The sequence below is a fragment of the Dendrobates tinctorius genome, unplaced genomic scaffold (genome assembly GCF_039654945.1).
Source record: "Dendrobates tinctorius isolate UK_male_01 unplaced genomic scaffold, ASM3965494v1 ptg000043l, whole genome shotgun sequence".
Taxonomy (NCBI): domain Eukaryota; kingdom Metazoa; phylum Chordata; class Amphibia; order Anura; family Dendrobatidae; genus Dendrobates; species Dendrobates tinctorius.
This window is the reverse complement of record NW_027361711.1, coordinates 6,462,809-6,606,987: the sequence shown is the minus strand read 5'-3', so window position 1 is coordinate 6,606,987 and position 144,179 is coordinate 6,462,809. Positions and strand designations below refer to the sequence as shown.

The following is a 144,179-nucleotide window of genomic DNA, read 5'->3' as shown; positions in this document are numbered from 1 at the left end:
CCAGGAATTCTCCTCGACAGAGTATCCTTGCCACTTGACCAGGTATTGCAGCTTCCTTCTGAAGATCCGTGAATCCAGAATCTTCTCCACGACATATTGTTCATGTCCATCAACGAGCACTGGAGCTGGAGGAGAGGAAGTACGCCCTGGGAAGGAATTTGGTACAACTGGCTTTAGTAGGGAAACATGGAACACCGGGTGAACCTTCCAGGCAGGGGGTAATTTCAGACGCACCGCTACCGAATTCACTAGAGCCACGATCTTGTATGGCCCTACAAACTTCTGCCCAAGCTTGACAGTCGGTGCCCTCACCCTCAGATTCTTGGTAGACAACCAGACCGTATCTCCCACCCTATACACCGGAGCCGGCCTCCTGGTACGATCTGCTGCTCTCTTATACCTCTCCTGCGCTGTCGTCAAGGTGGTCTTCAGAGCTTCCAAATTCTGCTGTAAGAAAGAAAGATGGTCAGACACAGCAGGCACTGCAGCCTCCTTGGGGAACTGCGGCAAGATGCTTGGGTGGTAACCCTGATTAGCAAAGAACGGTGACTGCTTAGTCGAGGAGTGCTGCGAGTTGTTATATGTGAACTCTGCCAGGGGAAGCAGATCTACCCAATCGTCTTGCAGATGACTTAAGTAGCAACGGAGGTACTGCTCCAGGGTCTGATTCGTACGTTCCGTCTGTCCATTGGTCTGTGGATGGTAAGCCGAAGACAGACTTACTCTAATATCCAGAGCCGCGCAGAAACACCTCCAGAACCTAGACGTGAACTGCACCCCACGATCCGAGATCACCTCATCCGGGACTCCGTGCAGACGGACCACCTCTTGAATCAACAAGTCTGCAGTCTGTTTTGCTGTGGGTAATCCAGCGCAAGGGATAAAGTGTGCTGCCTTAGTGAGGCGGTCCACGACCACTAGAATGGTGTTCTTACCCTTGGAGACCGGTAGTTCAACAATAAAGTCCATTGAGATGGATCTCCAGGGACGAGATGGTATAGGCAAGGGTTGTAACAACCCGGAAGGCGACGCACGAGGCGTCTTGAACCGAGCACATACCTCGCAGGATGACACGTATCCCTCCACGTCCTTCCGGTACGAAGGCCACCAGAAGTACCGAGCCAGGAACTCTTGGGTCTTCGTTATTCCACGATGTCCCCAATCTTAGAATCATGGATCAGTCGGAGGACTTCAAGTCTTGTCACCTCTGGTACATACAGCCGATTCTCCTGTAACCACACTCCTCCACTGAAATTTAGGCTTACTTCGGGGGTAGGTTGCCTTAGCAACGGATCTGCTGCGTATGCTGCTTTGATCTCAGACAGAAGATCCTGATGATGGATTGCAGAGATGAAATGAGCGGGAGACACAACAGTACTAGGAGACGACTCAATCACTTCCTCAGGAGCAGCAATCCTAGATAGCGCATCTGCCTTACCATTCCGTGCCCCCGACCTGTAGGAGATGATGAAGTTGAATTGGTTTAGAAACAAGCTCCAACGTGCCTGACGTGGGTTCAAACATCTTACGGACTGCATGAATTCCAAGTTTCGGTGGTCGGTAAGAACTGTAATCGGAGTTGAGGACCCCAGCAGCAAGTGTCTCCACTCCTTGAACGCCGTCACAATCGCCAGTAACTCCTTGTTCCCTACGTCATAGTTCTTCTGCGCCGGGGATAGCTTCTGAGAAAGAAAGGCACAAGGATGAAGAACTGCCTTCTCACCTCCTCTCTGTGACAACACTGCGCCGATGGCGACATCCGATGCGTCCACCTCAAGAGTAAAGCTCAGGTCTGGGTCTGGATGTCTTAAGATGGGAGCCGACACAAATCTGTCCTTCAGCCGTGTGAATGCCTCCTGGGCTTGCGGAGTCCACCGGAACGGTACCCCCTTCTTAGTCAGTTGGGTGATGGGTGCCACAATCTCAGAGAAGTTACGGATGAAGCGCCTATAGAAGTTGGCGAATCCCACAAACCTCTGAACTTCTTTCACCGATCCTGGCGCTGGCCACTCCTGGATTGCTCTGGTCTTTTGATCGTCCATCTGGAGACCCTGTGGAGAGATGACATAACCGAGGAACTGCACTGTTGCCCTGTGGAACTCGCATTTCTCCAATTTGATGTAAAGATGGTTATGCAGCAGGCGTTGCAGCACTGTCCTCACGTGGAGCCGATGTTCCTCGAGATCACTGGAAAAGATTAAAATGTCATCGAGATACACAACCATAAATACATCAAGCACATCTCGGAAAATGTCATTAACAAAATGCTGAAAGGTTGCAGGAGCATTTCGTAGTCCGAACGGCATGATCCGTGACTCGAAGTGTCCATAACGGCAGCGGAAGGCCGTCTTCCACTCATCTCCAGACCGAATTCTCACGAGATTGTAGGCTCCCCGAAGATCCAGTTTGGTGAATATCTTAGCCTGCTTCACCCTCTCCAGTAGTTCAGAGATTAAGGGTAGCGGGTGCCGATTCATGACCGTTACCTTGTTTAAATCACGGTAGTCCATGCAAGGACGCAGACCCCCGTCCTTTTTCTTCACGAAGAAGATTGGTGCACCCGCAGGAGAAGTAGACGGTCGGATGAAGCCCTTGGCGAGATTCTCGTCGATGAAGTCCTTCAAGGCTTCTAATTCAGGACCAGACAAAGGGTAAATACGCCCGAATGGGATCTCCGCCCCAGATACCAGTTCTATCGGGCAATCATAAGGCCGGTGGGGAGGTAACATATCTGCCCTCTTCTTGTCACATACCTCTGCCAGATCCTGATACTCCGGTGGTAATTGTCCCTCAGTCGTAGCTACTACCTTGGGGATAGCAGCGACCTTAGGAATAGCGGGGTTGCTGTTAGAACTTGGAGGGAACTGCACTTCCCTGGTCTCCCAGTTGATGCGAGGATTCTGAACCTGGAGCCAAGGTAACCCCAGGATAATAGGGAAGTGAGGAGAAGATATTAGTAAAAAGGACAAATGTTCCACATGTTTCTCTCCAATGCATACCTTCACCGACTCAGTCTCCATGGTTACCGGTCCAGATGTAAGTGGCGACCCGTCTACTGTCTCCATCAAGACTGACGACTCCCTCTTCACTGCCCTGATTCCATGCTTCCTTGCAAACGCGAAATCCATGAAGTTCCCACTGGCCCCGGAGTCCAACATGGCGGCGCTCTCGACACACCGACCCTGGAAGCAGACCCTCAAGGATAGGTAATAGTGGGAATTCTTCTTAGTAGCGAAGTAGGAGGAAACGACGGATGTCATCGAGATCACCACTGCGTTCAATGGAAGAGATGCCAGCGAATTCATATCGGCAAAGTCCAGGTCTCTCTGATTGTCTCTGCCCCCCGAATCGTTCAGATCTAGGACGCAGGACTCCCCCGCCTCGGAGTTACAATCAATGATAGCTGCAGCCGTCTTACGTCTCCTGACTGGACACTCGGAGATGAAGTGACCGGTCCCCCCGCAGTAGAAGCACAGGTTTTCCTTAAAGCGATGCTCCTTGCGGGCATCAGGAGGATTTCTACGTACGGCATCCACCTGCATCGGTTCGGGCTCGGGCTCGGGATTCCTCCTGCTGGTGACATCTCTGGAGGGAGAAGAGAACGGAACAGTGTTATTAAACCGTAGATCAGACCATCGCTCCTGTCTGCGCTCGGAGAGTCGATTGTCAATGCGGATGCAGTGATTGATGAAGTCCCCAAGAAGCACGGGCGAGTCCCCGCGTGCCAGTTCATCCTTAACTGCCGTAGACAATCCCCTGCGGAAGATGGCCTGCTTGGCTGCCCCGTTCCAGGTGGTGTCTAAAGCCCATCTACGGAAGTCCAATGCATACTCCAGCACCGAACGCTTCCCCTGCCGAAGGGTCAGCAGCGTCGTCTCAGCAGTATTAGCTCGGTTCGGGTCATCAAACATCTGCGTCATTGCGGCAATGAAATTGTCCATAGAGTTAAGCAGAGGGTCGTCGGTCTCAATCAAAGGGTTGGCCCACGCGAGCGCCTTACCAGACAGCAGCATGACTATAGTCAGAACTTTGGAGCGTTCAGTAGTGAACTGTGGGGCATGAGCAGCAAAGAAGATCCGGCACTGGTTCAAAAATCCTCGGAATTTATCCCTCTCACCAGCGAACCGGAAGGGTGGAAGCTTCGGGAAGGTCGGTGTAGTATCCCGGGCAGCACCTGCTACCTGCGCGGCTGGGGCCTGTTCCAGAGCAGCAATCCGATCGAGCTGCATAGGAATCGCTTGCTCCAACGCCAGAACACGATCACCCTGAAGAGGAGCTGCTTGTTCCAGCGCCGTAATCCGATTTGCCAGTCGTTGCAACTGTGCCTCTGCTGCCCCGGCGTTGTGTTCGATACGTTGCTCCAGCGTGTCCAGCTGGGTCCTAATGCCTGCCACATCCTGCCGTATCAAAGCAAGCTGCTTGCTTACACGTTTCTCCAGGGACTCTACACCTGCGGTCTCCATATTGGTGGCTTGTATATCCTGTAAAGATGTATAGTAGGTTTCTATGAAGACAGTGGCTAGATGATAGAGTCACAGACACAGGTATACGTGAAAGTAGTTTGTATTAAACAAGCAGCACAGAACAGCACAGGTGCTGGCGGAGCCAGACAATGACAGCAGTGGTAACAGCAGCAGAACTCAGTCCAGTAGATAGCAAGTTGTACAACAGCACTATGTAGATGTAAGCAGACACAGTCTTAAGGATGCAGGCAAGGACAGTCACTTAGCCCTCTCCCTTGCGGGAGGGGAATCTTCGGGCACAGTGCAGTGGCAGAGAAAGTCACTAGGTAATTGATACTGGATGATTAAAGGTAGCAGGGATAGGTCTCTCAGGTGAAAAGCACACAGCAATCAAGATCTTCAGCGCATACCGTGAGTGCTGTAGTAGCGGTGAGCGGTGGAGGCAGAGCTGGAAGGAGCCTTCAGGCAGACACCGTCAGAAGGTCCAGGCGGCGGCAGTTAGGCAGCAGGTAATCCAGGTGGATTCAGCAGGAAGGAAGGAGGTAGCACAGCGTGCAACTCCCAGCTAGCAGATCAGGTACAGGACGAGATATACAAGCAAGGTAGTCACGTCCAGGAAAGCTATTTAAACCCGGCGGGCGGGACCAACAGGCGGTGATGTCACAGGAACCAGTATGGCCGAATGAAGCCAGGCTTAAGGGCAACAGTAAGGACAAAGTCCGGAACACAGCAGAATAGGAACGATGCTTACAGGTGTCCTCCTTGGTCGTCTCCCATGAAGTCCACTTTGGCTCATACAACAATGGATGGTGCGATCTGACACTGATGTTCCTTGAGCTTGAAGTTCACCTTTAATCTGTTTAGGACTTTTTCTGGGCTCTTTTGCTACCACTCATATTATCCGTCTCTTTGATTTGTCATCACTTTTCCTCCTGCGGCCACGTCCAGGGAGGTTGGCTACAGTCCCATGGAGCTTAAATATCTGAATAATATGTGCAACTGTAGTCACAGGAACATCAAGCTGCTTGGAGATGGTCTTATAACTTTTACCTTTAACATGTTTGTCTATAATTTTCTTTCTAATCTCCTGTGACAACTCTTTCCTTTGCTTCCTCTGGTCCATGTTGAGCGTGATATACACCATGTCACCAAACAGTACAGTGAGTATCTGTAGCCCTCTATACAGACCCACTCACTGATTCCAAGATTGTAGACACCTGTGTTGCTAATTAATGGACACACCTTGATTTAACATGTCCCTTTTGTCACATTACTTTCAGGGGTACCATCATTTCTGTCCAGGCCTATTTCATGAGTTTTATTTTTTTTTAAAATTCTGTGGAAGCATGGTTGAAAAGCAATGTCTGACTTTCATTTGTTCAATATCATACATTTTTTTAGTTATTATTACTATTGTCAGATTCAAGTTATTTTTGTTATTGTGAGTTTTCCTTTCATTAAACGAAGGGTACCAACAATTTTGACCACATATGCTTTTATCTGCACTACTTCATGCCATCCTCATCTTTGTGTTCAGTGGTTTGAGGCACCATTTTAGTCTTTATGTTATTGTCTCTGTTTGTATGACTCATTTTAATTTTGAATAGAAATAAAGTTTTTTTTTTTAAATAACATTATTTTATATTTGTAAGCACTTCTTGATCGTTGTGCGGTTAACCAACCAATTGATCAGTATGGTTCTACGTGATTCTATGTATATATATCTATTCTATCTATTCTATTCTAACCTGTAACTCTGTGATTTTACTGTACGTGGGTTCTGAATTGCTGGTTTTTCAAAGGATTTAGAGGTATGGTTTTGCAGAAAGTAGCTTTTTTTTTCTATGGGGGCACTCAACTTCATCAGCATGCACAAAGAGACACAAGTTAGGCTACTTTCACACTTGCGTTTTTTTGCGCTGCATTTTTTGCGCATACAAACGCATTAAAAAAACGCATACAAATGCTGCTTTTTTTCCCAGCATTTTTTGTGCGCATGAAGAAAAAAACGCAGCATTTGTATGCGTTTTCTATGCGTTTTCAATGCGTTTGCGTTTTTTTGGACATTGTTTGTCTTCCCACAAAAAGAAATCTAGATTACAATCTTGCGACACACACCACCAATGGGACATCTGTGGCGGTGTGGTATGGTAATATATAGACCCTGTCTACAGCCATATTCTTCACATTTGCTTGATTTTTCTCGTGTCAACATGGATCTGCGCTGGAAGAGTTTTCACTTCAACTTGGATTTGGACATCGCGATGGCTAGGGCATATGCAGTTGCTTGCCATGAACAAAGGAAGAGAGAGAGACAGCGAAGACGGCAGTGGCAGCATTTGTGGATACATCTGATTGTTGAACTCCGGGAGAGCCGTGGGGCGTACCACACCCTCTACAACAGCGAGCTACAGGCAAACCCGGAGAAATTTAGATTATATCCGGATGTCCCAAGAAAGTTTCAGGGATTTGCTTGCTTGTGTCCAAGAATACAGAGACAGGACACACAGCTCCGTCGTGCGATTCCTCCTGAGGAACGGCTCCTGGTGACATTACGGTACGTAATATTTAAAAACCAAGGGGGTGTCTGCATTTTTTTTGTGACATGTATTATTCTAAACCTGGCCTAATTATTTTTCGTGAATGCACTAATTTTTTTTTTATTGTCTTAAAAAACCATATGCAGAAATATTAATTTTACTTCTTTCTCTGTTTCGCAGATTCCTGGCGACTGGAGAGACCCTATGGCCGGGGTCACACTGGCGAGGAATACGGCCGAGTGAGAGGCGCTAAAAGCACGCATTAGACACGGACAAATGATTCTCTTTGGGGTCCCTCGCACCAGCCGTATATTTCTCATCTGTATTCTACGCTCCGTGCCAATCGCAGCATGCTGCGATTGTCAGCGTACTACGGCCGTAGTACGCCAATGCAAGTCTATGGGTGCGCAAAAAATACGGATTACACACGGACCACACATGTGACTTGCGAGAAATACGCACCCGGTGTCTTTCAGAAACCCTGTCATAGGGCTCCATTATATGTCCATTTTGCAAGCCTGCGAGAAAATCTCGCCATACGGATTGCATACGGATGCTGACATGCGCAAAATACGCGACCACACCTTGATTACGGATGACATACGGAGCACTATTTAGGGGTCTGTCATCCGTATTACGCATGTAAAATACTGACCGAATTTTGCGCAGGTTAGTGTGACTCCAGCCTATCTTCACTACACTTCCAGTACCATATTGGAATCTCCACCTTGTCTGGAATTGTTGCGGACACCTGCTGGGCTCTCTGGAATGTTCTTTGTCCAGAATTTATGCCCCTGCCCACCGCTGAAAAGTGGATGGAAATTGCTGACAAATTCTGGACAGTATGCAATTTCCCCAACTGTTTGGGAGCGGTGGATGGGAAACACATACGGATCATCAAACCCAAAAGAACTGGATCGGGGTATTATAATTACAAAAAGTACTTTTCAACATTACTCATAGCCATTGCGGATGCCGGATGTATGTTTGTAGCAGTGGACATTGGAGTATTTGGCCGTGGTAATGACTCGCAGGCTTTTAAAAACTCAGACATGGGCCGGAGGTTGTATGGCAACCAATTTAATTTCCCTATGCCACGGCCTCTTTCCCCACACCGAAGCTCCGCCACTGCCCTTTGTAATGGTTGGGGATGAGGCTTCTCAAATGTGCGCAAACCTAAAGAAACCCTACTCCAGCCGTGACTTGGACCACACCAAAAAATCTTTAATTATAGGCTGACCAGGGCCAGAAGAACTGTAAAGTGTGCTTTTGGGATTCTTGTCTCCAGATGGCGAATTCTTGGCACAGCCATTAATCTTAAACTTGAAACAGTGGATGAGGTGGTGAAGGCATGTGTGGTTCTACTTAATTTTGTGATGGCTAAAGAGCACCCGACCTTTGAACTCGATGATGCAGCTCCTAACCCATTGCCTGAATTCACTCAGCACCCTCTCAGGTCATCCGTTGAAGTTGGCCAAATGAGGGACCAATTTGCGGCCTACTTTTTCTCTGATGTAGGACGGGTGCACTGGCAAGATGAAATGGTGTAAAAATGTTTTCGTGTGTGTATGTTAATAAAAAACCTGTTTAGCTACCTGTACCGAGTGCACTATGTCTTTTCACACTCCATTAAAATAAACAACTTCCCATGTATACCTGTGAATTAATGATGTTCTCACACCTGGGCAGGTAACTACATATATGAGTTAAACTGCAGCATCGCTAGTTTTCGTGAAATATATTGGTACGAAGCGACACTGCAGGTTAAAAATCATATGTGTATTAACCTGCCCATGATTGATAAATAGTTATGATACTAGGCCTGGGTATTGGCCATAGGCCATCAGTTGATTGAACACACACTTAATAAGAGTATGTTGTTAATTACAAGGTATACAGTCATGGCCAAAAGTATTGACACCCCTGCAATTCTGTCAGATAATATTCAGTTTCTTCCTGAAAATGATTGCAAACACAAATTCTTTGGTATTATTATCTTCATTTAATTTGTCTTAAATGAAAAAACACAAAAGAGAATGAAGCAAAAAGCAAAACATTGATCATTTCACACAAAACTCCAAAAATGGGCCGGACAAAAGTATTGGCACCCTCAGCCTAATACTTGATTGCACAACCTTTAGCCAAAATAACTGCGACCAACCGCTTCCGGTAACCATCAATGAGTTTCTTACAATGCTCTGCTGGAATTTTAGACCATTCTTCTTTGGCAAACTGCTCCAGGTCCCTGATATTTGAAGGGTGCCTTCTCCAAACTGCCATTTTTAGATCTCTCCACAGGTGTTCTATGGGATTCAGGTCTGGACTCATTGCTGGCCACCTTAGAAGTCTCCAGTGCTCTCTCTCAAACCATTTTCTAGTGCTTTTTGAAGTGTGTTTTGGGTTATTGTCCTGCTGGAAGACCCATGACCTCTGAGGTAGACCCAGCTTTCTCACACTGGGCTCTAAATTATGCTGCAAAATTTGTTGGTAGTCTTCTGACTTCATAATGCCATGCACACGGTCACGCAGTCCAGTGCCAGAGGCAGCAAAGCAACCCCAAAACATCAGGGAACCTCCGCCATGTTTGACTTCAGGGACCGTGTACTTTTCTTTGAATGCCTCTTTTTTCTCCTGTAAACTCTATGTTGATGCTTTTGCCCTAAAAGCTCTACTTTTGTCTCATCTGACCAGAGAACATTCTTCCAAAATGTTTTAGGCTTTTTCAGGTAAGTTTTGGCAAACTCCAGCCTGGCTTTTTTATGTCTCGGGGTAAGAAGTGGAGTCTTCCTGGGTCTCCTACCATACAGTCCCTTTTCATTCAGATGCCGACGGATAGTACGGCTTGACACCATTGTACCCTCGGACTGCAGGGCAGCTTGAACTTGTTTGGATGTTAGTGGAGGTTCTTTATCCAACATCCGCACAATCTTGCGTTGAAATCTCGTGTCAATTTTTCTTTTCCGGCCACATCTAGGGAGGTTAGCCACAGTGCCATGGGCTTTAAACTTCTTGATGACACTGCGCACGGTAGACACAGGAACATTCAGGTCTTTGGAGATGGACTTGTAGCCTTGAGATTGCTCATGCTTCCTCACAATTTGGTTTCTCAAGTCCTCAGACAGTTCTTTGGTCTTCTTTCTTCTCTACATGCTCAATGTGGTACACACAAGGACACAGGACAGAGGTTGAGTCAACTTTAATCCATGTTAACTGGCTGCAAGTGTGATTTAGTTATTGCCAACACCTGTTAGGTGCCACAGGTAAGTTATAGGTGCTGTTAATTACACAAATTAGAGAAGCATCACATGATTTTTCGAACAGTGCCAATACTTTTGTCCACCCTCTTTGTTATGTTTGGTGTGGAATTATATCCAATTTGGCTTTAGGACAATTCTTTTTGTGTTTTTTCATTTAAGACAAATTAAATGAAGATAATAATACCAAAGAATTTGTGTTTGCAATCATTTTCAGGAAAAAACTGAGTATTATCTGACAGAATTGCAGGGGTGTCAATACTTTTGGCCATGACTGTATCTATCATCCCCCTGGCCTAGTATAACAATAAGTGAAATGAGGATGGTAAAAACAGCTCATCCTCAAAACACTTAATGACACCTTGCAAAGTTGAAGGCGCATTGTGTGTACGGCGCAGTGTGTGTAGGCGGCGCAAAAAATATTAATCAAACTTTTTTATGGTAAACCAGAAATTCAAATTTATTTTTAAACAAAACAATTCTAAAAAAACTTTATTTTTTTCGGTGTTTGGTGGCAGATGGTTGCAAGTTGGGGGTGTGCAGTGAAGATGAACAGCTTATAGTGGATGAATGAGTTCGAGGGGAAGGTGCAGCAAAACTTGTGGGTGAAGGGAGGCCAGTGATGGAAATGGAACTAGACACACTAGGAGGAGAGGACAGAGGATCAGCAACAGTGATTCTAAGTGTTTTTTGTCTCCTTAAACTGGCCTGCCTTGATTGTTGGCCCCGCCTGGAACTTGCGGCAAATAAGGAATGTAGGTCCCCCCGTCTGCTGCTGTGGCTGCTTCTGCTGCTGTGCCTGCTGTTGATGCTCTGTGGTGGCAGTGGCAGTGCTTGTCCTTGCAGGAGGACTGGTGGCGGCAGTGATGGTCCATGTGTGCGGAGTGGTGAACATATCCTAATTTTTCCTCAAAAACTGCCTTAAAATTAATGTTTGTGGCTAAAAACCTAACTCCAGCAATAAAAAGAAACAGTACAGCTGGAGAGACAAAAAGCACAAATAGGGTCTTATCTGATAACCAAGTGGTATAAGATATTGTAGGTACACTCACCTGATAGAGCTGTGACAGTGATAATGTAAGGAGGAAGACCAGGTTGCAGGTGCCTGTAGCATGCTGGGTCCGGAACTGCTGAGGCTGCGTCCCATGTTGCCGAGGGGAAAGAATAGGGGACATGACAGGCCCCATGACCCGGGAAGAGGGGGCGTGACTAAGCCAGGCAGTGAGGAGAAAGCGCGTGAAGAAACAGAGGGTTTCCCGCCAGCAGAGTGAGCAGAAGCAGGCATGCAGCACGCGCCGCAGGGTGACAGACAGCGCAGAGATGTACTATGACCGAGATCTCCTCAGCACTTGATCGAGACAGTGAGTGAGGACCTGCGCCGTGAGCATTGACAGGCTGCGCAGCAGAGATAAGGGCTGCAGAGCACAGATTCGGGACAGCTGCGTGAGAGACTTTCTGGTATCAGGGGACGCACAGAGCAGCGCATGCCAGGCAGAGCAATACAGCATGGACGTTCAGGTGTCGTCTGGTACACAGAAGAGCATGCGCCGGGTAAAGCCTTGCAGAGCAGCCATTCAGTTGACTGCAGCTGCTCAGAGAGACACGTGCAATGAGGAACCTTGTGGAGAGCTTTACTCTTTTGTTCCGCAGTTGAATAGACTAGGGGCTCAGCGGGCAAAACCGGTAACTGCCCGCTGCCGCCAGAAGACTGTTAATGTTGTACTCCATCTGAGGACCCTACATCGGCCGTTGCCGGTACTACTACTCCCATCGGTCTGTGGACTAAGGACCCCACCAGGAGCTACGATAAGTGTTTTTTGAAACCTAGACTGTCGCACTCGTTTTGCTTATTTCATTTAACCATTGTTGTTCCAATAGCTCTTTGCTACTGCCTATTAACTCCCTGCGAGAAGATTACTTTAACTCTTGCTGTTAAAAGAATAAATAGTATTGTTATACCGTACTGCTCTGCAATCCCTGCATCCTGGATCCGTTTAACCTGCTTATAATAACACCTATAGAAGCATGTAAAGGCTGCAGCAGGACCACCAAGGAAGTACGATGCAGTGAATGAGGAATACGGTGGTTCAAAGTCCAAGCTGCCCAAGGTTCCAAAAATGTGACCACACACGGAGGTGAAGCATGAATGTGATTTATTTGCCATCAGTACCAAACAAGAGTGAACTTCCAGCTCACTACAATTAATATAACAAGTTTCTCCAAATTCAACACAAAATTTCACTTTTACTTACTACTATGGTCTCCGAATACACCTTCATGATTAGCATCTTTTGGGCTTAGCAGCGCAACTTTGGCTGTTGTGACCTGCTGCAAATGCAATGCATAGCTAGACCCCAGCTTCTGGCCACAGTCCTGAGGAATCTTAGCCCATTCCTAAAGGGCAATGGCCACCAGGTTAGTAATATACTTGGGTTTACATGTTGCAACAACCTTCTTTGGATCAAACCCACATAGACATAGACACAGGAACACTGTCTCTTTAAATCTTCTACTGGTTTATTAAGAGTACTGCATAAACCAGTGCAAAACAAACATGGCCTTTCCGGCCTAACAGGAAAACAAAAACAAAGCGTAGCACAGTTCTTGTTGCTACAGGAATCCATCCTCTTCAGGAACAAAGAACACAAGTTTCTGCTTTCCTTAACATAAAACAGAGCGCCAGAGCTTGCACCTTCAGGCCCAGTCAACACTGAATGCTCCAGAAGGCTGGGTATTTATCCTCTTGACTCCTCCCGCTCTACAGGTGTTAAATCAACCTAGCGCTAAACATGGCCGATTAACCCATCTCACCACTTAAGGTGCTGGAGCATTTTTCTAGGTTTATATTACTGGAACTAACAACCTCAGTTCTACATATCTCCCCTCCAGTAGTTTGCCAGTGACTTTGTGACACCACGTACAGGGACAAATGACCAGACCACATATTACCACCACATAGTGACTGAATACTACAATACTGATCATTAATAAAAGAAACACAAGACTTATATTACCATAAGTGCCGTTATACACAGGACCTCTGTACAAAGTGTGCAGTGCATAGTGTCACTGTACAGGTAATACAGTGACTCACCAGTGACAGTATACAAAGGAGCTCGTTATACAGTGTCAGTGTTAAGGTTATACAGTGATCATCAGTGACATTATACACAGGAGTTCTTTATATAGTGTACAGGAAATGCAGTAATCTCACAACCCAACAGGGGTCGGTCCGGTGGACAGCACAACACACACACAACGGGATAAAAAAGGGGAAAGAAAGGCTCTAACAATAGGGAGGAAGGGATGGGACACCTCCTAAACAACCTGTACCTATCCCTAAGCTCCCCTAATGCCCTATGCGGGTCCTTCGCCACCGTCACATGCCTAGTCCCTGTCACCTCACAATACCCTGGCTAGTGCACTGGCCGGCACGGATGCTAGCCTCACCAATGCAGATGTTCCAAACACAGGGGATAGTGACAAGCACAAGACAGACAAGGTAAATACACAAGTAATTTAGCTCCAGGCTCCACTGCCAAGCTAAAAACCGCAGAAATGCGGAAACAGGACCCCAAACTCCACAGAAGTAGAGGATTCAGCACAGAACCTCTCCCGGCGCCTGCGCACTGCAGTACTCTGCTCTGCCCTCAACAGTGCAGAGCAGTGCGCCTGCGCAGGAGCCACAACGGGAAACAAAGAAAAGGACGTCACCGTTAGAAGATGGGAGGCGCCAGACAGGACCGCGACACCCATCGGACCAAAACCAGACCGCCCTGGGTGAGTATAATATAACTCATTTTTCTTCTCTTTCAGGTTACATCGGGGGCTTATCTACAGCATGCTGCAGATAAGCCCCTGATGGCAGTGCCGGCAGCTGATACTCAAAAAAATAGGTGACAGATTCCCTTTAAATTAACGCAGAACCAGAGCTGTCATGACTCCAAAAATGAATCGTGACAGTTTATTGTACAGGTAATACAGGGATCACCAGAGATTTTTTTTCACACAAGATCTCTGTACATGGTATATAGTGTATAGTGTAAGTGTACAGGCAATACAGCGACTCACCAGTGACATTATACACAGCAGCTCTGTATATAGTGTCAGTATACAGGTAAAATAGTGATCACCAGTGACATTATACACAGGAGCTCTGTGTATAGAGTCAGTGTACAGGTAATACGGGGATCACAAGTAACATTGTACGCAGGAGCTCTGTATATAGTATATAATGTACAGGTAATACAGTGATCACCAGTGACATTACACAAGAGTTCTGTATATAGTATATAATGTTTAGGTAATAGTGGTAACCTGTGATATTATACACAGGAGCTCTGTATATAGTGTAAGTGTACAGGTAATACAGGGATCAAAAGTGACATTATACACAGGAGCTCAGTGTAGAGTATATAGTGTAAAATTTAAAGGCTGCTCTAAGTACAAAGACAGACGTCTTGAAGGGGTTAAATAATTCTGAGACTGTGCTAGTCATTAAAAGTGGAATTGTGTATTGAGTTTTCACTTGTTATATTAGTAGTGTTGAACTATTAAAGAGGTTGTCCACTACTTTTTGATTGATAACCTATTGTGACACCCCAAAGTCCAGTTGTCACAGTGACATTACCTCCCTCTGATGGGTAAAGTCATGCTTGGAGGCAGAAAGGGACCCCCATACCATGCAGCATAGATTTAATCACAATTTCCTGCTGCAGGTCAGAAAAGGGAGATGCCTTATAAATTCTGGCCAGCAGAGGGGGTTGGTGAGTCAGCTAGAAATCAGCTGAGGGAGTTGTCATGGAAACGAAGCAGCTGTGAGCTGTGAGGAGAAAGGACAGTTAAACGTGAGGACGTGAGGTAAAGAGATCTTTCTGGAAGATCCTGTCAGATAAAGACGTATTTCACCATCTATAAACATTATCTTTATTTTTACCACATAAATACCACACAACTTTCCCCTATTTTAATTACTGGACGCCTCTGGGCCACGGATCGGGTCACCGCCGCCGTGACACCGTCCCCCATGGAAGTCGACGGGCCCATGGAAGTCGACGGGCCTGGTACCGAGTACCCCCAGGCCCCGCGGGGTGCTCCAACTGGCGTCACGAACAGGATTTAGCGAGCCTAGCAAAGTTGGGTACAAGGAGCCTAGCAAAGCTGGGTACTGTGCGCCATAAACTTTATTAAATTGAGTGCTAGAGACTTTAATGCACTTTCAAATAACCGCCATAACTGCGTCACACAGTGCGTGCGAGCAGAGAGGGGCATGCCAGTGAAGCTGGAGCTGCGCTCTATTGTGAGCAAGTGAAAAACAGGAAGAAAATGCCCAACGCGGTTGAAGATTCAGCAGCGGTCGCAGCCGCAGCCTCCATAATGCCGCTATCAATGCCATTTATACCAGGAGCAGCCTGGTTACCACAGTACTCAGGGGAGTCGCACACCCTGAGTGATTTTAAAGAAAGACTATGTAGTTTGTTCCAAGTGTACCCCCTGTCAGAAAGCCAAAAAGTCAGTATCCTCATTGGCCAGTTAACTGGTGTAGCCCAGAGGGAAGTAAAGTCCTGGCTGGACACTGATAAAGGAACTGTCAAACAAATCTTAGCCAGACTGAAAGACACTTTTGATACCCGTACTGCAACGGAGATAAAAATGAGATTTTTTGGGTGCAAACTGATAGTGCAGGACAGTATACGGGACTATGCCCTTAATCTTCAGGAGGCACTACGGGCTGTAAAGCAGGTTGATCCTGAGAGCGTGCAAGATGAAGATAGATTATTAACAGAGCAGTTCATAGAGGGACTCCAGTCTAACAACCAAAGGACACAGCTGCGCATAATGGCCCTACAAAATCCTGAATTGGACTTTGCACACTTTAAGGATAGAGCCATCCGAGTGCTGCGTGAACCGAATCCTAGCAGCACAGAGCCCTCTAAGCATCCTGCAATTACATACCAGCAGGAGGCAGCATCCTTTCCAAAGACCTCTATTGAGACTGACAAGCTGTCCTAAGATGATGATTCTGCTGCAGACTTACGTCTCCAAGTCAAGGAACTAACCAAAAGTGTGGTTACACTCACAAAAACTGTGCAGTCCCTGCAAGTGACTCCAAAGAAGAAGATCCAGCTGGCCTCCAGTCCAGAAGACGTCCCATGGCGACAGCAGAAGAGGAACCCACTGACCAGAGGGAGAGACAGTGATCGATATGACGAGGACGGACAGCCCATCTGTCGCCGCTGCAACAAGGCGGGACACCTAGCAAGATACTGTCATTTAAACAAGCAACCCCTGGGGTCAAGGGATAACCCTCAGGAGTAAGACGACCAGGCCCACCAAATTAGCGAGACAAATACGTAGGAGGACGGCCGGTCCTGCCTGTCGTGATTGACGGTTTTCCGATGAACGCTTTACTGGACATCGGCTCCCAGGTGACAACGATACCATATGTTCTTTTTAAGCAGTACTGAGCAGATTCGGACATTAGTCATAGCCCAGATGAAGACCTTACCATTTTTGCCAGCAATGGTCAGCCCTTGCCTCAGATGGGATATAAAGAGGTGACCATCAAGTTTGGCCGAGTAGAATTGCAATCGCAAGGTTTGATAATAGTAGATATTGACAAACGAGAATGCCATCCTATGATCACTTTAGGCACTAATGTAATTGAAAATTGTCTTGGAGAAATTATTGTTTTGTTACAACATGTAGCCGAGACAGCCAGCTCCAGTCAGCAACGGGTCCTGCAAAAGGAGATCAGAGCCCTGACGCAGAGACAACAGGTAGAGCTGTCTGGTGGAGAAGTAGGGAGTGTCAGAGTAAGTGATCCTTTCCCCATTGCAGTACCTCCCAGAAGTGAAATGTTAATTTGGTGTCGGGCAGCAATAGGCCTCAGGGGTCAAGATTACCAAGCCCTGGTAGAACCCATGTACTCTGATAGTAGGCCCACTATCCTGACAGCCAGAGGGGTAGTTGATGTCCGCAAGGGGAGAGTACCAATACGCATCTTAAATTGTGGGAAGAGAGAGGACCAGTTACCCCAGTATGCCACCCTTGCTAAATAGTTCACCATCAGTAACAATGCAATTGAGACACTAGAACCCTTGCTTCTGTCTGACATGGTGGAAGAGAATGGCTCTGAAGGGCAGCAGGAGGATTGATGTCGCAGCTACACGTAGGCACTGACTCCACCCCTTCACACCAAACGCATGGGACTTACCGGGTGGCTCGAGAATTTGAACGGGTCTTCAGCAAGCATCCTCTAGATTTTGGGCAGGCAAAAGGGGTTCAACATCATATCCCCACCGGATATCATCCACCCATTAAAGAGAGACACCGGCCTGTACCCCCAGCACACTACCAATGTGCTAAGAGTATGTTACGAGAGATGAAGGAGGCTGGGGTAATCAGAGATAGTTGTAGCCCCTGGGCAGCTCCATTAGGCCTCATTAAAAAGAAAGATGGTACTATGAGAATGTGTGTAGACTATAGGCGGATTAACAGCATTACACATAAAGACGCGTACCCATTGCCTAGAATTGAGGAATCACTAGCTGCATTGAGAACTGCTAATTATTTCTCTACCTTAGATCTCACCAGTGGGTATTGGCAGGTTCCTATGGCAGAGGCAGACAGAGAAGACAGCGTTTACAACACCAATGGGCCTCTGCGAGTTTAACTACATGCCGATCGGGCTCAGCAATGCACCAGGAACATTTCAGCGGTTAATGGAATGCTGCCTTGGACATAAAAACTTTGAAACCGTTCTGCTGTACCTGGATGACATCATCGTCTTCTCCAAAACCTACGAATTTGAAGCACCTAGCTGAGGTATTCGAAGCCCTGTCAAACTTTGGCCTGAAAATGAAACCTTCCAAATGTCACCTTTTGAAACCCAAGGTGCAGTACCTAGGCCATATGCTGAGCGCGGAAGGTGTGGCACCCGATCCTGACAACGTCACCGTTATCCGGGACAGGAAAAGACCCAGCGCTATCCATGAAGTGAGGCAATTTCTTGGGTTAGTAGGCTACTACCGAAGATTTATCAAGAACTTCACCAAGATCGCAGCACCGCTGCAAGATCTTCTAGTGGGCCAATCCAAGAAAGCCAAGAACAAAAATCTTCCGTTCGAGTGGAACAAAAGGATAGAAGAGAACTTCACCAAGTTGAAATTGGCCCTCACAGGAGATGAGGTCCTGGCCTACCCTGACTATGACCAACCATTTGTACTTTAGACTGACGCCAGCAACGTGGGATTGGGAGCTGTGCTGTCAAAAGTGCAGAAAGGCAGAGCGAGAGTGATTGTCTACGCCAGCAGGAAGCTTCGTCCCATTGAGAGGAACCCCGACAACTACAGTTCCTTTAAGCTGGAGTTCCTCGCCATAGTCTGGGCAGTAACAGAGCGCTTAACCCCTTCACTACCAAGGGTGGTTTGCACGTTAACTACCGGGCCAATTTTTACAATTCTGACCACTGTACCTTTATGAGGTCATAACTCTGGAACGCTTTCATGGATCCCGGTGATTCTGACATTGTTTTCTCGTGACATATTGTACTTCATGTTAGTGGTAAAATTGCATTCAAATAACTTGCATTTATTTGTGAAAAAAACGGAAATTTGGCGAAAATTTTGAAAATTTCGCAATTTTCCAACTTTGAATTTTTATGCCCTTAAATCACAGCGATACGGCACACAAAAAACTTAATACATAACATTTCCCACATGTTTACTTTACATCAGCACAGTTTTGGAACCAAAATTTTTTTTTGTTAGGAAGTTATAAGGGTTAAAAATTGACCAGCGATTTCTCATTTTTGCAACACCATTTTATTTTTAGGGCCACTTCACATTTGAAGCCTCTTTGAGGGGTCTATATGATATAAAATACCCAAAAGTGACACCATTCTAAAAACTGCACCCCTTAAGGTGCTTAAAACCACATTCAAGAAGTTTATTAACCCTTTAGGTGCGTCACTGGAATTTTTTGAATATTAAAAAAAAAATGAACATTTAACTTTTTTTCACAAAAAAAATACTTCAGGTTCAATTTTCTTTATTTTACCAAGGGTAACAGGAGAAATTGGACTGCAAGACTTATTGTGCAATTTGTCCTGAGTACGCTGATACCTGATATGTGGGGGGGAACCACTGCTTCGGCGCATGGCAGAGCTCAGAATGGAAGGAGCGCCGTTTGACTTTTTCAATGCAAAATTGGCTGGAATTCAGATCGGACGCCATGTCACGTTTGGCGAGCCCCTGATGTACCTAAACAGTGGAAACCCCCCCAAGTGACCCCATTTTGGAAACTAGACCCCCCAAGGAACTTATCTAGATATGTGGTGAGAACTTTGAACCCACAAGGGCTTCACAGAAGTTTATAACGTACAGCGGTACAATTAAAAAATCATATTTTTTCCACAAAAATGATCTTTTCACCCCCAATTTTTATTTTTCCAAGGGTATCAGGACCCTAAAAGTTATTGTGCAATTTGTCCTGAGTACGCTGATACCCCACATGTGGGGGTAAACCACTATTTGGGCGCATGGCAGAGCTCGGAAGGGAAGCAGTGCCATTTGACGTTTTTGGCTAGAATTGAGATCGGACACCATGTCGCGATTGAAAAACCCCTGATGTACCAAAACAGTGGAAACCCCCCACAAATGACACCATTTTGGAATCTAGACCCCCCAAGGAACTTATCTAGATGTGTGGTGAGTACTTTGAACCCCCAAGGGCTTCACAGAAGTTTATAACGTACAGCAGTACAATTAAAAAATCATATTTTTTCCACAAAAATGATCTTTTCACCCTCAATTCTTATTTTTCCAAAAGTAACAGGACCCTAAAAGATATTGTGCAATTTATCCTGAGTACGCTGATACCCCACATGTGGGGGTAAACCACTATTTGGGCGTATGGCAGAGCTCGGAAGGGAAGCAGCGCCATTTGACGTTTTTGGCTGGAATTGAGATCGGACACCATGTCGCGTTAGGAAAGCCCCTGATGTACCAAAACAGTAGAAACCCCCCACAAATGACACCATTTTGGAAACTAGACCCCCCCAAGGAACTTATCTAGATGTGTGGTGAGCACTTTGAACCCCCCAGTGCTTCACTGAAGTTTATAACGTCCGGGCGTGAAAATAAAAAAATCGTATTTTTTCCACAAACATGATCTTTTAGTCCCCATTTTTTTATTTTCCCAAGGGTAACAGGAGAAATTGGACCCCAAAAGTTGTTGTCCAATTTGTCCTGAGTACGCTGATACCTCATATGTGGGAGAAAACTACTGTATGGGCACACGTCGGGGCTCGGAAGGGAAGTAGTGACGTTTTGGAATGCAGACTTTGATGGAATGGTCTGCGGGTGTCATGTTGCGTTTGGAGAGCCCCTGATGTACCTAAACAGTGGAAACCCCCCACAAGTGACCCCATTTTGGAAACTAGACCCCCTAATGAACTTATCTAGATGTGTGGTGAGCACTTTGAACCCCCCAGTGCTTCACAGAAGTTTATAACGACCGGGCGTGAAAATAAAAATATCGTATTTTTTCAACAAACATCATCTTTTAGTCACCATTTTTTTATTTTCCCAAGGGTAACAGGAGAAATTGGACCCCAAAAGTTGTTGTCCAATTTGTCCTGAGTACGCTGATACCTCATATGTGGGAGAAAACTACTGTATGGGCACACGTCGGGGCTCGGAAGGGAAGTAGTGACGTTTTGGAATGCAGACTTTGATGGAATGGTCTGCGGGTGTCATGTTGCGTTTGGAGAGCCCCTGATGTACCTAAACAGTGGAAACCCCCCACAAGTGACCCCATTTTGGAAACTAGACCCCCTAATGAACTTATCTAGATGTGTGGTGAGCACTTTGAACCCCCCAGTGCTTCACAGAAGTTTATAACGATCGGGCGTGAAAATAAAAATATCGTATTTTTTCAACAAACATCATCTTTTAGTCACCATTTTTTTTATTTTCCCAAGGGTAACAGGAGAAATTGGACCCCAAAAGTTGTTGTCCAATTTGTCCTGAGTACGCTGATACCTCATATGTGGGAGAAAACTACTGTATGGGCACACGTCGGGGCTCGGAAGGGAAGTAGTGACGTTTTGGAATGCAGACTTTGATGGATTGGTATGCGGGTGTCATATGCGTTTGGAGAGCCCCTGATGTACCTAAACTATTGAAACTCCCCACAAGTGACCCCATTTTGGAAACTAGACCCCCCACGGAGCTTATCTAGATGTGTGGAGAGCACTTTGAACCCCCAAGTGCTTCACAGAAGTTTATAACGCCTGGGCGTGAAAATAAAAAAAACATTTTTTTCCGCAAAATTATATTTTTGCCCTTAATTTTTTATTTTCCTAAGGGTAACAGGAGAAATTGGACCCCAAAAGTTGTTTTGTAATTTGTCCTGAGTAGGCTGATACCCTACATGTGGGGGTAAAACACTGTTTGGGCACTTGGCAGAGCTTGGAAGGGAAGGAGCACCATTTGACTTTATCAACGCAGAATTGGCTGGAATTGAGATCAGACGCCATGTTGCCTTTGGAGAGCACCTGATGTGCCCAAACAGTGGAAACCCCCAATTATAACTCCAACCCGAACCTCAACACACCCCTAACCCTAATCTGAGCCCTAGCCCTAACCCTAGCCCTAACCCTAGCCCTAACCCTAACCCTAGCCCTAACCCTAGCCCTAACCCTAGCCCTAACCCTAACCCTAGCCCTAACCCTACCCTAACCCTAACCCTAGCGGGAAAATGGAAATAAATACATTTTCTTTTAGTTTTATTATTTTTCCCTAACTAAGGGGGTGATAACGGGGGGTTTGATTTACGATTTATGGCGGTTTTTATGTTTGGCGGCTGTCGCACGCTAAAAGACGCTTTTTATTGTAAAAATAGTTTTTGCATCACCACATATTGTGAGCTATAATTTTTCCGTATTTTGACCCACTGAGTCATGTGAGGTCTTATTTTTTGCGGGACGAGTTGACGTTTTTATTGGTACCATTTTCGGGCACGTGACATTTTTTGATCTCTTTTTATTCCGATTTTTGGGACGCAGAATGAACAAAAACCAGCGTTTCATGAATTTCTTTTGGGGGGTGCGTTTACACCGTTCCACGTGCGGTAAAATTGATAACGCGTTTTTATTCTTCGGGTCAGTACGGTTACAGCGATACCTCATTTAGGTCTTTTTTTAAGTTTTGTCGGTTTTTTGCAATGAAAACTATTTTATATAAAAAATAATTATTTTTGTATCGCTTTATTCTGCGAGCTATAACTTTTTTATTTTTTTGCAGATGATGCTGTATGGTGGATCGTTTTTTGCGGGACAAGATGATGTTTTCAGCGGTACCATGCATATTTATATGCGTCTTTTTGATCGCGCGTTATTGCACTTTTTGTTCGGTGGTATGATAATAAATCATTATTTTTTGTTTCGTTTTTTATTTTTATTTTTTAAGGGGTTCGCTAAAGGGGTTAACTAATGGGACACTTTTATAGGGCAGGTCATTACGGACGCGGCGATACCAAATATGTGTACTTTTATTGTTTTTGTTTTTTTTTATTTTGAAAAAATGGATTTATTGGGGAATATTTTTTTTTTTTACTGATTTATTTAGCGATTTTTTTTTAATTATTTTTAACACTTTTTTTTTTTTTTTTTTTTACTTTATTACCTTGTCCCAGGTGGGACATCACTGTCCTGTGACAGATCGCTGATCTGTCACATCACAGATCACTGTGACAGATCAGCGATCTGTCACAGGCACTGCTGCAGACTTCCTCATGCCTGCGCTTTGCAGGCAGTGAGGAAGTCAGCTCCCTGCAGGCCCCCGTCGCCATCTTGGATCCGGGGGCCTGTAGGGAAAGAGCCCCCCGCAGCAGCGCTGCACATTGCGCTGCCGTGGGGGGCTCAGGGAAGCACGGAGGGAGCCCCCTCCCTGCCGATGCTTCCCTTTAACCCCCGGTACACTGCGATCGCGTTTGATCGCGGTGTGCAAGGGGTTAACGTGTCGGGGGCGGTCCGTGACCGCCCCTGACACATTGTGCCGGGTGTCAGCTATGATAATTAGCTGACACTCGGCCGCGATCAGCGGCGCTCACCACGTGGGCGCCGCTGATCGCGATGACGTAATATTCCGTCCATGGTAATTAGGTCCATGGTCACATGGACGGAATATTACGTCAATTGTAGGTAAGGGGTTAAAGCACTACTTGGCTTCAGCAAAGTTCACCATCTACACGGACAATAATCCGCTAACCCACCTTGAAACGGCAAAGCTCGGGTCACTTCTACAATTTTGAAAGCAAAATGAAAGCAAATAATAATAGTGCCTCATGCACACTGTAGTGTTCCAATATGAAATCAAAGGCATATCGAGGTCAAGAAAAGCCCGGAAGACAAACACGATTAATTAAGACCGGAATTGTACACGCTAATCTTAATGGAGGGAGTGCTGGAGTAAGTTGCACCTAATTCATTTAGCAGTGCATGCGTCCTACTGTATTTAGGTGCATCTTACAAGAGCTGTGCGCCTCTGCCAAAAATATCACTCCAGTCAGGGACTGAATATAAACACATGGGCCATGCACACAGTGAACAAGTCTGTAGGACAGTGTTCACACCACCAAAAGACTGAAACACAGAAAAACACAGTATAACAAACGTATAAAAATACTCTGCTGTAAAAAAGTAACAGTAAACAGCAAGTGCTAGTAAAAAGATGATAACAAAACAGGGTATTTGGTTGATATGTTTTTTGCAAAAAATACTGTGTTTTTCTGTGTTCCAGTCAGGGACTGGAAGACTTTTATGGTATAAATTTGCCTCCCTGACATTGATGCTCCAGTTCTTACCTTGGCTTTTCTAATTTTGGCGAAGCTGATGTGAAAATGCTCATAGTCGCAACATTTTTCTCAAAAATTTTGCTACATTTGAAGGTGCTTTAGGCCAGAATTCTGGCAGAAACACCTTAGGACTCGGGCCCATTATATTTATGCATAAAAGAGTGGAGAGGACATTTAACATGTCTGACACAGACAGAAGAGGGCCCCTTGTGCACGAACAGTATATGGGCTTTTTGGGGTCCAATATATCCTCATAAATAGTGATGAGCGAACATGCTCGAATAAGATGCTACCTGAGAATGAAGGATACCAGCTCACCTGCATCTTGATAACCTCAGAAGCACGGGCCCGCTGTGTCAGGGCGTAAGAAATCCAAGGAAAAGTGTCCAGCTCAACAAATTAGTGAAACCCAAATTTTATTCACCAAAACTTCTTACAGAGAGGATAAAATCATCAGCACAGTGAAAGACAAGTGGTAATATCAACGCCTTTCTGGAGACTAAGCATCTTGACTAAGGGAGCTTAGTCTCCCGAAACGCGTCGATATCACCACTTGTCTTTCACTCTGCTGAAGATTTTATCCTCTCTGTAAGAAGTTTTGGTGAATAAAATTTGGCTTTCATTAATTTGTTGAGCTGGACACTTTTCCTTGGCTACCTGAGAATGCTCGTGTTGTAATCGGTCTCCCTGAGGTCAGTGATTGTTTCATGATGTTGGTCTACTAGGCATTGCTCCCACCTAGCCAGAATCCTACTCCACACTGATGAGGGGCAACACCCCGAAACAGCTGTCTGTGGATGGATACCTGGCCTTGGTATTTCCCTTGTCATATCTGTAAACTCGTAAAGAGCTGGATATTGACTTAAAGGGCCACTTAATATGGTGGTAATGGTGGTTTCCGAAAGGAGCCACCCCTTGGCTGGGTCCTTCCCTGGAGGAAGATCTGGCTAGTCCCGTGTTTGAGACTCTTAAATGAGGCTCCACGGACTTTATTTGCATATTCGTGTTGTAATCGAGCATTTTCGGCGTGCTGTAAAAAATGTTCGAGATGCCGCTGCTGCATTCTTGAGGCTGTTTGACAGCCGCAACACATGCAGTGATAGCCTGTTTCTTGGCCAATCCCTGCATGTGTGTCAACTGTCGAACAGCCGCAGAAGCTGGAGTCATTTTTTCGAGCACGCCGAAAATACTCAATTAAGACATAAGCATGCTCGGGTAACACCTTATCCGAGCACGCTGGCTCATCACTACTCATAATACATATTTCCATCTGCTTTGGGGTAGTAGTCCTTTTGGGCCCCTGTGCAGCTACAAAGATTGCACCAATAGTATGTCTGCCCAGGGCCGGCCCGAGAGATTACGGCGCCCTAGGCGAAACTATTTTGTTGCGCCCCTACTATTCTTGGCAGTAGATGAAAACTTGGGATATAAATTTAGGAGCAAAATAAACCACAACAACAATGATTAATTAACTCTCTCCTAACTCTTTAATCTTCTGAGAAGTTGTATAGGACAAATATATACAAGGTAATCAATAACAACACAAAACAAAAACGACCATAGGTAACTAAAGTTTTTGTTTCCTTGCCTTTTTTTTTTTGAAAAGGATGACACTAAGTCACTGAGATTAATTTGTTTAGCAACTTCAGATTCTATCGAAATTGTTGCCAACCCAACCAACCTCTCTTGTGTCATATTTGCCCTTAAATATGTACACTTTTCTTTCCATCCCCAAAACTTTTTGCCTTTTGAAAAGATTTTTTATAATTTTTTCTATTTTTTCTCTGGCGCCCCCTTTGGGTCGGCGCCCTAGGCAGCCGCCTAGTTCGCCTATACGTTCGGGCCGGCCCTGTGTCTGCCGTTGAATGTAGTAGGAAAGTAGTGTGAGTACATAAGAAAATTCTATGGGACACGAGCAATGAACTTATTATGGACTCTTCCCATTCTTCGGTTTGGCCTCTGACTCTCATCACCGATGACATGTAATGCATGCATAGGGCTGGCGGCAGTGGTCAATCAGGCATGTACGTCAGGCCTCGCTGACAGGATCACTGGAGGAAGACTAGCATTGTTACTGGGGGAGGCGTGACTTGAGAAATGTTAGTTTCAGAACAGCTAGAAACAGAAAATGCTGAAGAAAAGGGAAGTACATGGGAGGGGGCAGCAGCATTAGGTGACTATGAAACTTCGCTGAGATCACGTGAAATAGGTTTTGTACTTAAAAAAAACTTGAAGGAATGAGTTTCATACTTTTTCTGGTAGACATTTGCAGTTGTACTTTACAGTGATTCTTTCACAAAGGAGAAATCAACCCTTACTCCAGGGCTCTGAGCCTGCCACATACCAGCAGGAAAGGAAGAAGACCCCATGGTTTTTGGGTGTATGGACAGGGTGGCTCTGTTGCCATGTGTCTTGGTCATTTGGTCCTCCACAGCATTTATTGCCTCTTACATCTTCGCAGTGCTTGAGGGACATGTGGTTCCTTTTGTACCTTATATCAGGTAAGATGAGACTTTCTATTAATGAAATCAGTGTCTGTATTAAGTGTCGGAATTATATCTTATACTGTGATTGCTTTCTGCTTGTCTGAGATATGGCAAAGGAAATCTGTGCAGTTTTGGAATTTCCCTTTTTTGTTATCTGTTATTTTCATCTGTCAGTGAGACCACAAACAGTAGTTTGGCAGAGTTATATGTGCACGTCTAGGCTAGGGTCGTACTAGCATATATTCTCTCAGCGGAGAGAATAAGGGTCGATTATCTTAACCCCACTCTGATCAGAGGTTGATAAGAGTTTGATTAGAGTGTGAGCCAACTCTCTTGGATGAGGAGAAAAAAATGTCTCCATCTTAACCATTCTGTTAATTTGTGGAAATTGTACTGCACTCAGATGTCATCTGAGTGCAGTCTGATGTTTTACATGCACTCATTGCCTTGCATGGCAGAGTGCAATCCGAAAACTCTGGCATGTTGCATTTTTTTCCCTAGACCGGCTCTGTGCAAAAAAAAGCATGGACATGTGCACGGCTCCTCAAAATAACATTGGTCTGAATGTGGTCCGATGCTCTCTCAGATCGCACTCGGAGTGATAATATGATCATGTGCATATGTCCTTGTGGGGTTCTATATCCAGGGCAATTTCTCTATAATATATATACAGTATATATATATATATACAGTATATACAGTATATATTATACATATACAGTGTCGGACTGGGGTGCCAAGGGCCCACCAGTAACCTTGATTTTGGGGGGCCCACCTTTTATCTGCATACAAATATTACACTACTCTAGTTCACACATTTACCTATATCTCTATATAATAATAATCTGGGAAGTTTGGTTACCGATTGATGAGAGGCTGTTTTTTTCTGTACAGAATGAATCAAGTGAATTATGCCGTGTACTGCCCATACCCCACCCATACACTGGGGTTGGGGGTCCAGATCTGCACAAGGGCCCAACAAGGGACTCCCTTGTTAACCTATGGGCCAGTCCGAGCCTGTATATATAATATATATATATATATATATACTTTCTTCTCACCCCCAATGGGGGTGGTCTTTTTTGTCCTTCCTCATTCTTGGGTCCTCTACCAGAGGCCTGGGAGTTTGAGGGTTCTGCGCAGGAACTTAGTTGTTTCCAGTATTGCGCTTTTCTTGGCAGATAGCTCAGATGTTGCTCCTGGGATCTGTTGTAGCCATTTTCCCAACTTAGGGGTCACTGCTCCAAGTGCTCCAAGTGCTCCTATCACCACTGGAATCACTGTTGCCTTCACCTTCCACATATTCTCCAGTTCTCCTTTGATATCTCTCCAGCTTCTCATATTCGTTAGGGTGAAGACCGCCATGCATTGTGAGGAGCTTTCGTGCATTCACATCTGCAGCTTCCATCTTTTCTTTTGGCCAACACACTATGTCAGCAGGGTATCTGATAACTGGCAGGGCCTATGTATTGATGGCGTGGATTTTATTCTTCCCATTGAGCTGGCTCTTCAGGACCTGTCTTACCCTTTGATGGTATTTGGATGTTGCTGCTTTTCTTGCCTCCTCATCATGGTTACTGTATTCCAGTGGGATGCCGAGGTTCTTGTAGCATGTCTGTACATCTGCTATGTACCCTGCTGGTAATTCCACTCCATCAGTCTTGACTACCTTGCCTCTCATTATTACCAACCTGCCACACTTCTCTAGTCCAAAGGACATCACGATGTCTTCACTGTAGATCCTTGTCAGGTGGATCAGTGAATTGATGTCTTGTTCGGTTTTTTCGCATCCATGTAGAGGAGGTGGCTGATGGTGCTTCCACTCTTGAACTTGTATCCATAGCCAGACTCTGTAATTGTCTGACTGAGGGGATTCAAGCCAATAAAGAACAGCAAAGGGGACAGTGCATCATCTTGGTATATGCCGCATTTGATGGTCAGTTGTGCTAGTTGTCTTGAGTTGACTTCCAATGTTGTTCTCCATAGCCCTATTGAGTTTCTGGGGAAGGTTCTTAATTTCCTGTTGACATTGTAGAGAGCCAAGCATTCACAGATCCATGTGTGTGGTATTGAGTCATAGGCTTTCCTATAGTCAATCTAGGCTGTGCTGAGATTGGTCTGTCTGGATCTTGAGTCTTGAGTGACTGCTCTATCTACTAGGAGCTGATGCTTAGAGCCTCTGATGTTGGTCCCAATGCCTTTCTGAGCTGGATTCATGTACTGGTTCATATAGTTCTGTAGCTTGGTGGCTGTGATGCCTCACAGGAGTTTCCATGTTGTTGTAAGGCATTTGTGAGGATTCTTCATGATCAGCACTGTTCCTCCTTGTGTAAGCCAGGCTGGGTGGTGACCTGCTTCTAGCAGTTGGTTCATCTGCTTTGCCATGCGCTCATGTACTGCTGTTAACTTTTTTAGGGTACGTTCACACATCAGTTTTTTTGCCATCAGTCACAATCTGTTGGCTAGCGGATCCGGTGAAAAAACAGATCCGTTGCATAGTTTTTTCCATCCGTTTCTTCCGTTTTTCGATGGATCCGTTTTTTAAAAGCCGGCAATTTAGTGCACAGTACAGTAAAAATCACACTTACATGTTAGAATCAAAAGAATAGATATATACACATAGAATATATATACATATATTTATAGTTCATAGAGTTCTATATAGCATAATAGCCGCTAAATCAATTGTTGGCTTCTGTAAAATCATTCCCGAACCCATGATATGACACATGGTTTACATGGCTTACATATAGTAAACCATGTCATATCAAAATGATCTATATATGTCAGTGTTTAATCAATTCAGTAGCTTGTGTTAGGAAAAATTTGGAACTCTAGGGGTTGAATTTAAGGCTATAATCGCATAAAAAAATTGCGTGGGCTCCCGCGCAATTTTCTCTGCCAGAGAGTGAAAAAAGCCAGTGAGTGAGGGCAGATATTAATAGCCTAGAGAGGGACCATTGTTTTTGGCCCCCCCGGCTAAAAAAATCTGCCCCCAGCCACCCCAGAATAGGCGCATCTATAGGATGCGCCTTTTCTGGCACTTAGCCTCTCTATTCCCATGGCCTTTAGCAGTGGCTCATGGGTTAATAATAATGGGATAATGTCACCTTGCTATTGAAAGGTGACATTAAGCCAGGTTAATAATGGAGAGGTGTCAATAAGACACCTCTCCATTATTAACCCTAGAGTAGTAAAGGGTTAAAAAAGACACACACACACACACACACACACACACATTAATTAAAAATTATTTTCCTGAAATAAATACACAAAGTTTTTGACCAAATTTATTATTCTGTCAATCCAAAAAAAGCCCTTGTTCTGTAAAAAAATAAAATAAAAAACCAACAATAGACATACCTCTCCGCCATTCAGTCAGGTCCCCCACTGCAATCCATCACAAGGGGTTAACTAGTTTACAACAGGGACTGGTGCTAATGCTACCAGCCCCACTGTAAACCACTGCAGAATGAATGAATTCATCTCTGCGCAGGTGCCCTGGCTGACGGGAGATGAACTGATTAGTGTGGGAAAGTTTCTGAACTCTTTCTCACACTCTTGAGTTCACCTCAGGTCAGCCGGGAACTCCGTGCAGCCTCACCGACTACCACTGACGTCACTGAGGTTGTAAGGAATCCCCGGCTGACCTGAGGTGATCTGACAGCGTGGGAAAAAGTTCAGAAACTTTCCCACGCTATCGAGTTTTTCATTCTAGCAAACGATGGACAGTGACGGATCTGTCGCTGTCCAATTTTTTGACGGACACAAAAAACGTTGTTTTGTGCGTCGCGTCTGGCCGCCAGACAAAATTTTTTCAAAGGATCCGGCGAATGAAACGGAGGCAATCCGTCGCTAATACAAGTCTGTGAGAAAAAACAGATCCAGCGGCACTTTGGGTGGTTCTTTGGAGAACAGGGCATTTATCCTCTGGGCCTCAGCCTCTCTAGTGTATCTCCCTAGCCTTTGTTTAGCATTCTCTAGGGCTTCAGTTAGGGTCATGCCTTTGTACTTGTCCAGCTTGGTCCTATTCTTGATCTTTACACCTTTCTATATTTCTGTTAGTTGGCTGACTTCCCTTCGTGTCACCTTGATCTTTGTCTCCAGTCTTCTTTTCCAAGGGGGACAGGTACTTCTGTTGTGCTTGCTGGTTGTATAGCCAAGCAGTTCCATGATTGCTGAGGCAGTAGCATAGATCAGTATATTAGTTTGAGTTATGGTGGTGGCAGGTATTGATGTAAGTGCTCTATTGGCATCTTCTAGCATACTGTCTGGTGGTGGTTTCTTTGCAGAGCCTTGGCAGTTGATCTTTGGTATTGATGGTACTTAGTTTATCTAAGATCTTCTGCAGCTGAGAGAGCACTGCAGCTGATTTGAATCAGAAGATATGTATATTTTGTAATTATTCTGTTTGGAAATAAAGAGAACAGTGAATATGCACTACTTTTTAAAGGTGATCATGGCATGTGATGTAGTTGTACTGTATGTAGAATTATTGGCTTTGGAAGAAATTCTCATTTTTTCCATCCACATAGCGACTTTCTATCCTATTGGTTTGATTTGCCTGAGTGTGCATGTTCATTGCAATGAGGAGTGGGTTAAAGATTAGGCCACTGCCAGACATTTCTGTCCGAAAATGACCTCTGATGGTTTGGTTATGTTGAAACCCAACGTGCCCAATTCTTCCCCCGATTTCTGTCATTAGTAGATAATTTGAGCTCCATATACACTGGTATGTTGGTCGATCCTGTTGGTCGATCGTCTATCATGTATTATATCGAGCATTAAAAATGTTTTAGTATAGATTAGCTCTATACTAATGAAATATATAGAGTAATTCCCTATTAATGGACTTGTTGCCCTTGCAATTCATCTCAATAATGGAACAGGGAAGTAGAAAGAAATGTAAATTTATGGCTATTGGCTATACTTCTTTATAGAATGGCCGCAAAGGAAGTTATTCTGATCTTCAGTATGCATTATCCATTATCTAATACATAACAGTGACGTGTGTAAGCCTACACTGTAGGTGGCCAACACAGAGGAGAGTAAGAGAAGTAGGTAGATAACACGGATCAAGAAATGCAATTACACAAAATCATTGTGTCATCATCAGTCCTCAGAGAGTAACCTATGTACCTCTGGCAATCACATGACTACATGTACAGATAGCCAAACACCTATATCCTATGATTTATTAATGTGTAGCCTACGTGTTGGATGGTTTTAAAGTGGATTTAAGATGTGTCTTATTTTAGCTCACTGTCTGCTATTTCTCTAAAAAAGCAGAGTTTTTTTTCGAATCTCATACAAAGTCTTTAAATCCGTATAATCTGAAAACACTTAAAGGGAAGGTGCCATAAGAAAATATTTTTTCACCAATTGAAAAAATGAAAATGATTAATGTTTTATTTTTTAAATATTATAATTTGTTTTTCATTAAGTTAAATAAATATAAGAAATAATTTAAAAAGGTTTGGTAGTTCCACTTTTAAGTATTAGAGGCAGCAGCTGCTCAAATTTTCTATGAAAACCTAGTGTACAACCAGATCACATTATGGCTGCAGTAAATGTGGACGGGTTCCGGTCACATGTGTGTGATGTCACTCCTCTCCTCCCCTTCTGGGTGTTTGTAAAATGATAAGAAAGGGTGAAGTTTAGGATCCCCGTGAGGAGCCATTTTGTTGGTGACTGCAAAGTGATACTGAGAAGTTGACAGTGTCACTGAGGACGGTTGGTAGCACTAATTCTGTTAGCTGGTGCTGCTCGCTGTATCATAAGCTGGGGTAAGATACATGGAGTGTATCACGTGCGCTATTAGATACTCTTAGACAAACATGTTGGGATTAGATACAGGGCTAAGTGTAGTGAATCACTTGATGGGATTAGATATCGAGCTCAACTGAGTTTATCACACAGGATGAAATAAGAAACACAGTATCTAATGTATGTAATGTATGACCTGGCTCCGTCCATAGAATCATAGAGATGGAAGGGACCTCCTGGGCCATCTGGTCCAACCCCTGTTCAAAGCAGGATTCACTAAATCATCCCAGACAGATGTCTGTCCAGCCTCTGTTTGAAGACTTCCATGTAAGGAAAACTCACCACCTCTCCTGTTCCACTCATTGATCACCCTGTCAAAAAAATTTTTTTCTAATATTTAATCTGTGTCTCCTCCCATTCAGTTTTGTCCCATTGCTTCTAGTCTTTCCTTGTGCAAATGAGAATAAAGATGATCCTTCTACAATGTGACAGCTCTTGAGATATTTGTAGAGAGCTATTAAGTTTCTTCTCAGTCTTCTTTTTTGCAAGCATTCCCAAATACCTTAACCGTTCCGCATAGGACATTGTTTGCAGACCGGTCACCATTCTGGTCGCTTTTCTCTGAACTTGCTCCAGTTTGTTGATGTCTTTTTTAAAATGTGTTGCCCAAAACTGGACACATTATTCCAGATGAGGTCTGACCGAAAAGGATTAGAGGGGGATAACGACTTCAGTGCGATGTAGACTGTATGCTTCTATTAATACATCCCAGAATTACATTTGCCTTTTATTGCTCCTGCATCACACTGTTGACTTATGTTTAGTTTATGATCTATTAGTATACCCAAATCTTTTTCACATGTGCTGTTGCTTAGCCCTATTCCACCCATTCTGTATCTGCTTTTTCCATTTTTATTGCCCAGATGTAGTACTTTGCATTTTTCCTATTAAATCCATTCTATTAGTTGCTGCCCACTGCTCCAGTTTATTTATATCTTTTTGAATCCTCTCTCTCTCTTTTCTCTAGTATTAGCTATCCCTCTTAGCTTTGTGTCATCAGCAAATTTAATCAGTGTGTCCACTACATTACTGTTCCCAAAGTAGTAGAGGGAGTCGGACACACATTGCACTACTGCCCCCATAGAAGTGGACAGAGCAGGGTCACAGATTTCTAAGGGAGCGGTGGTGTAACATGTGACCCTGCTCCGTCCACTTCTATGAGAGAAGTAGTGTAATGTGTGACTCCACTTCTTACACTTTTATGGGAGCAGTGGTGTAATGTTTGAGTGGTGTAATTTGTGACCCTGCTCTGTCCACGTCTAAGGGAGCAGTGGTGTAATGCTTTACCTCACTCCATCCACTACATTACTACTCCCATAGAAGTGGACAGAGCAGGGTCACACAATAATTGCACCCCTTCTCCCACCAAAAATTAATAATATAATAATACTCAGTGGAGTCACAAAAGAACATATGTCATAACTTTGCAGTCCTTACAAAAGAAGAATATTTAGAATTGAGAGTCCTCAGTGGTTGATAGCTTTTAATGGCTAACTGAAAAGATGGTAACACATTGCAAGCTTTCGAGACTACTCAGGTCTCTTCATCAGGCTTGACTAATACAACATCTGAAGAATCACATATTTATACACAAGACAACACAGAAATAACGCAATAGATAAGACAAGTGACATGAAGCAGAGTTGTGATTATGGGAGAGGGATAAACGTAAATATTGGAACAGTTCATAGATAAGGAGAGTAAGGCTGAGTTCACACGTCACGGTTTTTTCGCGTTTTCGCGGTGATTTTAAACTCGCGATTTTGCCGCGAAAACGCAAAAATTAAGCATCCTGTGCAATCCTGTGGGATTCCGCAATGCTGTGCTAATGCTGCGTTTTTTTCCACGGCGGAATCGCTTCGCGGTAAAAAACGCAGCATGCTCATTAATTTAGCAGAATTGCGGCGATTCCGCCCACATAGGAATGCATTGTTCTGCTTACTTTCCGCATGTGGCTGTGCCCAACATGCGATAAGTAAGCAGAACAGTTGCGGATGGTACCCACGGTCCGGAGGAGAGGAGACTGTCCTCGAGGCTGTGGGTACCATATCCCTGTAAAAAATAGAATTAAAATAAAAAATATTGTTATTCTCACCTTCCGGCGTCCCGCGCAGCCTTCCCGCCTCTCTCCACGCTCCCGGTATCTTCCGGTCCCAGTAATCCTTTGCGAGACATGACCGCGATGACGTCGCGATCTCGCGGGAGCGCGACGTCTCGCGGTCATTCGCACAAAGGATTACTGGGAGCGGGTGCGTGGAGACAGGCGGGAAGGCTGCACGGGACGCCGGAAGGTGAGAATAACAATATTTTTTATTTTTTAAATTTTATCTTTTACTACTGATGCTGCATAGGCAAAAGTTGTCATAAATTTATACTCCCAGACTCTTTTGTCTCTCTAACCACTAACCACTAACCATGAGTGGAGAAAAAGTTTTGGTGTTATCATTCATATTCTCTGAAAAAAGGCCAAGAAAGCAAAAATTCTGCCGGGGTATGTAAACTTTTGAGCACAACTGTATGAGCTGATATTATCAGGCTGGGAAGGTCCATGGTTATTGGGCTCTTCCCAGCCTAAAAATCCAAGCCCGTAGCTGCCCCAGAATTGGCGCATAGCCATAGATACTCTGATTATGTCGCTTTGCGCTGCTCTTCCTGGTTGCCCTAGAGTGATGGCAATCGGGGTAATGGTAGTTGGGGTAGATGAAGCTGTGAATTGTCGAAAATCACAGCTGGCATAGTGGCATCAAGCCCTGGGGTTAGTAATGGATTGAAGAAGTTTCTATCAGACATCCCCTTTATTAACCTAGTAATGAAAAAACCCACATCCTGTCCTCTTTGCATAAAAGCACCCCCAAAGTATGATGTTTCCCCCCACATGCTTTATGGTTGGGACCGTGTTCTTGGGGTAGTACTCATCCTTCTTCTTTTTCCAAACATGGCGAGTGGAGTTGATATCAAAAACTTCTATTTGGTCTCATCTGACCACATGAACTTCTCCCATGTATCCTCTGGATCATCCTGATGGTGATTGGCGAACTTCACACAGGGCCTGGACATGTGCTGGCATGAGCAGGTGGACATTGAATGCCCTGCAGCATTTTAATCCATGACTGCCCAAGGCTGAGGAAGATTTACCGTCATCTTGTGTTTCTTCCATTTTCTAATAACTGTTGCAACAGTTGTTGCCTTCTCACCAAGATGCTAACCTATTGTCCTGTAGCCCATCCTAGCCTTGTTCAGGTCTACAATTTTGTCCCTGGTGTCCTTAGACAGCTCTTTGGTCTTGGCCATGGTGGAGAGGTTGGAGTGTAATTGAGTGTGTCCCATCCTGGTATATGGCCCCCATCCTGGTATATGGCTCCTATATATTCAATGCATAGAAAAAAACAACAAACGCTTGTACTTACCTTCCCTGCACTCTCATGCAGCACGCAACTTATTCTGTGTTCAGAGCACAGCAGCGTGATGATTTCCCTGCTGTGCTCTGAACATGTCAGTGGTGAGCACTGATCGCAGCCTGTATTATAATACTGATGACCGGCTGCAATCACCTCTCGCCATCGCTGCAGATATTCACCTCACCGTAGACTTCCATTCCCCAGCACCTCCTCTCCATGCAGGCTCCTGTCACTGAGCAGTATGTGTGATGACAAAGGGAAAGTGGAGCCTGCAGCAAATACTGCAGGCTAGACAAAGATGAGGCCTATCTATTCCCACAGGTGTGACCTGGACAGCCCAGGGGGCGTGCCCAGTTCACAGCTAAGGTGCCTCAATACTAGAGATGCAGTTGAATGGAGATTGATTGCAATCTCTAATGAACAGAGATTGCCATATTTGAGGTGTGTAACTCCTGTTAGTGCTGGCTGCGCTTATACAACTGTTCCTCCTGGCATCATAGATTACGTTCATATGCTCATACAGATACTTCATGACTACTGGCAGCTCTGAGAGCATGATACATCACATCTACATGCAAGCAGGGTAAGCAAAGTATGAGCAGCGCCGGCCTAGACTGCAGTCCATCTGCTCAGAAAACAAAGGACAACACGCAGCGACGTGTCCAGGACCGTGGCACCGCCAACAGATCAAGTCCTTACCAGCAGTCTTTTGCACCCCTTCAACAGGACCTTGGAACCTCGGACCTCGCCCAGTGGTGGCTCTACCCCTCTCTTGGGACTGGGTACCCCAGTATGGGGATACACTTCCCCGGCTTCTTTAGGGACCTCTCAACCACTTGGTATCTTTCTACTAGGCTGACCAGGTCATCCCCATTCCGAGGATCCCCCTGGGCCATCCATGTCTGTACCAACTTAGGAAGGGAATGGACAAACCTGTCTATTACAACCCGCTCCACCATTGGGGCTGGTGTGGAGGACTCCGGCTGTAACTATTTCTGCACCAGGTGGAGTAAATCGAACACCTGGGAGTGAGGTGGCTTATCACCGCAATACGCCCAATGATGAACCCTTTGGACGTGGACAGACATCGTCACCCCTGAGCGAGTGAGTATCTCAGTTTTCAGTTTCCCATATTCCCGGGCACCTTTCAAGGCCAGGTCATAATAAGCCTTCTGGGGCTTGTCGGTTAGATAGAGGGCCAGCAGCTCCGCGCATTGGTCAGAAAAGCCTCTACATCATCACCCGGGGTCATTTTCTGCATCACTTGTCTTACCGCCTTCCGGACATGCGTGTCTTCGCCTGGACTTCTGGCCTGGGTTTCTGGCCTTCCCCGAACTGCCTCGGTAAGCAACTCGATCTGCTGCTGCTGTCTAAATTGGTACTGATGCTGCTACTGCAGTTGCTAGATGAGCAACTTACTCATCTCTTGATGGGCAAGCTGTTGTTGCTGCTGCGCACTCACCAGATGCTTGAGGAGGTCCTCTATTTTGCCGTCAGCTGGCTGGTGGCCTCCTTTACCCAGGACATGCGGTTTTGACCACAACTGCTACTGGAGTTCCTGGAACGATGCCTGCATTCAAAACACCACTTGTAGTAGTTCACGCACATGGCGGCACAGAGAGGTAGGAAAAATGGGAACACCGTCTCTTTAAGTCCTTGTCCTACATCACAGAAGATAAGCATCCAGCAAAACGGCAGTTATACATGGCATGGAATTAACATTCATCTTCTCTCTTCACACAGGTAATCAACTGAGCCACCCTGCATGTATTTACTCCATTCACTGCCAGCAAGCAGCCTGAATGATACAACTTCCCACCTCTGCTGCCTCTATTCTCTGCTGCTATATATCCAAATGGTAATCAACTGAGCCACCCTGCATGTATTTACTCCATTCACTGCCAGCAAGCAGCCTGAATGATACAACTTCCCACCTCTGCTGCCTCTATTCTCTGCTGCTATATATCCAAATGGTAATCAACTGAGCCACCCTGCATGTATTTACTCCATTCATTGCCAGCAAGCAGCCTGAATGATACAACTTCCCACCTCTGCTGCCTCTATTCTCTGCTGCTATATATCCAAATGGTAATCAGCTGAGCCACCCTGCATGTATTTACTCCATTCACTGCCAGCAAGCAGCCTGAATGATACAACTTCCCACCTCTGCTGCCTCTATTCTCTGCTGCTATATATCCAAATGGTAATCAGCTGAGCCACCCTGCATGTATTTACTCCATTCACTGCCAGCAAGCAGCCTGAATGATACAACTTCCCACCTCTGCTGCCTCTATTCTCTGCTGCTATATATCCAAATGGTACAACTCCATACTTCTGCTGCTTTACCATTTTGCTGCATATTTAAATGTGCTTGCTAAAGCTTTGGTATAATTCATTTGTTGCACTGTATGTAATACTTACTGCTTTAGATCTGTGACTGGGGCCTTTCTAGATCTTATCAGGTGGAAGGTGCTATAGCATTTTGCCACATCTTGGTCTAGTGCCTTTGATCATCTAACCATCCCCTGGTGTGCTGGCCCCAGCTGCCAAATTATACCCAACCATCTCCCACAATCCCTCTCTCCTGACCCTGTAGTGTGGCCTATATATGTAGTAGTTGCTAAGGGGAAGCACGCAGTGTGGGGTACAGCACGCAAGCATCCCATAAGCAAAGCATCACAGAAGATAAGCATCCAGCAAAACGGCAGTTATACATGGCAGTTAGTCAGGGCAGGAGTCAGGTAACCCACACTTTGCCTTCCCCTTTAACCATGTGCTTTATTTTTATCCTCCTGTGTTCCCTTGCCATCCACATTCATCACCCTATCCCCCCACGACTCATACACATCAGCCCCTCTATACTTCCTTCTCCCATGTACAGCTCCCACACACTCCTCACCTTCCTGAGAAACCTCAGCCCATCTTGCCCAAACACATCGCAGAAAAAAACTACTTACAATTCCAACAACTATTGGCTCTTTATCTTCCTTCTCCTACTGATTTCAGGGGACATCTCCCCCAACCCTGGTCCACCATCCCCCAACCTCAACCCCTACCCTACCTCATATCGAAACCATAATAATCTTATTAACATTACTTGCTCTCCCTCATCTCCATCTTTTAATTGTGCCCTCTGGAATCCACGGTCTGCTTGTAACAAGCTTCCTTTCCTACACAACTACTTTCTGAACAACTCTCTTAATCTGTTGGCCCTCACTGAAACCTGGATTCAGGATTCTGACACTGTCTCTCCTGCTGCCATTTCCTACGGTGGCTTACAATTCTCTCACTCCCCGAGACCCACAAACAGACATGGTGGTGGAGTTGGCATACTCCTGTCCCCACAATGCACTTTCCAGGTCATCCCCCCAGTTCCATCACTCTCATTCCCTTCTTTTGAGGTCCACACCATCAGGCTCTTCCGTCCCCTCTCCCTCAGGGTAGCGGTCATATACCGGCCCCCAGGCTCACCCACCCACTTCCTTGACCACTTTTCAGCCTGGCTGCCACACTTCATGTCCTCAGAACTACCAACCCTCATCCTGGGAGACTTCAACATCCCCATTAACAGCCCTAATTCCACATCTGCATCCCAGCTTCTATCACTAACCACCTCTCTAGGCCTCTCACAGCTTTCAACCTCTGAGACACATAAGGACGGTAACACCCTTGATCTGGTCTTCTGCCGGCTCTGTTCAATCTCCCACCTTAACAACTCACCGCTTCCACTCTCTGACCACAACATCCTCTCCTTCACGCTCACAAATCCTCGCCCACCCCAGCTCATTCCTACCTACCACACAGTCAGAAATCTACAAGCTATTAACCCTCAGACACTTTCAGATTCCCTACACTCATCTCTGTCCCCAATCTCCTCTCTTTCCAGTCCTAATCGGGCTGTTCATCACTACAATGACACTCTTAGAAGCACCCTTGACCAAGTAGCTCCCCTCACCCTCAGAACCTCCAAGCACAGAGTAAAACAGCCCTGGCTTACATCGCAAACTCAACTTCTCCAGCGATGCTCCAGGAGTGCTGAACGCCTATGGAGAAAAACCCGCACACCAGAAGACTTCATCCATTTCAAATTTATGTTAAGAACCTATAACGCTGCCCTTCACCTTGCCAAACAAACCTACTTCACCACCCTGATCTCCTCACTAGCCAACAACCCCAAGAAACTTTTTGACACTTTTCACTCCCTCCTCAGGCCAAAAGCACAAGCCCCTATCACAGACATTTGTGCTGATGACCTGGCCTCCCACTTTACAGAAAAAATAGATAATATCCGTCAAGAAATCTGCTCCCAACCACCAAGTGCTGTGACTCCCATCCCTTCCTACATCTCCCCTGGCTCACTCTCCACATTTGATCCCATCACAGAAGAAGAAGTCTCCAGACTCCTCTCTTCTTCTCGTCCAACTACATGCACTACCGACCCCATGCCCTCACATCTCCTCCAGTCTCTCTCTCCAGTTGTCACAACCCACCTAACTACAATCTTTAATCTCTCCCTCTCCTCGGGCATTTTCCCATCCTCCTTCAAACACGCCATCGTTACTCCATTACTAAAGAAACCTGCTCTCAACCCATCCTGCACAAACAACTACAGACCAGTCTCCAATCTCCCCTTCATCTCTAAACTTTTGGAACGCCTAGTTTACTCCCGCCTTACCCGTTACCTCTCCATTCACTCCCTTCTAGACCCTTCACAGTCCGGCTTCCGCCCCCTACATTCGACTGAAACTGCACTCATCAAAGTGACCAATGACCTTCTGACAGCAAAACGTAACGGTGACCACTCTCTGCTCATTCTTCTTAACCTATCTGCAGCTTTCGATACTGTTGACCACCATCTCCTACTCTCTAGGCTCCAGTCACTAGGCATTAAGGACACTGCTCTCTCCTGGTTCTCTTCCTATCTCTCTGACCGCTCCTTCAGTGTTTTGTTCTCTGGCTCCACGTCATCTCCTCTTCCTCTTGCTGTCGGGGTACCTCAGGGCTCAGTCCTTGGCCCCCTTCTTTTCTCTCTCTACACGGCCCCAATTGGACAGACCATCAGTAGATTTGGCTTTCAGTACCATCTTTATGCTGATGACACACAACTATACACGTCTTCCCCCGACCTTACCCCCCGCTGTACTACAGAACGCCAGTGACTGTCTGTCCGCAGTCTCCAATATCATGTCCGCTCTCTATCTGAAACTCAACCTCTCCAAAACTGAACTTCTTCTGCTCCCACCGTCTACTAACTTCCCTAAATCTGACATTTCCCTCTCCGTGGGTGGTACCACAATAACACCCCAGCAGTAGGTGCGCTGTCTGGGTGTTATGTTTGACACCAATCTCTCCTTCACATCCCATATACAATCCCTTGCCCGCTCTTGCCGCTTACACCTAAAGAACATCTCTAGAATCCGCCCTTTTCTCACTATGGAAACAACAAAAACCCTCACTGTTGCATTGATCCACTCTCGCCTGGATTACTGCAATGCTCTATTAATTGGCCTCCCCGTCACTCGACTATCCCCTCTCCAGTCCATACTTAATGCAGCGGCCAGGATCGTCCATCTGGGTAACCGGTACTCGGACGGGTCCGCTCTTCGCCAGTCCTTACATTGGCTGCCCATTCATTATAGGATCCAATTCAAAGTACTTGTTCTCACCCACAAAGCTCTCCACAGTGCGGCACCCCCTTACATCTCTTCTCTCATTTCTGTCTATCGGCCTAGCCGATCGCTGCGCTCTGCAAACGACTTTCGACTAACCTCTGCACTAATCCGTACCTCCCACTCCCGACTCCAAGACTTCTCCCGTGCTGCTCCTATCCTCTGGAATGCTCTACCCCAAGAAATCAGGACTATCCACAATTTGCATAGTTTTAGGCGCTCCCTCAAAACACACCTGTTCAGAGCGGCCTATCACGTTCACTAATCAAAGTCATTCTATGTGTAAGTGTGCGTGTGTAGCCCATTCACTATCTCCATCCATCCTTCACTCCCGCAAGATGGCTGGACCTTCAATGTAAATACACCATTGTAAATATACACCTGTACTCTGTATCTCCCTCACCTCATTGTAGATTGTAAGCTCTCACGAGCAGGGTCGTCTTATTTCGTCTTATTTTGCTTTAATTATTGTATTGTTAGCGTTGTTACTTATGACTTGTGTTTTGAAACTGTTAAACTGTAAAGCGCTGCGGAATATGTTGGCGCTATATAAATAAAGATTATTATTATTATTATTATTGTTGGTTTATTATCAGTCAGCATTAACCAACTCATGGGAACAAAACTCAGCCTTTCTTACTAAAACAGGAACAAAACAACAAAAGGAAAAACAGCAATGCTGCAACACAGTCTGTATGTTGCGGGAGGCACCCCACTCTGGAGCAGCACAGGTTCACTCTGTGCTCAACGAGCTATAAAGCCTCTGGAGACACCTCTCTCCAGGCTAGCTGAACCCTGGTTTTGAATGCCGGCGCCTGCACTGTGACAAGAGTTCTCAGGCATGCCCCAGCCCCGCATTGTGAATACATCATAACACACTGCGGGGCGGGATCTGGGGCCTCCACAACACGCAGGCGCAATAGCTTGATGTCGGTTCTCGGGCAGCTCGCACTGTGCATGCCCGAGAACTCTTGTCACAGCGGAGGCGCCGGCATTCAAAACGGGAGGAGGCAGCGACGCACAGGGGCATCATGATGGATGGATGGTGGGCGGTGCCCAGACACAGGACAGAGGCATGGTGGACGGATGGTAGGTGGCTGATACAGGGGGACACACCATACTTATGGGACACATTACAGGTATGAGGAGCTATTTATAAAGGTCGATATTTCAGCATTACTAGGGGTCAGAAAAAGAACCGCCACCTTCACAGAATGCAGCCTTAGTGCTGCTGAAGGTGGCTCTTTAACTGAAAAACCCCCTGGGGGGGGTGACAGGTTCCCTTTAAACCACATACTGCTTCTATCACAAGAGCATGGCATCTGAGAAGAAGAGTTCGGATGATCCATTGTCCGCCTGCAGTCCAGACCTTTCATCAATAAAAATATTTGGCATAATGTGAAATGAAAAATCCAGCAAAGAAGACCCATGATTGCTGAGCAGCTAGAATCCTACACTACATAGGAATGGCACAACATTCCTCTCCCAAAATCCCAGAAATGTGTCCTGTTATTTACCAGATGTTTTTAGACTGTTGGGGGGGATGCTACACAATGGTAAACATGGCTCTTTCCCAACTATTTTGAGATGTTTTGCTGACATCAATTTCTAAATGAGTTATTTCTGGTAGTACGGATGGACCATGAAAACATTTCCATGATGTGTGCAAAACTGTAAAGCGCTGCGGAATTTGTTAGCGCTATATAAAAATAAAGATTATTATTATTATTATTATGATGTCACACCAATATTACTGGTATAAAATGGCCTATGATAATATGAGAACAAGGGAGCGGTTTTTCAAGTCTGAAAAATGTTCTTGATCTTGCTAAATGGAAAAAATTAATCTGTTATACACGCAGGTAACACACGTGGTTCTTGGACCCTCTGCACCACAGGGCTGGGCTGGTGTAGCTAAGCGGCTACCTGGTATTCCTTCTGATGGAGGAGTCTAGTATGAGCTGCAGATAGCCACCAGGTACCACTCCTAGGCAGTCCCTGGTACTGCAGCTGCTGGTACGAAGACACGAAAAGGACTCAGAGCTTCGTTCAGACTATTAAGTTCTGGATCCTATGCAGAGCGGTTTCTGACATGGACACGGACTCGGGCTATGTTCAGACTACTAGATTCAGGATCTATGGGTAGAATGGTCACTGAGACAGATTCTTAGACAGGGCTGATTCAGAACTGTTAGGACAGTTTGGATACACGGGAATACTTGGATAGGCACACATTCAAACACACAGGTCTCGGATAATGATTCAGGGGCTGGCTGCACACAGACTAGGGAACAAGGTTCAGACACTGGCCGCAAGGACTTTGGGTTCAAGACTGGCAACATAAGGACCAGGGACTTCTGGTTCCGAACTGGCCGCAAAAGAAGCAGGGACTATGGGTTCAGGACTGGCTGCACAAAGACCAGGAGACCTCACAACTCATTAGTAGACTAACATGCTACCTAATGATGCTTGTTGTTTTGGCCCCTCCCTATTGGGGAGGTTGTCTTTTTAAACAGGATGCCTCCAAGCTATTGGCTGGGAGCCATCTTGCAGGTGTGTGCACTGACCATTTAAGAATAGAGCAGCGCACGCACTTGGCACGCCCCGAAGTCCAGGAAGCAGGGAACACACCGGGGATCATGCCGCCCGGTGTTGTGAGTATGCTGGCATCCCTGCATGAAGGGGGAAGGGGAACCATGCAGGGGTGCCAGCAATAGCGTTACACCTAGCATAGGTGTCTATTCTTAAAATTTACAAAATATGAATGAAACATGGACTGAGGATTTTCACATATTGTTTCTGAAAATCAATTGCATATGGATTATAGGTTGATGACATAAAAGATTCTTTTAGCTCTCTTTTGTTCTCTTATACTAAGTTGTTTTAAACCACAGGAATGCTGTGAAGTGTATGACACCCCTACTATCTTTGGAATGAAAATAATAGTGATCTAATGATTTCTCATCATTATATCAGTATAAACAATGAACTGTCTGCGGGGAATGCTCAAAAGACACAAATCGTGGCCTTAACCCCTTTACCATCAAGCCTATTTTCACCTCCATGATCCAGCCAGGTTTTACAATTCTGACCAGCATCACTTTGTGAGATAACTCAGGAACGCATCAAAATATTCCAGTGATTCTGTTTTTTCATGATATGTTTTACTTCATGTTTGTGGTAAATTTTGGTTAATAGGATTTGTGCTTATTTATGAAAATATCAATAATTTGACAAACAATGTGAACATTTCGCAAATTTTGAACCGCATAGTTTTACCCGCAAATTAGATGATAAATAACATTTACCACATGTCTACTTTACATCAGAATCATTTTTGAAACATTTATTTTGTTAGGAAGTCATAAGCCTTAAACATTAATCAGAATTTTTTTTATTTTTCCAACAAAATTTACTTAATCAATTTTTTTAGGGACCACATCACATTTAAAATGACTTTGAGGGGCCTATATGACAGAAAATCCCCAAAAGTGACACTGTTTTAAAAACTGCATCCCTGAAAGTATTAAAAACAACATTCAAGAAGTTTATTAACCCTTTAGGTGCTTCACAGGAATGAACACCTAAACCCCCCAGCTTCTTTTCACCTTCCTGACCAGGCCAATTTTTGTTTTCATTCTGACCAGTGTCACTTTATGAGGTTATAACTATGGAACCCTTCAACGGATCCCAGTAGTTCTGAGATTGTTTTTTGTGACATATGGTACGTCATAATAGTGGTAAAATTTGTTCAATAAATGTGTGCTTATTTGTGAAAATATCGGAAATTAGGCGGAAACTTTTGCAATTTTCAATTTTTTTATTTGTATGACCTTAAATTAGAGTTTTGTGACACAAAATAGTTAATACATAACATTTACAACATGTCTAGCTTACATCTGAATAATGTTTCAAACATAATTTTTTTTGTCAGGAAGTTAGAAGGGTTAAAAGTTGATCAGCAATTTCTCATTTTTCCAACAAAATTTTCAAAACCATTTATTTTAGGGACCTCATCACATTTAAGGTGACTTTGAGGGTGCTATGTGACAGAAAATACCCAAACGTGACACCATTCTAAAAACTGCAACCCTCAAAGACCTCAAAATCACATTCAAGAAGTTTATTAACCCTTCGAGTGCTTTACAGAAATTAAAGTAATGTGGAAGTATTTCTTTAGTCCCAAATTTTGTATTTTCACAAGGGTAACAGGAGAAAATTGACCTTAAAATTTGTTGGGCAATTTTCTCTAAGTATGCTGATACCACATACTGTATGTGGGGGAAAACTACTGTTTGGGCACCCAGCAGGACTCGGAAGGGAAGGAGCACCGTTTGACTCACGTCATATTATCGTGCACTAGCTGCACCAAGGCTTGCATCTTGTCATGGAAGCGCACAACATACTCAATGACTGGGGTGGCAAAATTTCTTTCCAAGACCTCTTTCACTAGAGTCAGGGGCCCACACACGTCTCCTGTACAGGAGCTCAAAGGAGGAAAACCCCGTTGAGGCCTGTGGAACCTCCTGCTATGCAAATAGCAGGTGTTGAAGGCACCGCTCCCAGTCGTACCCATAGAAGTCGACCAACATCTTAAGCATCTGCTTTGTGATGCCATTGAACTGATTGTATAGGCCAATGGTCTGTGAGTGGTACGGGCTGGTCACCAGATGTTGCATCTGTATCTATATACAGAGGGACTCCATCAGCTGTGACAAGAAATGGGTGAACATTTAAAGGCGAAAACCCACTTGGTAGAAAATCTCCATTAAGGCAGTGGCCACCTTATTATCCCAAATGGACGTAAGGCTACCGCTTCCGGGTACCAGTTGGCATAGTCTACTACGTCAGTACCTAGCATTTTCTGGAGCTGCTGGGAGCGGCAATCAGGCCAACCAAATCCACAGCCACCATCCTGAAAGGCTCTCCAATGATGGGCAGACAAGCCAGTGATGCTTTGAGGCACCGCCCTGCCTTCTCCACCCTCTGAAAGGTATCTCACCAATGGCAGCAGGCAACAACATCAGCCCCCCCTTGGCCAGCAAAAATGCTGGGCTAGTCTGGCCTTTTTCTTAGTGATCCCTAGACATCCTGTCATCGGAATCTCGGATAGGGTACCACCAACTGTTGGTCCCTAGGCCACGCCTCCATTGAACCCTGCCGGACCATTACCCGGTACAGCCATTCTTGGATCTAGACGACTGGCTGTTGCAACCATGGGTAGTGCTCAGCTTCCGACTAAGTCGCCGGTCCAGACTGACTAAACTGGCCCTCTGACATCCTAGTTGTGGAGGAACCCTGCAATGAGGTACTACCTGGGAGCCCGACCTCTCCTGGGACATCGCCGTCCTCAGTTGCATGGTACTCCTCGCAGCTGTCTGCCCCCTGTCCGTCCCTTCTGTGACAACTCACAGGACAACTGGTTCCAGCATGCCAGATGTCGACACTCTAAAGGCATTACTACAGCTTGTTAACAAGAATTCAAAAAAGTTGGTGGGGGGTTGGTAAAGATGAGGGATAAAAATGCACATGTAGGTAGTATACAGTTATGACAAGTGTATAAAATAGAATAAATAACAGAGCGTATCTTCTAACACCAAAATTGTATTTATGGATCTATTGTGGACTCATCGATGAACAAACACAAAAAAGAAGAAAGAACCGAGGATGCAAGTCCAGTAGTGTATTTAAAAAATATACAACTTTATTTAGTCAAATACATTAAAAGATTGGGGTGGGAAGGAGAAAGACTGGTAGTGTAATGGACGCAATTTCAAGGCAACACTCACAAAAGAGTTAATGTGGACTGTGAGAATCATGTGGGAATAGTGGATGAGGGCAGGTATATCTCGCCCAGATTCCTTTCCTATGTGGCCTAGTCTGGTCAGTATCGCACCTGCTTACTAATGGATAATGGGAGGTGGATATAAAAGGATGCAAGGTGGTTGTGTGAGTGTCTCAGCCAGGGAACACAGAGAGCCTGTCTGTGTGAGAGACACACACGTGAGTGAAAGCAGTGCCCACTGCAACTGTGGTTTGGCTGGACGGGAGAAGCCCGCCAGTTGGTAGTTAGGTTGTACTTTGTTTAGTTAGTGCCGGACAGGCAAGGATTTGTTTTATGTTTTATTTCTTTTATGCATTGCTTTCACCATTAATAAACCTGACCCAGAGTCAGTTATACCCGAATCCCAGCTCTGCGCCTGAGTTTTATGCTGAACGCACGTGACCTTTGACCCCAGCAAAGGCGATCCCGGAGTGTTTTATCACAGGACATAAACTTAATCATGATAATAAATTTACCAAAGATGACAAACATTGGTATCAAAATCAGTATAAATCCAAATAAAAAAGTGTGATTTATTAACCGCTTCCTGACTGCCAATGGTAGATAAACGTCGGCGCTTGCTGGGCTTTGTGCAGCACCGATGTTTATCTATTGTTGGCGGTTTTGTGCCCCCCAGGACCCCCACATACCTTATAACACGGGGATCCCGGCCCACAATGAATTCTGTGACCCCCGATCTCATCGAGACCTGATTGGTTCAGGTCCTCGTGACGTCAGCATCACAGCAGCCAATGAGAGAGATCACTGGGAAAGCTTGTTATAGCAACGAGGTTTCCCAGTAATCTGACTCATAGTAACGCTGCTTCTCCTCTGATCTCACACTGACTGGAAATCAGAGGAGAAACAGCGTTACTGTGTGACAAGCGCTCCTGGCAACAGCTGTGTCAGGCAGCGATCTTGTCACAAAATAAAAAAATAAAAAAGCAGGTACGCAGGTTAGGGTTACTGTTAGGGTTACTGTTAGGGCTAGGGTTAGTGCTATAGTTAGGGTTAGGATTATTGTTAGGGTTAGTGCTATAGTTAGGGTTAGTGCTGTTGTTAGGGTTAGGGTTACTGCTATAGTTAGGGTTAGGGCTATAGTTAGGGTTACTGTTAGGGTTACTGTTAGGGTTAGTGCTATAGTTAGGGTTACTGTTAGGGTTAGGGTTACTGTTATGGTTAGGATTAGGCTAAAGTTATGGTATGGTTACTGTTAAGGTTAGGGTTACTGTTAGGGTTAGGGTTACTGTTAGGCTAAAGTTAGGGTTACTGATAGTTAGGGTTAGTTTTACTGTTAGGGTTAGGGTTACTGTTAGGATAAAGTTAGGGTTATTGGTAGGCTAAAGTTAGGGTTAGGGTCAGGCTAAAGTTAGGGCTATTGTTAGGCTAAAGTTAGGGTTATTGTTAGGCTAAAGTTGGGGTTAGGCTAAAGTTAGGGTTAGGCTAAAGTTAGGGTTAGGGTTCCGAGCTCTGCCATGTACCCCAAACAGTGGTTCCCCCCACATATGGGGTACCAGCATACTCAGGACAAATTTGACAACAACGTTTGGGGTCCAAATTCTCCTGTTACCCTTGTGAAAATAAAAAATTGGGGCTAAAAGTTCAGTTTTGTGAAAAAAAAAGATTTTTTTATTTTCACGGCTCTACATTATAAGCTTTAGTGAAACACTTGGGGGTTCAAAGTGCTCACCACACATCTAGATAAGTTCCTTGGGGGGGTCTAGTTTCCAAAATGGTGTCACTTGTGGGAGGTTTCTACTGTTTAGGCACATCAGAGGCTCTGCAAACGCAACATGACGCCCGCAGACCATTCCATCAAAGTCTGCATTCCAGAACGTCACTACTTCCCTTCCGAACCCCACCATGTGCCCAAACAGTAGTATTCTCCCACATTTGGGGTACCAGCATACTCAGGACAAATTGGACAACAACTTCGTACACAGTCATGTCAAAGAAATTTTACCACTATCATGAAGTACAATATATCACGAGCAAACATGACAGAATCATCAGGATCCGTTGAAGCGTTCTAGAGTTTTGACCTTATAAAGTGACACTGGTCAAAATTGAAAATATTGGCCCTTTCACGAAGGCAAAAACAGGCTCTGGCGTGAAAGGGTTAAAGTGCAATTAGTGCTGTAGCTTGAATTGGTATAATGAAATCAATACTTTGTAATCTGAAATGTAGAGTCTATTTTGTAATTAGCATAAGTGCTTGGGAGAAAGTGCATGTGCATTTGTCTATATAGAGAGTACAAAATCATAGAAGGAAAACTATGCAGAAAAAGCACATATTATGTATTATAAGGATTGCCCACAGGCTATATACAGTAACATGCATCAAATATGACCCTTAATAGACTGTACCTGTATAGCAGAAAGGAGTGAGTGATGCGATGAAGTGTCTTATCCGACTCGCGTTTCGGCGTCTGCCTTTGTCAGGGGGTGGCGCCATCAGCAGTGAGAGAGTTTAAAAATTTTAACCAGCCAATGGTGACAGGCGTGAGCGTGGTTTGATGCTTGACCGTGCAGGAGGTTGGACGACATCACCGCCCACCCACCCCAAGTGGTTCGCGACGCCGCAATCATGTGATGTGGCGAGGGGGAGAACATAGGAGGCAGGTGGTGGGGACACCCGAAAACACAGCACAGGCAAGCGTACCGCTCAGCCAGTAACCATGGAGGGTGTGACATGAATCGTCACATGGTAGAATGTCCTGTGGTAATATATGCAGGTCCTACAACTAGGTGTAACGTGGGGATAGTGTGAAAGAGAACGTAATTTGATTGGAAAAGTGTGTAATTATCTACTGTATGTGATAAAGTGAATCGTGTATAACAAGAAAAAGTGTATAAAATGGAAAGTGATGATGTAATTAAACTATAAATAAAATGAAATAAGATGTGTAAAGTGGATAAAGTGTGGACATAATAGAACTTGTGTCAGAACATAAGATAGAAGGACCTATATTATATCAAATATGTCAAAATAGTGTAAGGTAAGTTGTGTGCGGTGATGTGAAATGTGAGTTAAAAAAGTCAATGTGAAAAATAAAAATAAAAATTTGTGCAGTAATATAAATTACAGTTTGCTTGATTAATCTCCTCCCCCGACACAGTGCATCACCTGCCCCCACATCTTCATCAGTAGGCTTGTCAATAACGTTGACATCAACAGGAGTGGACATTAAATTGTTGTCTGGTGTATCAGGCCTTGGGGGTTCAGTGGCCAAATACTGGAACACTAGCTGCCCCAAGTCTGTCCCAATCAAACAATTAAAGGAATATTCGAGGTTACCCCCACCTCCCGCAGTCCCCTCCCGATGCCCCAGTCCAAATACATCTTGATGACAGGCAGCGCCTTTTCATCTCCTCCAATCTCGGAGACAGCAAGGGTTTTACCGGAAACTAAATCCTGTGGAGACAATACTTAAGGCCGCTCACGAGTCATCTCAGTGCCGGTGTTCCATAGTCCCATATCCATGGCCTGGCCTATAGTGATGGGCTGAAGGTTGTCAAGGAACCTCCCACCACCCCCATGTGCACACAAAACAGTGGATGGTTTCTGAGATGGGACGAGCCCTACTGGTGCTAGGAACTCATGGCTTTGAAGTGTTCCAGCTGTCTGCAAAGATGACTTAGTCAGAGATGGTGGAGAGGAAAGCCTGCGCAGGTGCCCCATTGGGCTTGGGGGCAGGGACTGCAGGCACCGTGTTCATTTTAGTCCCTCTACAGCCATTAGGTTTCTTGGCGTCTGGAGTTCTGTTGTTGGAGTACTCATTGGTAAGTGTCGCTGTTGCATTGTCCCCCTTAGGCTTTCGGTCACAGAAATATTGCTGGAGGTCCTCTGGGCAGTGCCACTGCTCAGTCGCTATGAACTCCTCCAGCTGCTGGACGGTGGTAAGCTCCAGACATGTAGTTTATTGGTCAACTGCTCTCATCAGGCCCCACATGTGATCAGCCCAGCTGTCTGCAGGATTCCGATGCATACTCCGGAGTACATCTCAGGGGTCAAGTTGTACTGCTGGACCAACACCTGCTTGATGTCCTCATAGCTCAGTGAGGTCTCCAAAGATTGACAGTGCCTTAGGTGAGAGAACTGGAACCACTGGTCCTCATACATATGGTAATGATGGCAAGTTTTTTCAAATGCCAGCAAGAAAGTGTCCAAATCCTCTCCTTTGTCATGCAGGGGTAAGTCCTCCTCCCGTAGCTTCAGCACCCAGATCTCAGTGGGCTTGTGTCTGACAGGATCTACAACTGGAGCTTGAAATATAGCTGAAGCATTTTGTATTGAATGGAAGCAGAGGCAGAGGATGGTGAAGTTCACATTCGTTTTTATTTTTAAAGTGGAACCTCGGGACCACGGTCTGGGGGGCTCCGAAGGGGGCGTGACTAGTGAGCCCCGGGCACCCGTAGTAAAGCCCCTCAGACAGGGCCAGAATGGAATACCCGGAGGACACAGGTGCTACCTCCAGTTAAACCCCGAACACGTGGCAGCTGTCCCAGCAGGACCAAAAGGGATAACAGTAGTTACAGCAGAGTCCGTAATGAGCCAGGTCCTGGATCCGGGTAGATGGTAAGGAGTCGGTTCCAGTGACCTTCACACAGTCCTCAGACACGGATAGCTGTTGGCGGAACGGGATGGCTTTCGCCCTGATGGTTGCAGATATAACCAGGAAGCACAGGACACTGTTATGCTGTGGAGACAGAGAGCATTAGAAAATGCACAGAGACTGCAAACGCAGCGCAGACAGGTTAGCATGAGAACCGGATGAAGCAATGATAGATACTCGTTGCTCCGGCGCTCTCCCTATGGAGGAGAGGCCAGAAATAGCAGCCAGTGCGCTGCCATTGGTTAATTGCACTTTTTGAATAATGCATGCCGTCCCTTTAAGAAGGCAGGAGAGCGGGCGAGTGTGCCCTAATAGCCTTAGCTACAGATATCCTCACAGGACGCCAGGAGGTGGAGGCAGGAAGGAGGCCTGAATGCTGAGCAGCAGCATGAGATCCAGAGGAGGCCGGCTGCTGCCTAAGGACAGCACGTGAGGCTCGAGGTGAGTGCACAGGGCCATAACAGAGGGCAGCGGCAGACCTGGTCGCAGCACCAGGACGGAGACCAGGTGTAACAGTGGCAGACCTGGGCGCCGCGCCAGGACAGGGACCGGGTGTAACACATTTGTTGCTGGTGCTCGTGCTTCTGTCGACGTTCTGCAGCTTCCTCTCGATGTACACTTGCTGCCTCGCTATGTTCTGCTGGTGCTAAAGGGGTCTCACAGGAGGCCTTGTCTCGTTCCTTGAGTCTGGACAGGACAGCTTGCAGGAGTGTATCCAAGCCTGGCTGGCTGGCGAGACAGGCAGGTAGAGAGCAGCCCATTGTGGGACTGACCACCGGTGACTGGATCCTTGGGAACCCTGGGCTGGACTCCCCCTCTGCTTGACCAACATCGTTTTCCACCTTTTCCCCACCGTCCATAGCGTTGGCCATCCCCCTGGCGCTGCCCCTGGTGTCACTGACCCTACTTTCAATCTTTGGCCACTGACACAAAGTTGCAACCTGATGCACCCACACAGCTTACGTTATTTGTAGAGTTGAGCGAAACGGGTCGAAAAAATTCAAAAGTCGCCGACTTTTGGCAAAGTCGGGTTTCATGAAACGAAACCCGACCCTAGGATGAGGTCGGCCACGAGGTCGGCGACTTACGCGCCAAAGTCGCGTTTCAAAAGTTTGTTTTGCGCTCTTTTTCAACCAATCAGGATCCACGGACACTGTGGGCAACATGATGACATAGGCACGGGTCACCACCATCTTTCAGAAGGGCATGCAAGTGATTGGCTTGCTTTGGTGGGCGTCACAGGGGGTATAAAAGGGCGTGCACGCCGACCGCCATCTTACTTCTGCCGATCTTAGTATAGGGAGAGGTTGCTGCTGATTCTGTAGGGAGAGCGTTAGGCAGGGAAGAAGACAAAAAAACTGCTTCTGCTGCTAGCGATTTGGCCTGCACAACACACAAGTCACTGTGTGTGCAGTGCAAGGGGAGGCTATATTGTGGTGTATCAGTGGTGTTGGTTGTTGGGCTGCCTTTTAAGGCTTCCTGACACGCTGGCATTGCTGTTTACCCACTGCTCCGCAAACTGCTTTTTTAAAAGCAATCCAATCTCCCTTATCCTCTCGTCACTTTGGTCACAGGCAGCTGTGCCATCGAGCGTGTCACATAGCGCTCAGATATCAGTGGGCCGCACACAATCCACAAGTGTCCACTGTCCACAAGTGTACGCAGAGATTCAAAATCTCCATTATCCTCTCGTCACTTTGGTCACAGGCAGCTGTGCCATCGAGCGTGTCACATAGCGCTCAGATATCAGTGGGCCGCACACAATCCACAAGTGTCCAGTGTCCAAAAGTGTACGCAGAGATTCAAAATCTCCATTATCCTCTCGTCACTTTGGTCACAGGCAGCTGTGCCATCGAGCGTGTCACATAGCGCTCAGATATCAGTGGGCCGCACACAATCCACAAGTGTCCAGTGTCCAAAAGTGTACGCAGAGATTCAAAATCTCCATTATCCTCTCGTCACTTTGGTCACAGGCAGCTGTGCCATCGAGCGTGTCACATAGCGCTAGGATATCAGTGGGCCGCACACAATCCACAAGTGTCCACTGTCCACAAGTGTACGCAGAGATTCAAAATCTCCATTATCCTCTCGTCACTTTGGTCACAGGCAGCTGTGCCATCGAGCGTGTCACATAGCGCTCAGATATCAGTGGGCCGCACACAATCCACAAGTGTCCAGTGTCCAAAAGTGTACGCAGAGATTCAAAATCTTCATTATCCTCTCGTCACTTTGGTCACAGGCAGCTGTGCCATCGAGCGTGTCACATAGCGCTCAGATATCAGTGGGCCGCACACAATCCACAAGTGTCCACTGTCCAAAAGTGTACGCAGAGATTCAAAATCTCCATTATCCTCTCGTCACTTTGGTCACAGGCAGCTGTGCCATCGGGCGTGTCACATAGCGCTCAGATATCAGTGGGCCGCACACAATCCACAAGTGTCCAGTGTCCAAAAGTGTACGCAGAGATTCAAAATCTCCATTATCCTCTCGTCACTTTGGTCACAGGCAGCTGTGCCATCGAGCGTGTCACATAGCGCTCAGATATCAGTGGGCCGCACACAATCCACAAGTGTCCACTGTCCACAAGTGTACGCAGAGATTCAAAATCTCCATTATCCTCTCGTCACTTTGGTCACAGGCAGCTGTGCCATCGAGCGTGTCACATAGCGCTCAGATATCAGTGGGCCGCACACAATCCACAAGTGTCCACTGTCCAAAAGTGTACGCAGAGATTCAAAATCTCCATTATCCTCTCGTCACTTTGGTCACAGGCAGCTGTGCCATCGAGCGTGTCACATAGCGCTCAGATATCAGTGGGCCGCACACAATCCACAAGTGTCCAGTGTCCAAAAGTGTACGCAGAGATTCAAAATCTCCATTATCCTCTCGTCACTTTGGTCACAGGCAGCTGTGCCATCGAGCGTGTCACATAGCGCTCAGATATCAGTGGGCCGCACACAATCCACAAGTGTCCAGTGTCCAAAAGTGTACGCAGAGATTCAAAATCTCCATTATCCTCTCGTCACTTTGGTCACAGGCAGCTGTGCCATCGAGCGTGTCACATAGCGCTCAGATATCAGTGGGCCGCACACAATCCACAAGTGTCCACTGTCCAAAAGTGTACGCAGAGATTCAAAATCTCTATTATCCTCTCGTCACTTTGGTCACAGGCAGCTGTGCCATCGAGCGTGTCACATAGCGCTCAGATATCAGTGGGCCGCACACAATCCACAAGTGTCCAAAAGTGTACGCAGAGATTCAAAATCTCCATTATCCTCTCGTCACTTTGGTCACAGGCAGCTGTGCCATCGAGCGTGTCACATAGCGCTCAGATATCAGTGGGCCGCCCACAATCCACAAGTGTCCACTGTCCAAAAGTGTACGCAGAGATTCAAAATCTCCATTATCCTCTCGTCACTTTGGTCACAGGCAGCTGTGCCATCGAGCGTGTCACATAGCGCTTAGATATCAGTGGGCCGCACACAATCCACAAGTGTCCAGTGTCCAAAAGTGTACGCAGAGATTCAAAATCTCCATTATCCTCTCGTCACTTTGGTCACAGGCAGCTGTGCCATCGAGCGTGTCACATAGCGCTCAGATATCAGTGGGCCACACACAATCCACAAGTGTCCACTGTCCACAAGTGTACGCAGAGATTCAAAATCTCCATTATCCTCTCGTCACTTTGGTCACAGGCAGCTGTGCCATCGAGCGTGTCACATAGCGCTCAGATATCAGTGGGCCGCACACAATCCACAAGTGTCCACTGTCCAAAAGTGTACGCAGAGAATCAAAATCTCCATTATCCTCTCGTCACTTTGGTCACAGGCAGCTGTGCCATCGAGCGTGTCACATAGCGCTCAGATATCAGTGGGCCGCACACAATCCACAAGTGTCCAGTGTCCAAAAGTGTACGCAGAGATTCAAAATCTCCATTATCCTCTCGTCACTTTGGTCACAGGCAGCTGTGCCATCGAGCGTGTCACATAGCGCTCAGATATCAGTGGGCCGCACACAATCCACAAGTGTCCACTGTCCACAAGTGTACGCAGAGATTCAAAATCTCCATTATCCTCTCGTCACTTTGGTCACAGGCAGCTGTGCCATCGAGCGTGTCACATAGCGCTCAGATATCAGTGGGCCGCACACAATCCACAAGTGTCCAGTGTCCAAAAGTGTACGCAGAGATTCAAAATCTCCATTATCCTCTCGTCACTTTGGTCACAGGCAGCTGTGCCATCGAGCGTGTCACATAGCGCTCAGATATCAGTGGGCTGCACACAATCCACAAGTGTCCAGTGTCCACAAGTGTACGCAGAGATTCAAAATCTCCATTATCCTCTCGTCACTTTGGTCACAGGCAGCTGTGCCATCGAGCGTGTCACATAGCGCTCAGATATCAGTGGGCCGCACACAATCCACAAGTGTCCACTGTCCACAAGTGTACGCAGAGATTCAAAATCTCCATTATCCTCTCGTCACTTTGGTCACAGGCAGCTGTGCCATCGAGCGTGTCACATAGCGCTCAGATATCAGTGGGCCGCACACAATCCACAAGTGTCCAGTGTCCAAAAGTGTACGCAGAGATTCAAAATCTCCATTATCCTCTCGTCACTTTGGTCACAGGCAGCTGTGCCATCGAGCGTGTCACATAGCGCTCAGATATCAGTGGGCCGCACACAATCCACAAGTGTCCACTGTCCACAAGTGTACGCAGAGATTCAAAATCTCCATTATCCTCTCGTCACTTTGGTCACAGGCAGCTGTGCCATCGAGCGTGTCACATAGCGCTCAGATATCAGTGGGCCGCACACAATCCACAAGTGTCCACTGTCCACAAGTGTACGCAGAGATTCAAAATCTCCATTATCCTCTCGTCACTTTGGTCACAGGCAGCTGTGCCATCGAGCGTGTCACATAGCGCTCAGATATCAGTGGGCTGCACACAATCCACAAGTGTCCACTGTCCAAAAGTGTACGCAGAGATTCAAAATCTCCATTATCCTCTCGTCACTTTGGTCACAGGCAGCTGTGCCATCGAGCGTGTCACATAGCGCTCAGATATCAGTGGGCCGCACACAATCCACAAGTGTCCAGTGTCCAAAAGTGTACGCAGAGATTCAAAATCTCCATTATCCTCTCGTCACTTTGGTCACAGGCAGCTGTGCCATCGAGCGTGTCACATAGCGCTCAGATATCAGTGGGCCGCACACAATCCACAAGTGTCCACTGTCCACAAGTGTACGCAGAGATTCAAAATCTCCATTATCCTCTCGTCACTTTGGTCACAGGCAGCTGTGCCATCGAGCGTGTCACATAGCGCTCAGATATCAGTGGGCCGCACACAATCCACAAGTGTCCACTGTCCAAAAGTGTACGCAGAGATTCAAAATCTCCATTATCCTCTCGTCACTTTGGTCACAGGCAGCTGTGCCATCGAGCGTGTCACATAGCGCTCAGATATCAGTGGGCCGCACACAATCCACAAGTGTCCACTGTCCACAAGTGTACGCAGAGATTCAAAATCTCCATTATCCTCTCGTCACTTTGGTCACAGGCAGCTGTGCCATCGAGCGTGTCACATAGCGCTCAGATATCAGTGGGCCGCACACAATCCACAAGTGTCCACGGTCCACAAGTGTACGCAGAGATTCAAAATCTCCATTATCCTCTCGTCACTTTGGTCACAGGCAGCTGTGCCATCGAGCGTGTCACATAGCGCTCAGATATCAGTGGGCCGCACACAATCCACAAGTGTCCACTGTCCACAAGTGTACGCAGAGATTCAAAATCTCCATTATCCTCTCGTCACTTTGGTCACAGGCAGCTGTGCCATCGAGCGTGTCACATAGCGCTCAGATATCAGTGGGCCGCACACAATCCACAAGTGTCCACTGTCCACAAGTGTGTGCAGAAATTCTAAAACTCCCCTGTCCTATAGACACCTTGTACCTTGTTTTACATTACTATATAGTTTGTTGGATTTTGTCTACATTTCTACCAAAAATGAGGAAGGCTGGTGGAAGAGGCCGTGGAATTGGGCGGGGGTTGGCAGCTGGTAATGATGGTGTTCGTGGTGGATCTGATGGTAGTGGCAAGAGCAAAATAGGACCGAATGCAGGAGGTGCTGACCCTGCGTCATCGTCTGGCTACATAAGGCCTCGAACGCTTAGTTTTCTAGGAGTTGGCAAACCGCTTTTAAAGGCAGAGCATCAGGAAAAAGTTTTGTCTTACATTGCTGACTCAGCCTCCAGCTCTATCGCCTCCTCTTCTTCAGTTGTAAAAAGTAAAAGCACTGAGTCGTCATTGGAGGCTCATGTTCATGAACCACACCTTTCCTTGTGTCCTTCACCCCAACCAAGATTGAAGGATGACGCAGGCCATACTACTGATTACTCCATGGAGCTGTTTTCACATACCATGCCTGGATTATCAAGTCAAATGGTGAATTACCCAGGCCAAGATGAATCTGACATGGAGTGCACTGATGCACAGCCGCTGATGGATGATTCTGCTGGTACATTCACTCAGAGCACTACCTTGTCCTCGCAGTGTACAGAGCCAGATTTTGACCCTGATGAGACTCAGGTGCCCCTTCCCGCACACTATACCACCATACACGGTGACACAGAGAAAGGTGCACATGACATAGAAGAGGAGGTGATGGATGACCCAGTTGTTGACCCAGATTGGCATCCATTGGGGGAAGAGGGTGCTGCTTCCAATAGCTCAGATGAGGAGCATCCACAGCAGACATCGACATCGCAACAGCTGTTATCTGGCAGGCCCGGAGCACTCCAAAGACAGGTTCCAAACATCAAAAGAGTTGCTGGACAGCTTGTCCAGAGGGTCAAAAGATCACAGCGTGCTAGACCGCAAAATGTCTGCCAAAGTAGGAAGAGTGCAGTGTGGCACTTTTTTGAACAAAATCCTCATGATCAGGCCAAGGTTATCTGTAAGAAGTGCGCAAAGACCTTTAGCCGAGGGAAAAATCTGAAAAATTTGAATACCAGTTGCATGCTTAGACATTTAACCAGCATGCACTTGCAAGCGTGGACACAACACCAAACCTCAAGTGCCACATGTGCAACTGATCACAACGAAGGTAGTCAGCAACGCTACATTGTTTCCCCCACTGTAAGCCCACCGGTTAGCACAGCAGCAAATGTTGAGGTGTCGTTGCAAGGCCACAGCAGTCAGGGAATCCCACTGTTATATCAACGAAAGACTGATTCTAGGCCATCAGAAAGAACACCAACTCCATCACCATCATCAACCCTCTCTCAGTCCGCCCTGTCCACCGCTACTTCCACCATATGCAGCTCTCAAGTCCAGCTCACCCTCCCAGACACTATGAGTAGGTCAAGAAAGTACTCATTCTCTCATCCGCGTACACTGGGTTTGAACGCCCACATTGCCAAACTAATCTCGTTTGAGATGATGCCCTTTCGGTTGGTGGAAAGCACAGCTTTCCGCGAACTCATGGCCTATGCAGTACCACGCTATGACCTACCCAGTCGCCACTTCTTCTCTCGCAAAGCCATCCCAGCCCTCCACCATCATGTGAAAGTCCGCATTGTCCATGCACTCAAGCAGTCAGTGAGCGGAAAGGTGCACCTCACAACTGATGCATGGTCCAGTCGGCATGGCCAGGGCCGTTACGTGTCCATCACTGCGCACTGGGTTAATGTGGTGGATGCAGGGTCCACAGGGGACAGCGGTGGTGGGACAGTGCTGCCTAGCCCACGGTATAGGAAACAGTTGGCTGTAGGCGTTCGACCCTCCTCCTCCTCCTCCTCCAGAAGCGACAGCTCGTCCACAGAGCGCAGTCGTACGAGCACTCCATCTGCAGCTGCCACTGTTGCACACGATGTGTCCCCCTATCGAGCAGCTAGTGGAAAGCGTCAGCAGGCTGTGTTGCAGATGATGTGTTTGGGCGACAGACACACCGCCGAGGTGCTGGCCGAGTACTTGAAGCGACAAACTGAGTCATGGCTGGGCAGTGTACAACTTGAGGCAGGCAAGGTAGTTAGTGATAACGGCCGTAATTTTGTGGCAGCCATAGCCCTTTCAAAACTCAGCCACATACCTTGCTTGGCTCACACCTTGAACCTGGTGGTGCAGTGCTTCCTCAAAAATTATCCGGAGTTAACAGCCCTGCTCCAGAAGGTGCGAAGACTGTGCGCGCACATCCGCCGGTCGCCTGTACACTCCGTTCGTATGCAGAAGCTGCAGCGATTGCTCCACCTTCCCAACCACCGCCTCATTATCGACATTGCAACAAGGTGGAACTCCACCCTGCACATGGTGGAGCGGCTGTGCGAGCAGAGGCAGGCCATAATGCATTTGTGGGAGGATACACGGCCAGGCACTTTGAGAGCAGACATGGAGTTGACAGGCGTGCAGTGGTCGAAGCTGAAAGACCTTTGTAAAGTCCTTCAGTGTTTTGAGGAATGCACACGGCTGGTAAGCGCAGACGACGCCATCCTAAGCATGAGCATCCCACTTATGCGTCTGCTCATGCAAACTTTGACGCACCTTAAGGAGCAGGCGTCTGCAGCCAATGTTGATGAGGAGGAAGAGGAGGAGGGAATCCTTGATGACATTCAGCCATTGTCTGCTCAGGGACCTCTCCTGGACGAGGTGGAGGAAGAAGAGGAGGAGGAGGAGGAGGATGATGGGGATGATTACTTAGGGGAGGAGGATGCATCTCGTGGGGCAAGTGAAAATGTTGGCGTGGCAAGGTCTGGTACAGGGTTTGTGCGTGACTGGAGGGATGTGGATTTGCCAGAAAGTGCTCCTCCACCCAGCACTCGCAGTGTATCATTGACACCGGGAACATTGGCCCACATGTCAGATTATGCCTTGCGGATCCTAAAAAGGGACCCCCGCATTGCCAAAATGATGAACGATGACGACTACTGGTTGGCCAGCATCCTGGATCCACGCTATAAAGGCAAATTACAAAACATCATGCCACAGGAGAACCTTGACCTAATATTGGCTAATAAACAAGCAACTCTGGTAAATCGGTTGCTTGAGGCATTCCCAGCACACAGCAGCGGTGATGGTTCTCACACGAGCCGTACGGGCCGGGGGCAGCTTGGCAGAGGTGTTCGTGGTGCACACAGCAGAAGTGGCGTTGGAGACAGGGGTTTCATGACAATGTTGTGGACTGATTTTTCAAATACCGCTCACACAACTGGTAATGCTGCATCGATGGAAAGTGACAGGAGACAGCAGTTGTCAACTATGGTTACAAACTACTTTTCCTCCCATATCGATGTTCTCCCACACAGGTCATTCCCCTTTGACTATTGGGCTGCTAAACTGGACACCTGGCCTGAATTGGCCCAATATGCCTTACAGGAGCTCGCTTGCCCAGCTGCAAGTGTGCTATCGGAAAGAGTCTTCAGTGCAGCTGGATCAATCCTGACAGAAAAAAGGACCCGTCTGTCAACCCAAAATGTGGATGATCTAACCTTCATTAAAATGAACCACGCATGGGTTTCCAAGGATTTTGTCCCACCTTCCCCTGATGACACATAGGGTGACAGAAAAATGGCTTGCTTTGGTCCACCTCTTCCTGGTACTTCACCTATTTCGCCTTTTGCATCAGTTGAATGTCCAACATCAACATATGCCACTTTCTAAAACTCCCTAACTGTGCTGCCTCCCCCCCCATGGCCGGGGTCACCACCTAGCGCACGACACCGTGCGAGTGCCGTTGCCCTGGACAGGTGGGTAGGCCAACTCTTGGGCGCGGGCACTGGCACAGGGTCCCTCATAGTGCAATCAAGTGTCTCTGACGGCGGTGGTGCACACCCGCCGTCAGACACACCGCTGTACTATGAGGGGCCCAGTGCCAGTACCGACGCCCACGAGTGGGCCCCCTTGCTTGGCCAGGGCCCCAGCATTTGCAATCTTTACCTCTCCCTGCTCCTCCGCTGTGTAATCTGGGCCGTCAAATCCATACTGTGCCTGACACCGTCTGAGCCTGCCTCCTGAGACATATATTTTGAATGTGTACGCTATCCATACATGTTATCCGGGGATACGGTACCCCTTCTAACCTTTGTGCAATGACGTGCAATCCATACTGGGCCTAACACCGTCTGAGCCTGCCTCATGCTGTATAGACATATATTTTGAATGTGTACGCTATCCATACATGTTATCCGGGGATACGGTACCCTTTCTAACCTTTGTGCAATGACGTGCAATCCATACTGGGCCTAACACTGTCTGAGCCTGCCTCATGCTGTATAGACATATATTTTGAATGTGTACGCTATCCATACATGTTATCCGGGGATACGGTACCCTTTCTAACCTTTGTGCAATGACGTGCAATCCATACTGGGCCTAACACCGTCTGAGCCTGCCTCATGCTGTATAGACATATATTTTGAATGTGTACGCTATCCATACATGTTATCCGGGGATACGGTACCCCTTCTAACCTTTGTGCAATGACGTGCAATCCATACTGGGCCTAACACCGTCTGAGCCTGCCTCATGCTGTATAGACATATATTTTGAATGTGTACGCTATCCATACATGTTATCCAGGGATACGGTACCCTTTCTAACCTTTGTGCAATGACGTGCAATCCATACTGGGCCTAACACCGTCTGAGCCTGCCTCATGCTGTATAGACATATATTTTGAATGTGTACGCTATCCATACATGTTATCCGGGGATACGGTACCCCTTCTAACCTTTGTGCAATGACGTGCAATCCATACTGGGCCTAACACCGTCTGAGCCTGCCTCATGCTGTATAGACATATATTTTGAATGTGTACGCTATCCATACATGTTATCCAGGGATACGGTACCCTTTCTAACCTTTGTGCAATCACGTGCAATCCATACTGGGCGTGAGAACGGCTGGCGAGCTGTTAAGCAAGCTACAGCACCTGTCCAGACAAGTACAGGGATTCCCTAGCGAGGAGACTTATTTGATTGTTTTCTATGTTGGGACAGCAATTTTTGGGGAGCACTATACTCTGGAGAATGATAGATGGGGCCCACCATACACTGGAACATTCCAAAGGTGGACATCAGACACTGGAGCAGCATTTACAGGGCCCATTATACACTAGAGCAGTAGAAATGGGGCCCATTATGTTTGGAGCATTATTTGGGCCCATAAGACAGTGGAGCTTCATCCATGGGGACCAACATATACTGTAGCATTATGTGGAGCTCATCATATACTGTTTCAAACATTATATGGGACCAATGATTTTGTATGGAGAAATAGATGGGCCTCGTCATGAGATGTAAAAAGTGAGGTATTTTTCATTGTACTATACCGCTATTTCTCTGCCGTATCGGAGCATGATGAGTTGTGGTATGTGTTAAAGGGGCGCTCTTTCGCCCAGGGCACATGAAAACCTGCAGCCAGCCCTCCCCCCCCACAAATTTAGCCAAATAACCCCCATTTTTCAGTGCGTAACTTGTATTATGAAGTTAATTAAGGTTGACAAGCTTAAGTAAGAAGAATTGATGCTTTTGGCATTCAAATGGGCACTGTAGGTGTGTTTCCTGTCCTCCTCTCACTGCCGACTTTTATTCCCCATTGCCTTACATTGGGTTTCGTGTTTCGGGACGACCCCGACTTTTCCCTATAATCGGACGATCTTGCTCGACCCGACTTTTGGAAAAGTCGGGTTTCACGAAACGAAACGCGACCCTAAAAAAGCAAAAGTCGCTCAACTCTAGTTATTTGCACTTAGATTGTCTAGTGCTGAGCTAATCTTAAGAGCCCAGCGGCAAAAGCCACTGTAGTCTTTAGTGCCTGGGAGTATGGGTCCCGCAGTCATACACACTATTATGTTGATCCCACTGCGCTGCCACCACAAGCTCTGTCAACTAGTCTAAATTATTTTTATTTTATTTTTTTTACACTTTTTGAAAAAACAAAAAACAACAACCGGCTGCTGAACAGTTATGTATGTCACTGATCAGTGCTCAGCGGCTGTAGGATGCAAGCACCAATGTGGTGGAAAAGGATGGAAAAAAATATAAGGGGAAAAAAAAGTCCTGGCCAAAAGCGAGCATAGATGGTGATTAATGATGTAGGTCCTTAATCCATTGATCAGTGGCCCAGCAGCTATAGGACAAAAGCACAAATGTAGTGCAAAAGGGGAAACGAAATGGATAGGAAAATAAAGCTCTGGCTGAAAATGAGCATGGACGCTAAACAAGGATGTACATCAATGATTAGTGTGGCTCAGCGGCTGTAGGACACAAGCATAGATGTGGTGCAAAAGGGAGAAAGAAATGGACAGGAAAAAAACCCTAGCCAAAAGCAAGCACGGACACTGATCAGACCAATGACATCACTAAGATGCCACAGTTTTTCATAGCAATGTCTCAACTTGACCCGACCTATAAAACTGTCACACTAGTTAACCCCTTCAGCGGACACCATAAAAACAACATGGCAAAAGAGGATGCGTTTTCATCATACAGCCGAACAAAGAGTAGAATAAAACAAGATCAAAAAGTTAAATTGAACAACAAATTTTATAGTCCATTTTCTTGTGTTACCCTTGGGGAAAATGAAAAATTTGGGGTTAAAGCAATATTTTTTTGAGAAAAATGTATTTTTTAATGTTCAAGGCTCAATGTTATAAAATTCTGTGAAGCACCTGTGGATTCAAGTTGCTTACCACACATCTAAATAAATTCCATGAGGGGTATAGTTTCCAAAAGGGGTCACTTGTCACGAGTGTCCAGTCTTCAGGCACATCAGGGGCTCTGGAAACGCGACATGGCGTCTGCTATCTGTTATAGCCTATTTTACACAACAGTCAATTTCTGCTGGAAAAATGAAAATGTGCATTTTTTCCTTCCACACTGCTTTAATTCCTGTGAAGCATCTAAACCAGTGGTTCCCAAACTCCAGTTCTCGTAAACCCCAACAGGTCATGTTTTCAGGATTTCCATAGTGTTACACAAGTGAGAGAATTCCGGATGCCTTGATGATACTTCCATCACCTGTGAAATACTAAGGAAATCCTGAAAACATGACCTGTTGGGGTCCACGAGGACTGGAGTTTGGGAAACACTGATCTAAACGGTTAATAAACTTCTTGATTATGGTTTTGAGCACTTTGAGTGGTGCAGTTTTTAAAATGGTGTCACTTGATGGGTGTTTTCTGTCATATAGGCCCCTCAAAATCACTTTAAACAAGATGTGATCCCTAAATAAAATGGTTTTGTAAATTTTGTTGGGAAAATGAGAATTTGCTGTAAAACTTCTAACCCTTTTACCTTCCTAACTAAAAATAATGCTTCCAAAAAGATTCTCATGTAAAGTACATGTAGTAAATGTTAGTTATTATCTATTTAGTTGTTATAATATTATTTATAAATTATTTTGCACAGGATGATTAATTAGTTTTAGGATATAAAAATTGAAAGTTTGAAAATGGCAACATTTTAATTTTTTTTTTTACCAAATTCCAATTTTTTCACAAATGAACCCAAATTATTTCAAGCTAAATCTACCACTAACATAAAGTACATTGTGTCACGCAAAAACATTCTCAGAATCGCTGAGATTCCTTGAAGCGTTCCTGAGTTATTACCAAATAAAGTGACACTGGTCAGAATTGTAAAATGTGGCCTAGTCAGGAAAGAGAAAACAGGCCTCGGAGGTGAAGAGGTTAACATCCACAATATAATTTTAGAGCAGCATGTCATTCTTTTAATTAATCAAGTACAGCAAATTTACCAAAAGGGCCCCACTAGTGACCCAGTCTTTCTCTAACATTTATTTACATTACCTTAAAGAGGTGGTCCTCTACAACGTATAAAGTTTTTCATTACAGTACATTGTAAAGTGAATAGTATTATTGAAAAGAGGAACTTGACTGACATAAAAAAGCTCCTTAATATGGTTTTTTAGAGAACGCAAAAAGTTATGGCTCTTGGAATGTAAAAACAGAGAGCAAGATCCAAAAAACTGGCCATGGGAGGATGCGGTTAAGCACATATTATCTGTGGTATACGTTACTAAATAATTGTTATTAGAGTTGAGCGACTTTGGTCGGATTGGGTTTCATGAAACAAAATTTGTTTCAGATGAAACTGGTCCGACTAGGGCAAAAAAAGTCGGAGTTTTGTCCGAAACCCGACCCCAATGCAAGTCAATGAGGAATAAAAGTCAGTGATAAGCGGTCATAGAGGAGCGCTTAGGAAGCAACCCAGGGGCAGACAAAAACGTCAGGTCTCCACCGCAAGGGCAAAGGCCAACACAAAAAAAGCCTTTGGGCAACCTGCGGGCCCTCCAGTAAGAGAACCAGCAACAACCCTGACAATTTAGATGCACGTTCCAGCATCTTCAATTTGTCGGACTATAATCTTAATGATAATGAAAGGTCACGTTTAGAACGGGGCCTATCGTTTTGTCCAGATTCACCACTGAATGTTTTTAACCTCTACCTTGATCTGAATGATTTCATTCAGAAACTTACTATACAACGTCACTTTTTAATTGAAAGCAATAAGGTTGACAATGGTTCTGCAGCGGATATTTCCTCCACCCAAACAGATCCATTTTTGCATGTGGCCCCAAGAAACGCCCATAGTCAGTTCTATCCTCTTCACCACAAAGGGTCACATATAGAAACATTCCAACAGCTCATCTTTAAGGAGGTTCGCTCGCTATCCCCTGGTAAGAAGTTAATTACTAACCTGAGCACTGGTGAAAAGGCAGCCATCAAGTCCCTTCGTGAGAACAGCAATATTATCATAAAAAATGTGGATAAAGGGGGTGGGGTGGTTATAATGAATAGGGGATCCTATATCCAGGAAGGGTTCAGATTACTCAATGATCCAGATTTCTATTCTAGGCTGGACCATGATACCTCTATCGATATTTTTCTTGAATACACTGCATTCATTAAGGGAGCCCACTCTTTAGGTATCTTGAATAAAAAAGAATTTAAATTCCTCAACATCCCCCGTTTCAAAACTCCATTCTTTTACTTTCTACCAAAAATCCATAAGAACCCGCTTAACCCTCCTGGATGCCCTATCATTTCCGGCATTGGCTCAATTACGAGTAATCTATCCCATTATGTAGAGCTCTTTCTTCAGAAGTATGTTATGGGTTTAGACTCGTATCTTAAAGATTCCTCCCACCTCATTGATTCCCTTCAAAGAATACCACCTATTCCTAATTGCCTTCTTGTCACAATGGATGTTCGAGCACTCTATACGAATATATCTCATGATCGAGGCATAGAGGCTGTAGACCAATTCCTTTCCATTGATGCATTATTGCCCCCCCTTCAAAGGGAATTCCTAAAAAATGCTAATCATTTTGTGCTTAATAATAATGTATTTTCTTTTGAACATTCCTTCTTTCGCCAGGTCAAGGGCTGCGCGATGGGGACGAGATTCGCCCCCAGTTATGCAAATCTCTTCATGGGGGCATTTGAATCTCTTTTCATGGCGCAGTCCGACCTGGCATTGGGCAAAATAGCCTTTTATAGATGCTTTATAGATGATCTGTTCATCATCTGGACTGGCACAGAGGAGGAAGCACTTGAATTCATCCGCAATCTAAATTTGAATGCCTGGGGCCTCCGCTTCACAGCTAATACCTCCACTACGTCCATTCAATTCCTGGACCTGTTGGTACATGTTGATAAATTGGGACGGTTTTCACCACCACACATTTTAAAGAAGTAGATGTGAACAGCTTCCTTAGTTTCAGCAGTGGTCATCTACCCAAGTGGAATCAGAACATTCCATACGGGCAATATTGGCGTATACGAAAAAATTGTACAGAGGATACTGACTTCATTGAGGAGGCAAAAGTTCTGAAACAACGGTTTCAGCAGAAAGGGTACCCTAAAAAATTGGTCCAGGATGCATTCCTGAGAGCCAAAACTTTCACACAGAAAGACTGTATAAGCAAGATTATGAGTAATAAAACCGCTTGTTCTTCTGGTACGGAGCTAGGTAGATGGAGTTTCGTTACCACTTTCAACCAATCCTATGTGTTGATTAAGAAGCTCCTTACCAAGTACTGGTTCATCCTGAAAGGGGACCCAGTTTTGACCAAGTATATTCCCCCCCGACCTAGAACGGTATTCCGCAGAAACCGCACGTTACGGAACCTTGTTGCACCAAGCAACACCACCTTGAGTTCAGGCTCCCTATCCTCTCTCCCAATTTCTCTGAACCCTGGTTGCTATGCATGTAGAGCCCCCAAATGTCTTTGCTGCACCTCCATTTTAAATGGGGTACATGAATTTAAATCCAACACTACAGGTACCTCACATAAAATTAATTTTCATGTTAACTGTCCATCTATTTTTGTGGTATACTTGATTGAATGTGGTTGCGGCCTACAGTACGTAGGTCGAACCATACAAACGATGCATGCTAGATTGAACAAGCATCGACAGAATATCCGAAATGGCTTTTTCCTGCACAGCCTTTCCAAACATTTTTTAACTATGCATCAAAAAAATCCAAAAACTTTGAAACTAACGATTATTGACCACATACCTGATACCGTGGCTGATCGCTTCAACAGTTTAATCAATAGAGAAAGCTTTTGGATATTCAAGCTTGGCACACTTGCCCCTGAAGGCCTGAATTTAACTATAGATAAAGTGACCAGATAACTTTATTTGCCTTTTTAGCATCAGTGCGTTTTACCTAGATGCTATTGTTTACATGCTTTTATTATTAATATGGGTTCTCGCTTTTTTATTGGTCTTTTTACTGGTCTTCTAACCTGTTAATAATTTTATTCATTTTTATCTATATTATTTTATTGCTCCTTTTTGCACATTTTATACATTTAAAACTTGTTTACCTCATGCTGTTTTATCTCACGTTTTATGTAAGTTGTTTTAATTCTTTTTTTTTTTTTTTTATAATGTATGATGTCATCTTGTCGTAACATGTGACTATCATAACATGTGACTGTTTTGACTGTTGTGATTGGCTGCCTCCCATTTAAATACCCCATCCCCTATGTCATAAATAAACTTCCACCTGATGAAGACGGATCCTCCGTCGAAACGCGTTGTGGTTTAACCCCATCTCTTGTCTGAGTCTCTTTCCTGCGCTCCTAAGACCGTTTCCATTTTCTCAATGAGGAATAAAAGTCAGCATTGAGTGGATGAATGTCATCCGCTCAATGCCGACTTTTATTCCCCATTGACTTGCATTGTGGTCGGGTTTCGGACGAAACTCCGACTTTTTTTGCCCTAGTCGGACCAGTTTCATCTGAAACAAATTTTGTTTCCTGAAACCCGATCCGACCAAAGTCGCTCAACTCTTATTGTTATGTTTCTTGCGTGTGCAGGCAGTTTTTTTGCAGTTTGGAAAAATGGGACCTAATGTGACGAATGCTATAGGTATGACAGTTTAGAGGCAGCAGGTATCCTGCGCTGCTGGCATTATAACCAATAAAGGGGTCAAGTCAAGAAAAGGTGTCAATGCGGTTTATTCTTGATGTGTTTCAACTTTTTCTTATCCCCCCAGCTATATTCTAAGCGAATGACAGTAGTATAGTCAAAGAAACATTGATGAGATGTTGGGGCCGAGTAGGGAGGCGGAGAATTAATGAATAAAGCTGATTATGGTTTCATCCTTCCAAAAACACATACTGTAGATATTAGCAAAGATTTTACTTTGTGCTCCTTGTTTTCTTAACTCTTCATTTTCAGTCTTTTGTGATAGAATGAGGAAATAGTGATGTGGCTAAGTTGTGGTTGACCTGCATCAAGATAAATGTTTTCAATCTGCAGATAAAATGATTGTGTTTCCGTTGATTGAATTACACCATTTTTGGTAACATGTGATTGATGGTAAAGCTACATATTCTGTAGTTGCACAGAGGCAGTATTGATGACAGAGCTCCTACGGTGGTCAACTGGTCGCTACAGGTCTGATCCTGGAGTCCGTGACAAAAAGCTAACTGGTTCATACGTCTCCACTCTGACTAATAAGGCGTATACAAAGATGGAAACATGTTTTCAAGATAAGACAGCCCCTATGAGGGAAAGTGAGAAAACGGAAACGGTCTTAGGAGCGCAGGAAAGAGACTCAGACAAGAGATGGGGCTAAACCACAACGTGTTTCGGCGGAGGATTCGTCTTCATCCACCTGATGAAGACGAATCCTCCGTCGAAACGCATTGTGGTTTAACCCCATCTCTTGTCTGAGTCTCTTTCCTGCGCTCCTAAGACCGTTTCCATTCTCTCATTGCTCCTATCCTCCATTGGAGGTTTTCGGCTGGAGCTGCGGTGGAGACCTGACATTTTTGTCTGCCCCTTGGTTGTTTCCTAAGCGCTCCTCCATGACCGTTTATCACTGACTCCTATGAGGGAAAGGGTTGTCAAGATGTCCATACATAGTACTCCTCAAGGAGTGTACAATTTCCATGTCAGCTGTAAGTACACATTGACTTTCGCCTCATGGAACTTTACAACAGCTCCAAGCACTACTTAATGTGTGATGTAGGAGCTTTAGCCGGCTGCAGAGAGCAAGAAGCACCGGAAAAAGATGCCAGGAAAGTTGTAATTGTAAACTTAGCAGCAGCTCACCCTCAGTTGCTTCTGAACTAAATGTCCTTACAACGTCAGATATCTGAAGTTGGTTTACATGATGTCAAGAAAGGTAAAGTGCCTAAGAAGGAATTTTCAATCCTAAAAAGATTCTGCTCTGTGCCAGGACAAAACTGAGACAGCACCACAGTAATAGAAATTAAGCGACTGACGACGAAGAGGTTGTACAAGATTAGACCAAATTCACACATCAGATTTTTTTCTCGTAGACTAAAAAGGATCGATTTTCATCAGTTTGCTGGATCCTATTTTTATTTGTTTTGGGCCTGTATGTCCATTTTTACCATCTGTGTGTCTACCTTTTTTCTCTTAGGAGAAAAATACTTATTGAGATTACTGAAACTTCTCCTAGCCAATAGTAAGAAATAGAAGTTATGCACTCCCCAATCACATATCTTCATTATGGCTCCAGGCAGTACAGTACCTAGCATGGAGACACGTAAGAACCAATAAAGAAAAAAACAGCAGTCCAGCTTTATCCAAGGTATGCTATTCACCAGACTTATACAATAGTGGAACAAAGGAGGGCACCACCAAATGAAATGTTGGGATCCTCCTGCAGTCAGCAAAAGACAGATACTATATAGAAGTAGAAAAGCTACTGACCAAAAACAAGCAGGGATCACCAAAACAGTATAGTAAATTTTATTAGACAACCATAGACAACACCAATATAAAAACAATTAAAAGTCATAACACATGACAAATTGTACACAAGGCTCCTAATAAAGCCAAAAAGACATCCCCCATATACCTAAGAAAATGGCTAGGCAGTTAAATGTAATATGAAAGTGGTACAAATAACCTAAAGAGAGCAGTGTGTAATTTGATGTAAAAATTGTAGTAATTGAGTCAAAAAAACAACAATGTCAACATCCCCTATCACTGACAATTATGACTGTAGTACAAAACAATCACAATTCAATGTAATATAAATACCACTAATGAAGATAGGAGGACAAGCTGAAATAAAGCCAAGGTAAATAAGACCCATGTATTACATCATCTAACGATAGAAGCACAAAATGCTCTGCAGAAGATAAGTAAAAAAATACTGCCCGCAATGTCCTGATAACATTCTTACATATGGGGGAGCTTGTGGAGCTTTTTTTTTTTATTTATCTCTTGCAGAGCATTTTGTGCTTCTATCGTTAGATGATGTAATACATGGGTCTTATTTACCTTGGCTTTATTTCAGCTTGTCCTCTTATCTTCATTAGTGGTATTTATATTACATTGAATTGTGATTGTTTTGTACTACAGTCATAATTGTCAGTGATAGGGGATGTTGACATTGTTGTTTTTTTGACTCAATTACTACAATTTTTACATCAAATTACACACTGCTCTCTTTAGGTTATTTGTACCACTTTCATATTACATTTAACTGCCTAGCCATTTTCTTAGGTATATGGGGGATGTCTTTTTGGCTTTATTAGGAGCCTTGTGTACAATTTGTCATGTGTTATGACTTTTAATTGTTTTTATATTGGTGTTGTCTATGGTTGTCTAATAAAATTTACTATACTGTTTTGGTGATCCCTGCTTGTTTTTGGTCAGTAGCTTTTCTACTTCTATATATTATTCACCAGACTTGCAACGTCTGCTGAAACATTGACATGAATAATTATAGTAATTCATAACACATAGTAAACACTATAAAAACATAGCACGTAATACAGGGTGGACCATTTATATGGATACCCCTGGGTGGGCTATTTATATGGATAAACCTAAATTAAATGGGAATGGTTGGTGAAATCAACTTCCTATTTGTGGCACATTTGTATATGGGAGTGGAAAACTTTTCAAGATGGGTGGTGACCATGGCGGCCATTTTGAAGTCGGCCATTTTGGATTGCATCTTTATAAATGGCCCACCCAGGTGTATCCATATAAATGGCCCACCCTGTAGTTTTTTTCATCCATCCCCCTTGAAAAAAAGTATAACATTTATTTCAATACATTACATCTATTTTTCACCAAAATTGTTCAATTAAAAATATAACTTGTCCTGAAAAGAAAGCAGGCCCTCATATGGCTCCTTCGACAATAGGACGTCTCCGTTTCTTTTGCACTGATTAGTATTCCGCAAAAAGAAAAATATGGAACTATGAAAAGGCAAAGTAAGTTTATGTAATCCATGTCCATGTGCTGTCAGTAAAAAAAACACAACAGCACACTACGGGTGAATTGAATTCTCTAGCAGACTTTCATTCTGCTGGGTCTCCTTTGTTGCAAGCTATATTCTGCTTTTGGGTCATCACAATTCTTGGGAGCTAGTTCACAAAATCTGTTCAGAATTAATTGAAATACTAAAATAGTCCTATGGTCAAAACAGCAAGACATAATATGAGCAAACTGCAATAATGTAGGGTTGTAGAACTGATCCTCCAATGGCAAACTGCAAAAAAACAAAAAACCTGAACAGCACCTCCATATAGTGTGAACAGGTGCAAGCTGCAATGACTGCATAACATACAAAAAAGAGACACATCAGCACTCTGTAAGGGGCAAGATATGTACAAACATGAGATCTAAACTTCATTGTTGCTGAATAAAATGTACTTACAAAAACAGAAGGTTTTTAGCGCGTCAACTGGCCAATAAATGTGTTCCCATCAACCACAGCAAGGAGCAAACGAGGAAAAGAGGCATACTGATCCCAAGGATCACTTACAGATATAAAATCTGTAAATCTTTATTGACATACAAATGCACTTCAAAGATAAAAACAATAAAAGCCTAACCAAGCACAAAAGACATAAATGCCCGTAATAGGGCTACAAGCCATCCCCCCGAAAGCAAAACCTCCTTGTCTCATACAAAGGTATATATAATTCAATAGGCTGAAACATGCAGTCAACAACTTGAATATATAACTATTGAAATATCAACCTGTACATCCATCGATGTGCTAAATAGATGCAGATACAAATGCACAACTATACAAAGACCATAAAGTATCACATCAGTGGGTACAGGGTGCAAGTACAAAGTGAAAAGCAATCAACTGGGCATAAAACCTATACATGCCTATAATACTACCTGTACCCAAGGATGCGCCTAACGTATATGGATTAACCACTGTAGCACCCAGAAAAAATCATCCGCGCCGGACTGGTGAACCAAGGAGGGGAAAGACAGGCATGAAAATGCCCAACGCGTGTCGCCAGTAAACTTGCTTCGTCAGGGGCTGTAGAGAAGGAGTTAAAGTATGCCATATGAACCTTTATGATCAGGGTTCATATGTCACAGCTGAGGGATCTCGATCGGAATCAGAGGGCGGAAGAGCCCTGTTGGACACATTCCCCGGAAATGATGTTGATCGTCATGGTATCCCGGGACGCTGCTGCAGTACTCCTGCGTTCTCTAAATGTGCATGTCCGGACAAGTCGTGTAATCATCATGGTATCCAAGAACGTTGTACCGTTACCACAGCAAGGTGACACTTCTCTGATGGGTCCTGACATCCTAAACCTAACCTGTTTTATATAGTTACTTTTCCTATACAACGTATCCAAAGAAGCTGTGTATGGATTTCACCTCTTTGATTAGAAGTAGCAGGATCTGAGTCTGCCCGGAGTGTTGCACGCTCTTGTAAATAAGAGGACACCCTACAGTGACAGTGAGAGCACTTAAAGAGGTTATCAACTACTTTTTCATTGATGACCTATTCTTAGATTAAGATAAGTCATCATTGTTTAATTGGTCGGGGTCCGACACCCCGCATCTCCACCGTACAGCTGTTTTCAGTGTAGTCAGTGGTGGCCGACAGCCGGAACTGCTCGATTGCGGAGCTTAGCCTGGTTCCAGCAACCAAAAATAGGAGCTTGGTAAAGAAACAGGAAGTAAAAGTTTTTTTCTGCACTTCCACATTCATTTTCTTGAAGAAGCTGCTTTTTAAAGGTTTTGTGCCAAGTATGGACGTTATCCTGATTGTTGGGAGTTCAACCACTGGTATAATTTCCATACATGGCATAAAACCTTTTGCTTTATTGTATTATTTCTGCAAATTATATTTGGAGCAAAAATGAAAAAAAATACAATAAAAGTTTAGTTGCTGTTCAATTCACTATTATTCTTATTAGTAATTTAAAGAATATCCACTCATAAAAATGAAACAATATAGCAGAAGATTCAGTGTGCAAAGTTGCAAGTGGTGGTTGCCAGTCATATTTTGGTGGGAAGTTCAGTTACGGAATCACTTACACTGGTGTAGATTCTCTCATGTGGGAGAATCGGGTCGATTATGGTAATGACACTCTGATCAAGCAGTCAGAGTTTGATCCAAGTATCACCTTAGTGTGATCCCAGTCTCTCGGATGAGAGAATCGCAGCATAGGTGTGGAGAAGATGGAGAACTTAATTTCTCCATCTTCTCCATTGTCTTTGTGAGCATAGATCAGTCCTATAGTTCAATGTTATTCTGATTATGCGCCTTCTGTGTTATGGGTAAGAAACAATCCTGCAAAAGCCTGATGGTTTTTTTTTCTAGAAGAATGACTTTGTGAGGGCTACAGCAAATAAGCAGAACAGGTTATAGTAAAAACCTCAGAGGGAACTGTTGAAAAAGTTACTGATGCGCATCTGACTAAGCTAACATTTGCTCAACTTTGTAGACTTTTTTGAGAATGGGAATAATAGGCAAGATCAGTGATTGTAGTGGGTTTTACCAAACATCATTTGTATGCAAAGTGAGAAACTATCCAAACAACTGATATTTGCTATTATGCATGCCAGCAAGTAAGAATTTGTGCCCTTGAAGCACTTACTTTTCAACAACACTAATTTATTAGTATGGCAATTGTATTTAGATATTGTTTAGCACTTATTAATTTATGGTGCCCCCTCAATCACAAGACCGTGGTGAGTAGAAAGTTATGTAACCTAAAACTAGAGGTTTTATATCTGTGGAAATCTGATAATTGGCTACAAAGACCCCAAAATATGGAAAAATGAATAAAGTGAAATAAGCACAAAAGTAATAGAAATAAGGTACGGTATGTCATTACAAATGTGAGTGAGACAGAGCCAATGAATAAGTTTAGAGTACAAGTGTACATACATATTTTAATAAATCCTCTACTTATACACTACATAAAGACAAACAAACTTCAGACCAGAATCCATTTTCTTAATCCATAATACCCCAATCCAAGTGGTAGAGGAAGCTATAATAGCATAGGAAACTCTCACAAGCAAGACAGCCAACAGAGAATAAAGAGAGCACGAAAATCCCGAATAAAAATACACATAAGTTTATTCAAATTACATATAAAATGGACAAAAAAATAAAGGTAGCAATCAATTTAAAGACAAAGTCGAGAAGTGACTAGCACAGGTGTATCACACTAGGTCCACCTCAATTTCAAAGGATGGTGGAGCAACTGTGGCAATATATTTAGAAAAAGAATAAAGTGTCAGTGCAAATAGATAAATCAACAATCCCATATAAAGACTGAGCAGATTTATATGCTGGCCTGCTTGCTAATCAATAATATTTCATCCACTCAACAATATGACTGATGCTAAAAGAAAATAATGACAATCAGGAACAGTCAGGCCAGCAATAATTGGTCAGTACATATAAAGTAAAATATAAGGTTTATATCACTTTAAGAAAATCAGTAAGTGACATCAAAATGCCAAAGATTGCCCTTACCATAGTATCCAGTCAGGGATCAAGTGTGCGCAGCCCCATCGCGCGTTTCATGTGAACTTCTTCTGGAAGCTGTACCAAATAGTGTAATGCCCTGTCATTATATAGAGATCCCCTATTAATCACATCTGCGTCGTCACATGAGCGTCACGCTACAACCCCACATCCATGTCATGTCCGGCCTCAACTGGAGCAGTCAGGAGGAGACAACACCCACTGATGTCATTACCCAGACGGGCCCAGGTTAAGAGACCTTGAACGAGGCAGCGAAAAGGCCGCGCTCATCGCGCATGCACACTAATGTGAAAGCGCCATCTTAAGTTTGGGAGAGCGTGGTTTTAAGCATCTTCGATATGGGCATTGGACCATAATAAGAATTTTAGTATTATTCACCATTTTTCGGTGTTTAAATGTAAGTCCCATCTTTAAGAATAAATTCATGAGAAAATAAGGACCGATATTTCATTGGTCTGTGACCCCATATATCCCGCATGCGCAATGACGTTCTAATCACCATCTTTAATAAGATAAAAAGCGTAAAACAACATATTACCTAAGGTCCATATTCTGCATCATATAATCCATACAGGGAATAAAAACAGTTATTAGAAGGAGCATCTGTAGGATGATAGCCCAGCTTGGGGTGTGGTCCCCTGTTTACCGCGAACAGACGACACAGACAGGAGACAGAGGCAGTTTTCGGGTACAACAGGTCCGAGTTTATTGGCTGTCCTCTTGACGACCGCAGCCATACACCGCAGCACTTCCACAGCTCTCCGTATTCAGGCCCGAGTACCTGCACCTTCCTTTTGTCGTAGTGACGTTCCTCACGGCTCTTTCACTGGGGCTGCCCTAGGCCTATCTACCGCCAGCGTTTCACCTATCCGAGATCGTCATCAATTTGGTACCCCAGGGGCCTCGTCTGTTCTGCGGTTCATCGTGTCGGGGCCACCCCCCTGACTTCTTTTCTCCTCAATCCCCTAGTTGAGCTCTCCACTACTGTTCGTACTCCTTCACTGTCTCCTCTCCTGTTGAGCTCCTCCCGGGACTGGAATTTTCTGGAACCCTCTCCTGTCCTATTTATAACCTTCCTGGGCTCCTGTCTCTCCGCCCCCATGACTAACGGTTTCTAAAGCCATAAGCTGCTGTCAAGTCCTGTACTCACGCTCCCCCTTGCCATCTTGTGGTCAAACTAAGGTACTGCACTCATTCTACACTTTTCCCCAGCTGTTTCCCTTCTGTCATTACAAACAACTGTCTAAAGTGCACAAACCGTCCCTTTTCCCTACTGACAAGTCCGTCCGTCAAGTCACCTTCCCCACACATCTACTACTACTTAAGTATCAAATAGATGATAAATAATAAGAAAATGGCAAAAAATAAGTATACTAAAGTCATAAACCCTATCATAAACTAACTTAAAGTGACAGTGCATCAACAGTCTACTTAAAGTGACAATGCATAAAAAGTGAATCAATATAATCAAAAAATATTGCACAGCATGTCTTATTGCACAAAATCATCATAAAAAAATTGCATTAAGACCTAACCAATAACTGGAAAGGATAATTGTGACACAAATACTAACCGCTAAAATCATAAAAATAAAAGTGAAAATAAAATAAAGTGAATATAAAAATATATATTATAAAGAGATATATATATAGAATAGCAAATACATGAACAAACATATTTTATTGCCAAAGTGGAATATAGTACAACTCCCAGATTGATAGGCAGACTCCAATATCCTCTTCTGACAAATGTGAATAGTAGTCCTTATTAGTGTAGAACTTTGTCCCAGAGATGAAAGAATGGTTCATCAATTTAATGTTATAATCAATAGCCAGGGTACCAGAACAGATGACAATCCGTATTTGTCAATGAAATAAATTAATAAAAAACAAGACAAGACACAAAATTAAAAATAAATCCAGAGATATTACACCTTATAAAAATGGGACAAAACTAAGATTTTCATTGAGGCCAGCTGGTGCCATAGTCCCCAGTACCATAATCCATCTACACTCACGTTGTGCCAGTATCCTTTTTTATGTCACCACCCTTTATGCCCATGCGAATCCGATCAATCCCCCACATCTGGAACCCCGCCGGGTTACAATTGTGTTGGATTCTAAAATGTTTGGGAATTGTCTGCAAGTTACTTACATCCTTGATATTTTTTGCAGCCAGGATAGCCCTGACATGCTCTCTTGTCCTAACTCTCAATTCTCGTGAAGTGAGACCTATATATAGTAATCCACATGGGCATTTAGCACAGTAAATAACATGTGTTGTACAGGATCTGATGTAGTCCAGAATCTGATACTGCCTTTGCCCATCTGCTGAAGCAAAGGAGGTAGCGGTAATCAAATTCTAACACCCAAGGCAATCACCACATGAGTAGCAGCCATATTTTTGTCTACCTGACTTGAGCGGATCAGGGATTCTTGCAACGTCGTGATTATTCACTAGACTATCCTTCAAATTCCTACTTTTTTCGCTGTTATAAGTGGTTGATTGGGGATTAATCGAGACAAACCAGGCTCAGTTTTTAAAATGGGCCAATGTTTCCGCAGAATATCATGGATGTTATCCCATTGGTGATTAAATGTGGATATGAAATGAACAGAGGTATCTTTGTTTTGTCTCTTATTGGACAAGAGTAGTTCATTCCTAGAAGCCGTTCTCGCTCTGGAGTTGCCCTTCTTAACACACCTCCTGCTGTATCCCCTATTCCGGAAGCGCTCCCCAAGGTCCGCTGCCTGCTTCTCAAAAGATAAATCTGAAGAACAGATCCTCATATGGAGAAACTGACTGGTTGGAACTGCTTTAATGGTGGCCCGAGTATGTGCTGAATTAGCATGTAAAAATAAATATCCAAGGTCTCCTTTCTGTAAACATCAGTTTGTAAAAATCCATCTTCTTGTTTTCTAATAAGAATGTTCAGAAAAGAGATCTCTTCCTGATGATACACATAGGTGAGCCAAATATTGGAGTCATTGTGGTTTAAACCTGACAAAGATTTTTAAATCATCAACAGAACCTTGCCAAATAAATAGAATATCGTCTATATTTCTGTATCATCCAAGGATCTGGGAGGCAGCACGAGCACCATCAGGGAAAATGTTCCTCTCCTAATAACCTAAAAATAAATTAGCATAAGAAGGTGCACATGCTGCCCCCATAGCTGTACCTCTACACTGTAGAAAAAAGATCCTTGAACGTAAACAATTGTGAGTCAGGATGAACCCCAACAACTCCAACACCAGGCCCCTAGTGTCCGGCTTCATATTGCTAGACTCCAGAAAAAACTGAGCAGCCTCCAACCTGTCCTGATGCCGAATACTTGTGTATAATGATTCAACGTCTGCTGTGACGAGAAACATATCGGCATCCAGATATGTTTATACAGTACATGCCATGTAATCTAAGAGAAGCATTATGTAGGAGCAGAGATCCTGATTCCAGCGATGTATCACTTACTGGGCTGCTTAGTGTAAATTTGATAAAATCACAGTTTTATCAGCAATAGATTATCACTAGAGGTCTAGTAAGCCTTCTGCCATGTAGTCCTCTATATTCATGAGCTCTGTATAACCCTGCCCACATCACTGATTGGCAGCTTTCAGTGTACACTGTTAATAAGAAGAAAGCAGCCAATCAGTGGTGTGGGCGGGGTTATGCAGGGCTCAGCATTCAGAGAATTGGCACATCTGCAGCAGATTAAACAGGGATTTTTTTCAAAATGACAGCAAATGACACAGACATATCTCAGGAATCAAGGTCTCTGTCCCTACATTATGTTGCTCTCATATGGGTAGCTAAAACCTTATGACAGATTCCCTTTAATGCATGGACCACACTTGCCATCCAGTTTATTCCTAGGTATTACACTAGTACTGTACTCACGGTATTGCAGTAGACAGCAGTTATCAGGATCTAATATGCAACAGCCAGTCAATCAGTGTTAATATTTTGATAAGGTAGCGATACTGATTGGCTTCATAAGGTCCAACACTAAGTGCTCATTGGTTTTTGTGAAATAATTTTAAAATTCCACGTCTGTCCTGCTGTATTTTCTGGTAGAATTATTATTTCAAGGAATACCTATTGCAAACTATTACCAACATTTAAGAGCATAAAAGGAAATTATAATCTCCAATTTAGCTGTGGGTATTGGTATATAGTGGAGACCGTTCATATTTTTATTTTGTATTCCTTTGTTATCTAGTGACACTGGCACTTGTGTTCCAGAAAGTGGACTGTTTGGATTCATGATCAGTGTTACAGCCATTTTAGGTAAGTGCCTTCGGTTAGTTTCTCTTTGGACTTTTTATGAGCAGGCACAGAGGTTGGAGGGTAAATGGACTGTGTATTGAGAAGTCTATATTAACCCCTTCCTGACATGAGACGTACTATCCCGTCCACGGTACCCGGGCCCGTATGACCGGGGACGGGATAGTACGTCTACCGCGATCAGCGGCGCCCACGTGGTGAGCGCCGCTGATCGCGGCCGGGTGTCAGCTGATTATCACAGCTGACACCCGGCACAATGTGTCAGGGGCGGTCACGGACCGCCCCCGACACATTAACCCCTTGCACACCGCGATCAAACGCGATCGCGGTGTACCGGGAGTTAAAGGGAAGCATCGGCAGGGAGGGGGCTCCCTCCGTGCTTCCCTGAGCCCCCCACGGCAGCGCAATGTGCAGCGCTGCTGCGGGGGACTCCTATCCTCCAGGCCCCCGAATCCAAGATGGCGACGGGGGCCTTCGGGGGCCTGGGGAAGCTGGCTTCCTCAGTGCCTGCAAAGCGCAGGCATGAGGAAGCCTTGTGCACTGCCTGTGACAGATTGCTGATCTGTCACAGTGATCTGTGATGTGACAGATCAGCGATCTGTCACAGGACAGTGATGTCCCACCTGGGACTATGTAATAAAGTAAAAAAAAAATTAAAAAAAAGTGTAAAAATAAATTAAAAAAAATCGCCAAATAAATTAGTAAAAAAAAAAAAAAATATTCCCCAATAAATTCATTTTTTTAAAATAATAAAAAAAAAAAACAATAAATGTACACATATTAGGTATCGCCGCGTCCGTAACGACCTGCCCTATAAAACTGTCCCATTAGTTAACCCCTTTAGCGAACCCCTTAAAAAATAAAAATAAAAAACGAAGCAAAAAATAATGATTTATTATCATACCGCCAAACAAAAAGTGCAATAACGCGAGATCAAAAAGACGCATATAAATATCCATGGTACCGCTGAAAACGTCATCTTGTCCCGCAAAAAACGAGCTGCGATACAGCATCACCAGCAAAAAAATAAAAAAGTTATAACTCGCAGAATAAAGCGATGCAAAAATAATTATTTTTTATATAAAATAGTTTTCATTGCATAAAACCGACAAAAACATAAAAAAACGACCTAAATGAGGTATCGCTGTAACCGTACTGACCCGAAGAATAAAAGCGCTTTATCAATTTTACCGCATGCGGAACGGTGTAAACGAACCCCCCCCAAAAGAAATTCATGAAACGCTGGTTTTTGTTCATTCTGCGTCCCAAAAATCGGAATAAAAAGCGATCAAAAAATTTCACGTGCCCGAAAATGGTACCAATAAAAACGTCAACTCGTCCCGCAAAAAATAAGACCTCACATGACTCGGTGGGTCAAAATACGGAAAAATTATAGCTCTCAATATGTGGTGATGCAAAAACTATTTTTACAATAAAAAGCGTCTTTTAGCGTGCGACAGCCGCCAAACATAAAAACCGCCATAAATAGTAAATCAAACCCCCCGTTATCACCCCTTTAGTTAGGGAAAAATAATAAAATAAAAAAAATGTATTTATTTCCATTTTTCCATTAGGGTTAGGGCTAGGGTTAGGGCTAGGGGTGTGTTGGGGTAGGGTTAGGTTAGGGTTAGGGCTAGGGTTAGGGCTAGGGTTAGGGTTAGGGCTAGGGCTAGGGCTAGGGTTAGGGCTAGGGTTAGGGCTAGGGTTAGGGCTAGGGTTAGGGGCGTGTTGGGGTTCGGGTTGGAGTTAGAATTGGGGGTTTCCACTGTTTGGGCACATCAGGGGCTCTCCAAATGCAACATGGCGTCTGATCTCAATTCCAGCCAATTCTGAGTTGAAAAAGTCAAATGGTGCTCCTTCCCTTCCAAGCTCTGCTATGCGCCCAAACAGTGTTTTACCCCCTCATGTAGGGTATCAGCCTACTCAGGACAAATTGCAAAACAATTTTTGGGGTCCAATTTCTCCTGTTACCCTTAGGAAAATAAAAAATTGGGGGCAAAAATATCATTTTTGTGGAAAAAAAATGATTTTTTTATTTTCACGTCCGAGTGTTATAAACTTCTGTGAAGCACTTGGGGGTTCAAAGTGCTCACCACACATCTAGATAAGTTCCGTGGGGGGTCTAGTGTCCAAAATGGGGTCACTTGTGGGGAGTTTCAATAGTTTAGGTACATCAGGGGCTCTCCAAACGCACATGACAACCGCAGACCATTCCATCAAAGTCTGCGTTCCAAAACGTCACTGCTTCCCTTCCGAGCCCCGACGTGTGTCCATACAGTAGTTTTCTCCCACATATGGGGTGTCAGCGTACTCAGGACAAATTGGACAACAACTTTTGGGGTCCAATTTCTCCTGGTACCCTTGGGAAAATAAAAAAAATGGTGACTAAAAGATCATGTTTGTGGAAAAAATACGAATTTTTTATTTTCACGCCCGGGCGTTGTAAACTTCTGTGAAGCACTGGGGGGGTCAAAGTGCTCACCACACATCTAGATAAGTTCCTTGGGGGGTCTAGTTTACAAAATGGTGTCATTTGTGGGGGGTTTCCACTGTTTAGGTACATTAGGGGCTCTCCAAAGGCAACATGACACCCGCAGACCATTCCATCAAAGTCTGCATTCCAAAACGTCACTACTTCCCTTCCGAGCCCTGACGTGTGCCCATACAGTAGTTTTCTCCCACATATGGGGTAGCAGCGTACTCAGGACAAATTGGAAAACAACTTTTGGGGTCCAATTTCTCCTGGTACCCTTGGGAAAATAAAAAAATGGTGACTAAAAGATCATGTTTGTGGAAAAAATACGAATTTTTTATTTTCACGCCCGGGCGTTGTAAACTTCTGTGAAGCACTGGGGGGGTCAAAGTGCTCACCACACATCTAGATAAGTTCCTTGGGGGGTCTAGTTTACAAAATGGTGTCATTTGTGGGGGGTTTCCACTGTTTAGGTACATTAGGGGCTCTCCAAAGGCAACATGACACCCGCAGACCATTCCATCAAAGTCTGCATTCCAAAACGTCACTACTTCCCTTCCGAGCCCTGACGTGTGCCCATACAGTAGTTTTCTCCCACATATGGGGTAGCAGCGTACTCAGGACAAATTGGAAAACAACTTTTGGGGTCCAATTTCTCCTGGTACCCTTGGGAAAATAAAAAAATGGTGACTAAAAGATCATGTTTGTGGAAAAAATACGAATTTTTTATTTTCACGCCCGGGCGTTGTAAACTTCTGTGAAGCACTGGGGGGGTCAAAGTGCTCACCACACATCTAGATAAGTTCCTTGGGGGGTCTAGTTTACAAAATGGTGTCATTTGTGGGGGGTTTCCACTGTTTAGGTACATTAGGGGCTCTCCAAAGGCAATATCACACCCGCAGACCATTCCATCAAAGTCTGCATTCCAAAACGTCACTACTTCCCTTCCGAGCCCCGACGTGTGCCCATACAGTAGTTTTCTCCCACATATGGGGTATCAGCATACTCAGGACAAATTGGACAACAACTTTTGGGGTCCAATTTCTCCTGGTACCCTTGGGAAAATAAAAAAATGGTGACTAAAAGATCATGTTTGTGGAAAAAATACGAATTTTTTATTTTCACGCCCGGGCGTTGTAAACTTCTGTGAAGCACTGGGGGGGTCAAAGTGCTCACCACACATCTAGATAAGTTCCTTAGGGGGTCTAGTTTCCAAAATGGTGTCATTTGTGGGGGGTTCCACTGTTTTGGTACATCAGGAGTTTTCCAAACGCGACATGGTGTCCGATCTCAATTCCAGCCAAAAACGTCAAATGGCGCTGCTTCCCTTCCGAGCTCTGCCATGCCCCCAAATAGTGGTTTACCCCCACATGTGGGGTATCAGCGTACTCAGGACAAATTGCACAATAACTTTTAGGGTCCTGTTACCCTTGGAAAAATAAGAATTGAGGGTGAAAAGATCATTTTTGTGGAAAAAATATGATTTTTTAATTGTATGGCTTTATGTTATAAACTTCTGTGAAGCCCATGGGGGTTCAAAGTTCTCACCACACATCTAGATAAGTTCCTTAGGGTGTCTAGTTTCCAAAATGGTGTCATTTGTGGGGGGTTTCCACTGTTTTGGTACATCAGGGGTTTTCCAAACGCGACATGGTGTCCGATCTCAATTCCAGCCAAAAACGTCAAATGGCGCTGCTTCCCTTCCGAGCTCTGCCATGCGCCCAAATAGTGGTTTACCCCCACATGTGGGGTATCAGCGTACTCAGGACAAATTGCACAATAACTTTTAGGGTCCTGTTACCCTTGGAAAAATAAGAATTGAGGGTGAAAAGATCATTTTTGTTTAAAAAATATGATTTTTTAATTGTATGGCTTTATGTTATAAACTTCTGTGAAGCCCATGGGGGTTCAAAGTTCTCACCACACATCTAGATAAGTTCCTTAGGGGGTCTAGTTTCCAAAATGGTGTCATTTGTGGGGGGTTTCCACTGTTTTGGTACATCAGGGGTTTTCCAAACGCGACATGGTGTCCGATCTCAATTCCAGCCAAAAACGTCAAATGGCGCTGCTTCCCTTCCGAGCTCTGCCATGCGCCCAAATAGTGGTTTACCCCCACATGTGGGGTATCAGCGTACTCAGGACAAATTGCACAATAACTTTTAGGGTCCTGTTACCCTTGGGAAAATAAAAATTGGGGTGAAAAGATCATTTTTGTGGAAAAAATATGATTTTTTAATTGTACCGCTGTACGTTATAAACTTCTGTAAAGCCCTTGTGGGTTCAAAGTTCTCACCACATATCTAGATAAGTTCCTTGGGGGGTCTAGTTTCCAAAATGGGGTCACTTGTAGGGGGTTTCCACTGTTTAGGTACATCAGGGACTCTCCAAACGTGACATGGCATCCAATCTGAATTCCAGCCAATTTTGCATTGAAAAAGTCAAACGGCGCTCCTTCCATTCTGAGCTCTGCCATGCGCCGAAACAGTCGTTCCCCCCCACATATCAGGTATCTGCGTACTCAGGACAAATTGCACAATAACTTTTGCAGTTCAATTTCTCCTGTTACCCTTGGTAAAATAAAAAAAATTGAACCTGAAGTATTTTTTTTATGAAAAAAAGTTAGATGTTCATTTTTTTTTAAATATTCAAAAAAATTCCTGTGACGCACCTAAAGGGTTAATAAACTTCTTGAATGTGGTTTTGAGCACCTTAAGGGGTGCAGTTTTTAGAATGGTGTCACTTTTGTGTATTTTCTATCATATAGACCCCTCAAAGTGGCTTCAAATGTGATGTGGTCCTAAAAATAAAATGGTGTTGTAAAAATGAGAAATCGCTGGTCAACTTTTAACCCTTATAACTTCCTAACAAAAAAAAATTTTGGTTCCAAAATTGTGCTGATGTAAAGTAAACATGTGGGAAATGTTAGTTATCAAGTTTTTTGTGTGCCTTATCTCTGTGATTTAAGGGCATAAAAATTCAAAGTTGGAAAATTGCGAAATTTTCAAAATTTTCGCCAAATTTCCGTTTTTCTCACAAATAAACGCAAGTTATTTGAATGAAATTTTACCACTAACATGAAGTACAATATGTCACGAGAAAACAATGTCAGAATCACCGGGATCCATGGAAGCGTTCGAGAGTTATGACCTCATAAAGGTACAGTGGTCAGAATTGTAAAAATTGGCCCGGTCATGAACGTGCAAACCACCCTTGGGGGTGAAGGGGTTAAAGACCACTGCATCTTTCTGCTTTTTTCATTGTTATGTCATAAAAAGTATTCTTGACAGTGTTCACTTTAAATATAATTAGTCCTTTATGACATATAATGCACCCTCACTTTGATGTGGGCTCGCAAGCTGAGCCCGAATCTTTATCGACAGTTGTTTTAAAAAAATATGATTTTTTTTTTTTTTTTTTTTTTTTAAATACAAAAATATTTTACAAAATATGAATTAAAACATTTTAAAAATCTTCTCCTTTTTCTTTCCTTCATTAAAAATCAAGAAATAAAAAATACCCATATTTGATATCACTGCATGTGTAAAAGTCTGATCTATCTAAATAATTGCCCGATCCTTAAGAGGTTAAACATATATCAGATCTTCAAAAGAAAGAAAAGAAATATTATGTTTACAAGAGCAGCCAACAACAGCAATGAGTCTTGTGTGTTAATAAAAGACATTTAGCACGCTATGGCTTCAAGACTTGTGTTCTAGATGGGGACAGAGTCAGGATTCCATGTAGGTTAGAAAATGACTTTACCTATGTACATACACCCTTTGCCAGTTTTATTACACCTCTTCCTTTATGTCTAACACCATCCCTGAGGGGCATTATTTGACATGGTGCCTGTGCTAGGATAAAACAGTGTAGCAGTTTTGGAGTGTTTCACTAACCCCTTCACGACATATGACGTATATTTACGTCACATGTTGTGTTCCTGCCTTTGATGCGGGCTGACACGCCAAGCCCGGATCTTTCCCCCACATGACGGTTGATTTATCATCCGTCATGTGCCTTTAACATTCCTGTTGTCAATCTCTGACAGCAGAATTTAACATGCGCTCAGAGGGGAACGCATTATTTCACTTGCTATAACATAATGGGCTCACCGATGGGCATATGGAATGATGGGCTCCCCTGTCGGCACATGTTAAATCCTGCTGTCAGATATTGAGTTTGTCTTGAGAGCCAGACATCTGCTGAGGACCTCTGTGCCTGTCATTATGACCTTACTGTGAATGCTGGCTAAAACATTACAGAAAGTGGTGACAAAAACAAAAAAACATTTTTCATACAAATTTCCGGATTCTTATTCAAAAATTATATAAAAAAAACAAACTATACATATTTGATATCTGCATACTCATACTGACCTGGAGAATCATATTGATAGGTCAATTTTACCATATAGTGAACATGATAATAAAAAAAACCCCGAAAAAACTATTGTGGTATTGCTCTTTTTTCGCAATTTCAGGCCGGTTTCACACGTCCTGATATTTCCGGTACCGGAAAAAACATTACTAGAGATATCAGTATCCGTGTGTGTACTATGTGTGGCACATTAGTGCCAACCATGTGCCACCCGTGTGCCGCATCAGTACCACATGGACGGCCACCGGGGAAGAAGCGCTACTGTAAGCACTGTTCCCCGGTGGCAGATGCTGAATGCGCCTTTCATCCATTTTCCCCTTCTCTTCCGCGATCAGTGTGAGCAGAGGAGAATGAATGAATGAATGAAAAACTGACCGGCTGTGACCTCCGGACCGTGGGAAAATGCAAGTGATGAGGTCACTGTGACAGAGCTTGAACTGCCGTGACCTCATCACTTGCATTCTCCCACAGTCCGGAGGTCACTGCAGGTTAGTTTTTCATTCATTCATTCTCCTCTGCTTACCGGCAGAACAGGGGAGAATAATGACAGCCACATTCAGCACCTGCCACTGGGAAACAGCGGCTTACAGTAGCGCTACTTCCCCGGTGGCCGTCCGTGCACACGGAGGACAGTGTGCGCTGTTCTCATTGTGCACGTGTGCGGCATGTTTGGGGCCCGTGTGTCCGGTCCGTGAAAACACGCTGACATATGCATAGACCCATTCATTTGAATGGGTCTATGTGTGTCAGTGTCTCCGGTACGTGAGAAAACTGTCACCACGCGTACCGGAGACACTGACGTGTGAAAGGGGCCTCACTTGGAATTTCTTTCCCATTTTGCAGTACAGTATATGGTAAAATGAATGAATGATGTCATTCGAAAGTATAACTAGTACAAAAAACAAGCCCACACACTGATATATGGACAGAAATATAAATATTATGGCTCATGGAAGAAAGGGAGGAAAAAATGAAAGAGAAAAAAAATGGAAAATGTCCTGGGGTGAACAGGTTAAATGATAAATAATATATTTAGATAAATTTATGTTTAACTTTCTTTTACGATGTTCTGATGTAATTTACATATTTTCTGTTTCAACAGGTGCTGCTACAATGTACACAAGGTATAAAATAATCCAGGCTCAAAATTTGAGAATCTCCTTTTTGAATTATTGGTTCAACTTCATGTCATTATTTATTGGAGTTCTTGGCTGCATTGGGATGGGCGTTGTGGCTTCTTTTCAGGTGGGTTAGTTGGCCAACATAATGGATGCCAATCAGGCTTCAGCTCTTATTTTCTTATGATCTTTTAAGTATAGAAAGAAAAGTCTGATTGGTTGCCATGGACAACTCCTCCCCTTTCCTTTGTAGTAGTTTTAATAAATTTCTATCAATGTTTTTAGAAATATATAATGACGTACAGTGGGGGAAAAAAAGTATTTAGTCAGTCAGCAATAGTGCAAGTTCCACCACTTAAAAAGATGAGAGGCGTCTGTAATTTACATCATAGGTGGACCTCAACTATGGGAGACAAACTGAGAAAAAAAAATCCAGAAAATCACATTGTCTGTTTTTTTTTCATTTTATTTGCATATTATGGTGGAAAATAAGTATTTGGTCAGAAACAAGCAATCAAGATTTCTGGCTCTCACAGACCTGTAACTTCTTCTTTAAGAGTCTCCTCTTTCCTCCACTCATTACCTGTAGTAATGGCACCTGTTTAAACTTGTTATCAGTATAAAAAGACACCTGTGCACACCCTCAAACAGTCTGACTCCAAACTCCACTATGGTGAAGACCAAAGAGCTGTCAAAGGACACCAGAAACAAAATTGTAGCCCTGCACCAGGCTGGGAAGACTGAATCTGCAATAGCCAACCAGCTTGGAGTGAAGAAATCAACTGTGGGAGCAATAATTAGAAAATGGAAGACATACAAGACCACTGATAATCTCCCTCGATCTGGTGCTCCACGCAAAATCCCACCCCGTGGGGTCAGAATGATCACAAGAACGGTGAGCAAAAATCCCAGAACCACGCGGGGGGACCTAGTGAATGAACTGCAGAGAGCTGGGACCAATGTAACAAGGCCTACCATAAGTAACACACTACGCCACCATGGACTCAGATCCTGCAGTGCCAGACGTGTCCCACTGCTTAAGCCTGTACATGTCTGGGCCCGTCTGAAGTTTGCTAGCGAGCATTTGGATGATCCAGAGGAGTTTTGGGAGAATGTCCTATGGTCTGATGAAACCAAACTGGAACTGTTTGGTAGAAACACAACTTGTCGTGTTTGGAGGAAAAAGAATACTGAGTTGCATCCATCAAACACCATACCTACTGTAAAGCATGGTGGTGGAAACATCATGCTTTGGGGCTGTTTCTCTGCAAAGGGGCCAGGACGACTGATCCGGGTACATGAAAGAATGAATGGGGCCATGTATCGTGAGATTTTGAGTGCAAACCTCCTTCCATCAGCAAGGGCATTGAAGATGAAACGTGGCTGGGTCTTTCAACATGACAATGATCCAAAGCACACCGCCAGGGCAACGAAGGAGTGGCTTCGTAAGAAGCATTTCAAGGTCCTGGAGTGGCCTAGCCAGTCTCCAGATCTCAACCCTATAGAAATCCTTTGGAGGGAGTTGAAAGTCCGTGTTGCCAAGCGAAAAGCCAAAAACATCACTGCTCTAGAGGAGATCTGCATGGAGGAATGGGCCAACATACCAACAACAGTGTGTGGCAACCTTGTGAAGACTTACAGAAAACGTTTGACCTCTGTCATTGCCAACAAAGCATATATCACAAAGTATTGAGATGAAATTTTGTTTCTGACCAAATACTTATTTTCCACCATAATATGCAAATAAAATGAAAAAAAAACAGACAATGTGATTTTCTGGATTTTTTTTTCTCAGTTTGTCTCCCATAGTTGAGGTCTACCTATGATGTAAATTATAGACGCCTCTCATCTTTTTAAGTGGTGGAACTTGCACTATTGCTGACTGACTAAATACTTTTTTTCCCCACTGTATGTGTGGACAACCCCTTTACGGCTTACAAATACTGATGGAAAATACTGGCCGAATACTGATCGTGTGAACGTGGCCTTAGTTTAGTTTACAGCTAACAATGAATTGCTAATCTGTATAATTGTGAATGACATGAAATGATGAAGAAGACATGATAATCATTTATCTCTGCTATATACAGTAGTTAAAAGGATTGACCAGATCTGTCATATTCTTAGTATAGCTCGTTAATATCAGACAAATAGGAGTTCAACACCCAGAAAAGCCTCACAAATCAATAAGCAGTCGAGGACAAGTTCTGAATTTATATACTCAGTTAACATTCTCTGCACTTCCCCTTGGTTCTCTTGGCTAGAGCAAGCACTGTCTAAATTGCATCTCTGCACGTCCGCATTGACACTGCAGGAGGCCAGCAAGAGCACACACACTGTATCAGTGTGGGCGTCCTCACATTCCTCTCTCCTGTTTGCAGTGGCTACTCGCTGCACATAGGGTAACACAGCAGCAAGAGGCCACTGCAGACAGGAGAAAGGATCGAGACCTTGCCTGCACAGATACCATGTGTATGCGTGCATGTATTGGGCTCCTGCAGTGTCAGTGCATACGGCCAGGGCCAAGAATTCAATTCAAGCAGCGTTCGCCTTAAGGCCCTGTTACACATAACGATGTCCCAGTGATCCCACCAACGATCCGACATGGATGGGATCACTGGGACATCGTTAGGCAGATCGCTGGTGAGCTGTCACATAGATAGCCCCTCCAGTGATCAGGACCAGCGAGCAAGCTGGTTTCCAATGTAAACATCGGGTATCTAAGAGCCACGCGGCTCCTAGATACCCGATGTTTACATTAGAAACCAGTGTCCAGCGTCGCTGATCGCTGGTCTCTCACTGCCACACGCAGCGATGCGCGCTGGCCAGCAGGAGACCAACGATCAAAAAATGGCCCTGGACGATCAAGCGCGATCAGCGATACCCGGCAGGGGGGCCGGTCGCTGATACCTGTCACACACAATGATATCACTGTTGAGATCGCGGATGCGTCACAAAATCAGCGATCTCGCTGGCGATATCGCTGTGTGTGACGGGGCCTTTAGGCAAGCAAGTGCTGTCAATCAACATGACAATAGTGCACCGAAGCCCCCTCATTTGTGTATGTAATAAAATAGGTCTTATGTAAAACTATAATAGTGACATCTATTTTACATGGATGATTTTTTTTTAAGTGGCTATGTCCCCTATATTACTGTGTAGTTGGTTTCATTTGAAATTAGGTGGTGACAGACTCCCTTTAAGGCAGGCTTCTTTAAAAGATGAAAATGCCCTAAGTGTTAAAAATTTCAACTTTTATTGACTCTTATGTACTTTGTAAACTGTTCCGTGTGTGCTTCACCACAGCGGGAACTGAAGAAGTGAAGTTGCCCTCTGTACAACCCCCTGTCGTGGCTGCGTCTGGTTATTGCATCAAAACATGGGTATACTACATGATGCATTTCTGATAGCAAAACTGAGCCTGTAATAACCATGCCAAAATATGTATGTTATCTTACAGGAGACATCTGTCACAAAAGTGCATGAAGTGGGAGCTCTCATGACGTTCATCTGTGGGGTTGCATATATATTTCTTCAATCCATTATCACCTTCAAAGCCTGCCCTCAATGGAACAAAAAGGGAATCTGCTATGTACGAATGACAATTTCTGTGATATCAATAATTGCTATATTTCCTAGTATCCTTTTCATACTCATTAATTGGTTTTGTTTAGCATCATAAAACATGGTTTGTTGTACTTCTAGGACAGAAGGTTGGTTGGGCTTCCACTTCACCCATCGGTTCTTTGAGCTGGCCAACGGACACCAGGTTGTTTCAGAAAGTTGGGCAGATTGTTGAAGCCAACAACTCATCGCCTGTATGCAATGTACAGTTAGAAGCCAGACATTCATGGTTTCTACTTTGCACTGTATGATTGCAACGCTGCTTTGCGAATGAAGATAATAAAACTGGTTGAGCCCAGTTTAAAAATAATCAAGTTATGTTAGAATTAAAATTCTTACTGTGCCATCTATCTTACCCAGAATATACTGTGTATATATATATATATATATATATATATACTAATATAGAAGAAAAAAAAAGGTATTCAGCTCAGCATTAGATGAATTCCTGTGGCTTTGGGTGTGGACTCCAGGCAGGATGGTGCTCGGAAAAAGCGGCTGTGGTAATCAAACAAAAAAGTTCCAGCAACAAATATCCAAATCAGATTGTTGAATAGACGTTAAAACTTCATCTTTATTGCAATGCCTTTTAAAAACATACTGTTAAAATTGTAAATCCAGAGCCCTGCAAAATGACCTCCAGCAGGCCACAAATGTGCATGTGTCTGCACAAGCAGTTAGAAACTTACTCCATGAGGATGGTCTGAGTGCCCGACGTCCACAGATGCGGGTTGTGCTCACAGCCCAACACTGTGAAGGATGCTTGGCATTTGCCACAGAACACCAGGATTGGCAAATTCGCCACTGGTGCCCCGTTCTCTTCACTAATGAAAGCAGGTTCACACTGAGCACATGTGACAGTTGCGACAATCTGGAGACGCCGTGGACAGCGATCTGCTGCCTGCAACATCCTTCAGCATGACCGGTTTGGCAGTGGGTCAGTAATGGTGTGGGGTGGCATTTCTTTAGAGGGCTGCACGGTGTTGTGCTGTGAGCACAACCCCCATCTGTGGACGTCGGACACTCAGACAATCCTCTTGGAGTCAGTTTCTAACCGTTTGTGCAGACACATGTACATTTGAGGCCTGTTGGAGGTCATTTGCAGGTCTCTGGCAGTGCTCCTCCTGTTCCTCCTTGCAAAAAGGCTGAGGTAGCGGTCCTGCTGCTGGGTTGTTGCCCTCCTACTGCCTCCTCCACGTCTCTTGGTGTACTGGCCTGTCTCCTGGTAGCGCCTCCAACCTCTGGACACTACGCTGACAGACACAGCAAATCTTCTTGCCACAGCTCGCATTGATGTGCCATCCTGGATGAGCTGCACTACCTGAGTCACTTGTATGGTTTGTTGAGCCCGTCTCATGCTACCACAAGTGTGAAAGCACAACCAACATTCAAAAGTGACCAAAAGATCAGCCAGAAAGCCTTGATACTGAGATGTGGTCTGTGGTCCCCACCTGCAGAACCACTCCTTTATTGAGGGTGTCTTGATAATGGCCAATAATTTCCATCTGTTGTCTATTCCATTTGCACAACAGCATGTGAAATTGATTGTCAAACAGTGTTGCTTCCTAAGTGGACAGATTGATTTCCCAGAAGTTTGATTTACTTGGCGTTATATTCTGTTGTCTAAGTGTTCCCTTTATTTTTTTGAGTAGTGTGTGTATATATATATATATATATATATATATAGGGGGCCTGTGGTGACATACTACAGTGGGGAAAAAAAGTATTTAGTCAGTCAGCAATAGTGCAAGTTCCACCACTTAAAAAGATGAGAGGCGTCTGTAATTTACATCATAGGTAGACCTCAACTATGGGAGACAAACTGAGAAAAAAAAATCCAGAAAATCACATTGTCTGGTTTTTTTTCATTTTATTTGCATATTATGGTGGAAAATAAGTATTTGGTCAGAAACAAGCAATCAAGATTTCTGGCTCTCACAGACCTGTAACTTCTTCTTTAAGAGTCTCCTCTTTCCTCCACTCATTACCTGTAGTAATGGCACCTGTTTAAACTTGTTATCAGTATAAAAAGACACCTGTGCACACCCTCAAACAGTCTAACTCCAAACTCCACTATGGTGAAGACCAAAGAGCTGTCAAAGGACACCAGAAACAAAATTGTAGCCCTGCACCAGGCTGGGAAGACTGAATCTGCAATAGCCAACCAGCTTGGAGTGAAGAAATCAACTGTGGGAGCAATAATTAGAAAATGGAAGACATACAAGACCACTGATAATCTCCCTCGAACTGGTGCTCCACGCAAAATCCCACCCCGTGGGGTCAGAATGATCACAAGAACGGTGAGCAAAAATCCCAGAACCACGCGGGGGGACCTAGTGAATGAACTGCAGAGAGCTGGGACCAATGTAACAAGGCCTACCATAAGTAACACACTACGCCACCATGGACTCAGATCCTGCAGTGCCAGACGTGTCCCACTGCTTAAGCCTGTACATGTCCGGGCCCGTCTGAAGTTTGCTAGAGAGCATTTGGATGACCCAGAGGAGTTTTGGGAGAATGTCCTATGGTCTGATGAAACCAAACTGGAACTGTTTGGTAGAAACACAACTTGTCGTGTTTGGAGGAAAAAGAATACTGAGTTGCATCAATCAAACACCATACCTACTGTAAAGCATGGTGGTGGAAACATCATGCTTTGGGGCTGTTTCTCTGCAAAGGGGCCAGGACGACTGATCCGGGTACATGAAAGAATGAATGGGGCCATGTATCGTGAGATTTTGAGTGAAAACCTCCTTCCATCAGCAAGGGCATTGAAGATGAAACGTGGCTGGGTCTTTCAACATGACAATGATCCAAAGCACACCGCCAGGGCAACGAAGGAGTGGCTTCGTAAGAAGCATTTCAAGGTCCTGGAGTGGCCTAGCCAGTCTCCAGATCTCAACCCTATAGAAAACCTTTGGAGGGAGTTGAAAGTCCGTGTTGCCAAGCGAAAAGCCAAAAACATCACTGCTCTAGAGGAGATCTGCATGGAGGAATGGGCCAACATACCAACAACAGTGTGTGGCAACCTTGTGAAGACTTACAGAAAACGTTTGACCTCTGTCATTGCCAACAAAGGATATATCACAAAGTATTGAGATGAAATTTTGTTTCTGACCAAATACTTATTTTCCACCATAATATGCAAATAAAATGAAAAAAAAACAGACAATGTGATTTTCTGGATTTTTTTTTTTCTCAGTTTGTCTCCCATAGTTGAGGTCTACCTATGATGTAAATTACAGACGCCTCTCATCTTTTTAAGTGGTGGAACTTGCACTATTGCTGACTGACTAAATACTTTTTTTCCCCACTGTATATGAGGAGGCATCATACAGTTTGAGAAGCGGTATGGGGACATCAAAGTGTGTGGGGACTGTGGGGGCATCATATTGTGTTGAGAGCGGTTGATGGCACAAAGGCTGAATAACAGGGGTAATAAGATTTACTGCTTTGTATCAATTTTATAAAAAGAAGTAAATTACATTTTTTTGATTAGCTACTACTGATAAGTGCACTTGTCACAATAAGTCCTATCATAACATGTATTCGCTAATCAAGAGACTTAATTCTGCTTAGTATTAGGTGATAATGATGGATATAAAGCAATAATAATGAGCAGAATTAAGTTTGGTTGGTTAGTTCTGCCCTCCACAATAGTCACCTTCTCTCATGTGGCCTCTTGGAAAAATTATTTGCCTACCTCTGCTATAAATCTTTCTAAATGTGTCTGTAATGTAGTCTAGGTGCATTGAAATACTTATTGATTGCTTACTTTCGAGGTTTTCAGCGCCATTCTGGTCCTCTCCTGAATCTCATGAGTACAACTGCCACGATTCCGCCTATAGGTGTGTCTGAAAGCAGTGAGTGACAGTTCAACAGTTCAGCCATCCAATCTAGGACAGGGTTGTGCTGAGCTGTCAGTATGGTGATGGACAGCTCAGCCATCCAATCGGAGGCAGGAAGGTGATGAGCTGTATGTTGAGTGACAGTTCAATTATTCAACAAATAAAGTAACACTCTGTAGTGCTATAGCATGTAAAATTGAAATATGAAATTTGAATTGCATTACTGCACCAGAAAATATGAAAAATTGAGAATACTTAGCGAATAAATTGGCCAATTCATTTGTACCCTGTGCCATGATAAGGCAATTCTCTTTGCTGGGAATCTATCTAATGTGAATGTTCTCTTAAACTAAAGTCTACATTTCTATGGGAAGATAGGATCCTGCATTAATTTAAAACGTCTGAGGCTGAGGGCTGGAGTGCTCAGTCAGAGAGCCAAAATATACAAACATCAAAAGACTGACTGTCACTTTAAAACAGAAATCAGGTGTGTACAGGTGCTTACTAAGAGTAGCCATCTACAAATATAATCAACAATTAAAGTAGCACTCTGTAGCTCTAAGCTATTTGGATTCCCAAATAATATGTCACATTTCCAAGGTCCTTAGTCTCCAAGTGCGGGTTGAGAATTTCACCTAGCTTTGCAATTTCTTTTTCATTGTGGTAGCTCAGTAAGCTCCCATGTCTGCAGTTGGTGAAGGGACTCCACCTCCTCATTAGCGGCATTTATCCACTTCTGCTTCTCGTGTACAGGCAGCTTTTGCATCTCTTACCATGACTGTGGCTCTGGTTCAGGAAGTGTTCTGACAATGTAAGAAAGGCGTCTAGCAGGGATACCTTCGTTGGCCTTTCTGATCTCCTGACTGGAGGCTGACTTGGTTCTTCTGTGTCTTCCTTGGTGGCTTCAGAGCTTATCCACACTTCAGTGTTTTCCTTTTCGGTGTCTTGGTTTGGTGATTGAGATTCTTTTTCTTGTTTCTTAGGTTGAATAACTGTTGTAATTTCATGGAATGTGAGCGATGCAGAGTTTTCATCAATCACTACATCTCTGCTGATTGTTACAGTGTTGGTCTCTGGGTACAGGATTCTGTATCCCTTTTGAGTTTCGCTATAGCCCACCAGGACTCCTTGCTTTGCATGTGATTTCCACTTGGAACGTTTTTCTTTGGGAACATACATAAATGTTTTGCTTCCAAATATCCTGAGGTGTTCCAGGTTAGGCTTCTCACAGTTCCATAGCTCATATGGAGTTTTATTTGTGGCTTTACCTTGCACTCTGTTTTGAAGATAGCAAGCTGTCATAATGGCTTCTCCCCAATACGTTGTAGGTAGATTTGCATGAAACAACATACTGTACTTCTTCCACTTTCACAGAGATTACGGTTCTTTCTCTCTGCAATGCCATTTTGTTCTGGGTTGTATGGAATGGTAGTCTGGAACACTATTCCATCCTTTTTCAAAATGGTTTGCACCTTACCACTTGTATATTCGGTTCCATTATCTAAACGCAGGGCTTTTGGCATTCTTCCAAATTTGTTAAACAATACAGCAAGATATTCTTCAAGTTTCTGTGGAACTTCATCTTTACTGTGAAGCAGGTAGGCGACTGTATATCTGAAGTAGTCATCAATAAATGTGAGAAAATATCTCTTCTTGCTAGGAGTTTGAACACTCACTGAACCACATACATCTGTATGTATCAGATCCAGAGGCTGTGCAGATCTAGTGGTGTTTATTTTATAAAAGGATTTTCTGCACATTTTCCCTTTAAGACAGCTAGTGCACTTCATCATTTGACTACACTAGTTGATTTCAATGCCATTTGCAGGTTGAGTTAGCTTCCTTACTGCTTCTGAGTCTCTGTGCCCAGGATGTCTGCGCCATACATGGATACAGTTCTTATGCAGATCTTGTCTAGCACTGTACACACTTTCTTTACATTTTAGCTGATAAAGTTCATCTTGGATTTTTCCTTCTTCAAGAGTGTGACCCTTCTTTGAGATGATGCAGCTATTATCTCTAAAAGTAACTACATTCCCCTTTTGCATGAGCTTCTTACTGACAGGAGATTGCTTTCAAGGCTGGAACATAGAGACCACCCTTTATTGGGATATTTCTGCTTTGTGCTGAGGAAACTGGACAGTGGAGGTAGCAATCTGCTTCTCCTTCTGAAGTCATATAGTGACCATTAGCTAAGATTACCTTTTCTGACTTGCTTTCATTAAGGTCAGTGAAGAAATCATTGTTATTTGTCATATGACTGCTTGCACCAGAATCTATACACCATATATGCTTTGCAGATCGGCCTGTACTGGCATTAAATGCAGCTTCTACACATGCAGTATCTTCCTTTACTGCTGTTTTTGCCCTTTCATGACTGTTCTGCTTTTTAAGCTGACTCATTCTTGCTTTCCAAATTCTGTAGTCTGCTTTAAGATGGCCGGGCTTTTTACAGACAAAACATTCACAAGTTTGTCTTAGATTGCTCTTATATTTAGGGAAATCCTGTGTCTTTAATGCTGTTTCTGCTCTGGATTCATTAATGCTGCATACATGCTGCATTTTTCTCTTGAATTCATCCACAAGTTTGCCTTTAACATACTCTAGTGTCAGCTCATCATCTGGCGATGCATCTAGTGCAGTCACGAGTGTGTCATAACTCTCTGGGAGTCCACTTAATAGAAGTGCAGCAACATGAAAATCTTTAATTTCTTCTCCAATACACCTGAGACGCTGCACAATTTCTAAGGTGTTTCTTATATAGTCCTGCATATTCTGTCCATCACTTAGCTTAGACTGATACACCTTTCTCATGAGATAAAGCTTATTGCTGAGATTTGATCTTTCATGCACTTTCTGTAACTCATCCCACATCTCCTTTGCAGTTGCACACTTGCATATATGCACAACCTGATTATCATCTACACTGAGTGAGATCATGCTTGTGCTTTCTGATCCTTCTCTAGCCAATCATCTGGTAATGGATGAGGCACTTGTTCCTGAGTATATTTCCACGTAACTTCTTTTATGAGCAGCCTCTTCACCTTGAATTTCCAAGACTGGTAGTTCTGGTTAGTGAGGCTTGGCACTGAGAACTTGACAGGATTGCTGCTAGTGGAAATCTTCTCTGTTGCTTTGTGCTGCTTTTGCTCTGGGCTTCTGTTGCTGTGTTGCTCTGGGGTTCTTTGTTACTCTGGACCCATATCCTGTTGGCAGCGGATTATTCAGGATACTCTCCAAGCATGTGACAACAGAGCTTCTTTATTGAGGAACAAACGGGAACAATATATAATAAGCTTAACAGATCAGGAATAAATCATTTGTGTGTCTCTATCTGTGCAGCATTTACAGCAGGCTGCTTCTCTCATACACAGACGCCGGAAAAACATGAAATACAGTCACATGCTATTCCTGTGTGATCCTCTAAGAGTTTTTTTGTGTTATAACTTTGTGAACAGCATACAAATTTAGCAACTAAACACTCATAGACAGGAATGGATTTGTTGCACCAAACAAATACCAACACCACCCACTCAACAACTACTTATTTTGTTAGTTCCATTGCGGTTTGGAAGTCCACAAACTTGGCTCTTGATAATTGCTTTGTCATGCCATCGGCTATCATCTTGTCAGACTCTCAATAAACAAACTCGAGTACACCACGTTCCACTATGTCATGTAAGTGGTGATGTTTTACATCAATGTGCCTAGTCCTTGCACTAATCTTCTCACTGCTGGCAAGTGTAATGCATCGTTGGTTGTCCTCATAGATAACTGTTTGTTGAACTAGTGGCTTGCCGAAATCTTCCAAAAGTTGTTTCAACCAAATTACTTCTTGACTTGCATAAGCAGCAGACATATTCTGCTTCTGTAGAAGATATTGCGATTAACACTTGTTTTCTGCTGGACAAAGAAATTGAATTTTCTCCTTCTGTTGCTGTGTTGCTCAGGGGTTCTGTGTCGCCCTGGGCCCATAACCTGATGGTAGCGGATTATTCAGAATACTCTTCAAGCGTGTGACAACAGAGCTTTTTTATTCAGGAACAAACAGGAACAATATAAAATAAGCTTAACAGATCGGGAATAAATCATTTGTGTGTCTCTATCTGTTCAGCATCTACTGCAGGCTGTTTTTCTCATATACAGACACAGGAAAAACAGCAAATACAGTCACATGTTCTCCCTGTATGAGCCTCTGGGAGTTTTTTTTTGTTCTAGCTTTATGAACAGCATACAAATTTAGCAACTAAACACTCATAGACAGGAATGGAGTTCTTGCATCAAACATATTCCAACAGAATCACAAGCTGCTCGCTGTCAAATTATCTTTTGAAGAATGGAGACATTTTTTGGAGGGAGCAATTCATTAGTTCGCTGTGGAGAAGGATTATAAAAATGTAGCTTATATTGAATCAGCCAAACAGTTAACCGCAAGAAAGGCCAGATGGTCCTTATCTTTTTCTAAATTCAATTTTTCTTTCACGCTCAGGCTGGGATCCAAGAATGTTAGGGATGACGTCAAGAGGAAATCCGTAAATTCCAGTCATTGGCCCTTCAGCAATCCCAGCGTCAAATTATTTGTGCCTGTGTCTTTAAGATTACATCTGTTACAGGAGTTTTGTGGTTCTGTCTTGAGTATTAATTCTGTGGTGACAGCTACACAGGAAGCTATTGCTAGACTATTGCTAGACTCTTTTGGTGGACATTATTGCTTAATGAAATTAAAGACTTTGTATCCGCTTGTGAAGTTTGCGCATGTGCTAAAGTGTGTCATGACTGGTTGGTCGGAGATTTGGCTCCATTGCCATTTCCAGAAAGACCCTAGACTCATTTGTATATGGATTGCATTACTGATTTTTTTTTGTCGAGAGAGAAAACTTTAATTTGGGTGGTAGTTGACCGATTCAGCAAACAGGCTCAATTTTTCTGTTCTTCTACTGAATGCTGAAACACTTTCCAGGTTATTTATCAATCATGTGATATTTCATAGAATCCCTCTGAAAATTGTATTGTATCTGATAGGGGGGTGCAATTTGTCTCCAAATTCTGGAGATTGTAGAAAGTCGGGGATTAAGTTTTCATTTTCCTCTGCTTACCACCCAGAAACCAACGTTCAGACAGAAAGGACAAATCAAGCAAGCATTGGAACAAATTTTAAGGTGTTTCATTGTGGCTCAGCTGGAGGACAGGACCTCATGTTTATCTCTTTCCCAGTTTGACTTTAACAGTCGGGTCGATCAGTCCACTAGAACCTCGCCTCTTTTTTTTAATTATGGTTTTCAGCCCCATTTTGTTGACTTTCCTAAAGTGAGTTTTGGGTGTCCTGGAGTAGAGGCTGCTATATAGAAACTTGTGCAAAAGAAGAAAGATGCTCACTCTTGCTGTGGAGGAGATAGGTGCTGACTGTACGTGGAGGGTCCACAAACAGTAATCAGTAGATAAACAGTCGCACTCAAGTGTGGATTAATCTTGCAAAAAATCTTGAAGATTTTGTGAAATTTTTGGATTTTTATTTTATTTCAAATGCATCAAATAGTGTAACACCGCAGACAAAAGAAGTATCCAAAATGTGAGTATAATATCGTAATCCAGGATATGAGTATACTATGGTTACGTTTCGACCTACTAAGAGGCCTTTCTCAAACCATACTGAAAAATAAAATAAAAAGCAATTACAACAATGAATATGGACGACAAACTCGCGGAAAGCTGGAAAAAAAAAATAAACATGAGAAAAATGTGAAAAAATTTTTTAAAAAATATTTTTTTTTAAAAATACTAACAAAAAAAACACAACAGAAAAGTAGTGCAAAAAAAACCCTAAAGGCGAAACATATATCTATACAAATTTAAGCACAACAACATAAAGGTCCCTAGGGCAATTAGGAAAATGTCATATAGAGAGTAAAAAAATTAAATTAAGCAAGTGCTAGAGAGACTATTGGCCACAAGTCAATTTTAACATTCTAGGCATCAGGAGTAACAATGGGGATAAGCAGCAGACCTAGATGAGACATATTATAGTATTGTCTCTGTACATGATGAAATAACAGGGGTGGTGGAAACACAAGGCAGGCAAATAAGGCAGATATACTGAGTACTAACCTCAAGTAGTGTCAAGGAAAAGATTAATTAGAGCATTTTCAGAAGTCCCAAACAGGGGCTGTAGGAGAAAACATGAGAAATGAATGTGGAGAAGAAAAAAATGGATCAGAAGGAGATGTTATGCACCAGGTGGTGCTGCAGAGCTGACCTGATGGCATGGGAGCAGCCTGGACCTGCGGTGTTATAAGTGTGTGCTCAAGAAAGCACGGTATATATATGTGTATTAAGAAGGTGCAGGATGATGACGTCATAAATCCAACGTGGCTAGAGCGTCCTGGCGTCTGTATGGGGTTTGCAGCATAGGGAGGGAGGGAGAGCAGGGGGAGGTCAGGCTGAGGGCAGTGTGTGTTTGGAAGAAGTCATGTGGTCGCTCAGAGCAGTACCTGCACTGTTGAAGGAGAGACTCAGTAGTAGAGGGAGGGGTGAGAAGGGGAGAGAACAGTTTATGATAAATGAGAGAGAGGAAGGAATGAAGTTGGAAATGTGTAAATAAATAAAAAAGAAGTAGAGGGGAAGAAAAAGAAAGATAAGAAAAGCGGGTTAATAAATAAGAAGAAGGGATATAGGTAAAAAAGAGGGGGGGGGAAGGAAAAAGGGGAAAAAATAAAACATGGAAAAAAATAAATGAAATGGGAAAAATAAATTGAAAAAATAAAAAGTAGAAAAATTTAAAAAAATAAAAAATAAATAGTAAGATGAAAATAAAGAACCAAAAATTAAAAATTGAAAAAATAAATTAATGATAGAATTTGAGAGAAAATGTGAAAAAAAGGGGGAAAAAGGGAATAAAATAATAATAATAATAATAATAATAATAATAATAATAATAATAATAATAATAATAATAAAAAAAGGGGAAAGAAGAAAAAGAAAAAGAACGAAAAACGGATGAAAAATAAAAAATGAAAATAGAAAAAAGAAATTTATATACAGGAATACTCATCCATGCGGGGGAGGGGAAAAAAAAAAAAAAAATTAGTGGATCTGTAAGATAAAGAAATAAAAAGAATTGAGATACAATGAGATGGAAAGTCGCCATTCCACCACCCTAAGGGATAAAAAGACAACATAATATTAGGTTAATAATATATGTGAATACATGCTTAAACCAAAGATGCATAAAATAGGTAGAAATCCAAGGAACTAATGCGGGCTAAGGTCCAACTCACGGTTAAGGCCTTTAGGGGCCAAAGTCTGTAACCTATATATCCAGAAGGATTCCTTTGATTTTAGGAGCTTGATGTGGTCACCTCCCCTGCGCGGTCTTTCAACTTTTTCTATAACCTGGAACCTGAGTTGAGATACTGAGTGGTTGGCGTTGATGAAGTGATATGGGATTGGAAGCCAAGTCTTCTTGCACCGGATAGTTGATTTATGGCTCGAAATTCTGTCGCGTACGTGCTGAGTAGTTTCGCCAACGTATAAAAGGCCACAGGGGCACTTAATTAGGTAAACCACATAGTTCGTGTCACATGTAAAAAAGCCCCTGATGCCAATGCGTTTGCCAGTACGTGGATGTGTTATGTCGCTCCCCTTGATCACATTGGAGCAACAAGCACACCCAAGACAGGGAAATGTGCCCTTTCGTTCAGTTCCAAGAAAGGTCTGTCTAGGAGTTCTAGTTAGACTACCAATATCGGCTCTGACCAGCTCATCTTGGATATTTCTAGGACGGCGTTTGCACATAAGTGCTGGTGTTTTAAATGCCTCAATGTGGGGATAGGATCTAGGTAGAATTGACCAATGTTTGTGGATAATGTGATAAATTTTGGGCATAACAGGATGGTGGGTGTGTACAAAGGTGACACGTTCGCCTTTGGGTTGAGATGGTTGCAGAGGGCAAGGTTCCAGGGCACGGCGTGTTTCACTTTCAAGAAGTTTGGTGGGATAATGCCTTACTTTGAATTTGTCTGACATTTCATTGAGGCGAATGGGAGCCAGAGTAGGGTCTGTGACAATTCTAGTAACGCGTGTGAACTGAGAACGGGGGAGACTATCCTTGGTAGAGGCAGGGTGACAGCTTGTGTAATGAAGAAGGTTGTTGGAGTCGGTGGGTTTAACATATAGATCAGTAGAGAGTGTACCAGTGCAGGACTTGATTACTAGTGTATCCAGGAAAGAGATCTGTGAAGAATTGCAATTAAGGGTGAACTGTAATTCAGGTCTGATAGAATTAAGATGTTCCGTGAAGGAAAGTAAGTCCTTGAGGGTACCCAGCCATAGACAAAAAATATCGTCGATATATCGTAGCCAACTTTGGCTGTATGTTTTGAAAAGGGTATTATTGTAGACATAGGAACATTCGAAATCATTCATGTAGGCATTAGCGTAAGCAGGTGCTACGTTAGCGCCCATTGCGGTCCCGCGGCACTGTAGATAAAATTGGTCCCCAAAGAGAAAGAAATTTTCTTTCAAGATGATGGACAGGAGATCAATACAAAGCTGAATGGAGTTGTGGGAAAGGTCAGAGGACTCAAGGAGGGTTTTGGTAGCACTAATCCCTAGGTCGTGATCTATAGAAGTATATAAGCTTTTGACATCCAGGGTGACTAGGAGACATTCCAGAGGGATATTGTCAATTTGTCGAATAAAGGAGAGAAAGTGACCTGTATCTAGGACAAAGGACTTGGTAGTTTTGGTAAGAGGGGTCAAGATTTTTTCTAAAAAGGTGGAGATTGGGGAGAAGATTGAATCAGTAGAGGCAACGATAGGGCGGCCAGGAGGTTTAAATAGAGACTTGTGAATTTTGGGTAATGTGTAGAATACAGGGATGACTGGGTTAGAATTTTTGAGATATGTGACGGTTTTGGAATCAATGGTTTTTAGGGTCAGATACCTGTCAAGGACTTCGTCAATTAGGAGCTTAATGCGTGGTGTAGGATCACGGGAAATTTTCTGGTATGTGGAGGAATCAGAAAGTTGACGTGAAATTTCATCCATATAGTCGGAGAAATTTTGGATGACAATGGCTCCTCCCTTGTCAGCCGGTTTGATGATTATTGATTTATTATTCTTTAGGGAATCAATGGCTTGTCTCTCTATAGGGGTAATGTTACTATGTGTAGGTAATAAACCTTTTTCGTGTTCAGCTAAAATGTATTCTATGTCTTTCTGGACTACATCAATAAAAGCCTCAACAGCATGAAAGGTGTGTGGTGGAGAGAAGTTACTGGGGTTGCGTAGACCGAGGGAAGAGATGGATAAATCGGGAATGGGGTTCCCCCCAATTGGAGGGGCCCTGTTCCCTGGGGTGACTGGTTCCAGTCCAAAATGCGTTTTAAGGCGAATCTTCCGAAAAAAGTTCTGTAGATCTTGTGATAGCTGGAATTTATCCCAAGGAGGGGTGGGACAGAATGATAAGCCTTTTTGAAGAACAGACAGCTCTAACGGGCTAAGGGTGTAGGATGAGATGTTGAAGACTGAGTTGGTGGGCTTACCTGAGATCTGGTCGTCATACGTTCTGCGTAGTTTGCGGCTTGCCCTCCGGGTCGGTCTCCTCCTGCCGTCTGTTGATGGTTGTTTCTTGAAGGTTGACGCCTGGCTAAAAAACGATTGTGAGATGAGCTTCCAGTGGAGCTGTCGCTGTCGGTGTGGTAAGCGCCTGTGCGTCTTTGATTGTAGTTCCTTCGCCCAGAGCCCGTAGAGGAGGAGTCGTGCCATCTGTAGACCCTGTCGTAGGTATAGTCGTCTGCGTCCCTTTGGAATTTGGCTCGTTTTCTGTCTTGTAGGGTTTTACGGTTTTCGTCAAGGGACTTGTCCGTTTTGGTTTTAAGGTTTTGCCAATCGCTGTTAGAAAGAGTGGAGCTAAGTTGTTCCTCTATAGAAGCAATTTTCGTGGATGTCTCGGTAATTGCTGTGTAGAGAAAATCAATTGTTAACAGAATAATATCAAGTGAACATTTGTTAAGTATTTGCTGGAATCTTTCACAGAACTCAGGTTTGTCTGAGAATAAGGTAGGTCGGAGATGGCTCCGCAGGCCCCGTGGAATTCTATCTAATTTATGATACTCCGCCAGAGTGGTAGCATGTAGATCATAGGCCAGTAGTCGTCGTCGTTCCCTTTCGTAGTCTCTAGTGCGGGTTTCTTGAGCAGGGGTTTTCAAGAAGCACCCTGAAGAGGTAACCTGGGACAGGATCCGAGTAGTTGTTGTGTCGTCAAAGGCAAAGGTATTCCGAGACATTTAGGGTGCAGGTGCAAGCGTCAACAAAAAGCCAAGCAAAAGAAGAAAGACGCGCACTCTTGCTGTGGAGGAGATAGGTGCTGACTGTACGTGGAGGGTCCACAAACAGTAGTCAGTAGATAAACAGTCGCACTCAAGTGTGGATTAATCTTGCAAAAAATCCTGAAGATTTTGTGAAATTTTTGGATTTTTATTTTATTTCAAATGCATCAAATAATGTAACACCGCAGACAAAAGAAGTATCCAAAATGTGAGTATAATATCGTAATCCAGGATATGAGTATACTATGGTTACGTTTCGACCTACTAAGAGGCCTTTCTCAAACCATACTGAAAAATAAAATAAAAAGCAATTACAACAATGAATATGGACGACAAACTCACGGAAAGCTGGAAAAGAAAAAATAAACATGAGAAAAATGTGAAAAAAATTTTTAAAAAATATTTTTTTTAAAAAATATTAACAAAAAAAACACAACAGAAAAGTAGTGCAAAAAAAACCCTAAAGGTGAAACATATATCTATACAAATTTAAGCACAACAACATAAAGGTCCCTAGGGCAATTAGGAAAATGTCATATAGAGAGTAAAAAAATTAAATTAAGCAAGTGCTAGAGAGACTATTGGCCACAAGTCAATTTTAACATTCTAGGCATCAGGAGTAACAATGGGGATAAGCAGCAGACCTAGATGAGACATATTATAGTATTGTCTCTGTACATGATGAAATAACAGGGGTGGTGGAAACACAAGGCAGGCAAATAAGGCAGATATACTGAGTACTAACCTCAAGTAGTGTCAAGGAAAAGATTAATTAGAGCATTTTCAGAAGTCCCAAACAGGGGCTGTAGGAGAAAACATGAGAAATGAATGTGGAGAAGAAAAAAATGGATCAGAAGGAGATGTTATGCACCAGGTGGTGCTGCAGAGCTGACCTGATGGCATGGGAGCAGCCTGGACCTGCGGTGTTATAAGTGTATGCTCAAGAAAGCACGGTCTATATATGTGTATTAAGAAGGTGCAGGATGATGACGTCATAAATCCAACGTGGCTAGAGCGTCCTGGCGTCTGTATGGGGTTTGCAGCATAGGGAGGGAGGGAGAGCAGAGGGAGGTCAGGCTGAGGGCAGTGTGTGTTTGGAAGAAGTCATGTAGTCGCTCAGAGCAGTACCTGCACTGTTGAAGGAGAGACTCAGTAGTAGAGGGAGGGGTGAGAAGGGGAGAGAACAGTTTATGATAAATGAGAGAGAGGAAGGAATGAAGTTGGAAATGTGTAAATAAATAAAAAAGAAGTAGAGGGGAAGAAAAAGAAAGATAAGAAAAGCGGGTTAATAAATAAGAAGAAGGGATATAGGTAAAAAAGAGAAACTTGTGGATATCTGAAGGGAGGATCAGAAGAATATTGGGGTGGCACTGCCTCACCATGAATGGAAGGCTGTTCAAAACAGCTGACATGTCCTGGGAAAGATGTGGGCTTAGTGCCAGAGCCCACATCAAAGGGAGGGAATCTGACATCGGCGTAAATATGCACCCGATGTCGGAAAGGGGTTAAATACCATTCTATTAGGATACCGTTACACCTAGCGATGCACCAGCGATCCCGACCAGCGATATGACGCGGTCAGGATCGCTGGTGCATTGCTAGGTGGTCGCTAGTGAGCTGCCAAACAGGCAGATCTCACCAGCGACATCGCTGGGGACGGGGTTCGCTACTTTTCTGTCAGACGAGGCGATCCTGCGTCCTCCCGCCCGGCTCCACACGTCGCTCGTCGTCACAGCAGGAAGCGCCGCAGGAAGTGGCCGACGAAGGAATGATCCAGGAGCTTCTCGCGCGATCAGCGATAACCAGCGGGGGTAAGTATCACATGTAGCGATATAGCTAGCAATATCACTGCAACGTCACAAAATCGGTGACTTTACAGCGATATTGCTAGCGATATCGCAGTGTGTAACGGGCTTAAAAGTCGCTGCCCATTGTTCAAGCTTATCTAGATCTTTAGCTATCCCTCCTAGCTTTGTATTGTCTGCGAATTTGATTAGTTTACCTTCAGTTCCCTTATCTAGGTCATTTATTAAAATGTTGAACAACACTGGGGGCCAGGACAGAGCCTTGTGGTACCCCACTTGAAACACTTTTCCAATTGGATGAGCAACCTTTCATTGCCACTCTTTGAGTACGATCACTGAGCCAGTTATGAATCCACCTAACCATAGCCTTGTCAATCCCATACTTGGTCATTTTTTCAATAAGGATAGTATGAGATACTTTATGAAATGCTTTGCTGAAGTCGAGATATACTATATCTACAACATTTCCCTGATTCACCTAGTCAATGATTCCATCATAGAAGGAAATTAGATTAGTCTGGCATGACTTGTTTGCTATAAACCAGGGGTCTCACACTCAATTTACCCGGGGGCCGCTAGAGGTAAAATCTGGGTGAGGCTGGGCCGCATCAGGTTTTCCATAAGAAAAGCTCTTACAAAAACATTCCAATGTTATCAAATGTCTTTATTTTTCATCTTATTTTGTGTTAAAAAATACAAATAAATTAACAAAATCATAAGAAAAAAATAAATCAATCAGTAATAAATAAAATGATAATAATTAGAGTTGAGCGAAACAGGTCGGCCAGATTCATAAGTCGCCGACTTATGGCAAAGTCGGGTTTCGCCGACCGAAACCCTACCACAGTGTGAAGTCGGCCTTGCAGTCGGCAAAACGAGCGCCAAAGTCGGATTTCCCAGAATGCTTGCACTTGACTTTTTTCAGCCACTGAGCAAGGACGTACACTGCGGGCAACGAGATGACATGTGCAGCTTCCGGAGAGAGAGAGTTTTCACGCACTGTAAAAAAGCGGTCGGTGTGTTTACTGTCCTCCACTCCCTGACGACTTTGCTTCCCCATTGACTTGCATTGGGTTTCGTGTTTCACTCAGACCTTCGACTTTTCCCGATAGTCGGACGATTTCGTTCGACTCGACTTTTGAGAAAGTCGGGTTTCATGAAACCCAACTCGACCCTAAAAAAGGCAAAGTCGCTCATCTCTAATAATAATACAGCAGATATAGAAGACTGATGAAACCACATATAGTTGCTGGCTAGAGAAATGTAATTATTATTATTCAGATTTAGATGTCTGTATTAACAGCTCTTTAACATTTAACTTTCTGAACATGAATGAAACATCGAAAATAAACTGTTTTGTACATGACTTCTGCCTACTTCTTACTGCTAGAGATCTGGCAGCGCTTACTCTCGCATAGCTGAGCCACATTTGGCTTAAGGGAGGAAGCAGTTGAGACCCTCAGTAGGGCTTCACGATGCTCATCAGTAAGTCTGGACCTGTACTTGGTCTTATTGAAGTTCAAGGTAGAGAAGAGCTTTTCGCACAAGTATGTGCTCCCAAAAAGACACATTGTCCGCTTGAACATTTGGGAAAGCTCAGGGAAGCTGGGGGGCAATTCTCTCATAAATTGCCCGAGCTTGTCTGCCTTTCCACTCACCTCCCTGAACTTGGCTTTAAGTTCAGAGTTGCACTGCAGGTCAATGAGCTCCATTTGAAGCACAGGAGGGGCATCTTGCACATCAAAGGAGAAGGGGTCCACAAAAATTTGAAATGTGGCTCTGTGCGTCTTGAAGCCTGCAAATCTGTGATCAAATTCCTCCTGTGGCTTCAAAATGACATCCATATACTCCTCACCACTGAATGGTGTGCCTGCTTCCATGAGTGCCTTGCATGATGGGAAATGGCAAAGGTTTGTCTGAGAATGCTGGGCTTTCCATAACATAAGTTTTGTAGAGAATGCTCTCACGTTGTCATAGGCAGCACTGACAAGTTGCCCCTGGCCTTGTAACTTCTTGTTCAGTACATTAAGCTCATGTGTGATATCAACAAAAAAAGCTAAGTCCATGAGCCATTTTGGATCACTTAGCACAGGAACAGCAGCCCCATCTTTCTCCATGAAGGCTTTCACTTCCGCTCTCAACTCAAAAAATCTCTTCAATATGTTTCCCCTACTGAGCCAATGTACCTCTGTGACGTAGAGCACATCCCCATATTCTGGCTCCATTTCCTCTGAAAAAGCACGCAACCTTCTGTGGTTTAAGCCCCGGGTCTGATTTGGTTGATGCATTTCACAACGAAAGACATCACATTGTCAAACTTCAGGCATTTGCTGCAAAGGGCCTGCTGATGGATAATGCAGTGCAGAGTAATGACCTCCTCCACACCTTCCTCTTCCAGTTTTTTTTTAACAAGTACCACCAGTCCATTTTTCCTCTCTGTAATTGATGGCGCTCCATCAGTTGTTATTCCAACAAACCTCCTCCAAGGTAAACCGGCATTCTCAATGGCATCACACAGCTGGTGAAATATCTCCTGAGCGCCTGTGAGAGTGGAGTGGCGTTCTTATTCATGACCATAATGAGCGGTACTACGTGTGACTGGGATTTCACATGAGAGACTCGGCCGTGTTTCTCGCATGTGTGATCCCGGCCGAGGTGAGGGCCGCAAACTATTGTCCCAACGGCCCATGAGGTGAGGGCCGCAAACTATTGTCCCGAGGGCCGCGAGTTTGAGACCCCTGCTATAACCCATGCTGGCTCTGGTTAATTACTGTATTCTTATCCAAGTACTTACATACATACTGTTTAATAATTTGTTCAAATATCTTTCCTGGTATAGAAGTAAGGATCACTGGCCTGCAATTTCCTGGCTCTGTCTTCTTTCCTCTTTTGAAGATAGGGCAACATTTGCCCTTTTACAATCTTCTGGGACTTCTCCTGTTTTCCAGGATTTTCCACACATTCTGGCTAGTTGTTCTGCAATTTCCTCTGCTAACTCTTTCAGTACCCTAGGAAGTAATTCATCTGGACCAGGAGATTTAAATTCATTTAAATTATCTAAGTGTTCCCTCACCATGTCTCTTTTTATTGATAGTGTGGATTCTTTTATTCCTTTGATGGCACCGTGAAGATCAATTGATGTTACATTTGCTTTCTTAGAGAACACAGATGGAAAATAGGAATTTAAAAGATCGGCCTTCTCAACATCTTTTTTGACCACTTAAACCTTTTCATCCTGTAAAAATCTTATAGCATCTTTGACTTTTCTTTTGCTTTTGACATACCCCCCAAAATCCTGTTTTACTGCTTTTGGTCTCCCTTGCAAGCCTTACTTCACTACTAGCTTTAGTTCTTCTAACTCTTGCCCTGCATTTCCTGCAAGCAGCATTTTACTCTTCTTTAGATATGCCCCCCTCTTTCCATCTGATATACATTTTTTAATATACCGTATATACATATCACTTTTTAACAAGTGATTAAGTTCTATGTTCATCGTCTCTTTGAATGCTTTCAATTTTTCTTTCTTTTCGGGATTGTTGCCGACTGTGCTGTGAGGATTTCATTTAACAAAATCTCCCATCCTTCTTGAACATTTCTGTCCTGTAGAACATCCAGCCATTGGACCTTTCCTACCTTCTTTCTGAGTACATTAAAATCTGCCTGTCTGAGTCCTTGCTGGTCTTCGTCCTCTTGTAATCCAAAATTCGAGGATATCATGATCGTTGCCTCCTAAATTACCAGCCAACTTTACTTCCTCAACTATTTCCTTCTTGTTGGTAAGAATTAGGTCCAAGATTGCAGATCCTCTTGTTCTCTCTTCTACCTTTTGAAAGATAAAGTTGTCAGCAAGAGAAGAGAAGAATTTTCTGGACCCAGTACTTTTGCCTGAGAGAGATTCCCAACAAATATCTGGATTGTTAAAATCTCCTATGATCAGTATGTCGTACTTTTTGAGAACAGATATATCTGATGTAAAAAGAGTTCATCCATATCGTCAGTCTGTCCAGGTGGCCTATAGTAAACACCTGCCATAGTGTCCTTTCTGTTTTTCTCTCCTTGAATTCTTACTCAAACAGTTACTACAGAGCTATTAGTCTCTGAAGCTTGGATCTCTGTTGAAAAATGCGTTTTCCTAACATACAGTACAATGCAACACCTCCTCTCTTCTAGCTAATTTTGTTTCTAATAAATAATGTGTAGCACTCAAGGTTTGTATTCCAAAGATAAAACTGCTGGAGAGATCAGCGCAAATAGGGTCTTATCCGATGAAGAATTAAAGCATGCACTCAGATTATACTAACCTGATATAAGCTTTTAGTAAAGCATGTAGAGATATCAGCTGCTGCAGATTCACTGGTCAGCAGGTGACCATATTAGAGATGAATAAAGGAATTACTGTGGAAAATAAACAAATAAATATATATGATCCGCTCTGCTGAAAAATGTAGGTCCAGACGTGTTTCACATAAAGGATAGTGATTTAATCCATGCGTTTCAAAATCTAAATTACTTCTTCATCAGGAAAATACCACATGAATCATTTGGTATTTTCCAGATGAAAAAAGTCATTTAGACTTCGAAACGTGTTGATTAAACCACCATCCTTTATGTGAAACACGTCTGGACCTACATTTATTCAGCAGGTTTGTATTCCAATCATGAGTATCATCCGACCAAGTTTCAGTGATGCCTATGACATCATATTTCTCTTCCTGTGTTAGCAGCTCCAATTCTCCTTGCTTGTTTCCCATGTTCTGTGCATTTGTATATATACATTTTAATTTGTAGTCGGTTTGTCTTGCTCCTCTATTTTCTTTCGGAGATTGTTGTTTTTGTTCTTCCTTTCCAATTCTACTAGCAGGGGTTCCGAAAAAAATTCATTAGCTGCATATTTCTTCCTGGCCGTATATTTCCTATCCCATATTGTTCTAGTTTAAAGTTATCCTGATGAGTGTAGCAAGGCGTCTACCAAATATGTGTTTTCCTGTTTTCATAAGATGCAACCCATCTCTAATAAGGAGTCCATCATACAGGTAATTCACTTCATGGTCAAGAAACCCAAAACATTGCTAACGGCACCATCGATGTAGCCAGTTGTTTACCTGTAGAATCCTGTTCAATCTCCTTGGTCCATGTCCATCCACAATCTTTACTGCCTGACCTTGACCTTGCTTGACTATCTGTTTGCCTTGCCCTTTTGTCTTGATTAGCTACTTTACTGGAGTTCTGACTTCGAATTATTAACTGACTACACCCTTTCCTTATCCCTTTGTTTATGATGAGCGCTCTTGGTGTCTCACCCCAGATGTCACGATGACCCGTCCTGTGTGACGCGACCCGCAGGCCGGTAACTGAAACTGCAAGACGCGGCACGTGATACTGTCCTGTGTGACACGGTCAGCCGGCCGGTACTACAACAACAAGACACGGGGAAAGGGGAAGCAGTTACAATGGTGGGCCCTGGGATAGGGAAAGGGGACGTGGAGACCTCCTGCACTCCCCTGAGTCAGTGTCCCTAACGCTCCTAACGTTCCCTATGCCGGTTCCGCACCGGGCACCGATCAGGAACCTGTCGCCCTAGCACACCCTACACCTATCCCTTGATAGGGAGCTGGGTGGCGCAGGCACTGGCCCCACCGCTGTACTAATACACACTAAGGAAAAACACAAACAGGGAAACACCACTTAGCTTTACTCTGTTGCACTTGCTCCTGGCAACAGAGTCCACCACCAGAATGCAGCTCTCCTCCTGAATAGCTGCCACCAAGCTCTGTCAGAGCGACAAGGAAATCCCCTCCGACTCCTTCCACACCAGGGCTAAGACAGTGCTGCAAGGAACGCTCTCCAGCTCCTTCCTCCACCAAAGATGTTGAAATGAACACTATCACCAACACTGATTGCAACACCTGTGACTCTTTTATAGCAGAGCCAGCAATCACATCTGCATTATAATCATGTGCACTTAACTAAAAAAACCAGAGTACAATGATGCTCACCATCACCAGGGGCAAACTTAGAAGAAACAACACCACAGTGCAATAATCCTAATGGCCACCGGGGGCAAAAACCAACTCAAGCACAGCTTAAGAAAAAAAACGTTACCTGTGCTTTTTATTAGTCCCGATCCAGTATGGATCATGACACCAGACTTCTTGACTGCTCAGCCTCAAGGTTTGTCCGTGAGTAGTGACTAGCATCACAACACCTCTTTTTTACTGGCGTACACAGTGCTATTTCTATCAATGTAACTCTATGTAACCTCAGAGAGTTCCTCCATAAACTTATATAGCGAAAGTGATAAATCTCTGTGTGATCCGGCTAGTCAAATTTGAAGTCACGTGATCGAGAAGAGGACTTGAGCAATGTTGTAAAATTGTTAGGCATCAGGTTCCTGCAGCGGTTCAACAGGAATCCAGAGCCTCACATTCTGTGGTCTCCCATTGTCTTTCAACCTCAGAGGAGATTGCTCAGCAATCCTGGCTTCCCAGACGCACTGCCCAGACGTGCTCTGTGGGGCTGGCTATTGCTGTTACCTTTGGGTCAGCAATGGCAATAAAGGCTGCTCAGCAGCAAATCGCTCCAGAGGCTAAGTCCTCCTGCCGCTCCACTGAGCATGCTCACAAGACGATCTCCCATTGAAGATCGGGAGCCACATGTCCAGGTCCTTCTCCAGATCTGATTGGTCCATCTCAGGGATCTGGAAGCTTCTGGAAGGTCCTGGCTATAAAAGGTTCGCATGGCCGCTTGGCCATGTGCTAGTATAGTCTCTAGTTGCTACTGTGTGAATGGTGATGGATGCATGAACCTGCGAATGACTCTTTAAGATCCCCTCCCTCTGATATTATGAGTGTGTATAGGGACTTAGCTATAGAGGCAGTGCCAGTCGCAAGCTACAAGCCACTACAGCATCCTCCAGAGTGCTAGTGTCCGACAGTGCGCCTGCTTCCGGGCATTGTTGACTAGTGGCAGTGTCTGTCGCTGCGCTGCAGTCTGCAGCTCCTCTTGGCGTCCGTAGTTGCCGCACGCACGGTAGGTTTAGACAGATGCTGACCCTCTGCCTAGGGCCCAGCTCCTGTGACCATATACCATGCATGCACTTCTCTGAGACCTGTGACGCTAACAGGCTCAGTCTTTTGTGTTTTTCACTTAACCCCTTAATGTCCAATGACGGACACAGTCCGTCATCAGAATCTCCCCTGCTTTGATGAGGGCTCCGGCGCTGAGCCCGCATCAAAGCCGGGACATGTCAGCTGTTATGAACAGCTGAGATGTGCCCGCAATAGGCACAAGCGGAATCGCCGTCCACCTGTGACTATTAACTAGTTAAATCCCGCTGTCAGAGTTGACAGCGGTCATTTAAATAGCATTTCCGGCCGCCGGGCCAGAAATGACGTCATCGCCGACCCCCGTCACGTGATCGGGGGTCGGCGTCATGTTGCCTGGACAACCAGAGGTCTCTGAGACCTCTATGGTTGTTCCAGGCATATGGCTTTCAGCGTCACCCAGTGGTTGGCACTGAAAGCACAGCAGTAAATCTGCTACATAAGGGTGATCTGCTTATCGCCCATATGTAGCAGAGCCGATCGGAGGCTATTGAAGCATGCCAAAAGTAAAAAAAAAAGTTTAAAAATAAAAAAAATTTAAAAAACCTAAAAGTTCAAATCAACCCCCCCCTTTCGCCCCAATCAAAATAAAACAGTAAAAAAAAATCCCACATACACATATTAGGTATCGCCGTGTTCAGAATTTCCCGATCTATCAATAAAAAAAAAGCATTAACCCGATCGCTAAACGGCTTAGCGAGAAAAAAATTCAAAACGCCAGAATAACGTTTTTTTTGGTCCCCAAGACATTGCATTAAAATGCAATAACGGGCGATCAAAAGAACGTATATGCACAAAAGTGGTATCATTAAAAACGTCAGCCCGGCACGGAAGAAATAAGCCCTCACCCGACCCCAGATCATGAAAAATGGAGATGCTACGGGTCTTGGAAAATTGCGCAAATTTCTTTTTTTTTTTTAGCAAACTTTGGAATTTTTTTTCACCGCTTAGATAAAAGAGGACATAGACATGGTTTGGCGTCTAAGAACTCGTAATGACCTGGAGAATTATAATGGCAGGTCAGATTTGGCATCTAGTGAACCTAGCAAAAAAGCCATGCAAAAAACAAGTGTGGGATTGCACTTTTTTTGGCAATTTCACCGCACTTGGAATTTTTTTCCTGTTTTCAAGTACACGACATGGTAAAACCAATGGTGTCGTTTAAAAGTACAACTCGTTCCGCAAAAAATAAGCCCTCACACAGCCATATAGACGGAAAAATAAAAAAGTTATGGCTCTGGAAAGAAGGGGAGGAAAAAATGAAAATGCAAAACCAAAAATACCCCTGGTCATTAAGGGGTTAAGGCATCTGTGAGTATACAGAGATCGCTCAGCGCACCTGGGTGACGTTCAAGCCGTGTGCATAATGCCGCCATATTGTACGTCTGCCATTAGCTAGCAGCAGTGTTAACACCTTCTGCACGGTGGACCCCGGGCGGCGAACGCACTTTACGTTATTTTATATTTAGTACGTTCCGCCGTCCCTAACAAAAATAGTAAAGACAATGATTGCTAAGCATTCTAATACAACTTGCTCTTCATTACAGACATATTTAGAAAGGTTTAGCGGATAAAATATTTGTCGGGAGTGCTTATTCTGGTTGCACATGCAGTGCTTTGCAGCCACTAGGGGGAGCTCACCACATATCAATTGTTAATGCTCCAGTTGAATTCATCAGAATTCTATAATTCAGTGTAAGGAATTAGGGAATTTGTTGTGATCTCTGTATAAACTCTTGTGAATTAAAGGTTCTAGTAAAAGGGTAGTCGATGGCGATGTTGACAGTCTGGTGGTTGTGTCACTTCATGATGTGCACTGCATGGCATCATAATCTAAAGTGCCATACAGTACAGTGACATTATTTTCTTTTTAGTGAGAACTGCGTCTGTGTTTTCCAAGTGTGCATATGCTAATTTACAGACAGTATTAGCTGGAAGGTTTCTACTATCAGTAAGTTCCTTAACATGTACATCTAATAGTGATAATATGTGCTGCATTCGATGGCATAAAGCTGTACCATTGTACCATTGGTGAGGAGGTATGAGATTTAAGGTTTTTTTCAAATTTACTTCAATTTTAAATCTTAAAATCCTTATACTGTAGACCTTAATGTACCTGTGGTTTCTTACTAATACCGCTACATACTATATTCCCTCTCTCTGGATACAGCCCTCACCATATCACCAGGCGAGTGCAGTCTGTGAGTGGATTGTAGCTTTCGGATTTGTGACCTTCTTCCTGACTTACATAAAGGAGTTTCAGGTTGGTTTCAGTAATAAAATCATCTATTTAGCCTTCCTTATTAATCAACAGTATATTACTGATCACCTATATTTGGGCAAGACCGGATGTTTCAGTTGAATATGCGCTGCCAAACCATTCCCAGCCATGTCAGTCAATTTTTGGTAAATTGTTGAAAATGAATCCTTGTTTAATTTTTATGTTATCTGTGTGGGGTCGTATGCAGTGAATTAACAGGGATCAGTTACAGTATATTTGGCATTGTGCACTGTGAGCCTGTACTGCATTGTTTGGGGGTATACCTCTCCCCCATATGAAGCAGCACAGCAATGTACGCTGTCATATAGATGTACAATGCTTACCTAGAAGTGGTAAGAGAAAATATATTCATACATTCATACATACACGTATGTACAGATATTCATTATGCAAACTAGGGGGTAGGTCAGTGAGGGATCAGAGACCTGTCTGCAGTCTGCGTTATGAATACCTAATCAGAGCACCGCATACCCCAACCCTGCCTTAAGGCACGATAATCTCATTAGCACAAAACTGAAAATAAAGATTAAGAACAACCACAAGAAGAATTTCATCAACCAAGGTATTATTTGTAATCAGTATAACGGCGCCGACCTGACAGTGTCTGTAGGTTACTGTGCACAATCCTGCTGTCAGGTTCCCTTTAACTTACATGTGTCACACCAGTGTATACATTGGAGTGAATATAAACAACATTGCTAGGATGCCATATAATTGTGCTGACACATCCTTATATCGCATCTGCTTCTCGTAAGAAATATTACATGATGAACTGGTCCTGATAATTCTTTCTCTGATTCTCCTGCAGGCAGTAACTGTGAAAATGTCTATAGAAATCAATGATGATTTTTGACAATTGCTCCATTCAAGTGTTATAGAAAAAGGGAATATTTAATCGTGACTTTACAAGTCAATAAGAGCCGAACACATTTTGCACTATCTGCTTTGTTTGCAGAGATACAACATTTACTGTATGTGTTTTTGTAAATTATGTCCGTCCAACATTTCTGGATTTTTTTATGCAATGTTTTTATGTTTTTTTAATGAATAAATGATAATCCTGTGTTTGGAATTTGTTTTTTTTTTAACATATACGTATTATAACCTAATAATATTAACAATAAATTATCATCTAAAGTTTTGCATTTTACCCGAATTTGGTTTTGTGTGTCATAATCTCTCTGATATGTTATAAACCTGTGATCACCTGTAGACATTAGGCCTTCATTTTATACTATCTTGCATTGTTTATGGCTATTACCATGATGCCTAGAGCGCATCGGTAAAATTACTCTGGTAGCCCACTCCAATGTTACGCTTATTTTTTTAATTTTTCACAGCATCATTCCAAAAGCAATATCTTTTTCCCATTGACGTAGGCATACGATGGCTTTTGTTCCATTTGCATCATTTGTAGTATTTTTTTTTATTAATTTTAAAACTGATGTGCACAAAGCCTAAACTAGACTTTGTTTAATGAACCAACTCTTACCTCTGGGTGGGGTAACAATATGCAGGTGACAAGAAACAAAGAAGAAAGAAAGTCTCTTTTCACCTTTCCAACTCCTTTCCCTGACCCTGTTACTACCTAGGCTTAAGGGGCTTTGTAAGGTTACCATGACAGAGATATACTTCAAAACTTCTGTTCCTACAAAACAAGTAGTCTACTGGATTGAGGAAGAACAATAGTCACCCAGTCCAAGTACAGGACCGTTCCACTCTGCACTCTAGTCTTCCTTCCGCAATCGGGCGTCAGGTCTCAGCCTGCTCCATCTCGGTCTGCGTTACTTGATGAGTAGACAAACTTTCGTACTCTACAGAGGACATTAAACAATATACAAAGCTGTACATTGCTGGGACAGATTTCAGCTGATCGGTGGGGGTGCTGGGTGGTAGGCCGCTGACTGATCACATATTGATGACCTATATCCACGGAGCCATACCATGTGGCCTCCTTCCCCTGCCCAACTTCCCTGATTTCACCGCTAAATTAATACTTTTGACTTTTAGGCCCATTGGCAACCTCCCTCTGACTCTAATTGACACACCTGGACCTGGGTATAGACTCCCAGTCTGCTTCAGGGAGTTGCTGGTGATATTCACATTTTCCCATGTGAAGGCTTGGACCGATAGCAGTAAACCAACTTCCTCTCTGGTGCTGTTGGAGGACGTTTGGTGTTACCTTTCTGAGTCTGTTCAAGCTAAGTTTTTCCCCCTTGTTTGTCTCCCTTCTCTTCAGTGTACAGTGGGGACTGATCACTGTTCATCCCCCCTTCCCTATTCAGGGCCTAGCTCTAGGGATATACAGGGCTTAGGTTCCTGCTTGGCGATTGATGTGGAACCAATATATGGACGGTAGGGGAGAGAGGGTACTAATAGATCTTCCTATGAGTCTCCACTCCCCTTTTCTCTAGCGTTTGGGCTTCCTTCCCCTCTTCCCGTCATGTTGCACTTGGTCTTCCCACACTGCGTGTGACATGTGGGGGCTCATACTGTGCATAAGGAAGCTATGTTGAGGCTCATACTGTGCATAGGAAGACTATGTAGGTGGGTGTGGGGTACTCGGTACCGGGCCGGTGTCAGCGGGATGTGTCACAGCAGCAGTGACCCGGTCCGTGGCCCTGGGCGCCCAAGTAATGGGGAATTGAAATGGTGGAATGTAGTTAATGGAATAGTTCGTGACGCCACCTGTGGTGTTCGGCAAGTGAGATGTTAAGCCGACGCTGCATGCAGATCCACTGGGACTGATGATATGGTGCAGCAAAGATGTACAAGCTCCCCACAGGTGAAGCTGTAGTCTCAGGGCAGTGTAGATGTGGCTGGCACGGGGATGTAGCAGTGCCGGAAGGGTAGGAAGCAGACAAAGACACAGCAGGGTGCAAATTCTGTACCTTTACTTGATAAATGCAATCCAGGGTCCTGATTACAAATGGTACAGGAGCAGGCTAGCCTGGAAGCAGCTCAGGATTCTCTCTCAACAGAAGGGCTGTGCAGTCTCCTTCTTAGCGCTTATTTGAATGAAGTACTCAGTACTGAGTTACACTGAAGTTCCTCCTAATGCTCTTCTACTAGCACTCCTCGTATGGCAGACAGATGTAGCCGCTATTCCTCTCTTGGCTCACTCCGTGCTGTTGTGCCTCCGAGTCTTAGATGGGGGTAGGGCATTTACAGCCTCCTACTCCTCTGGTGTCTGTTGCAGGACTGTTAGTATCCGTACAACCGTGGAGACCAGGCTCCATTTCATGCGCTCTCGCTGTGAGGGAGCTCTGTTTCCTCAGCTCAACCTCCAGCTTCTCTCCACATGTCTGCACACGTGGACCTCCTCACACTAACTGACCAGTCCTTCCTCTTGGCCCTCAGAGAGCACTCCTCCCTTCAATTCCGGTTCAGAGTTCCCCCTGCTGGCCTGGAGTGGAACTGTGTTGCATGTATAGGTTAACTGCGAGAGAGACCCTTCACTGCTTCCAAGCATGTCATTACCCTCCCTGGAGGAAGGCAAAGCCACTGTGGCGGCCATACTCCTTGGGGGCGCCACATAGGGGCTCGTCTATATATATAAAGTTGAGTGTGTGTGTGTGTATGTATCAAGCCATGCCCACTTCAGATAGCACCGCCCACTCCGCATAGCCACACTCACTTGACACACAAAGCCCCATCCACACGGCCCACGTTGTTTGTGTCTTCGCCCGTGTGCACTTTCACCTCAAAAGCCACCCTGCAAAAGTCACCGGCTGCGACGTCCCAGCCGCTGCAAGCTACAATCAGGGCCACTGCCTTCTGAGTATCTGTGCACGGCAGGCATAGGCCACATCTAGCTCCGTTGTGTCTAGAATGGAGTTGCTCCTGTGAGGCATGATGTCAAGGGAAAGGGGAGAAGCCTCATGGATTACCGTTGTGCTCATAACGGGAAGTTGCTGTGCACGTGTGAGGGGAAGAGAGGAGTTGGGTGAAAATGAGAGGAGTGAAGGGAAAATGAGAGGAGAGAGGGGAAAATGAAAGGAGTGAGGGGAAAATAGTGGAGTGAGGGGAAAATGAGAGAAGTAAAGTGCTGCTGCAGTATGAGGCTGTGTATAGAGAAGAGTGAGGCGTTGCAAGTGGAGGCTGTGTATAAGGCCACATTCACACATTCAGTATTTGGTCAGTATTTTACATCAGTATTTTTAAGCCAAAACCACAAGTGGGAGAAAAATACGGAAGTTGTGACGTGTTTCTAATATACTTTTCCTCTGATTGTTTTACTCCAAGTTTTAGCTTACAAATACTGAGGTAAAAACACTGACCAAATAATGTGGGAACTATGTCTAAAGGAGAAAAGTGTTGTACTGGAGAAGAAGTAGGCTGTGTATACGATATGCTTTATTGCAATTAGTGCAATTTCTCTCAGGATCAAGTGTTTCCAATTGTATATAGAAGAGAAGTGTGAGGTGCTGCCGGAGGAGGCGACTATAAAGGAGAAAAGCTGTGCTGCAGAAAAATGCTGTGTATAAAGGAGGACCGTTAAGTGCAGGAGGAGGCTGTGTAAAAGGAAGGAGCATGAGGTGCACGAGGAATAAGGCCTCTTAACTGCCGCCTTTAAAAGTCGTATTGGCAGTCATTAAGGGATTAATATTGTGTTAAAAAGAAATTTGCTTCAACAAAATGGCGCCGGTTGTGTTCCGTATACCAGTACCAGTGCGGGAGCGTTGCCATGTTCAACAGTGACAATTTATGTTCAATATAATCATTATAATTTGTTATAACTAACCACAGTTAGTTACTATGCCCGGGCAACGCGGGCTGCTCAGCTAGTACTGTATATAAGTGGCTTATGTGGGGACTCATACAGTATATATGGAGGATAAATGGGGGGCTCATACTGTATGTAGGGAGGCTGTGTGGGGGATCATACTGTGTATAAGAGCTATACTGTATATAAAAGGAAAAAGTAGGGTCTTATGCTGTATATAGGGAGGCTATGTTGGGAATCATGCTGTATTTATGGAGACTATGTGGGCTCATATTGTAAATAAGAAAATTGTGTGTGGGCTCATACAGTATATGGGGGGTCTTATTGTATATAGGGGGATTGTGTGGGGGCTCATATTGTTTATAAGTGGGCTAAGTGGGAGCTCATACTGTATATAGGGAGGCTATGTGGGGACTCATCTAATATATACTGTACTTACCTTGTAATGTCTTCACATCCTGTTCTGTCCAGATGTGTCCAGATCCCAGAATTCCAAGCGGTGGAAGTTCATCGACCGCCATATTGGGACACCCAAGTGATGGGTATCCTAATATGGAAACTGCTGGTGGTACCAGCCTCTTGCGCATTACCAGCAGTGGAACACCGTCGCACCACACACAAACACTGTATGCGCTGTACGCACCACACACTGTATACGCCATACGCACCACACACACTGTATACACTGTACATACCACACACACACTGTATACGCTGTACGCAGCCTCATGCGCGGTACCACAAGCGGAACACTGTCGTGAACACACCACTGCCGAGATCAGCCAAATGATTCACTGACCGCCGCCATGTTTGTACAGGAGGAGCGCATGCGCAGTTTTAATGTGACCAACGCTATCTGTCTGCACAAAGATGGCGGTGGTCTGATTTACTGCCTGCGCGAATTCCGCGCAGGCGTAGTGAATCATTTGGTTGATCCCGGCGGCAGGTGCGCAACGTGTCTACAGGCATAGGAAGCCGGTCACATTAAAGGGGTTTTCCCACAAACGAAAGTTCGTTTTAAAAATTGTGTCTGACCGTGTACGGAGCATACCACATCTGGGCAGGGGAGGAAGCAAAGACAATACTGACATTACAGCAGGGGATCACAGAGGATTCATTTTGTGAGGTAAAATATTTCACTGACTGTTTTTAAACAATATTTTACCTCACAAATTTTAGTAGTGAATCACTCATTACAACATCATATGGCAGAGAGTTCCATAGTCTCACTGCTCTTACAGTAAAGAATCCGCGTCTGTGAGTATGCTTAAACCTTCTTTCCTCCAGACGTAGAGGATGCCCCCTTGTCCCCGTCACAGGTCTAAGAGTAAAAAGATCATTAGAAAGGTCTTTGTATTGTCCCCACATATATTTATACATTGTAATAAGATCACCCCTAAGCCTTCGATTCTCCAAACTAAATAACCCCAAGTGTAATAACCTGTCTTGGTATTGCAGACCCCCTAGTTCCCTAATAACCTTGGTCGCTCTTCTCTGCACCCGCTCCAGTTCAGCTATGTCTTTCTTATACACCGGAGACCAGAACTGTACACAGTATTCTAAGTGTGGTCGCACTAGTGACTTATATAGAGGTAAAATTATGTTCTCCTCATGAGCATCTATGCCTCTTTTAATGCATCCCATTATTTTATTTGCCTTTGCAGCAGCTGCTTGACTCTGGCCACTAAATGTGAGTTTGTCGTCCACCCATACACCCAGGTCTTTTTCAGTGACTGTTTTGCCCAGTGTTTTACAATTAAGCACATAATTATACAACTTGTTCGTTCTACCCAAGTGCATGACCTTACATTTATCCCCATTAAAGCTCATTTGCCATTTATCAGCCCAAGCTTCTAGTTTACATAAATCCTCCTGTAATATAAAATTGTCCTCCTCTGTATTAATTACCCTGCAGAGTTTAGTGTCATCTGCAAATATTGAAATTCTACTCTCTATGCCCCCTACAAGGTCATTAATAAATATGTTAAAAAGAAGCGGGCCCAAAACTGACCCCTGTGGTACCCCACTGCTAACCGTGACCCAGTCCGAGTGTGCTCCATTAATAACCACCCTTTGTTTCCTATCCCTGAGCCAGCTCTTAACCCACCTACACATATTTTCCCCTATCCCCATTGTTCTCATTTTATGTATCAACCTTTTGTGTGGCACCGTATCAAAAGCTTTTGAAAAGTCCATGTACACCACATCCACTGCATTCCCTTGGTCCAGTCCGGAACTTACCGCTTCATAAAAGCTTATCAGATTAGTCTGACAGGAACGGTCCCTTGTAAACCCATGTTGATATTGGGTCATGAGGTTATTCTTCTTCAGATACTCCAGTATAGTAACTCTTAGAAAACCCTCCAGGATTTTACCCACAGTTGAGGTTAAACTTACTGGCCTATAATTTCCAAGTTCAGTTTTTGTCCCCTTTTTGAATATTGGCACCACATTTGCTATACGCCAGTCCTGTGGTACAGACCCTGTTATTATGGAATCTTTAAAGATTAAAAATAGTGGTCTATCTATGACTGTGCTTAATTCCTGCAGTACTCGGGGGTGTATCCCATCCGGGCCCGGGGATTTGTCAATTTTAGTGATTTGTAGACGCCGCCGTACTTCCTGCTGGGTTAAGCAGGTGACATTTAATGGAGAATTTTTATCCCTGATCATGTTATCCGTCATGGGATTTTCTTGTGTAAATACTGTTGAAAAAAAGTCATTTAGCATATTGGCTTTTTCCTCATCCTCATCCACCATTTCACCCAGACTATTTTTAAGGGGACCAACACTATCATTTTTTAGCTTCTTACTATTTATGTAGTTAAAGAATATTTTGGGATTATTTTTACTTTCTCTGGCAATGAGTCTCTCTGTCTCAATCTTTGCTGTCTTGATTTGCTTTTTACCGAATTTATTTAATCTTCTGTATTTATTTAATGCCTCATCACTACCTACTTGCTTTAATTCTCTAAATGCTTTATGTTTGTCCCTTATTGCGCCCCTTACAGCTCTATTTAGCCATAGTGGTTTCTTCCTATTTCTAGCATGTTTATTCCCATACGGTATATATTGTGCACAGGTCCTATTCAGGATGCTAATAAACGTCTCCCATTTTCTTTGTGTATTTTTATGTCTCAGGATATCGTCCCAGTTAATTGCACCAAGATCATCTCTCATCCGTTGGAAATTTGCCTTCCTGAAGTTTAGTGTCCTTGTAACCCCTCTACTACACATCTTATTAAAGGATACATGAAAACGTATTAATTTGTGATCACTATTACCCAAGTGACCCTCAACCCTTACATTTGATATGCGGTCTGGCCTGTTGGTTAATATTAGGTCTAGCAGTGCCCCCCCTCTTGTTGGGTCCTGAACCAGTTGTGAAAGGTAATTGTCTCTCATCGTTGTCAGAAACCTATTACCTTTGCTGGAACTGCAGGTTTCGGTTCCCCAATGTATTTCAGGGTAGTTGAAGTCCCCCATAATAATGACTTCTCCTTGAGTCGCAGCTTCATCTATTTGCTTTATGAGGATATTCTCTGTAGCTTCCATTATGTTTGGAGATTTATTACAAACCCCTATCAGTAATTTATTATTTCCCCCCCCCCCTTATCTCTACCCACAGGGACTCTACATTTTCATTAGAATATTTTACCTCACAAAATGTATCCTCTGTGATCTCCTGCTGTAATGTCAGTATTGTCTTTTGCTTCCTCCCCTGTCCAGGAGATGTGGTATGTTCTGTACACGGTCAGACACAGACAATTTTTAAAATGAACTTTCGTTCGTGGGAAAACCCCTTTAAAAAGCAAATATCAATGCCAACATGGCTCCTCCTAAAAAGTACGCCAATGACAATGAAAGGAAAGCAGCAAAGGCACAACATCGAAGACAACAGCGGGCAAATGAGACTCTTGAAGAGCAACAGTATTGCTGGGACAAAAACAACACATATAATTTAGAACCGTGGCAACATGTGGAACATAGGCCAGACTTGGCACGTGGTTTTAAAATTAAACTTGATTCCCTATTAGCAGATATCAACAATAGCTTATTTGGAGAGGTCACCGCAGCCTTCCATGTCATTGAGTTTCAAAAGCGCGATCTGCCACACGCACATATTTTATGCCCCCATCGTGACATTACCGCCCTCCCGATGCGATAGCATCAGGCCTTCATCTAGTACTGTATATAAGGGGCTTTGTGGGGACATATTGCATACTGTATAGGAAGGCTATGTGGGAATTCATACTTTATATAGTGGGCTGTGTTGCGGCTCACACTGTATATAGGGAACTGTGTGGACTCATATTGTATATAGAGGGTGCTGGGTGAGGGATCATACTTTATATCGGAGGCTCATACTGTATACAGGGAGCTGTGTGTGGGCTCAGACTGTATATAGGAGCTGTGTGATAATAATAATAATAATCTTTATATAGCACCAACATATTCCGCAGCGCTTTACAGTTTAACAGTTTCAAAACACAAGTCATAAGTAACAACGTTAACAATACAATAATTGAAGCAAAATAAGACGAAATGAGACGACCCTGCTCCTGAGATCTTACAATCTACAATGAGGTGGGGGAGATACAGAGTACAGGGGTGAATTTACAATGGTGTATTTACAATGAAGGTCCAGCCATCTTGAGGGAGTGAAGGATGGATGGAGATAGTGAATGGGCTACACAAGCACACTTACACAGAGAATTACTTTGATCAGTGAACGTGATAGGCCGCTCTGAACAAGTGTGTTTTGAGGGAGCGCCAAAAACTATGCAAATTGTGGATGGTCCTGATTTCTTGGGGTAGAGCATTCCAGAGGATAGGAGCAGCACGGGAGAAGTCTTGGAGTCGGGAGTAGGAGGTATGGATTAGTGCAGAGGTTAGTCGAAAGTCGTTTGCAGAGCGCAGCGATCGGCTAGGCCGATAGACAGAAATGAGGGAAGAAATGTAAGGGGGTGCTGCACTGTGGAGAGCTTTGTGGGTGAGAAGAAGTACTTTGAATTGGATCCTATAATGAATGGGCAGCCAATGTAAGGACTGGCGAAGAGCGGACGCGTCCGAGTACCGATTAGCCAGATGGACAATCCTGGCCGCTGCATTAAGTATGGACTGGAGGGGGGATAGTCGAGTGACGGGGAGGCCAATTAATAGAGCATTGCAATAATCCAGGCGGGAGTGGATCAATGCAACAGTGAGGGTTTTTGTTGTTTCCATAGTGAGAAAAGGGCGGATTCTAGAGATGTTCTTTAGGTGTAAGCGGCAAGAGCGGGCAAGAGATTGTATATGGGATGTGAAGGAGAGATTGGTGTCAAACAAAACACCCAGACAGTGTGCCTGCTGCCGGGGTGTTATTGTGGTACCATCCACGGAGAGGGAAATGTCAGATTTAGGGAGGTTAGTAGATGGCGGGAGCAGAAGAAGTTCAGTTTTAGAGAGGTTGAGTTTCAGATAGAGAGTGGACATGATATTGGAGACTGCGGACAGACAGTCACTGGCGTTCTGTAGTACAGCGGGGGTGAGGTCGGGGGAAGATGTGTATAGTTGTGTGTCATCAGCATAAAGATGGTACTGAAAGCCAAATCTGCTGATGGTCTGTCCAATTGGGGCCGTGTAGAGAGAGAAAAGAAGGGGACCAAGGACTGAGCCCTGAGGTACCCCAACAGCAAGAGGAAGAGGAGATGACGTGGAGCCAGAGAACAAAACACTGAAGGAGCGGTCAGAGAGATAGGAAGAGAACCAGGAGAGAGCAGTGTCCTTAATGCCTAGTGACTGGAGCCTAGAGAGTAGGAGATGGTGGTCAACAGTATCGAAAGCTGCAGATAGGTCAAGAAGAATGAGCAGAGAGTGGTCACCGTTACGTTTTGCTGTCAGAAGGTCATTGGTCACTTTGATGAGTGCAGTTTCAGTCGAATGTAAGGGGCGGAAGCCAGACTGTGAGGGGTCTAGAAGGGAGTGAGTGGAGAGGTAACGGGTAAGGCGGGAGTAAACTAGGCGTTCCAAAAGTTTAGAGATGAAAGGGAGATTGGAGACTGGTCTGTAGTTGTTTGTGCAGGATGGGTTGAGAGCAGGTTTCTTTAGTAATGGAGTAACAATGGCGTGTTTGAAGGAGGATGGGAAAATGCCCGAGGAGAGGGAGAGATTAAAAATTGTAGTTAGGTGGGTTGTGACGACTGGAGAGAGAGACTGGAGGAGATGTGAGGGCATGGGGTCGGTAGTGCATGTAGTCGGACGAGAAGAAGAGAGGAGTCTGGAGACTTCTTCTTCTGTGATGGGATCAAATGTGGAAAGTGAGCCAGGGGAGATGCAGGAAGGGATGGGAGTCACAGCACTTGGTGGTTGGGAGCAGATTTCTTGACGGATATTATCTATTTTTTCTGTAAAGTGGGAGGCCAGGTCATCAGCACAAATGTCTGTGATAGGGGCTTGTGCTTTTGGCCTGAGGAGGGAGTGAAAAGTGTCAAAAAGTTTCTTGGGGTTGTTGGCTAGTGAGGAGATCAGGGTGGTGAAGTAGGTCTGTTTGGCGAGGTGAAGGGCAGCGTTATAGGTTCTTAACATAAATTTGAAGTGGATGAAATCTTCTGGTGTGCGGGTTTTTCTCCATAGGCGTTCAGCACTCCTGGAGCATCGCTGGAGAAGTTGAGTTTGCGATGTGAGCCAGGGCTGTTTTACTCTGTGTTTGGAGGTTCTGAGGGTGAGGGGAGCTACTTGGTCAAGGGTGCTTCTAAGAGTGTCATTGTAGTGATGAACAGCCAGATTAGGACAAGAAAGAGAGGAGATTGGGGACAGTGATGAGTGTAGGGAATCTGAAAGTGTCTGAGGGTTAATGGCTTGTAGATTTCTGAATGTGTGATAGGTAGGAGTGTGCTGGGGTGGGTGAGGATTTGTGAGCGTGAAGGAGAGAATGTTGTGGTCAGAGAGTGGAAGTGGTGAGTTATTTAGGTGGGAGATTGAACAGAGCCGGCAGAAGACCAGATCAAGGGTGTTACCGTCCTTATGTGTCTCAGAGATTGAAAGCTGTGAGAGGCCTAGAAAGGTGGTTAGTGATAGAAGCTGGGATGCAGATGTGGAAGTAGGGCTGTTAATGGGGATGTTGAAGTCTCCCAGGATAAGGGTTGGTAGTTCTGAGGACATGAAGTGCGGCAGCCAGGCTGAAAAGTGGTCAAGGAAGTGGGTGGGTGAGCCTGGGGGCCGGTATATGACCGCTACCCTGAGGGAGAGGGGACGGAAGAGCCTGATGGTGTGGACCTCAAAAGAAGGGAATGAGAGTGATGGAACTGGGGGGATGACCTGGAAAGTGCATTGTGGGGACAGGAGTATGCCAACTCCACCACCATGTCTGTTTGTGGGTCTCGGGGAGTGAGAGAATTGTAAGCCACCGTAGGAAATGGCAGCAGGAGAGACAGTGTCAGAATCCTGAATCCAGGTTTCAGTGAGGGCCAACAGATTAAGAGAGTTGTTCAGAAAGTAGTTGTGTAGGAAAGGAAGCTTGTTACAAGCAGACCGTGGATTCCAGAGGGCACAATTAAAAGATGTAGATGAGGGAGAGCAAGTAATGTTAATAAGATTATTGTGGTTTCGATATGAGGTAGGGTAGGGGTTGAGGTTGGGGGATGGTGGACCAGGGTTGGGGGAGATGTCCCCTGAAATCAGTAGGAGTAGGAAGATAAAGAGCAAATAGTTGTTGGAATTGTAAGTAGCTTTTTTCTGTGATGTGTTTGGGCAAGATGGGCTGAGGTTTCTCAGGAAGGTGAGGAGTGCGTGGGAGCTGTACATGGGAAAGGGAAGTATAGAGGGGCTGATGTGTATGAGTCGTGATGGAGGGGGGATGTGTGATGGCTCATACTGTATATATGGGCTGTTTGTGACTCATACTGTATATAGGGAGGCTGTGTTTTGGCTCCGACTATACAGCTCTGGCAAAAATTAAGAGACCACTGCAGTTTTTTAAAAATCAGCATCTCTATATGTCTGACAGCCATTCCATTCCAGTGTCAGTTGAATTTGAACCAGAGGACACCTCATTCTACTTAATGTGCTTCTGACTAGGTAATCACCTGAACCAAATCTTATTTAACGAAAGGAAGTATAAAAAACCCCGCTGTGGTGTTCACAATCCTCTTGCAATAGTACAAGCTGGATGGCAAAACAAGTGCTAGTAATATCCCAAAAGTAATAGGAATTAAAAAAATAACTTTTAACCATGCCAAAGGAGTTGAAAAGAATAGTCTTGAGTGAGAAAAAGAAGGGCTCAATTCTGGATTTACTAGCAGAGGGATACAGTGAGCGTCATGTTGCCTCCATCCTTAAAAGTTCTAAGACGGCAGTCCATTACAACAAGGTCAAGCAACAGACATTAGGTACAACAAAGCTACAGACCGGCAGAGGGCTAAAACAACACTCCACTGACCAGGATGACCGTCATCTTATTCGAATGTCACTCAGCAACTGCAGGATGACATCAAGTGACCTACAAAAAGAATGGCACACAGTTCATAACAGGCTCCTAGAGGCAGGGCTCAAGTCATGTAAAGCTAGAAAAAAGTTTTTCTTCAATGAGAAGCAAAGGAGAGCCAGGCTGAAGTTTGCCAAAGACCATAAAGATTGGGCCATAGTGGACTGGAGTAAGGTAATCTTCTCTGATGAGTCTAATTTTCAGCTTTGCCCAACACCTGGTCGTCTAATGGTTAGACAGAGACCTGGAGACGCGTACAAGCCACAGTGTCTTGCACCCACTCTTAAATTTGGTGGAAGATCAGTGATGATCCTGGGATGCTTCAGCAGGGCTGGAATTTGGCAGGTAAATTTTTGCGAAGAACGTATGAATCAAGCCGCATACAAGGTTATCCTGGAAAAACAATTGATTCCTTCTACTCAGGCAATGTTCCCCAACTCTGAGGACTGTTTTTTCCAGCAGGACAATGCGACATGCCACACAGCTAGATCAATCAATGTGTGGATTAAGGACCACCACATCAAATTCCTGTCATGGCCAGCCTAATCTCCAGAGCTGAACCCCATTGAAAACCACTGGAATGTAATCAAGAGAAAGAAGGATAGTTACAAGCCATCAAACAAAGAAGAACTGCTTAAATTATTGTACCAGCAGTGGCATAAGGTCACCCAAAAGCAGTGTGAAAGACTGGTGGAAAGCATGCCAAGATGCATGAAAGCTGTAATTAAAAATCATGGTTATTCCACAAAATATTGATTTCTGAACTCTTCCTGAGTTAAAACATTAGTATTGTTGCTTCTCAATGATTTTGAACTTGTTTTCTTAGCATTGTTTGAGGTCTGCAAGCACTGCATTTATTTTTGTTATTTTGAACATTTCTCATTTTCTGAAAATAAATATAAAACTTAGTGCTTGGAAATTGAAAGACATGTCAGTAGTTTATAAAATAAAGAGCAATTTACATTTTACTCAAAAACACACCTATAAAGAGTAAAATCAGACAAAATCAAAATTTTGTAGTGGTATCTTAATTTTTCCCAGCGCTGTATATAGAAAGGCTGCGCATGGAGTCATACTGTATATAAGGGGTCTCAACATGGTTAATTCTGCTCAATATTAAGTGATACAATTAATATTAATATAACATAATAATTATAATGAATATGTTAATATTAATATTGAGCAGAATTAATTTCAGCCTATTGGTTCAACCTTCCATAACAGTCATGGTCTCTCATGTAGCCCCTCTGTAAAATGAATTGCCCATCCTGACTTTAGATAGGTCATCAACATGTTAGTCCCGGACAACCCAAATAATTCCCATTAACCCCCTTTCCCCCAAAAGGGTGGTTTGCATGTTGATGACGAGGACAATTTTTACAATTTTGACCACTGTCCCTTAATGAGGTAATAACTCTGGAATGCTTCCATGGATCCTGGTGATTCTGACATTGTTTTCTCGTGACATATTGTACTTCATGATAGTGGTAAAATTTCTTTGAAATTACTTGTGCTTATTTGTGAAAAAAACACACTGAAATTTGGCAAAAATTTTGAAAATTTTGCAAATTTCCAACTTTGAATTTTTATGCCCTTAAATCACAGAGATATGTCACATAAAATACTTAATAAGTAACATTTCCCACATGTTTACTTTACATCAGCAAAATTTTGGAACCAAATTTTTTTTTTGTTAGGCAGTTATAAGGGTTAAAAGTTAAACAGCGATTTCTCATTTTTACAACGTCATTTTTTTAGGGACCACATCACATTTGAAGTCACTTTGAGGGGTCTATATGATAGAAAATACCCCAAAGTGACAACATTCTAAAAACTGCACCCCTTAAGGTGCTCAAAACCACATTCAAGAAGTTTATTAACCCTTCAGGTGCTTCACAGGAAGTTTTGGAATGTTTACAAAAATGAACATATAACTTTTTTCACAAAAAATTTACTTCAGATCCACTTTTTTTTTACCAAGGGTAACAGGAGAAATTGGACCCCAAAAGGTGTACAATTTCTCCTGAGTATGCTGATACCCCATATGTGGGGGTAAACCACTGTTTGGGCGCATGGCAGAGCTCGGAAGGGAAAAAGCGCCGTTTTACTTTTTCATCGCATTGGAGAGCCCCTGATGTTCCTAAACAGTGGAAACCTCACATAAGTGACACCATTTTGGAAACTAGACCCCCTAAGGACCTTATCTAGATATGTTGTGAGAATTTTGAACCCCCAAGTGCTTCACAGAAGTTTATAACGTAGAACCGTAAAAATAAAAAAATCATATTTTTTCCACAAAAAATGAGCTTTTCGCCCACAATTTTTTATTTTGCCAAAAGTAACAGAAGAAATTGGACCCCAAGAGTTATTGTGCAATTTGTCCTGAGTACACTGATACCCCATATGTGGGGGTAAACCACTGTTTGGGCACATGGCAGACCTCAGAAGGGAAGGAGTGCCAGATTTTACTGTTATGGCTTGCAGGTGCCATGACCCACTGGGAGGGCCCATGAGGTGCCAAACCAGCAGAACCTCCCATATGTGACCCCATTTTATGAACTACACCTCTCAGTTAATTCAGAAAGGGGTGTAGTGACCATACTAACACCATGAGTGTGTCACAGAATTTTATACCATTGGGCAGTGAGGTAAGGACAAAATAACTACATTTTTACCACCAAAATTTTGTTTTAGTCAAAGATTTTACATTTTCACACAAGAAGTGGGTAAAAATGGCAACAAAATATGTCCCACAATTTCTACTGAACGTGGCAATACCCCATATGTGGCTGTACAATTCTACTTAGCCATATGGAGAGACTCGTGAGGAACAGCGCTTTTTGCCTATTCAAGTGAATGGGCCTGTGCACATGTCAGTGTGTTTCCACGGACCGTGTGTCTGTAGGAAAACACGCTGACATGTCCGTTTTGTAATGTCAGCACAGGTCACAAAACATCCAGCACAAGTGCATACGCATAACATACATGGATGTCATCCATGTAACACGCATCGGTGCCGGGGAAGAAGCGTTACAGTAAGCGCTGTTCCCTGGCGCTGGGTGCTGAACACGGCTCTCATCATTCTCCCCTGCTTGTGACAATCATCGGCAGAGCAGGGGAGAATGATACATACAGTAGTAACATAGTAAGGCCGAAAAAAGACATTAGTTCATCCAGTTCAGCCTATAAAATTCTGTCAGAATAAATCCCCAGATCTACATCCTTCTAAAGAACCTAACAATAACTGTAAAATACAATATTGTTACGTTCCAGGAAGACATCCAGGCCTCTCTTAAACCCTTCGACTGAGTTCGCCATCACCAACTCCTCAGGCAGGGAATTCCAGATTCTCACTGCCCTAACAGTAAAGAATCCTCTTCTATGTTGGTGGAAAAACCTTTTCTCCTACAGACGCAGAGAATGCCCCCTTGTGACCGTCACCTTCCTTGGTATAATCAGATCCTCGGAGAGATATTTGTATTGTCCCCTTATATACTTACACATGGTTATTAGATCGCCCCTCAGTCGTCTTTTTCTAGACTAAATAATCCTAATTTTGCTAATCTCTCTGGGTATTGTAGTCCCCCAACCCCTTTATTAATTTTGTTGCCCTCCTTTGTACCCACTCTAGTTCTATTATATCCTTCCTGAGCACCAGTGCCCAAAACTGTACACAGTAATCCATGTGCGGTCTAACCAGAGATTTGTACAGAGGCAGTATAATGCTCTCATTATGTGTATCCAGACCTCTTTAATGCACCCCATGATCCTGTTTGCCTTGGCAGCCGCTGCCTGGCACTGGCTGCACCAGGTAAGTTTATCATTAACTAGGATCCCCAAGTCCTTCTCCATGTAAGATTTACCCAGTGGTTTACCATTCAGTGTGTAATGGTGATATTGATTCCTTCTTCCCATGTGTATAACCTTACATTTATCATTGTTAAACTGCATCTGCCACCTTTCAGCCCAAGTTCCCAACTTATCCAGATCCATCTGTAGCAGAATACTATCTTCTCTTGTATTGACTGCTTTACATAGTTTTGTATCATCTGCAAATATCGATATTTTACTGTGCAAACCTTCTACCAGATCGTTAATAACTATGTTGAAGAGAATAGGTCCCAACACTGACCCCTGTGGTACCCCACTGGTCACAGCGACCCAGTTAGAGAATATACCATTTATAACCACCCTCTTCTTTCTATCACTAAGCCAGTTACTTACCCATTTACACACATTTTCTCCCAGACCCAGCATTCTTATTTTGTGTACCAACCTCTTGTGTGGCACGGTATCAAACGCTTTGGAAAAATCAAGATATACCACATCCAATGACACACCTTGGTCCAGTCTATAGCTTACCTCTTCATAAAAACTGATTAGATTGGTTTGACAGGAGCGATTCCTCATAAACCCATGCTGATATGGCGTTAAACAGTTATTCTCATTGAGATAATCCAGAATAACATCCCTCAGAAATCCTTCAAATATTTTACCAACAATAGAGGTTAGACTTACTGGCCTATAATTTCCAGGTTCACTTTTAGAGTCCTTTTTGAATATTGGTACCACATTTGCTATGCACTAGTCCTGTGGAACAGACCCCGTCGCTATAGTGTCTTTAAATATAAGAAATAATGGTTTGTCTATTACATTACTTAGTTCTCTTAGTACTTGTGGGTGTATGCCATCCGGACCCGGAGATTTATCTATTTTAATCTTATTTAGCTCGGTTTTGCACCTGTTCTTGGGTTAGATTGGTGACCCTTAATATAGGGTTTTCTTTGTGTCTCGGCATTTCACCTAGCATTTCATTTTCCACCGTGAATACCGTGGAGAAGAAGGTGTTTATATATTAGCTTTTTCCTCATCATCTACAATCATACTTTCCTGTGTTCAGCATCCGGCTCCGTGGAACAGCGCTTACTGTAACTCTTCTTCCCTGGCGCCCATCCTTGTGGTACTGATGCGGCACACACATGTCACATGTGTGCCACAAATATTACAAACACGGGCACTGACATCTCCGGTACAGGAAATATCAGGACGTATGAAAGAGGCGTTATAGTGGGTTTTTCTGTTTGGCTGGTGTCACACACTAAAAGATGCTTTTTATTGCAAAAAATAGTTTTTGCATCACCATGTTTGGAGATTATATTTCCATATTTTGGTTGACAGAGTCATTTGAGGTCTTGTTTTTTGTGGGATGAGTTGACGTTTTTATTGATACCATTTTCAGGTACATGACATTTTTTAACGCTTTTTAATCCGATTTTTTGGGACGCAGAATGAACAAAAACCAGCAAGTCATGAATTTCTTTTGGGGGGGTGTGTGTGGTAAAATTGATAAAGCAGTTTTATTCTTTGGGTTAGTATGATTACAGTGATACCTCATTTATATCATTTTTTTATGTTTTGGTGCTTTTATACAATAAAAACTATTTTATATAAAAATAATTGTTTTTCCATTGCTTCATTCTGAGAGCTATAACTTTTTTATTTTTCCGGTGATGGAGCTGTATGGCAGCTTGTTATTTGCGGGACACGGTGACATTTTCAGCTGTACCATCTTTATTTATATCCGTCTTTTTGATCGCGTGTTATTCCACTTTTTGTTCGGCGGTATGATGATAAAGCATTGCTTTTTGCTTTTTTTTATGGTGTCCACTAAAGGAGTTAACTAGTGAGACATTTTTATAGGTCGGGTCATTATGAACGCCGCAATACCAAATATGTGTGCTTTTATTGTTTAGGTTTTTTTTTTTCATTCAAATATTTATTTAGTGATAGAATAAATATTGATTTTTATTATTATTATTTTAATATTTTTACAATAGTTTTAAACTTTTTTTTACTTTATTCTAACTTTTTCACTTTGTCCCACTATGGGACAATCATTTTTTGCAGGTTGATCGCTTCTATAGCATGCAGATGAAGCAGATCCAAAGACGGAGGGGCTGTTCGCCCTCTGCCTGCTCCCGGAATGTTGCGATCGTGTTCAATCGCAGCATTTTGCGGGTTAAAGTGCCGAGAGCGGTCTGTGACTGCTCCTGGCACTAAGTGCCGGGTGTCAGCTGTGAGAATCAGCTGACACCCGGCCGCGATCGTCCGCGCACCACCCGTGTGCCTGGCTGATTGCTGTGACATACTATTCCGTCCATGGTCAAATTGGCCAAAGGCACATGGACCGAATAGTACGTCTGATGTCAGAAAGGGGTTAAATAACATACTTTGGTGAAATATTATTTAAGAAAATTTTGTATAAAAATCCTTAGTTTAAACTTGGTTCAAATACATTTTTTTCCAGCCAGCAATAGGTGCTGTGTAGTCTCTATACATATGAAATTCTTTGTGATACATTCTCAGTACTATTACTACTATTACCAATAGTAGTAGTGGTAGCAGCAGCAGTAGTAGTAATAGTCCTAAAATTCCAATGTACTAGAATTTATTTTTGTCATTTTTTTCAATTCAACTATGAGTAATCATCTTTACCTGCAGATGGCGATATTGTCAAGTGCATAATAATTCGGTGAGATCTGTTGGAAACTATGCCGGACTAAAACATTCTAAACTTATGAAACATTGTCTCCAGCCTCCACAATATGAACAGTTTTATGGTAAGACATAAACAGATAACAGTTATTTGAAGCATCACTCCAGCTTTTTTTCATTTCAGCGCTGAAGTGATGCTTCTAATGTAAGATCCCTCCCTGCCCCTACTCATACTCTGGAGTCACTTTTTTTTTTAATGCCACTTTGGTACTGCAGCGCCATCTTGTGACCTGAACTTCAGACTGGCTGGAAGTCAGAGGTAACGGTCACAATCTCCCAGTATAAGTCTATGAGAGCCAGAACAAGGCTTTCATAGACTTGTATTGAGTTGTGACCTTCGTTTCGCTCCATGAAACACTGGAGCAGCCGGCGGGTCACAAACTGCTGGTGACTGGAGCGGTGGAGATAAAAAGGGAAGACGGCAGCAAAGTAGTATAAGAGTAGGGTCAAGGACCTTAGTTTAAAAGCACCACTCCAGCGGTAAAAAGTCAAAAAAAATCTGGAGTGGTGCTTTAAAGGGAACCTGACAGAAGTGTTTATCCATAGTGTATATAAGGACCAATTTATCAACCTCTTAAAGCCAGCAGGATTTCACACCCCAAGCTATTTATATGTGCATGCACCTTTTACAAAGACAAGTCCACCAATACCTTTACATCAAGGGTGGAGAAAATCTGGCCCGTGGGTCATTTGCGGCCTACAATGCCATTTGAACCGACACATGACCAAACTCCTGGTTGTCCTCTGGCTCTGTTTTTCCTGCTCCTGACCCTATAATTTTTCTGTAGCAGCACGCACGTAGCATTCACAACTGAATGAATCGGCATACCCAATACACAGCATCAGGATGTCATTTGTGAGAAAATGCTCCAATCTATGAGATGTTTTCAGAAGTCGCATTGTCTGCTATGTGACATATACAGGTGCGTCTCACAAATTAGAATATCATCAAAAAGTTAATTTATTTCAGTTCTTCAATACAAAAAGTGAAACTCATATATTATATAGAGTCATTACAGAGTGATCTATTTCAAGTGTTTATTCTGAATAATTAGAACTGCAAGGAAAAAAAGCGCAATAGGGTCTTATCTGAGAAAACCAAGATATCAAATAGTAGTTTATACTCACCGTATACAGGAGAGTAACAAGCATAAAGAAATGCGGTCAGCTTGCTGCACATCCAAATGACCACGCTGTGGCCATAAATCTTCAGATTCACTAATATGTGAATCCCCTGAGGAAGAGGTTTTATGACCTCGAAACGCGTTGGGAAATAAATATATTAAATATACCACCTGTGAGGATTGATGGTCTGGCAGCGCACGTTTTGATCCATAAAAGTCCTATTAGTGAATCTGAAGTGTTTATTCTGTTAATGTTGATGATTATGGCTTACAGCCAATGAAAACCCAAAAGTCATTATCTCAGTAAATTAGAATACTTTATAACTCCAGCTTTGAAACTGCAAAATGATGGCCTACTGAAATGTGTATTCAGTAAATGAACTCAATACTTGATTGGGTTTTTTTTGTTTCAATTACTGCATCAATGCGGCGTGGCATGGGTGGATTCAGGAGCTAAGGCAAGGTACGTTGACCCGTCGTCTTCACCATCAGAAGTAATCCGGGGAACAGGACGAGTTAGCTTTTTTAATAAATTTGCAAAAATGTCTACATTTCTGTTTTTTTCAGTCAAGATGGGGTACAGAGTGTACATTAATGAGAACAAAAATGAACTTTTTTGAATTTACCAAATGGCTGAAAAATTTAAAGTGGTCTGAATACTTCCCGTACCCACTGTAATTGGGACTGATTTCCACAAATTTGTGTTAACATCAGCAGCAGCAGCCACAGCAGGCACATAAGCCACACTAAAGATATCACAGAGTGCAGTTACTTGACATTAATGCATCACACTAAAAAATGCAATATCACCTAGTCTGTACACTTTGCGATTGGGGTGCAAAAGTCCTTGTTCATCTTGATGAAAGTTAGGCGGTCTACATTTTCAGGGGACAGTCAGCTGCACTTATGCGTCAGGACAGCACCAGCAGCGCTGAAGACATGTTCTGAGAGAATGCTGGCTGCCGGGCATGACAAAACCTCCAAAGCTTGTGAGGTGAGCTCAGGCCACTCATCCATTTTGGAAGACCAAAATTTGAAAGGGTCGAAACCCTCCCTGATGGTATTAATATTCACTTCTAGATACTCCTGCACCATCCTATCCATTCGTTCACCATGTGTAAGACTTGGACTTTGTTGTGCTGGTGGACGAACTGGTATAAATAAAATGTCAAAGGACCCACAGAAATTGCTACTTCCACTAACACTGCTGCTGCTATTGTTTTGGCGTTGACAAATTGACGTGCCGGAGGTTGGAAGTCTAGAGCTGTGATGCGAACTGTGTGCTTCACTACTGTCTTGGGGAAAAGCTCTCTTAAGGTTGTGTAAAAGCATTTTTCAATACTCCAGCATTCGTGGGTCCCTTTCCAGGGTGGGAAACATCTGGCAAAATTTGGTTTTATAACGTGAATCTAACAGAGTGGCAAACCAGTAGTCAGCAGTATTCCTAATCATAACTATACAGGGATCAAGTTGCAGATAATGCAGCAAGAAGGCACTCTTTGGGTAACAATGAGGTTTGTTTCCTCCATCCACTTCCACCCACCACGAACAACAGAGAGGGAAGGATTATCCTATTCATCTGACAGTTGCTCGCCCATCACCTCTTTCTCCTCCATTGTTCCTCGGATCTTGCACCTTCAATAACAGTTTCTCTGTTATCACTAGCCCCCTCAATCGCAGTAATCCACCCGCCTGTGTGACGAAAGTCTGGAACTTAGAGACAATGCTACCACTTCCGAATCCTCCTCTGCTTCCTCCTCTTCTTCTGGGACCACTATCTCCTCCCGCAGGCTATTCAAAATCTGCTTCAGCATATAGATGACCGGAATAGAGATGCTGATGACAGCGTCGTCAGAGCTAACCATCTTAGTAGCCATTTAAAAACTGTGCAGAAGGGTGTAGAGGTCCTTAACCCCTTTCTGACATCAGACGTACTATCCCGTCCATGGGACCTAGGCCCCTATGCCCATGGACGGGATAGTACGTCTAGCGCGATCAGCGGTACCCACGTGGTGAGCGCCGCTGATCGCGGCCAGGTGTCAGCTAATTATCACAGCTGACACCCGGCACTATGTGTCAGGGACAGTCACGGACTGCCCCCGACATGTTAACCCCTTGCACACCGCGATCATACATGATCGCGGTGTACCGGGGGTTAAAGGGAAGCATCGGCAGGGAGGGGGCTCCCTCCGTCCTTCCCTGAGCCCCCCACAGCAGCGCAATGTGCAGCGCTGCTGCTGGCGTCTCTTTCCCTACAGGTCCCCGGATCCAAGATGGCGACGGGGACCTTCGGGGGCCTGTAGGGAGCTGACTTCCTCAGTGCCTGCAAAGCGCAGGCAAGAGGAAGTCTTCTTCAATGCCTGTGACAGATTGCTGATCTGTCACAGTGATCTGTGATGTGACAGATCAGCGATCTGTCACAGGACAGTGATGTCCCACCTGGGACAACCTTAGAAAGTTAAAAAAAAGTGTAAAAATAATTTAAAAAAAAATCGATAGATAAATTAAAAAAATATATATATTCCCTAATAAATTCATTTTTTGGAAATAAAAAAAGAAAAAACAATAAAAGTACACATATTTGGTATCGCCACGTCCGTAACAACCTGCCCTATAAAACTGTCCCATTAGTTAACCCCTTTAGCAAACTCCTAAAAAAATAAAAATAAAAAATGAAGCAAAAAATAATGATTTATTATCATACAACCGAACAAAAAGTGCAATAACGCGCGATCAAAAAGACGCATATAAATATCCATGGTACCACTGAAAACGTCATCTTGTCCCGCAAAAAATGAGCCACTACACAGCATCATCAAAGAAAAAAGAAAAAAGTTATAGCTCGCAGAATAAAGCGATGCAAAAATAATTATATTTTATATAAAATAGTTTTCATTGCATAAAAGCGCCAAAACATTAAAAAATGACATAAATGAGGTATCGCTGTAACCGTACTGACCCGAAGAATAAAACCGCTTTATCAATTTTACCACACGCGGAACGGTGTAAACACACCCCCCAAAAGAAATTCATGAAACGCTGGTTTTTGTTCATTCTGCGTCCCAAAAATCAGAATAAAAAGCGATCAAAAGATGTCATGTGCCTGAACATGATACCAATAAAAGCGTCAACTCGTCCCGCAAAAAATAAGACCTCACATGACTCAGTGGGTCAAAATATGGAAAAATTATAGCTCTCAATATGTGGTGATGCAAAAACTATTTTTACAATAAAAAGCGTCTTTTAGCGTGTGACAGCTGCCAAACATAAAAACCGCCATAAATAGTAAATCAAACCCCCGTTATCACCCCCTTAGTTAGGGAAAAATAATAAAATTGAAAAAAATGTATTTATTTCCATTTTCCCATTAGGGTTAGGGCTAGGGCTAGGGTTAGGGCTAAGGCTAGGGTTAGGGCTGAGATTAGGGTTAGGGGTGTGTTGGGGTTAGGGTTGGAGTTAGAATTGGGGGTTTTCCACTGTTTGGGCACATCAGGTGCTCTCCAAACGCAACATGGCGACTGATCTCAATTCCAGCCAATTCTGCGTTGAAAAAGTCAAATGGTGTTCTGTTGTGAGTTCATTCTCTGGTTCACCAGTTGTGAGTTCTCCTTCCAGACTCCCTCTGGTGGTAATAGGAGGTAGAGAGGCTGATTTGATCGGTGGAGATCTGCCACCTGAGAATGAGGATGACGATTGGATCTCAGGAGTCTCAGATTGGATTTAAGACAGCCGACGCCCTATTCAGTTGCTGGTGATTCCTTCTGGCTTGTCAGCTCTTGGTTTTCAGTTCTGTTCCAGTCATCTAAAGCTAAGTTTTTCTGCTAATGTTCACACTTGCTTTTGTTGGTCTATTCAGTTTTTTGGTGTATTCAGCCAGCCCCTGCTGGGGGCTGTGCTGAATTTCCTCTCTTATTTATCAGTATTTTGCCAATTGCCTTTTTGTCCCTTACTAGTTCGGTCTCTTTTTGCTCTGTCTAAGAATATTTCAGAGTGCTGATATAGTGGGAGAAGTCTAGTGACTTCAGGGTTAATTTTGCTATCAGAAGTGTTGGACATGATTTTTGTAGTTTTTTTTGCAGGTTGCAGACAGTGTCTTTCCTTTCCTTTCCTGTCTAGTTAGTTTGGGCCCCGTCATTTGCTCAGCCTATTTTCCAGCCTGTGTTTGTGCCTTCATCTTGTTTCACCGTCAATACATGTGTGGGGGCTATCTATTCCTTTGGGGTCTGCGCTGAGGCAGTTAGTTTTCCCTTTTCTTGCTTTAGGCTTATTTAGTCCTCCGGCCATGACGAGGCATCTAGGAACATCGTAGGCACGCTCCACGGCTACTGCTAGTTGTTGTGGTAAGATCAGGGATCTGCAATCTGCATAGTTACCAACCTCTCTGGTTTTCTGTGACTTAGCTTGTTCTGCTTTTTTTCTCCTCGGTGACCCATTCATAACAGTGCGCCTTCCCTTCTAAGCTCTGCCATGCACCCAAACATTGTTTTACCCCCACATATGGGGTATCAGCCTACTCAGGACAAATTACAAAACAACTTTTGGGGTCCTATTTCTCCTGTTGCCCTTAGGAAAATAAAAAATTGGGGGCAAAAATATCATTTTTGTGGGAAAAAAATATGATTTTTTTATTTTCACGCCCAGGCGTTATAAACTTCTGTGAAGCCCTTGGGGGTTCAAAGTGCTCACCACACATCTAGATAAGTTCCTTAGGGGGTCTAGTTTCCAAAATGGTGTCATTTATGGGGGTTTCCAATGTTTAGGTACATCAGGGGCTCTCCAAAGGCAACATGACACCCGCAGATCATTCCATCAAAGTCTGCATTCCAAAACGTCACTACTTCCCTTCCGTGCCCCGACGTGGGCCGATACAGTAGTTTTCTCCCACATATGGGGTATCAGGGTACTCAGGACAAATTGGACAACAAGTTTTGGGGTCCATTTTCTCCTGGTACCCTTGGGAAAATAAAAAAAATTGGGGACTAAATGATCATGTTTGTGGAAAAAATACGATTTTTTATTTTCACGCCCAGGCGTTATAAACTTCTGTGAAGCCCTTCGGGGTTCAAAGTGCTCACCACACATCTAGATAAGTTCCTTAGGGGGTCTAGTTTCCAAAATGGTGTCATTTGTAGGGGGTTTCCACTGTTTAGGTACATCAGGGGCTCTCCAAAGGCAACATGACACCCGCAGATCATTCCATCAAAGTCTGCATTCCAAAACGTCACTACTTCCCTTCCGAGCCCCGACGTGGGCCGATACAGTAGTTTTCTCCCACATATGGGGTATCAGGGTACTCAGGACAAATTGGACAACAAGTTTTGGGGTCCATTTTCTCCTGGTACCCTTGGGAAAATAAAAAAAATTGGGGACTAAATGATCATGTTTGTGGAAAAAATACGATTTTTTATTTTCACGCCCAGGCGTTATAAACTTCTGTGAAGCCCTTCGGGGTTCAAAGTGCTCACCACACATCTAGATAAGTTCCTTAGGGGGTCTAGTTTCCAAAATGGTGTCATTTGTAGGGGGTTTCCACTGTTTAGGTACATCAGCGGCTCTCCAAAGGCAACATGACACCCGCAGAGCATTCCATCAAAGTCTGCATTCCAAAACGTCACTACTTCCCTTCCAAGTCCCGACGTTGGCCCATACAGTAGTTTTCTCCCACATATGGGGTATCAGGGTACTCAGGACAAATTGGACAACAACTTTTGGGGTCTATTTTCTCCTGGTACCCTTGGGAAAATAAAAAAATTGGGGACTAAATGATCATGTTTGTGGAAAAAATACGATTTTTTTTATTTTCACGCCCGGGCATTATAAACTTCTGTGAAGCCCTTGGGGGT

General features: G+C 43.8%; 1 protein-coding gene and 1 long non-coding RNA gene across 3 annotated transcripts; one reads left to right on the top strand and one right to left on the bottom strand.

The window, feature by feature from the left end:
* Nucleotides 1-26,266: 26,266 nt before the first annotated feature.
* DRAM1 (DNA damage regulated autophagy modulator 1) lies at nucleotides 26,267-118,617 on the top strand. The gene is made up of 7 exons (XM_073575173.1): nucleotides 26,267-26,618; nucleotides 80,446-80,513; nucleotides 88,463-88,605; nucleotides 91,939-92,116; nucleotides 117,167-117,225; nucleotides 117,357-117,449; nucleotides 118,276-118,617. The coding sequence occupies exons 1-7, from the start codon at nucleotides 26,485-26,487 to the stop codon at nucleotides 118,318-118,320; spliced, it is 720 nt and encodes a 239-aa protein (XP_073431274.1). The 5' UTR covers nucleotides 26,267-26,484; the 3' UTR covers nucleotides 118,321-118,617.
* LOC141088933 (uncharacterized) lies at nucleotides 101,439-102,831 on the bottom strand. Of its 2 annotated transcripts, XR_012232103.1 has the most exons (3): nucleotides 102,204-102,267; nucleotides 102,056-102,113; nucleotides 101,439-101,659 (listed from the first exon to the last, which is right to left on the bottom strand). It is a non-coding gene; the product is annotated as an uncharacterized lncRNA (long non-coding RNA). The 2 variants fall into 2 exon arrangements; XR_012232102.1 differs by having other exon boundaries at nucleotides 102,056-102,831.
* Nucleotides 118,618-144,179: the final 25,562 nt, after the last annotated feature.

Coding starts and splice junctions, on each gene's coding strand:
- DRAM1 (XM_073575173.1), top strand. CDS start 26,485: ATGGTTTTTGGGTGTATGGACAGGGTGGCTCTGTTGCCATGTGTCTTG. Junction 26,619..80,445: donor CCTTTTGTACCTTATATCAG/GTAAGATGAGAC, acceptor TTTGTTATCTAG/TGACACTGGCACTTGTGTTC. Junction 117,226..117,356: donor ATTGTACCATTGGTGAGGAG/GTATGAGATTTA, acceptor CTCTGGATACAG/CCCTCACCATATCACCAGGC.